This window comes from Sinohyriopsis cumingii, chromosome 2, assembly GCF_028554795.1.
Source record: "Sinohyriopsis cumingii isolate HCF-2022 chromosome 2, ASM2855479v2, whole genome shotgun sequence".
In the NCBI taxonomy this organism is placed as follows: Eukaryota; Metazoa; Mollusca; class Bivalvia; order Unionida; family Unionidae; genus Sinohyriopsis; species Sinohyriopsis cumingii.
This window is the reverse complement of record NC_142962.1, coordinates 55071137-55215315: the sequence shown is the minus strand read 5'-3', so window position 1 is coordinate 55215315 and position 144179 is coordinate 55071137. Positions and strand designations below refer to the sequence as shown.

General features: G+C 37.2%; 2 protein-coding genes and 1 long non-coding RNA gene across 7 annotated transcripts; 1 reads left to right on the top strand and 2 right to left on the bottom strand.

Moving 5' to 3' along the window:
* Positions 1 to 12923: 12923 nt before the first annotated feature.
* Positions 12924 to 18785, bottom strand: LOC149804899 (B9 domain-containing protein 2-like). Its single transcript, XM_089945719.1, has 4 exons — positions 18629 to 18785; positions 16794 to 16881; positions 16019 to 16144; positions 12924 to 14950 (listed from the first exon to the last, which is right to left on the bottom strand). Exons 2-4 carry the CDS (start codon positions 16879 to 16881, stop codon positions 14637 to 14639), a joined length of 528 nt encoding a protein of 175 aa, XP_089801845.1. The 5' UTR covers positions 18629 to 18785; the 3' UTR covers positions 12924 to 14636.
* Positions 18786 to 38809: 20024 nt separating this feature from the next.
* On the top strand, positions 38810 to 105228 carry LOC149804898 (tyrosyl-DNA phosphodiesterase 1-like). Of its 5 annotated transcripts, XR_016416957.1 has the most exons (17): positions 38811 to 39305; positions 47397 to 48147; positions 52249 to 52473; positions 54937 to 54980; positions 56215 to 56270; positions 58535 to 58631; positions 65102 to 65136; positions 69791 to 69883; positions 75707 to 75874; positions 82584 to 82842; positions 86125 to 86240; positions 87051 to 87158; positions 92511 to 92613; positions 95421 to 95532; positions 99908 to 100017; positions 100578 to 100674; positions 102777 to 105228. XR_016416957.1 is itself a non-coding variant. In XM_089945671.1 (16 exons), exons 2-15 carry the CDS (start codon positions 47475 to 47477, stop codon positions 99985 to 99987), a joined length of 2169 nt encoding a protein of 722 aa, XP_089801797.1. In that variant the 5' UTR covers positions 38811 to 39305; positions 47397 to 47474; the 3' UTR covers positions 99988 to 100017; positions 100578 to 105228. The 5 variants fall into 5 exon arrangements, 3 of the variants coding, with proteins under 3 accessions (XP_089801813.1, XP_089801797.1, XP_089801786.1); XR_016416956.1 differs by having other exon boundaries at positions 99908 to 100674; XM_089945671.1 differs by having other exon boundaries at positions 100578 to 105228.
* A 26217-nt stretch (positions 105229 to 131445) lies between these two features.
* On the bottom strand, positions 131446 to 132922 carry LOC149804897 (uncharacterized). The gene is made up of 2 exons (XR_016414663.1): positions 132509 to 132922; positions 131446 to 131846 (listed from the first exon to the last, which is right to left on the bottom strand). It is a non-coding gene; the product is annotated as an uncharacterized LOC149804897 (long non-coding RNA).
* Positions 132923 to 144179: the final 11257 nt, after the last annotated feature.

The following is a 144179-nucleotide window of genomic DNA, read 5'->3' as shown; positions in this document are numbered from 1 at the left end:
TGACTTAATAAAAACGTCCCGATGGATAATTTGTTAGCCAGCACTTACTACGATCCATCCCATCCGGTGTGTTATGGAGGAGTTAATAAGGTGTATCGTGCCGCCAGATCCCGAATCAAAAGTGTCAGCTTACCTCATGTGCATTGATGGTTACAAGAACAAGCCACGTACAACTTACACAAATTTATTCTACACAAATTTCCAGAAATCACACCCGAGTGAAGTGCATCGATCATCAACCGCAAGCCGATTTAGTCGATGTCATTTGGCCATCTACATTCGTGGCTACAAATATTTGTTTGTGTAATCGATGTCTTTTCAAAATTTGCCTGGGTCTACCATTGACTTAAAAATTGATCACTGAGTTAGAGCGAGCTCTCAAATTGGTGTTGAAATAAAATGGTCGTCAACTTCTTCGATGGCAAACCAACAAAGGCACCGAATTTCCGAACCAAGCTTTCCAAAAATAATTAAAGAAACGAGCGATTCTTTTTGTTCATCGCCGAGAATCCAGAAGCCAAAGCCAGCATCGTGCAACGTTTCAACGCACCTTGAAAGAACGCATGTGGAAATATTGTACGAATCAACACTCTCTCAAGTATATCGACGTCTTACCGCACATGGTCAAAGCGTGCAATCAATCTTACCATCGGAGCAACCATATGTGCTACCCAAGAAGTGACTCCCAACAACGAAATTATCATCTTTGAGCGCATGTTTGGTACGTCCCCTACTGTGGCTGTCCCCAAAAAATGTGGAGTGTTGACGACGGGAGATTGGGTGGGCATTGGCAAACCAAAAGCACATTCGACAAAGGTTACTTACCAAACTGGACCAGCGAATTGTTTCCTGTCACTGGACGAGTGCGTGGCTGTCATCCAACCTTCAATGTATTGGAAGACATGAACGGGGAAGTGTTAAAAGAAACATGTTACTTAAACGAGTAACAACGTGTGACCAAATAAGAATACGAAGTGTACGAATTGAAAGCATTCTCGATCGAAGCACACGAAAAGTGGGAAAAACGTTGTGTCAGAGAAGACAAAGTACATTGGAAAGGATATCAGTCAAGTTTTGACTCTTGGATGGACGCTTCGCACGTCATCGACTATAAAAAGAAGTAACTATCATGCCTTTCAACACAGCCTCATCCACCACAGTGACCACTAGTTCACCGAATTCTGATCTGCAAGATCTACAAAAGCAACCCTTTTGTGTTGTGTGTAGAACGTGTGACTAAAACGCAAATTGTCTTTTTCATTCAAATTTTTGTGGTGTATTGTGTCATCCATTTATTGAGCAGTTGCATTGATTACCTTCTTCCCACTCCTTCCCAAAAAATACTTCTCAAACGGGAACAGCGGGAGTCTTGCGTACAACGTCAGTCACCACTACAACAATAACCACAAATGCAATCCTCTTTTAGACACTCTTCTGACTTCTAGTGCTCCCCCCCCCCCCAGGACAGCAGCAGAACTCTGGAATTATAAGCAACTATAATCAATTTTACCATTAAAGTTACCCAGTGACAGTTCCATGGAGGTGTTTCCCAACAATACTTTGTGTTGTTACAGTGCCAAAATACCTCAGGCCATCCAATTTGATCACGAAGCCCATTGGGAGGTGGCTTTGGTGGAAATTATTTACCCTGCACAAATCAAAAACATCACTCAAACTCAAATCACTTTCCAGGTCGAAATCCTGAATACCACAGTGCAAGAAGAGATAAATAAAATCGGGTTTTCAGGTGACACAAAGTCAGCAAGCAATTCATCATTCAGCATCTACAAGCTGAAAATTATGGCAGGCTACTATTGTAGTGGTGAACATTTGGTGGACGCAGTTGCTAACATGATCGAGGCCGCGTTTGGCAAAGCCCTGAACCGAGTAAAAAAAGTGTCAAGATTGAGTGCCATAAAGTGGTTCGTCGTGTACGGATGAAATTTCAGGATACTGAAACGTTGTCCATCGGGTTTAATGGCAGTTTAATTGAAATATTTGGTGGATATCCACAGATGGTAGCACAAAATCTGAGCCCGAAGATCAACAGTAATATGGATTTTTACAGGGCGTTTGGATCCCTTTTAGAACTGAACCAAGGACTCAATTTGATCTTTGTGTACTCGATGTGGTAGAGTACAACATAGTGGTACAAACCTCCGTAACGTTACTACGTGTCATTCCTTTCAAAGTGGATTCTACCACACCAATGACCGGGAAGGTGGAAACACGAAACACCTATCACGTTCACCGCGAATTTCTGCATCATCTTTATTTGCAAGAACACTCATCTGGATGGATGCGTCGTATGGAAACCTGACACAGCGGGAGAGGACAAGTTCAACGACACAGCCGAGACAGCAACTGACGATCCTCACAGTATGGGTTTTAACGATCGTCGAAAGAAAATCCTGAAATGTCGTAGTTTAGAACTCATAGATCGTTTGCATTTGGACATGTGGTTGCAAGAAAAGTGGATATCCGACTGAGACTAAATCGCAGTAGTACGGTTTTCCACTTGATGTCCGCATGGACCAACGAGTATAAAACCATCATCCAAGAAGCCAAACTCCACGTGCGACGCATGGAAGTGTTGCCTAATGTGGGAAAAGACATCATTCACACTTTGAGCAGAACGACCACCAATTATCCGATGCGACGCGTGGACGTGATAACCTTCACCATTGCCTCTGGACTCCGATCCAAGATCGAAGATCATCTGCTCCAGTGACAGTTACCCAAACGTATAAGCATTGGCATCGTCAGCAACGAAACCCTCAACGGAGCCGTCACTGCCAATACTTCCCAGTTTAAGCACTACAGAGTGTTCGAGATCGAAGTTAGTCGCGATGGAAAAATCTTGTTTACCAGAACCTTCGAATCTTAAATTTACCGAGAAGAATTATTTTAGATCGTACATATATCTGTACGAAGCCACGGAACAGTTAGGGACCAACAGCAGCCACGCCATTTCGTACGACGATTATGCAGGAGGCTACGCTTTGTGGGCATTTTATTTCACTCCAAACCAAGGCAGCGACGAGGAACATTTCACCCAATAAAATCCGGACCTTTTCTATCGCGTCCGCGCTTGAGACATATAACGAGGTGCGGTATCCAGTCTGGCCATCCGTTGTTGACTCGTCAACCTCTGAAGATGACTTCCAACTTAGCTAAAGTGAATGAAACCCATGTGAATTTACATCGTGTCAGGTACATCCTTATACCCAAGCCCGAAGAGAATGTCACGATGGTAAAAGTTGCCCAAGACCTGATAGAAGAGGTTTTTAAAGAGGTAATAAAAAATGAACAAGAAGAGTGGACTTTAGAAGCAGAGAAAGCAGCAGCAACAGCATGAGGTAGTTAGACGCTTTGTCGACACCAAGGAGTTTTCATTCTCCTTCCAAAGATGTAGACCGTATCGCGTGGGAAGGCCTGTAGCCAGACGGGGATGCAATCTTAGACGACAAAAGATTGACACCCCCCCAAAAAAAAAAAAACAGCCCTTTATAGGGCTACCCCAAAATTCTAGAAAAGACATACTACTCAATTTCCAAGATTTGTTTGTGTTTGTGTGTTGGTCGGTTAACAAGAATAGATGTGTCTATAAACACTTTGTTTCCCTGACTTGTAAGATCGTTTGTGTTTTTATATGTATGAGTGGTAATAAAGCAGGATTCTAGGAAAAACGTGAACGTGCGTGTTTCTTTTAGGTCCACGCGTTCCATTTTTTTTAGTCATAATGTGGGTATTATTAGTTTTTGTGTAAGTGGGTGTTTTCCTTCAAGTCCACTCATCAGAGATATAAAGCGGAGCGTTCTTCTGTCTGGCTACCCATTATCAACGAGACAACATCAAATAAAATGAGCAGAATCAGCAAATTACTGAACTCCAGATGCACATGGAATATGTCCGGCGTCTGCTGAATGAGCTGGTTATGGAGGTCATAGACGAAAGTGCCAGGATTGAGGAAGAGGAGGAGAAGAGAAAAAGAAAGAAGAAGAGGAAAAGAAAATGCCTATCTTACATCAGATCGTTTTTAAGCAAACGTGTGAGGTCAAACCTACTGCGAGGACACCACTACAGCGTCAGCAACTACCAGTACCACCACCGCCACCACCGCGAGTCGCTGTTCCCAGACATAAAACTGGGAGGACGAGTTGGAAAGAAAACGCAAGAGTGAGAGCCTCAGCGTCACCACAAGTAAGGAGGCAGCAGCATCATCGACAGGCAGGACGAAGGGTCGTAAGGGAGATGGACTTCAAAATCCCGCAAACTGAAGATTGGGGATCTTAAGCCACTCAAGCTGCCTCCCCACTCCGAACCACACATATATTGGAACAATGACTGGAATAGGAGGGAGATGTGTGTGTGATGCACGACCTGGAAGGTGCCAGCATTGAAATGAGTATTTGGAACTAGAAAAAACAGCCCTTCTCAGTGCTACCCATATCTCTAGAAAAGAGAGACCGATCAAGTTGTCAATAATATAATTGTGTGTGTGCGCACGTTCGTGTTTGTGTGTATATGTGCACGCATGTGTGTGTGCGTGTGTTTGGTTTTTTTGGACAAAATCACGTACCTAAACACACAAAAATGTGTTTCTCTATGTTTTTGTGTATGTATGTGTTCGCACGTACGTTTGTGTCTGTGTTTGTTTTTTCCTTAACAAAAAAGAACCACTTGTCCCTACACTAAAGAATGTTTGTGTATGTAGTAGTGTGACTATAAACACTAACTCATTTGCTAATGTGATTGTAAAAAAAAATCCTTCTCCACTATGTATTGATAGAAAGTAGTGGGTTTTATTAGTATTAGTGTGTTTATTTGTATATTAAAAAATCTATTTTCGGTCAGCACTTTCATCACTATGGGCAATTTGCTAGGTAATATGGGTTGTTGATAAGAGGGGATGTTTTCCATTACGTCCGTGTTTTAGATCTATACAATTTAGCTTTCGTCAATCGCACTTTTCAACGCTGCAAAAAATGAAAATGGCTTCTAACCATATTGACAAAATGACGACATCACAAGAGGTAGTGGATGACCTGGGCATGGCGGGGAGATGATGATTACAATGGAGTATGGTGCCTATAGCCCTCTCATATTATAAACGGAGATTAATAATTTGAAGAAGGCGAAGTAAAGTCTGAGAAAACTGATTAAACAGGAGAAGGAGGAGAACAGAGAGGAAAAGGAGCAAATGAGAGCCTACAATGCAGAGCTTGAAAAAAAGAAGATAATGAGAAAAGGAAACAAGAGGATAAGGAGGAGGAGGAGAAGAAAGAGAATGGGAAGAAGACAAAAGTAATGGATAAGATGACAAAATTATGGAGAAGAATGGAGAGAATTAGAAGAAAAAAAACTGACCTTTTCAGAGCCACTCCATTGCCTCGAAAAGATATATATATATATATATATTCTCTCTTGCCTAACAAATGTTTTAGTCGGTTGTATAATTATTTGTGTGATAGATTTATGTCCATCAATCTATGTTTGTGTGATATATCTATGTCTCTAACCCTGTCTATCCACATCTCTTTGTCTATGTCTCTATTTGTCCTAGAGTAGTGCATATTCAGGTCAACCCCTTGCCACACTGTTCCGCCCAATTGAGGTCAGCCTCTTGCAACATTGTTGCCAGTGTTCAGTACCGTGACATCAACCCTTTCCAATTCCTCTTCTTGCTAGACAGTCCCAATCACTTTTCTCTATGTTTCTTTTTCCCCTTGTTGCTAGACAGTCCCAATTCCTTGTCGCTCTATAGTCCCACCATGTTAATTTCCCCATGTTAAATTCCCCTTGTCGCCAAAGTACGACCCTACTATTTTAACACGGAAGTCCCATTGTTGCTAGAGTGTTCCCCTTCACTACTTAGGAGACTTGCATCCTCCCCCCCCCACCCCATGTGTTTGCATCCATACAACTGGATGTTGTACTTGCAGATGTTTCCCATATGCATGTCCAGTGAGATTTCCCTACCTTTGGGATGGAACCGCATATTATGCAGATTGTAAAAGGTGGCCCAATGGTCAAAGGTTTGGCCTCCAATTGGATCACATGATCATTGCAATGGGAGCCCAAGGAGGCAACCTCCTTTGCAGACATCATTGTAAGACAAAACGGTGTGAATTTTGCCCATGTCATTGTCACACAGAACAATATTAAATTAATAAATTTGATCTGGAAGGAATCAAATCCATGACATGTTTGTGGATACCATATTAATACATCTAGTATGGACATGATTGATTCTTAACAAGGTTCCGTTTCACAACTGTGTCATGTGAAACTGGACAATGGGTAAAACTGGTACATGCAGAAATATTTGTCTTAAGTTGGAACATTGTAGGGATCGGTTGATTAAGAGAAACAAAAGAAAAATGTAAAATGTTCCAGTGGAGTGGGTGAGTAGATAACGTTAAATTGGATTGGACAAGTTAGTCATCTGGGGTGGATTTCCCAGCCTGTCTCATATTTTATATTTGTCTTACATCGCAAAACTTGTCGAAGTTGTTGCATTAGGCAAGATGATCTTGGTTGCAGGAATAGCAATACGTATTCCCACAATGTGATTGTCATGGACTTGTAGATAATTGTTTGAATTCATTTGTTTAAATGCCATATGAATCATGCATGCTTAGAATTATTATTAAATTTGTGGGATGTTTATGCTGGTGAATTGTTAGCTAGCAAATAATACAGTTAAGAGAAGAAGTGAATTTTATTTGATCTATTGTATAAAACGTGAATATTTTTAACCTATGAATCGGTTGTACTAATGTTACAGCAGCATGGCAGGATATGGCTATTTATTGTTGGCCGTATGTGTACATGTGTCTGACTTTAGTCAAAAGAGTGATTCACTGCAGCGGGCCTAATTTTCATTTAAGCAAGATCAATTAGTATTGGTAATGATCTATATAGAAATACATTACATTTGCTGCACTATGTTAATGTATATGGAAAGATACGGTGTGTAAATAAATATTGTATGGAATGCAAGGTTGTGATCTGAAACCATTTTCATAGTTAAGTGTCTGATACAGTATTCTGAAGATTAACAAGATAGAATGTTAGGTCGAGCAGACATTTAGTCTACTAATACAGCTGTATGTAAGAGAGACAACTTGAATAACAGTTAATAACCCTAAAAGGCTGGACACGAGAGCCCATTAAAGGCAATAATGTGTGAGAGGCCTGAGGGAAGAAGTTGACCCCAACCTACGAGCTGTGTTGAAAATGGAAATCGATCCTCAACCCAACCAGGTTATGCAAACATGCCAAACAGTTAAGTTCAAAACACTCAATTTGATGATGAAATTTGCCATATCTATGCAAATGGAATTGCAAAATGCAGTTTTAGAACTAAGTTTTAATTTATTTTTCTAGCAGAGGCATGTCTTTAATTGATCTTGTACAATTTAATTTGGTTTATCACATTAGTTAAAATGTTATATCCTGCATATATTCTACATCTCTGTTCAGATCTTCATTTATTGGATCCATTAATTTCACATTTTAATATTCGCTTGATCCAGGCTATAACACTGGTCGATCATCCTCTAGACATTGATAAAGTAGTTTTTGTAGATTATTCACAGAACTTCTAGAAGCCATGTGAGTAGGGATGTGAAATCATGCCACTTGCAAGTCCACAGATTGTGTAGGCTCCCAAACAGATGGCATTTAGAACCTATTTTTGCATTCCATCATGAACACAAGAACATAAAAGATTTGGTTGAATGCACTAAGTTTGATAACCACGTGCAGAATGCCACGTTTGTAGCTAAAGGAAATCAAAGCAAAGGAGGAGATGCACTGAACATGATACAGAGTTCCCAGAAAACCACTTGTTGGGTCAGTATTTCATCGCAAAACTTTCCGATTCGGCAGCAAAAGAATGAAGCCTTCCCTCTAGCATGATCTGTGATGGTGGCAGGCATGAAAGTGATGTATTTTGAAATGGGGAGGGTCCCAGGGAAAGAAACATTGGCAAAAACAACCGCACTCCCTTTTCTTCTTTTCCACTTTATTTCAGGAGAACCATGGTTTTCAACAGATTTTAATTAGATAGGACTGCTTCTGTGTGGCCTGTTCTCTAGGGACGTCCCTGTGATCTTCTGTTGATTGCCTTATAAATCCCTCAGCTGTAGCTAAGATTCTGAGGGATGGGAAGAAGGCACTCTTGATAGGTTGGCCTATGATTGTCTTTAAGAATGGTGGGGATAGAAAGCATTTTATCTCATTTCAGGAGCTGCAAGTTCATAAGTTCATAGCTGTTGTTATGGCAATGACCACAGCATGCTGAGCCTCTATGCTTAAGAAGTGGGCAATTATATAAACAGTCTCTCCCACATATCTAGTGATATTTGTAGTTGTGGAAGATAAGCTGTGTTCCGCCTATTGAAACGTCACCATAGATACTAGATCCAACATTAATCCCATGGTCACAATGTTACAAATCAATTGATTGGTATCCAAATGGAAAACTGGTGTGTGGGCTCATATAACTGCCAACTACAATTTGAGAACAGGCATCTGGGAGAAAATGTGTTTGTGGATGATAGGGATATGTAACTGACATTGTATGCAGCCCCAAAATTGTCAGGAACCTTCACATTGTAGGAGCAATTGAAAGTAGATTCTTCCTTAGTCAATGATCACCTGATGTCAGATCTGAAGACTAGGCAGGTGTTGTAGAGGATTTGGATAAAACTCTGATGGGAGTGGGCACAAATCTACTTCAGTCCAATGAGCAATATTAATTTCTTGGAGGTCCAACTAAATGTCATAAGAATTTGTTTAGTGAAAACCTCATGTTGAGGTAACTATCCATTCAAGTGTGGCAATATCAAGATTTTTAAGATGGCTGCTGTGGTTGCTATATTGGATGTCCAGGGCGCACCAGTTTCATTTAGAACCAGGTAGATATCATTAGAATTCTGGTGAACACCACTATAGTAACATGACTTTCCTTTCAGATGGCCACTGTGGCAGCCATATTTGGATGTCCGAGAAGAACCATTTTCATTTACTACCAAAAAGACAGCATTAGAAATCTTCTGGTAAAAGCTCCATGTCAATATGACTTCTTTTCAAGAGAAGTAATGATAACAAGGTTTTTAAGATGACTGCCATGTGATCAATACAGGATGCCGTATATGCATCATTTTCATTTAAGACCAACTAGACATCATAAAAGGTTTTTGGTGAAAACTCCATGTTGACAAGACCATCCAATCAAGAGAAGTAGTGATGACAAGACTTTCAAGATAGCCACTGTGGTGGCCATACTGGATGTTCAAGCAAAATCCTTTTCATTTAGGACCAACTAGACTTCACAAGTTCTCTTCTGGTGAAAACCCAATGTCAATATGGGTTGTCTTTCCAGCAAACATTTGTGAAAAAAAGAGTTTTAAAGTAGGAGTACCTTTGCACACAAACAGTTGGGAAAATACAGATATTTTATAACCAAAAATAGCATAAAGTAGTTTAAAATTAATGAAACAATAAAACCTTTACTTCACTTGCCTTTGTAAATGTGAACAACAGCATGTTCTTGTCTCTCTAGTCCAGGTTGCTTCTATGTTCTTGAACTGTATGACATTGTGTTCATTTTGGTCACGACACCATGCATTTTGGCCATAGGACTTCAGATGGGTACAACTGAAGCTATACACTGTAATTAACTGCAACTGACAGAAAGTACATACATTACATTACTGTTATTACAAATACGTAAAAATATTTCATCAACTGCCACTAGGACAAGCAATTCAATTTTGTAATAGTTTCCTAAACTTACATCTGAATTGTCCCTTTAAGCATCTAGTTGCAAATATTAGGTTACTAAGCTTTAATATAATGACCACTATGTTTTTAATAGATGACCACTATGGTATGAAGTCATCTGTGCATATGCTCTCACGTACATGTAATGTTGTGGTTACAAAATATCTGTAAAATGTTTAGGACTTGCAACTTTCTCTGATTCTAGAACTTGTAAAACATTTAATTATTTGTTTTAGTGACAACTGATTAAATATTTGAACCTTTCCTAATCACAATAATCTAGGTGCTCGTATCATAATTAATTACAATGTATAGTTTCTGCCACACTAAGCTGAACTTATATGGCCCAAATACATGGTCAAATGAACAAAACCGGCACATAAACTTTAATATGACACATGGTACTAATGATATGGAAAAATGGGAACCAGCCTGGAGATGGGTGAACATAAAATAGAGTATATATGGGTTTGGGCGGCCAGGATTGGCTGATAATAAGAGTTAGTTTGTAGGAAAAAGAATCTTTTGAGAGCTTATCCTAGTTGCAAGTGAAAAAGAATTAGAAACGTTGTTTTATTGATGGAATTTTAGTCCTTTAACAGCCTTGAGTTTGGAACACTCGTTACTAAAATTAGCACCCGACTCTTTGGTGTGGAATTGAGAGCATGTTTCATATATGCAGGTCCAGAAAATGCAGCGGCTCATATCCTTTCCTCCAACAGAAGCTGACATCCAGGTTTCATCTATACTGATAAATATAGGTTTGATCATGAGCACTCAAAAATTTTAATTATTGAATTTTTAATATCATGCTGTTTGCATAGGTTTACTATGGGAACTGAATTAGTACCAGGAGTCCTATAGACAGCCATATCAATACAGTGACTCCACATATGCAAATGCAATTAACTTTACTATAAATGCAATCATATGGTTCTATCTGTGGATAACAAGCAAATTAATACCTTTTGTAAGCCACAGAGTGACTTTTAGTGGGATATTAAACACGTATTCAGATAGATCAACTGCAAGAAGGGGGAACAGTGTATAGATTTAATTGTGTTAGGTATAGTGTTTTGCTCTTTGGTTTATATCTAAGCAATATATATATATATAAAATTTATACAATTTACCATTTATAGAGTTATTACAATAAGTAATATATTTCCTAGCTGTATTTTGAAACATAATGCTTTAGATATGATCATTTAGGTCTCTTCCACCATGCTTAATGGTGATGACCTCTCATGACTTTTCATCCCACTAATTTCTTTCCGTGAATGTTTTGAAAGTTCATATTTTGTATTTTAATGGACTTAAGTCTACCTTACTTTAGTTTTTAATTGTATGTCTTCTAGGAGGAATTTTAGGTAACTTTTGTTATATAAATCTCTTTTTCTGTAATAATACATTTACATATAGATGGTCACCTTGACCTTTTACTCATTAATTACATAATATGGCAAGGATGGTAATATATTTCAGCATTAAACTGAAGAGTGATAACTGGTGATATTAAAAAAGACGATTCTTATTAGACAGCTCTATTTTAATATTTTTTTCTTATTTTCTTAAATAAAGCTCAAATATTTAAATGTTGCCTGAAATGCACCATTGGTCTTTAGGTGAAGATGAACTTGCAATATAATGTAATCTTTGACAAGCATAACTATGCATGTTACTTACTTATGTATTGAACTACATAGGGCTGTCAAGAAAATCAAGGGCTAATATAAGACATGCGGTACTAATGATATGGAAAAATGATACCAGCCTGGAAATGGGTGAACATAAAAATAGAGTATAGATGGGTTGAGCTGACCAGGATTGGTTAATAATGTAAGTTATCTTTTAGGAAAAAGAATCTTTTGAGAGCTTATCCTTGTTGTAAGTTTAAAAAAATCGAGACATTGTTTTATTGATGGAATTTTAGTCCTTTAACAGCCTTGAGTTTAGAACACTCATTATTAAACTTAGCACATGAGTCTTTGGTGCAGAATTGAAAGCACATGGTTCAAACACATGCAGGTCTAGAAAATGGTGCAGCTCATATTCTTTCCTCTACACAGAAGCTGACATCCAGGTTTCATCTATACTGATAAATATAGGTTTGATCATGAGCACTCAAAAATTTTAAGTTATTGCATTTTTAATAGCATGATGTTTGCATAGGTTTACTATGGGAACTGAATTAGTACTGTGAGTCCTTAAACACTCTGTGCCACAGGACAGAGACCATACCTGAATTCACACTGCTATGGCCATTCATGCAGTGTAATACATTTTCAAGTAAATTTTGAAAAGAAAAGTAAAGATAGGGCCAGTTTTGAACAAAAATAAGAAAATTGAAAGCCTTACAAAAAAGTAGGAAAAAGGCCGCAGGTAAGACTGAAGAAATAACAAGCTTTTCAACACTGCTGCCATGACAGCCATAATGAACATCAGATTAGCACCATTCTCACTTAGGACCAACTAGACAAAAAGTCTATTTAGAGAAAAACATGATATGACTATCTATTTAGAAGAAGCTGCAATAACATAAAATACAGATTACTGAGCTCAAACTGAGTTCTGATGTATTCAGTGTTTGGTGAAAATCCACTTACATTTCTTCAAATTATTGCATTCACAAACTAACATATGCAAAAATCTATATAGTGACCTCTGACTATGTTCCCACAGTCATGTAGGCCAAGTTATTGAATGTGTCTTAGATTTTTATTAGATATAACAAACTAAAAATTTTAAATCAAAATCCATTCCTATTTGTTTTATAAATGATGCCCACAAACCTTAAGACCTGTTATTCAACTCCAGGTCACACAATGCTGATTATCAATCTCACTGATATCATGACTGGAATGTATCTGTATGCAAAGTTTGGTCAAGATCAATTTGTATTAGTGACCACAAACTTACAAATATTTTACCTTGACAAGAATGTCAAGTAACACTGGTTATTAGATGCCAGACAAGATACTATTGAATAAGCTTAAATGACCACTGAAAAGGGAAAAAGAAAATGAATCTTGTGATCTGTGAAAATCAGGTAATCCTGTACACATAGATAGCTCACTTGCTATTGTAAAGGACTTTTTATCCTTCATATCAAGATACTGAAACTACTGTAGAGAAAAACACCTTTATTTTAATTTTATTCCGACTTTACAAATGTAAATTTAAATAACCTACTTTTAAAGTATGGCTACAAGATCACTATCATATATTATATTGATAAAATATACAGTACATTGTTTGCATTCCTACATGATACATCACCAAGTTTATTTAAAAAAATATACAGTAAATTGTGTTTCTACATGATATATTGTCATGTTTATACTGTCAATCCATCAGAATTTTTTGTAAACGTCGAACAAAGACCTGGATCTGTTTATCCTTTTCAATCTATCAGACATTTCTTGAAATATGCAAACACTGACCCAGATCTGTTGTCACATAATGTGCTGGCAAATCTTGTTTCTTATATTGCATGGAATCAGATCAAACAATTCAAACAATAAGTTAATGTTTGTCATTATCTGGAGATTTCAATTGCATTAGATACTGAGACAGAAATTTAATGTGTCTTCTTTCCCTTCATTCACACTGTGTTTGTGCTATATGTGTTTCCTTGTTAAAGGAACGTGCAAGACTGAGACACAAAGAAATGGCCTTATTGCCATTTTAAATACAATTCAATTTATGTTGAATGTTTATTAAATATGACAATTTAAACAGAGCAGCCTGCAACAATAACGTCAGATAAATCCTAATCAACATCTGGTTGCATAATAGATTCAAATCGTTTTTTGTAATAATAAATGCTAAACTGTGAATTACATTGGCTTTATATTTGATTCAAATTGGTAACCTTTAGAACATTTCGTAATACCTAAATTTACTTATAAGTTGGAATGCTGTGATTTGTATCACAAAACAACAAATCTCTTAGCTTCTGACATAACAGTGCATTATGTGATTGTTACTATCATTTGCCTGTCTGAATCTATGCACAAATCACTTGTGGAAATCCAACAGAAGCTGCATCCAACATTTACCATTTAATTAAAAATATCTGATAATGATATTAATCAACTACTGACCTGAGATGAATGAGATTGAAAAATGACGAATGTTAGTATCTTGACCAGGAAATGTTTCAAAGTGGAATGTGAAATTTTTTATTTTACAAAATGACCGTTGATTACACAATCTACAGGTAAATTTTGTAACTCTTATTTACGCCAATGGGAATGTCAATTATCTTTATACTTTTATTCGGTGCATCAGTAATAAAACAAATCCAGAACTACTTCCATGCCAAACCATGACACTTCTCCATCCTTTTTATTACAATTTCCCCTTTATTCAGTGACACAGGGGTTATAACTAAACATTTATTATGAATGTGTCCTTCCACTACAACTGCATGTACAAAGTTTGATAAAAAATAAACAAGAGTCACTGGGATTATACATCTTGTATGTTTGATAACTGACCCCTTTTGTAGACGATTATCATATTGGTAACCTATGTAAAAGTATGGTTTATTACCATCCACCAATTTAAGCCGTTGCTTGAGTTACATACACAAGGATAGACATATGCAGGGTACAAATATAGCATTAATATAAAATATTGACAATCATGATAACTTATGACTATCTTTCACCTTAAAATAATGATGTTCTTTTTACTGATTCTGTAAAAAACAAAAATTACATTGACAGTTAACAAACATTTGCACTAGACATATATCATCAGCACTATGACATCCACAGATTTTGCTGTCTATCTCATCTTATGCATTGACTTCACTTCCATTAAGTACTCTATTCTCAACATTCAATCCCATATTTATCAAAATTCCTCAGAATTATCCCTAACTGCAGATGAATTTTTCCCATGGCAATTGTGCGAAGTTGGTATCTGTCAGCACCACTATAAATCATGTCAGGATTTTTTAGTTGTGGTCCTCCGCCAAGAAAACTCTGTGAAACTTGTTCCCTAAATGTTCCACATGGACGCCAAGTGGGGCATTCTATGTTGTGAATACCAGGAGAAGTCGGCACATGACAAAAACCATATCCATATAGTTCGTTTCTCCCAAAACTGTCTTGATGCCAAACCTGGAAGTGAATTTTGGGCCATCCTAGATTAAAAGTAAAGAAATATCAGTTTATGGAGTAATGTTGATTGAATATATTTTTACATATGATAGTAATTTAGAAAATAAAGGAAACAAAATTCTGATCATTAATGATGATTTTGTTGCTTCTACAGGCATGTTTTTACTAAAGTACAGTACTGTTAAGCCTGAATAATAAGTGCATACATAAAAATGGCACATGGAATACAAGTGCATAAGGGCCACCTGGTATTTTAGCACTAAAGCAATGGTTTTTCGTGTATGAAAGAACAATCAAATTGATGTGATGTGATTTTGATTTTTAACATAGCTTTAACAATTTTTCAGTCATATCGCTGCGATGTCTGCAATGTGGCAGTTTATAGTGATGTCTAGCACTGGGGCATTATGCCACAAACATGTAGCATGATGTCCCACCCAGTCACATTATCCTGACACCAGGTCGACCAGTCCTAACACTAACCTCTTAATGCTGAATGCCAAGCAAGGCAGCTGTTAGTACCATTTTTTAAGTCTCCGGTATGACTCGGCCAGGGATCGAACCCATAACCTCCCGCATCTGAGGTGGACGCTCTAACCACTAGGCCACCAGAGCGGTCACAATCAAAGTGAAGAAGAATGCCAAACAATTTTGATGATTTTCTGCTTCATACTAGCTGATCAGTATGAATAATGATTTATTAACAATACCTTGATCTGATAATAGCTTTTCCTTCTTGATATTATTCCATTCTTTGATCAATTATATTTGTCTAACAGCCTATAAAACTGGGTTAATAACAGGTTTATAGAAATTAACAAGCTACAAGTAAAAACAGTTATATTATAATTTATTTGGCTGATCATATGTACATATAAAAAAGAATATGACCTTTATGAATGCAAAATAATAAGTGTATATGTTTATTTTCCAGATTTACATGAATACAAAGTAGCAGTCCTCATTCCAAAATTCCATCAATTTTTACTCACTAATATTTATTCAAAGTGTATAATTACATGTAAATATAATAGGTGTGATAGTAACTTTTGTATCTTTTTGAATAGATGGCTGAACTGCAACCATTGTACCTTGCAAACCCTTGGTGGCAAAATGAATGTCTATGGGGTGGGAGAAGTAGGCTGCCTGGTGATTCTGGGGGTTGTCAACCTGTGTCTGACCCTCCCGCAACCCAGCGAGAATCTTCCATGCTCCTCCTACAGAAGACAAAAAAAAATATATGAAAACAATTATTGAACCAGCAAAAAAAAAACATTATCTTCTTACTGTACAATGATATTCAACAAATCAAATCAAGTATCCATGATGGATGAAAACAAAGCTTAAATGTTTTTTATTTGACATTATGGTAACAACTGTAACATTTCTGTTGTAGTGACACCTTTTTTCATCATTGCCCTTCATAGTTTATACATCTTTTGCCAACCGTCATGGAAGCACTGTGGTGTTATCCCTGTCATCCTGATGGGTAACTGCTGAAGACTGAACAAAAAATAAGTGAGTTTGTGTGTGTGTGAGTTGGATTTTTAACGTAGCTTTAGCAATTTCTCAGTCATATCTGCAGTGTGGCAGTTTATAGTGATGTCTAGAAATGGGGCATCATGCCGCAGACATGCAGCATGATGTCCCAACCAGTCATATTATCCTGACGTCAGACAGACCAGTCCTAACACTAACCTCTTAAACAAGATATACATACTAGAATCTACATTTTATATTAGTTCTTCTCAAAAGTAAGTATTACTGATTAATATGGCAATTAAAAGGGATATCTTGATTCTTTTTGCATCAATGCATAATCTAATGTTCTTTAAAAATGAGTTCACAACTTCAAATAATAAATACCTGTATGGATTCCCCATTTACAGAAAAGACTGTGCTCAGGGAAACCTGTTGCTCCAACAATTTGACCTATAACATGAATTTCTGCCATCTGAAATTTAAAGATATGATTTTGGGTCATTTATGAAAATTTATAAACATTCTAAAGGAACTGTGAACTAAGAATTTATTAACTTGCTCAATTCAAAGTTCAATGGATGGATTCTTCAAGTCAACAAGTAATAACATTATTCATACAAGTCCACACAAAATCAATGAAATAAATAACCCATTAAGTTCACACTATTATCAGTGACAATATTTGCTGAGGCAGAGACAATTTTATATCAGTTGCTAAGCTTATGAGTGTACATTGTTACAAATGCAGATCTCTAGGTATCAGAATTCTCTTAAAGTCTTGACCAAGAAGACAATTTATTATGAAAACAGCCAACATTATGAGTGTGTTATCGACTAATTAGGTTGGTCTTATATAAATTTAACAAATGAGGACAAAACTACTTGCATGTATTACAATGTTTGAAAAAGTAGACAGATCCAAGAACAATAATAAAAAGCCAAACTTTCTTAAAAACAAAACAAACAAATTATCTTTTTCAACAATATCTATCAGCATAAAATTTGCATTCAGTTTAATAATGCAATAGCTAAGATGGTCATAAAGTTATAATCAATTACAAATAAATGACCAAGATAAAGAATGTTAAAATAGAATTTAATATAATGCTGTCCCTAAAAAGCCTGTAACTCACTAGGATTTGACAACTAGGAGTCCAGGGCTCCTATTTTGGTACAAACAAGAGTCCAGGACTCCTATTTTGCTAAAAAAAATAGGAGTCCCACCAGAAAAAGTAACAGTCTTTTCCCATAAGCACATTGGGCATATCTTAAGTGTCTAAATGTACTGATGAGATGAACCATATTTGTCCGCTGGTACATCCACCAGATTGTTCACAATCATGTACAATATGGTCAGCTGGGCCTTGGTTTGCCTGGATTTGAGTGATTCCCACTGGAGATGGTTCAACATTGCACTGACACTGCTGTGTTACGATATTTACTGGTGGTGAATCTATCAGCTCTCCTGTGAACCATCTCTATCTTATTTATTAGATCTTTATTATGTGGGTTCCACACAGTTGAGCAGTATTCAAGACCTAGTCAAACCAGGGTGAAATACACTGCACTTTTTACTTCTTCATTGTTGATTTGGAGGTTGCAGTGCAGGAATCCAAGGTTATTGTTCCCTTTTGTCACTATCTTGTCTATGTGCCTTTCCAAGAGAGGTCTCTGGACAATTCAACCCCTTGCTTCACTCCTAGCCACAATTATTTTGAATTATATACCCAAGCATGCAGAAAATGAGAGATTGTTGTTAGGTGCGAGGTCCTCTATAGCATGTAAACGAGTGTTTAGTCTAATGAACATTATCACTAGTAGAAGGGATCGACCGTCTACTTTTCCAGCAGTTGGGCGTGTCAAACTTACAGTAAAAGAGAAAATAAATATGGCATTGGCGGGCTTCTTGATTGAAGCTCCAGGCCTTTGTGTGAAAACAAAAATTCTTTGGGCACTGCTCAAAGAATTAATGATTGAGGAAAAGGAAGGTTACATAAATGTTTCTCTATTGAGTCTTCAGTCCTACATGTAAGACCTCGGCGCTGATGTTTATGTTTTGGGCGTCTAAAACAAAAACAATATGTGCTATGTCTTACATTGTGGGACTATTGAGTCGTCTGTGATCCACCGCCAATTACGGAGAGCGTGTTGTAACTAGCTGATAGGTCATGTCTAACACAACTTAAAATAAAATCAGTATTCAACATTAACAACATTACCTTCGTATAGCATTACCCTCATACACTGATGATACAAAGAGAGAATATTACTCTCCTGGTCAGCTCAATTGACAGAGAAAACCATTATCGTGTAAACAAAATCAAAACTTTGGAATGCTAACGTAGTTAACGCAAGTATGCAGTAAACACTAAATATATCCGCATGAAGAAACTACCGGTATACAAAACCATGACAATAGACATACAAAAGCACGACTTAACCCGACTGAGTGCTTGACAAAAAGAAAATATCGATTTCAGGCAGGAGAGAACAAAATGCACGGACACTTTTTACACATTTTATGAAAAAAAGTCCATCTGAAGTCCATCTGAAGTATATGATTTTAAAGAGTAACACTTTATCGGCAGATTCGTGGTTATTCGTTTAACGAATTAATGGTTTTTTAATATGTGTGTTGTTCGGAACTGACTTTGCTATGCATCTGTCCATCAGACCGCCATAATAATCTTACGTCGGGTTGACCACCCAAAAGTTGGAAATAAATAAATAAGTTAAATATGATAGATTAAAAAGAATACTTGTAAGTGCATTTACAAACAATAACAATAATCATTGTTTGCTGAAAATCACTAAGGAAATCGATAAAAGTATCACATAAACGAGGTATATATAATTTATTTTGGATTTTGGGGCAATTCTTCTCTGACATTGCGATTTTTTCAAATCAAAGAGGCGTTTTAATGTTAACATTAAAATTAAGGATTAAACCAGTTAAACTATATATTTCGATGATAAAATACGCAGTCTGGAATTATCTGCAACGATGATAACATTATCCGTATAAGACAGTAAAGTCTGTTTCATTTGTATATATGCTTAGTTGTATGTCCATCTTACTTGTATAATGCATTTCTGTATATTCATGTTTCAAAGATTTTTGCAAAGTTTGTAACTTTATTGACATAAATGTTTATGACGATTTCATAATGCATATTTTTATGACAGTGTTCATTTATTTTTTACCATGCCACTTTTTGCGGCGTTTAAATTTATTTATTGCATTATTTGTTTTGTTTTCAATTTTGGTTATGTTACTCATATGTCAACGCCGAGAGTGCCAGCTTAAAATTTAATTCGGCACAGATTCATTTAGTATGGTCTTGTTATGGTATGTAACTAGATAATAACTAAATGTCATCATCACTTTTCAACTAAATCGTGAAATATATTATAGTCACGGGTAATTATTACGTCACATTGTCCCCAAACCAAACTCCACATGGTATAATGACTAGTAGATATTCAAATAATAAGTATTTTATGTAAATTTACATGCTCTAAATAAGTTGGCAAAAACCAAAAACACGACGACTAAAACAAGTAGGTATACGTCTTCGATTCTTTCTTTCATTCTTTTTTTTCCCATGTGCATAATGTTTCATAAACTTCCAATGAGCTTGGCAGTTTGGTAAGAAGCAGCCAGTAATTTTGTCCGAGTGAGCCATGATGATCCGATTGAGCCAACGTTTAAAAAGTTTACCAGGCATCATGAGGCATGTCAATAAAATTGTCAGGAAACTCGAAATGTTCAAAGCCTTAGCCCTTATTAATTTGACTTTGTAACGAAACTTGTCTTCTATTCCTGGATGTATGTAACTGTGTGTAACTATATTTTCTTATACCTTGACTTTGATAGTTGAGTTCTCTATTTAATATTGTTTTTATTGCATATCTTGTCAAAAGGGGAGAAAAAAACCCACAAATGTTGCATCAAACAAGTACAGTCAGAAGGAAAATAAATATATGACTACAAGGCGTCATGATTTATCACAATCCACTAGAATCTGCCACAATCCACTACAATCCACTACAACTGGCCACAATCTTACCACAACCGACCTTAAAAATACAAACTTATACATTAAAACAATGTTTAATAGGAATATAGTTAAAACGGACACATATCATTACAAGTAGTTAATGGGGATCTTATAGGGTCAATGGGACTGATCAGTAAAAATACCCTTGGGAACATATAGGGTCTATGTAAATTTAACATGGAGAAAAATCGTGGGAACATATAGGGTCTATGGGAATTAACATGGCCAAAAACCCTGGGACAATATAGGGTCTATGTAAATTTAACATGGTCAAAAAACCCTTGGGACTGTATAGGGTCTATGTAAAATTGAAACAGGGAGGGTCTCTATTTTTTTTTTTAAAAAAATAAAAAATAAAATAAAAAAAAGGGGTAGGCAATTCAAAGACTATCTCTTTTCGAGAAATATGGCTGGCCCTGAAAAGGGCCTTTGGTTTATGTTAATATGCCCTTAACATAAAGGGCATTTGCGACATCTTCTTGTCCTCAAACTTCGTCTTACAGCAGGGCCATACATCAGAGTCCTCTTGAGGCAACCTTGTCTCTCTATATAGACTCTTCTTATCCACAGGCTGCTGCTGGTCCTGTGGACAACGGTCCACTTGGATCGGACATACATGAGCATGTCCGTCCTGAACATCATTGTTGACACAAGGGTTGAAGATTCAACGTCGGTCCACATGTTGAGGCTCCTACAATAGGTGAATCAATGCAGTGAACTGCGCTTATTTATAGGGACAGAAAGGATTGAAACGGATTGAGTTCATTCACCAATCCGAACACGCGTTACAGAATTCAGTCAGCCCGCATCCAATCCGAAGAGAGCAGTCTGTGACGTCACGTAGCCTATATAGATTCGCTAGCGCTTGTGTGCAGTCAATCTATGCGACAGTGATTCAACATGACGGAAACTCAGAAAACGATCCAATGGGGTGCACCAGCAGGGGAGACCGCCCAAGGGAACCCGGACTTACTTTCAGAAGAGGTGAATTGGGATTTTGTCGATTTTCTCTCCTCGCAAGAATTTGTTCCGGAACCTTCGTTACCTTCTTCATTACCGCAAGTGGAGAATTTTAGACAGAGACAGAAAGAAGAATTGGAGAAATTTATACAACGACAAAAGGAAGCGGAACAGGCTTTTCTCTTACAGCAACAGCAACAAGAAGAAGAGGTAAGAAAAAAACAACAGCAAGAAGAAGTAGCAGCAAAGAAACAAGAGGGTGAAAATCAAACGGTCACGGTACTGTTGGACATTTTAGCGGAGTTAAGAAGTCTGAAACAAATGTATCAGACTTCTTTATCACGACCGAAGAGAATACGACCTTCCCGAGCTAAACACGTCAACCCTGTGACTAAGCCTACCGTACCACCCTTAGTGATTTCAACCCAATCATTATCATCATTACGCAGTCCAGAAGTAGGCCTTGGCCGTGGCAAAGGCTTAAGGCAGTTAAAATTGATTGCTTAAACTCACCCCTGCACCATAAAGAAAAAAGGCCCTTTTCAGGGCCACCCATATTTCTCGAAAAGAAATACAATTTCAATTTGCCAATAACTCAAAAATAAACCCCACCCATTTTTACCCTTATAGTACGTGTCTGTGTATGAGTGCGTGAGTGTAGCTTCTTATTTTAAAATCAAAACTCAAAGACTCTTACCTTATATCATTCATTTATTCTTTTCTCCATTTTTTACAATCCAATTCACAATTCACAACACAACACTTTAATAAAAAGTTCATTGATTTCTTCTTTTCTCCTTGTTTAGTCTCTCTGTTTTTTGAATTTCTTCACCGTCACACTCTTTTCCTCTTCTTCCTCCTCGCTTTCTTCCCTTCTTCTTTTTTTCTCCTGTTTCTTTTTCTTCACCTGTCTTCTTTCTTCCTCAGAAGAATCCCTCTCTTCCTCTGAAGAATCCCTCTCTTCTTCTGAAGAATCCTTCTTTTCTTCTGACTCCTCTTGTTTCTTTTTTGGGCAATCTGGAGACCAATGTCCTTTTTCTTTACAATAATAACAGGTATCTTTACTTTTGTCTTTTTTAGCTCCTGTTTTTTGACGGTCTGGACACTCTGAAGACCAATGCCCTTTCTTCTGACAGATATAGCAAGTATCTTGACTTTTATCTCGAAAGGAAGGAGAGTAGTCCGTAGGCTGGTCTGAAGAGAATTTTCTAATGACCCCTCGCAAAGCTCTGACGAAACGTTCCATCTGGTTAGTCTCTTCCATCGTTGTGCTCGGCTTGAGAGTGAAATGAATAGTGAAAGGACAAGACACACACCCTTTTATATACGCTGGTCTGCTATGACTATAAAGTAGTTTATGGTGTTTGAACTTGAGTCATTTGACTTTTTGCTTTCAAGATGAAACGATCCCATTCATTCGAGAAGAAAGAAGAAGAAAGTAAGAGGCAGAAACGTGATCTATCGCCTCGTACCAGGGCTGAGATCTTGGCACAAATTCATGCCAGTGATTTTGAAGAGGACATGAGTGAACCAGAATCCGAACCCTCTAAACCAAGTCCACCACCCTTTGTCAACCCTGAAAAGTACTATTCCATTCGAGAGACGGAAAAGCGCTCCTCTAGAAAATTTAGAACCACGGCTTACAAATACACGGTGAAGTTTAAAGATTTCAAGTCCGAAGTACCGTTAGAGAAAGCAGAAGGGTTCATCACCGGAGTGTGGGATTCTCTGCTCACTGCACTCAAGCGACAATGTCAACCCAAAGAAGACGATCGCTTGAGACTTTCCATACAACACGACGGTTTGAAATCCCCTGTTTGGATCGAGTTTAGCACCCCTGCAGAATTGACCGCTTCCAAAGTCATGGACAAGATTCAACACGTGCAACAATCTAATGACCAGTTTGACATCACCGATGGAAAAGCCACATTGGACATGACCCACGTCTCTCCTCCTCAAGGGACCGGACGCAAAAAGATGTTATTGGTGAACGACCTTCGCAGCATTAAGCGTAGCCTTGTCCAAATTCACAATCCTCATGACCAGATGTGTTTAGCCCGTGCCATCGTGGTGGGACGAACCTATGCCAACAAGAACGACACGGTAGAATGGAAAAGAGACTGGGAGAACATTCGACAATCGGACCGAGCCAAACAACGAAGTGAAGCAGAACTCCTGTTACGACAAGCTGGCATGTCCAAAGACACACCCTGTGGCATTCCTGAGATGCAAAAATTGCAAGATGCCCTAGCTCCACGATACACCTTGAAAGTGTACCCTCAAGAAGTGCGCGGGTCTCTGTTGTTTCGAGGGCAAGATTTTAAGGACGGAAAATACATTCACGTTTATCATCACGATGACCATTTCGATACCATTACCAGTATCACCGGATTCCTGGGATACGGTTATTACTGTGAGAAATGTGACCATGGTTATAATAATCGAGAGCAACACAAGCATTGTGGATCGAAATGCTCAGGATGTTTGGCCTCTTCACCCTGTCTGAGCGAAGAACCAGTGCCTTGTTCAACTTGTCTGCGCACGTTTGTCAGCCCTACCTGTTACCAACAACATCTGAAAACGCAAGGTTCACAGCAGAAATGTGCTTGTCAACTGCTGAGATTGTGCCCTACGTGTGGACAAGGCATACGTACCAATAGTACCAAGGCACACGTATGTTCAGGAAAAAAGAAATGTCACATTTGTCACCACATCGTGGACTTGCAACACCAATGTTACGTGCAAAAATACCAACCCCCACCAGAGAAAGAGGACGGTCACAAGAAGAAAGGCAATTTCATCTTTTTCGATTTCGAATGCATGCAAGAGACCGGCATTCACATTCCTAATTTCTGCGTGGCTCATCGAGCGTGCGAGAAGTGTATTCAAGAACCTATCTTCAGTTATTGCCCTCACTGCAGCAAGATTCCTGGAGGGCGTGAAAAAATCTTTCGAGGACCAAAGACGCTAGACGATTTTGCCAAATGGGTCTTAGACCCCATCGACAAGACGTGGAGCCAAGAGGACATCGAACGTTACGGAGATTGTCATCGTCATGCCACGGTGATGGCTCACAATTTCTCCGGATACGATGGACAGTTTCTTCTCAGATACTATACGGAACATGGCACCGAACGTCCTAAAGTCACTTTGAACGGAGCCAAAATCATTTTCATGCAAGTGGGACAAGTACAGTTTAAAGATTCGATGAGCTATTTGGCCATGCCTTTGAGTCGAATGCCTAAAACGTTTGGAATGACAGAAATGGCTAAAGGTTATTTTCCTCACTTTTTCAATACGGAAGCCGATCAACATGCCGTTCTACCCCATTTGCCCGAGGCTCACTATTACGACCCCGACAACATGCGTACCGAACAACGAGAAACTTTCTACGCTTGGTACCAGGCTCACGCTTCGGACCCTTTCGACTTTCAGGAAGAAATGCTAAAGTATTGTCGTTCCGACGTGGACATTTTACGGCGTTGCTGTGGAAAATTTCGAGAACTGTTCATGGAACACGGAGGGGTCGATCCTTTGAAAGAAGCTTGCACCATTGCCAAAGCGTGTTCCTTAGTGTATCGACAACGATTCATGCCTGAAAAGACCGTGGCTGTCATCAGTCCTCAAACGACCCACTATGTCAAACGTCAATACTCGGTCAAAGCCCTACGTTGGTTACATTACTTGTGCGACAAGGAAGACAAGTGGATTCAGCATGCCCGCAACGGAGGGGGCGAAAAGACCATCGGAACGTATTCGGTCGATGGCTGGGACTTAGAAAACCCCAAGATCGTGTACGAGTTTAACGGTTGCTTATTTCACGGATGTCCCGTCTGTTACCCTGACCGTGGCACTAAAAATCAGTTTTTACAACGAACCATGGAAGACTTGTACCAGGACACTTGTCAGCGACGCCTAAAGTTAGAACAGCAAGGATACCAAGTGGTGGAAATGTGGGAACACGAGTACGATCACCGTATGAAAACCGATCCCGAGTTTAAACGCCTCGTGGAAAGTTACCAGTTCATGGACCCGCTGAACCCGAGGGATAGTTTGTACGGAGGAAGGACCAATGCCACCTGTTTGCTGTACCAAGCCGACGAAGAGAACGGAGAAGAAATCAAATACTTGGACGTGTGTTCGCTGTATCCCTACGTGTGCAAATATTGTCGCTTTCCTGTAGGGCACCCGCAATTGCTGACGGAACACATCGACCTGGTCAACATTCGACAATACGAAGGCTTGATCAAGTGTAAAGTTTTGCCTCCCACGAACCTATACCATCCCGTCTTACCTCACCATTGTCAAGGCAAACTGATGTTTCCCTTGTGCCGTACTTGTGCCGAAACGTGCAACCAGGACCAGTCTTGTCATCACAGCCAGGAAGAACGGGCCTTGACGGGAACCTGGGTCAGCGTAGAATTGTTCAAAGCTCTGGACATGGGATACCAACTGTTAGAAGTGTACGAAATTTGCCACTTTCCCAAGACACAACAATACCACAAGGGTGACCCCACTCAGAAAGGCATTTTCGCAGACTACGTGGATGCCTTTTTGAAACTGAAACAAGAAGCCAGTGGCTATCCTTCCTGGTGTCACACTCCCGAAGACCAAATACAATTCAAAGAGAAATACTACGAACAAGAAGGCATCACTTTAGACCACATCGAGAAAAACGAAGGCAGGCGATCGTTTGCCAAAGTGATGTTAAATTGCTTGTGGGGTAAAATGGCACAACGCCCGTGTTTACCCAAGACGGAATATTTGACAGAACCTTCCCGCTACTTTCAGATGATTCACGACAAAACCAAATTCATGAAACACGTGGACGTCGTTCGCGAGGATTTGATCTTAGTCAATTACGAAGAAGATCTGGACTTTGTACAAGACGACCCCTTTGGAAATGTCATCATTGCGGCTTACGTGACAGCCCATGCTCGCTTAAAATTGTACGAAGCTTTAGAACTGTTAGAAGAACGCGTCCTGTACTTTGACACGGACAGTTGCATTTACATCCATCACCCGATTCAACATCACCCTGATATCGAAGGAGACCGTTTAGGAGCCTGGACAGACGAGCATCCCGACGACAAGATTCTAAGTTTCGTCAGTGGCGGTCCCAAAAATTACGGCTACGAATACCGGGACAAACAAGGAGAAGTGCACACGACGTGCAAAGTGAAAGGACTGACTCTGAATCATCGTACCAGTCGAGTGGTCAACTTTGGGGTATTGAAAGAAGCCTTGCAATCGGAAGAGGATGGAAACTTTAAAGTGACCACCTATCAACCGAACAAGATTGTACGTTTACCCACTCACCACATCGTCAGTCGACCCTTGGAAAAAGTCTATCAAATTGTGTACCAGAAGCGAGTGCGACTTCCCAATCACTTTACGTTACCGTACGGTCACGTCGGTATTGGTCTGTATATAAAAAGGAACCCTAGACAAGATCGATAGTTCATTGTGACTACCAAGACCGAGCAAACAAGATGAATACTTTGAAAGAGACATCGTTCCAGTTTGGGGATTGTAAAAAAGTTGTATCTTCCTCTAGTGTGACTAATATTGGATGGATAAGACCCAGGCATTGCGACGGAAAATGTCCGGAAGGAAACTGCGATTGTCCATGTGGTTACCATTGTAATTGCGTAACGGAGTTTGCAGACGAGTGCGATTGTGAGCCTTGCGATGGATACGATGCTGTACCTTGTGACCTGAGCGATGCCGTAAAGCATCATGGGAACTTTAGTGCCCCTACCCCTATCATGGAAAGTGATGCTGTGCGTGTCAAACCTGTGGGATGCGAAAGCGATGCTGCTCGTCCTCTTGGACATTTTACTGGGTTTCGTTTTAAAGGGGAATGTCGACCTTCACGTTTACCTCCCTACGGATGTCATCCAGCCCTGAGCAAACTCCTACCCATTTCACTCAACCCTCATCGAAACGAACCTGTGAAAAACGAATATTCGTTTCCTGTGCGTTTGTCGGAATACTGCGACTTTGAAAATCGTCTTCAATCGTTCAAAGGAAAATGGCCTAAGTATCTGGGAGGACCGACCCCTGAAGAATTAGCCAGAGCCGGATTTTTCTACTTGGGCGAAGGAGATAAAGTCAAGTGCTTCAGTTGCAGTGTGTCACTTCACCACTGGGAACCGCAAGATTCGGCCTACGTAGAACATGCTCGATGGTCACCGAATTGTCATTACTTACCTTTAGTGGGACCGAGACATTGAAGTAACTTCTTACCATAATAATCTGTTCATGGATACTTTACAAGAGAACATTCGTGCTTTGCCTGTGGAGTTGAGAGAACGCATTTACCGAGAGCTGGTCAAAATACAAGTGAAACGTAAAGAACAATTGCATCCGTTACGTCACCGGTGTTTGAACCACTGGTACCTGAAGGCTATACAAGGATTGATTCAATTGAAAGTGTTCCATCGGACAGACATTGATCAACGATCCTCTAGTTTTAAAAAGGATTGGTTTGGTATGGACGATTCTACCTACATCATTGTAAACGTACTGCATCGAATTCCAGAGGAAGAGTTAACGAATTACCAACATCTTGAACACAATGTCAACTTGGTGAAAGAGGAAACTTCTGAACGAATTGTAATGTGTAGATTAGTGACTCAACGATTTAAATTCGACACTGAAGTGAAACCATGTTTGTGCAAAGAGTACATTTCTTGTGTCAGACCAAAGAGGATTTAGTATGACCTATTCATGGATACTTTGCTAGAGAACATTCGTGCTTTGCCTGTGGAGTTGAGAGAACGCATTTACCGAGAGCTGGTGAAAATACAAGTCAAACGTAAAGAACAATTGCATCCGTTACGTCACCAGATCTTTAACCACTGGTACCTGAATGGTATAAGAGAACTGATTCGTCAGAAATTGTTTCAGTGGTCAGACCTTGTTCAACACTTTGAGTTAGTGAATGATCGAAATGTTCATTATTTTGGTTACTTCGAGATTCACCTACAGCAATACATTGAGGAAGACAAGTTAAAGGATTATCAACATATTTTACGTGGAATCTACTTAGAGGAAGAGGAAACTTCTAAACGAACTCTGAAGTTTCGGTTACAGTATGCAAGATTTAGATTCCCTACTGGAGAACGAAGATCTCTGACTAGAAAGTACGTGTATTGTTTCCGAAACAAAGAGACTATAAAAACAGGCTGCCATGCCACGACTTATGTCACATGTCATCCAACAGATTCCGTGGAAGGAACTCAATGACCATATTCAAACCGTGGATCATTACCATCGATTATTACAAGAACTGTATCCATTCAATTTGGGACGACAAGTGGTGTGTGTCTTAGTGACTTGTTTTTTGGGATTTCGTTTACCAGCCGATTCTTTGTGGACTCTTTACGATCAGTACTTACCACCTCCATGGCCTTAAATGGTCACGAAAAACTCCTTTTGCTCAAAACCTTGCGTTTTCATCTGGATACTTCTCGACCTCTACGGGAAAAAAAGATTCGTCAACTTTTAGCTACCCAAGACGTGTATGACGATGTGTGTGTAGCTTGTGACTTACATCCCCATTGGACAGATGTCCGTGCCTGGAAAGAATGGGATTTTGAGGCTTGGACCCAAGAAGTGGCCCAGTATGCACGAGAGTTGTTCAAGGAAAAAAGTTACTTTTCAACCCGTGTTAGTGACGGTGCCAGAAGAACCCGTCACCCAGGACAGGACTGTCGTGGACAGACCTGAAAGACCCTTTCGGGAGGACACTTGTGTGACCTTACCCCCTGTTGAACTGGTTAGAACATTACCCAAAAGATGTGATTGTTGTACAGACACTTGTGTTTATTCCACGTTCATCGTTATCATGTGCCTTTTATCCTTGTACTTAAGCCTTTGGCTTTTATGTATTTTTGTCTTTCGTATTCATGTTTGAAAAAAAACATTCAATAAACGTGTTTTGAAAAAGTATATAAACTCTTGTCTTGTTTGTTTTCGTGTCACAAGTGACATTTCTCACACCATGGCTACCTCTGCTGTCTCTGCTCCCTCTTCCTCTACTGTCAAAGTCATCGACGAACACTTAGATCGTGCCAGTTGGGAGGCTTTGTATCTTCGCCATCCCTTTAACATGCTCATTGCTGGACCTAGCGGTTCAGGCAAAACCGAATTCGTCAAACGTTTGATCGATCGACCCCCTCAACGGATCGTGTGGTGTTACAAAGAGTGGCAATCGGCGTACAGCCTCTTGCGAGAAAGTCAAGGCGATTCCATCGTGTTTGTGGAAAGCATTCCTAAAGAAGACGACGGCATCGTCTCTGACTCCCGTCAAACCCATTTGGTCATTTTCGACGACATGTTAGGAGAAGACGAAGAAGAAATTAAATTGTGGTTCACGCGCAAAGGGCATCACCGTAATGCCAGTGTCATTTACATCACCCAAAATTTGTTTCAACAAAGTAAAGCCCATCGCACCATCAGTCTCAATGCGCATTACGTGGTCTTGTTTAAAAGCCCTCGAGATAATTCGCAAGTGCAAGTCTTAGCCAAACAGTTAGGAACGCCTTGGTTGACTCAGGCGTACGACGATGCCACTCAAACGCCACACGCCTATTTACTCGTCGATTTGAAACCTACGACCCCCGAGGATTTGCGATTTCGTACCCACTTGTTTCACCACTGGTGCCAAGACGGAGGGCCTGTCCTGTACACGTCTCCGTCCTCGACTTCATTTCACTCCCCATCAAAAAATCTATAAAAACCTCAGACCCTTTTTCGTCTGTCTCACACAGTGTGAACATGACGTCCCTTCAGTCGCATCTTCCCGTCAAATTGATTCGTGCCTTGTATGGCATCAGTCGAGAAAAAGATCCACAAACACGAGCCCGTGTCTTAGAAGCTAGTCTCAAAGAAGTCTTACGATGGTTCACGGTGACGGCACGTCAATTACTCCAAGGAATCATTCAGATTCCTCATCAAACCCAACGCTTTTTCGATCGAAACAAAGTCGCTTTGGTCCAACTGGCCGATCCCCGCATCGACACTCAAACCAAAAAACAAATCATTTTGAAACCTGGAGGGAGCGGTACTCTAGGAGGGGTCATCATTCGCTCACTCTTAAGATGGGATCCTAATGCCCCCAAAGTTATCCCCAAGACAAAAGTCCAACGAAGCCCCAAGAAGAAAAAGAAAAAGACCAGGTCCCCAAGAAGAATAACTTCTCCAGTGGCAGGACCCTCCTCTTACCAGACACCACCACCCCGGAAAAAGAAAAGAAGCCCCCAGAAAAAGAAACAGAGAAAAAGTCCTCAGAAAAAGAAAAGTCCACAGAAGAAAACTAGTCGCAAGAGAGGCACTTCGGCCAGGACGCAACCTTACACTCGCAAACCACGACCTGCCACGGCAGTGACTGCGTCTCCGGCATCCTCACGTTCATCCACTTCTCCGTTGATGACACCCAGAACTGAAGAGTACTTGGAGACGTTGATCACACCAAGAACATCTCCGTTGATGACCCCCAAAAGAACTTCCCCAGTGGCAGGACCCTCCAATTTAGTGGCAGTGGCTGCTGCTCACAAAGTACCTTCTCCCAAAATCAAAGTCCAAGAAAGATCGGGCATGTTACAAAGTTTGCTGGATTTGTCCAAGCAAGAACTGGCTCGATTTAGTCCGTTGCGTACCCCTGCACGACGTGTCATGCCTGTCCTCAAACTGATAAAACGTAAAGACAATCAGTGGCGACGCGTTCCAGTATAAAAAGAGCCTGTGACCAAGTCGGGGTATCAGTGAACTTGTAAAAAAGATGTCACCTCCAAGAAGCCACAAAAGAAAGAGACAAAGGCAGACGCGTCATCCGACAAAGCGCTTAGCCAAGCATCGACATTACCCTAAGAAAAGACACAGTCGTTCCAAGAAAAAGAGGCGTCAACAAAGGGGAGGATTCCTTGGTGATTTTGGGAAAAACATTGTCACCTTTATGACAAAGCGATAGTCCCAAAAAAAAAGATAAAAGGGCGTGCGTTAAGTCATCGACGTTAGTGTCTGTTCGGTGAATGTCCCGGAACCAACAAGCAAAAAATGTCACCCTCCAGAAAACCCCAAGGAAAGAAAAGGAAAGGACTGCCACCACGTTTAGCTAAACATGGGGACCTGTTATCTGTCCTGTCCAAAGCTTCTTCACCCCTACGAAAAAAACTCATTCAAACGGCCTCCAAAGAGGTCATCGATACCGTGTGCGAATGTTGTTTGAACGTTTTGAAAGGCACGATCCCTTTGTCCAAACACCAGAAACAATGCTTAGGCAAACATCGTCACGTTCTTCGCCAAATGGTTCAAAAGAAAATTCCCATTCGTCAAAAAAAGAAGATGTTGGTCCAACGTGGAGGCATTTTACCTCTCTTGTTAGGCCCCATACTGAAAGGAGTCTTGGGAACCATGTTGGGAGGACTGGTGGGAGCAAGATAAAAAGGCCTCGGAAGTTCCAAGATCTCAGAATCGACCCCTGACAACCCCATGGAAGGACGAAAACTAGCTTTAGTGCCTTACAAACGATGGATGGAATACCATCGGTGGCAAGAACAACGCACCCCGCATTTACCTCCCAATCCCAATTTGAGCGAGATGTCCCAGTTACAACACGAATTGCAATCCTTGATGGATCGCCAAGATTTGTCCGAAACAGAAAAATCGCAAAAGTACGGTCAACTCTTGCAACGACTGCAACTCTTTCACCAGAAAGCTTTAGACGAAACAGCTCTACCCACTTTGAAAGATTTTAAGACCTTGATGAAAAGTCCAGCACCATCACCAGTACCAGTACCAGTACCGGTACCAGTGGTCAAGACAGAAAAAGGAAAAGAAGAAGAAGAAGAAGGGTTTCAAACTCCACCAGAAAAAGTACGCAAGTTAACAACACCACCTACCTCCAGAATTGGATGGATTAAAAAGATGATGGCCACCCCTTCTTCCTCACAAGAGAAAAAGAAAGTGAAGACAGAAGTGAAACAAGAACCGATATCCCCTGCTCAGACATCCTCCTCTTCGACACCTATTGCCGGTCGCACACGCAAAGCCTTGCAATCCAAGAAAATACCCCAAGAGAAAAAGAGTAGCCTCTTCCAAGAGTGGGTGCCTTATTAAGACACCAATCAACACAAAAAAATGGAAAAAGTCTTAGCTAGCATTTACTACGATCCCTCGCATCCTGCAGGTTACGCAGGAGTTCAAAAATTGTATCGTGCTGCCAAAACGCGACTGAAAAGTCTCCGTTTACCTCAAGTGCAACGATGGTTACAAGAACAAGCTACCTACACTTTGCACAAACCCATTCGACGCAAGTTTGCCAGAAGTCGCACCCGAGTGGAAGGCATCGATCATCAATGGCAAGCCGATTTAGCCGATGTCTCTCATTTGGCCAGCTACAATCGTGGCTACAAATATCTGTTTTGTGTCATCGACGTCTTTTCCAAATTTGCCTGGGTCGTGCCCTTGACTTCCAAATCCAGCAGCGAGTTAGTGCGAGCCCTGCAACGAGTGTTGAAACAAAGTGGCCGTCACCCTCTTCGATGGCAAACGGACAAAGGCACCGAATTTCTGAACCAAGCTTTCCAAAAAGAATTAAAGAAACGTGACATTCATTTTTTTACCACCGAGAATCCCGAAACCAAAGCCAGCATCGTGGAACGTTTTCAACGCACTTTGAAAGAACGCATGTGGAAATATTTTACGCATCACCACACTCTGAAGTACAGCGACATCTTACCGCACCTGGTGCAAGCGTACAACCAATCTTACCATCGAAGCATCGGACGTGCCCCGCAAGACGTGACTCCCGACAACGAAGTGTTGGTGTTTGAGCGTCTGTTCGGTACGTCCCCGACGAGGGCTGTCCCCAAGAAAAGTGGAGAGTTGACCGTAGGAGATTGGGTGCGCATTGGCAAAACCAAACGCACTTTCGACAAAGGTTACTTACCTAACTGGACAACCGAATTGTTTCGCGTCACTGGACGAGTACATGGCCGTCATCCTGCCGTCTATAAATTGGAAGACATGAACGGAGAAGTGCTCAAAGGAACGTTTTATTTGCCCGAGTTACAACGTGTCACCAAAAAAGAAGACGACGTGTACGACATCGAAAGCATTCTCGAACGCAGAACCCGTAAAGTGGGCAAACGACGTGTCAAAGAAGTCAAAGTACGTTGGAAAGGATATCCACCCAGTTTCGATTCTTGGATCGACGCTTCGCAAGTCATCGACTATAAAAAGAAGAAGTGACCATCATGCCCTTTCACACAGCAGCAGACGCAGCTACGTCGACCACTCCTCCTTCCCCTAGTTCTTCTGTGCAAGATTTACAAAAACAACCCTTGTGGGTGTGGTGTGGAGAACGTGTGCCTAAAACGCAAATCGTCTTTTTCTGCCAAATCTTCGTGGTGTATTGTGTCATCGGGGCAGCCATCGCCAGTTTGAGTTTGCAACAAGGAGACAAACAATTGTGGACCATTTTATTGAGCAGTTGCATCGGTTACCTGCTTCCCAATCCCTCCCTGAAATTCTCCTCGAACGGGAACGTTGTGTCCAGTGCCAGTGCCAGTCACCACTCCAACAACCACAACCAGAACCCCATTTTGGGCGGAGACACGCCTCTGACATCCACTAACCCCTCGGACAGCCACAGAACTCTAGAATTATGAGTCACCAAAATCAATTTTACTTAACCTTACCCAGTGACAGTTCCATGGAGGTGTTTCCCCACAACACGTTGTGCTGTTACACGGCCAAATTACCTCAAGCCATCCCCTTAGATCACGAAGCCCATTGGGAAGTGGCTTTAGTAGAAATGATTCACCCGACCCAAGTCCTCAATGTCCTTCCCAATCAAAATTCTTTTAAGGTGGAAGTTCATGACGAGTAATTGCAACAGGAGTTGGATAAGAGAACCATATCTGACATTAAAGACTATGATCAAAACACTAAAACGACCACCTACCACTTGTCCATTCTCCCAGGCTATTATTTCAGTGGTCATCATTTGGTCAGCGCCATAGCCTCCAAGTTTAATGGCGTGTTTGGGAAAGCTTTTGAGATTGTCAAGAACAAAAGTGTCACCATGGAGTACCACAAAGTAGCTCGTCGCTTCTTGATGAAATTTGAGCGGCCTAAAATCGTGTCCATTGTATTTTGTCCTGAATTGTTTGACATGTTGGGCGGGGACATGGAGATGAGGAAGAAAGTAGAAAAAGAGAAAGGCGAATTACCCATCATTTCTGACAACGTGACTTTTGGCCAGTATTTTCGTACCCCGGTAGAACTGAACCAAGGACTGAATTTGATCTTTGTGTATTCCGATGTGGTGGAGTACAACGTGGTGGGCCACACCTCCGTGCCGTTACTGCGTGTCATTCCTTTCAAAGTGGATTCTGCCACGAACGCTGACGAGGAAGGTGGAAACACTTACCACGTCCACCGCGAATTTGTCCATCCTCACTATTTGCCGGTCAGCAAGTCGTATTTGGACACGGTCAACATTACTATAAAAGGAGATCTGGGACAAAATATTCCATTCACCAAAGGAAAAGTCACGGTGAAACTCCATTTTCGAAAACGGTTCTCTCACGACTCGTAAGTAAGTCATGTATCCAGTGTACCAAGGGGTGGCTCGACAGCGAGGACACGGTTTAGGAGACATGTTAAAATCGGCCTTTCGTTCGGTGGCCCCAGTGTTGAAACCGATGGTGACACGCGGATTGCACGCCTTGAAAGATGCGGCACTGACGCAAGGCAAAGAATTTCTCCAAAATGTCATCATCGACAAACAAAACCCTAAAGAAGCCTTCATGAGGGCAGGCAAAAATGTCTTGCTGCAAACGGGCAAAGACATTTTAGGCCGACGAGACACACCTATAAATGCCCTGCACGCTACCGAGTCAGGCATTCAGCAAGGACAAGGCAGAAAGAGACGACGAAGAAGAAAACACCCTTTCACCAGACTTCAAGCGAGAAAAGCCAAGAAAAGAAGAACCGTTCGAGACTTAGACGTTTTCGATTATTGAGAAAGAACAGAACAAAATGATGCACCGAGAGTCTTGCGCTTGTTCCAAGACGGAACTGGATCTGTTTGCCATGCCCCCCACCATGATGACCATGCAAGAATCCCAGTGGGTGGAATTTCACCCCGTCTCCTCACTGACCGATTCCGCTCCCATCGAGTTTGAAATCAAGGGACAGCCCGAAGATTACATCGATCTGAATAGCAGTTACTTGTACTTGAAAGTCAAAGTTCTAGATAAGGATAATGGTGAAGTAACAGACACTGAGAATATAGCTCCCGTCAACAATTTCATGCATTCCTTGTTCAGCTCAGTGGACTTGTACTTGAACAACAAACTGGTCAGCAGCAGCATGGATACTTACCCTTACCGTGCCTACCTGGAAAATCTCTTGACGTACGGAACAGATGCCAAGACAAGTCATCTCAATGCCTGTGTGCTGTGGGTAGATGACGAAGCGGGCAAGTTTGACGCAACTGACAATGACGGCTTTGAGGCAAGACGAAGCAAAATCCTAAAAGAAAAGAGTTTAGAACTGATGGATCGTTTGCATTTGGACATGTGGTTGCAAGAGAAATATTTGCTAAACGGGGTCAATCTTCGCTTGAGACTGAATCGTAGCAGTACCGCTTTCCATTTGTTGGCTGATGCTGATGCTACTAAGACTGGCAATCCTAAAAGCACAATTTTAGAGGCCAAACTCTACGTACGACGCGTGGAAGTGTTACCCAAAGTGGGTAACGACATCAGTCAAACGTTGAGCAGAACGACCGCCAAGTATCCCATACGACGCGTAGAAGTGAAAACCTTCACCATTCCTGCTGGACAGCATTCCATGACCGAAGATCATCTGTTCCAAGGACAGTTACCCAAACGTTTAATCCTTGGTATGGTCTCGAATTCAGCCTTCAACGGAGCCTTCGCTCAAAATCCTTTCAACTTTCAACACTTCAACGTAAAGAAAATCGAAGTCAGTCGTGATGGCAAGACCTTGTGTACCCGACCTTTCGAACCTAAATTTGGTGACGGGAATTACTTGAGATCGTACTTGTCCCTGTACGAAGCTACCGGCCAGTTAGGAACCAACACCAGTCACGGCATTGAATACAACGAATATGCAGGAGGCTATGCTTTGTGGGCTTTCGATTTCACTCCAGACCAAGGCAGCGACGAGGGACATTTCCACCCTATAAAATCTGGCCAGATTCGTGTGGAACTTCAGTTTGCAGATAAACTACCAGCAACAGTGAACGTCATCCTGTATGCAGAATTCGATAATACCATAGAAATCAACAGTTTGAGAGAAGTCATTCTAGATTATTAGAAGTCATGGAAGACTGTTATCCCTCTTTACCTAGTGAAGAAACTTGGGACATGAAATGTGAGGAGACTGTGGAAGAAGAAGTGATCATGATGAAATCGAGATGGCCAGAACAAGAAGCCCATTTAGTCTCCTGTTTTGCCAAACACTTGGTCGACAAAATGACGGAATTGGTCAAGAAAAATTGCTATGGATGTCAAAACGATCATCCCAGTCAAATTCAACACGATAAATGCCTGATGTTGAGTCAAGAAGAAAAATTGGACGAGTATCTGGACGAAGCTTGGAGTCTCATCTCGAACAAAGACGTGTTGCACCAGTGGTATAAAGACTTGCGTGAACATTCTTGTCCACCATTAACCACTCAAGAGATCCATCGTATCGAAGCTCTCCTGAATCAGAGTGAGGAAACAGAACGAATAACCGTTTATTCATCAGACATTTTCAAGCAAAAAGTCAGGATCGAATTGACGACTTATTATTACCTGTGAAGAAGAAAACAAACACAAATCAATGGATACCTGGGAACTTTATTACCTTTTGAACCACAGTTCGTATACGGCTTCTTGGAATCCTGTCGTCTGTGCTAAAGATGAACTCCCTCATCGCAAACCTAAAGACCATCAAGCTTACGTGATCAACACGGACGACAGTCATCTCCCAGGAACCCACTGGGTAGCCGTCTACTTTCCTCAAGAAGGATGTGTGGAATATTTCGATTCGTACGGATTGCCCCCTTTGGAAGACGATATCATCGACTTTATGAGAAGAAATGCTCAAACCACCCGATTCAATAACGTGAAATTACAAGGCACAGATTCCTTGGTGTGTGGACAATATTGTGTGTATTTTCTGCATCATCGCAGCCTGGGCTATTCCTTAGAACATTTAGTGACTCATTTTGATCCTCGTTCTTCTTCTAGAAACGATGTGAAAGTAGATCGATGGTTTTGTGACCATTATGCTTATCTTTTGTCTCAAGCTAGGAAACGTAGTGTCCATCAATGGCCTAATGATTTCCAACAGTGGAAATCACAATTTCATTCACAACGATGAGGCTCCTTTTCCTTCCCCCAGGAGTAATTAAAAATCACGCAGTGCGTGAATAAAAAAGTGGTACATGTTCAAAAGAACGAAAACCACTATAATCCAACTAACTAACTAACCATTTTATGTTTTTTAGGGGGATGTTTTCCATCACGTCCGCGCTTTCACTATAAGAACCCACAGTGTTCGTTGTTCAAACCATTCTGCAAAGAATAAAAAGAAGATGGCGTCAAACCAAATCGACAAAATACAAACCTTGCAAGACGTTTTAGACAACTTAGGAATAATGGAACAGATGCTATTAAGACTGGTTGAAGACCATTATTCCTATAGTCCCCATCGTGTGAAGATGGAAATTAATAACTTAAGGAAAGCAAAGGACAAGATTAGTGGTGTCATGAAAGAGATCAAGGAGGAGAAGGAGGATGAAGAGGAAAGAATAAGAATACGCAATTGGAACGAAAAAATTGAAAAAGAAGAAGAAAATGAAAAGAGGAAGAAAGAAGAGGAGGAAGAGAAGAAGAAGAAAGAAGAGGAGGAGAAGAAAAAAAAGAAAGAGAAGAAGAGTGTAGGAGATAAAATAAGAACTTGGTGGAGGAAAAGAAGAAATTAGAAGAAGAAGAAGAAAACCCAAAGGCCCTTTTCAGGGCCAGCCATATTTCTCGAAAAGAGATAGTCTTTGAATTGCCTACCCCTTTTTTTTTATTTTATTTTTTATTTTTTTTTAAAAAAAAATAGAGACCCTCCCTGTTTCAATTTTACATAGACCCTATACAGTCCCAAGGGTTTTTTGACCATGTTAAATTTACATAGACCCTATATTGTCCCAGGGTTTTTGGCCATGTTAATTCCCATAGACCCTATATGTTCCCACGATTTTTCTCCATGTTAAATTTACATAGACCCTATATGTTCCCAAGGGTATTTGTACTGATCAGTCCCATTGACCCTATAAGATCCCCATTAACTACTATTACATAAAAAGAAAATGGTTCTAAAATATGGAAAGAATATTAACATGTTTTAGTGGGTATTGGTATATAAGACACAATGTACACATACACTAAGATACAGATTACCTAAAGCATACCAACACATAGACACATAGATGTGTTGGCAGTATTGCAGATTATACATAACACATAAAAATTATGTATAAACAAATATTCATTACAAACTTGACTGCAACATATAGACACTTCGTTCCAAACATATGCTTGTTATGACTATGGCTGATTTTAAAATGTAATTTTTACCATAACATACTCTCCTGTAGTGAAACAATCAACAGTTGACTGCACAAATAAGTTAGCCGTATTTCAACAAAAAATTTCACATAAATGATTCATCCGGATTAATCCGTGACCGTCAATGCTTCTATCATAGACATAGACTAGGCAAATCTTTTCTACGAATTTACAGTACGTGCTATCATTTCTTCACAGTTTCAAGATGTCAGCCTCCATTGCTTAATGTAAGCAAATCTTGAAATCGCCTTCAGAATTGATGCCCTGACTCGTTTCATCTTTAGTATTCGTTGTTCTTTTCTTTTCTCCCAGTTTACGTTTTGTCAGCTGTATTATTATTTTTTGCGTATCAATTTTACGTATGCAGTCATATATATGGACGTAGAGAAATTGCAGTGAGCACAGGGGCTCGTATCTCGTTGCTTAAAATTAACCTGTCATACATGTACTATATAATAACTACACAAGAGGACACTTTTCTTCCATCTCGCGCGACCTATTTAAGAATAAATGCTGATATTTCAAGCTACGCTTTGCGTACCTTAATAAATATGTTACCGATATTAAGTCAGGCATTCGACTGTGTATCCCTGAATGCCTATCAAAAGTTTGACTTAATATCATAACTTTAAGTAACGCCAAATCATTTTCCCACGGTACCGCTCGACGTAGCCCTGATCGCGCCCGCTTAATATCCAAAAACAACTCCCTGAATGGAACACTACCTTCTCATTGGCCAACTGAAAATAAGTTATAAATAAAGACAGGACGTAATTTTCTTTCAACCAGTGAGAGGACAGTATTCCATTCAGCACTTTGTTCAGTCAGTTGTAAGCAACGATACAAGTCCCTGTGATACGTCTTACATTGTAGGACAAGATTGGCCCCGCACTGCCACGGGGGCTCGTATCGATGTTTAAAATTGACCTGTCATACATGTACTGTATAATAACTACAAGGGAGGACACTTCTCTCCTTGCTTGCGTGACCTATTGAAGAATAAACGCTGATATTTCAAGTATGCTTCGTGTAGATCAATAAACTGATACCAGTATTTAGCTCAGGCATTCAACTGTGTATCCCTATAAAAAAAATTGACTTAATATCATACCCAGGGATGGTCCTGGCTTTTAAAAAGCTGTCGCCAAAAAAATTGCCAACCTCAATATTTTGTCGCCAATTTTCAAAAAGTGTTGCCAGAACAAGTAGTGTACATTTTTGAAGTGTTAATTTAGTCTATTAATGTAACAGGCAATGAGAATTACAAAAGATGGGTTAGTTAATACTCTAATTACAATAAGCATTAACAAAATGTTACAAAGTGTTATATGAAGATCCGTCGCGATTTTAGGGCTGCCAACTTGTTGAATGCAGTTTCAAAGTCTAATTTTTCACATCTGTACATGCTGATTCTCATTAAATTCTCGAGAGATGAGATGCAGAGTTTACTTCTGATGTCAGTTTTTATGAGGTTCATTTTACTGAATCCACGTTCACAGTCTACAGTGCTGACAGGTGACACCAGTAGTCTCTCGGCAGCCCCCCCCCCCCCATGGCTAGCTTCACAAAGCTTGAAGTGAATTGTTTCCTAAATCCCAAGAATGATCACTGAATGCTGTATAAATTTTCTCGACAGGAAAACTAGGATCTCCATTCCCACGAATGAAGCTTACATGAGTCAACACCTGGCAATATTGGACCGTATATATAAGCATAAATTCACACCCAATTTAGGGATTCTTTCACTCCTGTATTTTGAGAAATAAATAATTATTATTAATTATGCAAAACTGTGTTTTTTTTTGCTATTTCTTGTTGCGGAGTTTAAGTCTCTGCAGCCATAACACAGATTGATGGCAAAAGGAAAATATCAATGAGTAAAATGCTGCACTGGTGACAGATATAATTGTGATTGAGATTTTTTCCATTTACTTTGTATTTATATGCAATAGTCGGTACTTCAAAGGTTATCAGTTTTCTATGAAGGTTCAGCAAAACTATTGTATTGGTATATGTAAAAAAAATGAAAAAAACAACAACAGAAGGATTAGCCATTCAATTAATTGTATCTGTTCTATTCGCGTCTTCAGAAGTTGGTCAGTTGTAGGTATAGTTCGGTAGCATGATTGACTATATCACAGCATACAGTACTCATCCCAGATGTCAGCATAAGCAGATTATGATGTAACAATGCAATCTAAAGATGGGGTTGTCAATATGAACAAAGGATCATTTGTGTAACAGATTGATTCCAATGCATGGCTTAGTCAAGTTGGTGGCTTCCTTTCATTCTCCCTTTTAATTTATCCAGTCAAAATCCATGACTGTATGTACAAATTAAATCACCAAAAAGTGTGTCGCCAAAAAAATAGCCAGATGGTATATTTTTGTCGCCAATAAGGAAAAAAAATCGCAATTTGCGACACTGGCGAAGCCCATGATGATCCCTGCATACCTAATGCCAAATCATTTTCGAACAGAACCGCTCGACATGGCCCTGATCACACCCGCTTAATATGCAAGAACAAAGCGCTGAATGGAATACTCTCCTCTTATTGGTTAAAAGAAAATGACATCCTGTATTTATTTATAACTTATTAGCATTTATTCTTAAATAGGTCGCTTGAGCAAGGAGAGAAGTGTCCTTCCTTGTAGTTTCTATATAGTACATGTATGACAGGTCATTTGTAAGCAGTGATACGAGCCTCTGTGAGACGTATCACATTTATTTGTTTTAGTACTCGATGCCGAAAGCATAAATATCAAGACCGAGGTCTTACATTGCAGGACTAGGGTCAGTCTAACGTGTAGACCAACAAGTAGATCTCTGCTTTTTTTTTTCTGACATTGGACCAACAAGTTGATCAACATTCTTTGTTGACATTACTGGTAATGTCAGGAAAAAAGTGGAGATCTACTTGTTGGTCTAGAAGATTTGAGTTTGAAAACAAGCACATGCAACAAGACCATTCCAAAAACAGTTTGAACTTTATACATAAAGGTATGATAAAGGTTATTTTCTGCCCACTAATTACAGAAAAATTTAACGTGAAATAGATTAAACCTAAGAATGCTGGCTGATTTGGACTATGGCTAATTCAGCCCAAATGCAAGGATGATTCAGATGATGTGGTGTATCATAAGTAAACTATGGAATGCACATGTATATGTAATTATAGTATTTAGTATTTATAGAAAAATATTTAGAACATTAGCATAATGAGACCAGTCAGTATAGACCAAAATAAGTTAACTGCATTTTTTTCTTTAGTTTAGTAAATTGCAGAATATTAAATGTTACACTGTGATTTCAGAAAACACAAATTACCATATGGTGCTTAGAGAAAAATTGTCAAAATGTATTTTATCTTATAAGGTCTGCAAATTTAGGAGAATGTAGAAATATGATATTGATGTGAGATCTTGTATTGAACTAAATAATAAACTATACATGTACAGGACCGTAATTTCATTTGTTTAGTAAATAAATTTTATTTGGAATTATTATATAGTAAAATACAATGTATAAAGATAAATTCTGCAAAAATCTAACAAAGGCATTAATATACCTAGACTACTATGTATAGACAAAAACAATTAACAAGAGCATTATCATATTTGGAGAGAGAGAGAGAGAGAGACACACACACACACATACACGCATACATACATGCATACATACATACATACATACATACATATATATATACATTTTTAGACCCATATTAATAGGTTTTATAAAACATGAAGAAAGAAACAAAAATGAACAAAGCATTAAATAGATTACAGTGTGTTCCTCCTTACAAATAACTATACTGTACAAGTCTTGATCCAACTTTGTGTTATTTTTATTGCAAATACTGTATTAAAATCCCATGGAACATTTACACCTAACCGTTATGAAGTCCCAGGTTTTTGTATGTTATTCGGTGCAATGTTGCAATTTCAGTTATCTTTTTTCTTCACTCACTCCACATACTTCCTTGTGTTATCTCCCTTATGCATGAATGAGAGAGGATTTTGATGAAATTCTGCACCATTTTTAATTCATTTAGAAGATGGGGATTATTAATATTTGTATTGTTATTTTATTACAGCGCTAAGTATTAATAAGTGGAAATTCATCACAGATTTAGATAATATAGAAGCAGTAGCCTACTGTTGAAAATATAACCGAATGCTGAAATAACATTTATATATGTGTATTAATGTACAATGGGTGTATCACAATGTTATGTTTAATATATATATATATATATATATATATATATATATATATATATATATATATATATATATATATATAAAAGCCCTGTTTTCATGACTTTTTGTAAGCTTTAATCATTTTAATTTTTTCTCTCAATAACACAAACTATTTAAATTTTGCAAAAATGGGAATGAACTGCTTTAAAAATATGTCACCATTAATTTTCCAATGCAAGATAAACAGTCTTACATTATTTCATTTCATTATATACAAACTACCCATATAAAAACAGGGTTTATTTCAGTACATGCAGATTTGAACTTTTCATTGTTTCCCAGAAATAATGAGAAATATCTCATTTTAACAAATGTAAATATCACACTTAAATCCTGTACAAAACATAATAATATTTTACAAGGTCTGAATCAGCTCATAATTTTGGCAGAGTAAGCCTGGCCCAAATCAGCTATGGTCCAAATCAGCTATGGTCCAAATCAGCCTGTTGTCAAAACCTGGACATGAGTGAAGCTAGCTGGATTTGTGTTATGACATCTTGTAGACGTTGCAGATTGTGTTGCATGTGAAACCTGTTTATAAAGAAATATTTTCTGAGTTGCAGTAATTATTGTCAGTGACAAAAAATAAAGATTTCCGATACAGATCTTTTAACTGGTGAATGATCCTTTGACCAAGTTAATAAACATAATAAATGCTGAGAACATTTGTCTTGTCTTCATTCTTTGCTCAAATCAAACATTTGCTAAACACTGAAATATAATTACAGCAATTACAGTAAATTCCAGTGCCACTGTTTCCAAACTGCATGGATGTAGCTTTTAGATACCTTGTTTTGCATGTACACATTATCTGGAGAGCTCGCTGTGCAAGAAGGTTTCCAAGCTTTATTTGCTAAAACATTGATCTTTAAACGGTATCACCATAAATAGCACAGATGATACCTTTTTCATTCCATATCAGGTGTATGTAGCCTTGAATAGATGAAAAACTAATGGCCCGATTCCTCAAAGAGCAAATAAACTTGGCTAGTCTTTTCTATTCAGACTAGGCTGGTTTGTGTGCTGTTGTTTGTCCTTGGGCAAGGCCTTTTACTCTAATTGTCTCTGCATGATATGAAATTTCTTGTGTTGATATGCCTTTAAGTAGCAGAGTAAAACAGAACACTTCAAGGCTTGCATGGGAAAACCAAAAAAATTTGTATGAACAAACATTGCAAATAGTATCTAATCTCACTAATTTATGGTTGTTTAAATATAATGGGATATACAGAGTACCACAAAAAGTCACACCTTCAATGCATACTTTGGCAGTTGGACCATAAAGGTATATTCAAACCCAAGGCAAGATAAATGTATGGTCCAGGTCATAAAGTCCAGATATGTGACATAGTTGTTATGTGTGAACATGACTATCAAGAATGTAATATACCTTTCATGCATTTGTTAAGGTAAACCTGTGATATAGGTACCATATGAATATCAAGGATGTATGTAATTGTGTGTAACTATTACCTACATATAAATGTCTGTGTGTGCATGAATGTACTTAGGAACTAACAAAACTGTGATAATGGGTTCTTCAGTTTATTGAATAAATAATTAAATCCACTCAACAATAACATAACTAAATAAATATTTCATTATTAACATTTATTGACACTATCATTTTGAATGACTGTACTGTTACAGTGGTGAATGTCACAGCAAGAAAGGAAATAGGTCAACTTTGGTGAGTAGATAAAATTTAATATCACCTTTTTATCAGATCATTAAATAAATATTTTAGTATTAACATAATTGAAATTGTCAATTTGATTGACTATACTGGCACAGTGGTGTGTATCACAGTAAAATAAAATAAATATTGGTTAATAAATAATTTAATATTAGATCATTTTAAGTTGATTTGTGCAATTAATGCAGTCAGTCAACCTCACCTTCCAATGGTAAGAATATTTGTTATTGCATTTGAAACCAACTCCCATACATGTGACAGAACCAGAATATTAGAGATTGCTCCATGGCCTCAGTGGTTAGAGCATCCACCTCAAATGCAGGAGGTCACAGGTTTGAACCCTGGCCAAGTCATACCAACGAATTATAAAAATGCTATTAACAGATGCCTTGCTAGGCACTCAGCATTAAGAGCTTAGTGTTAGAACTGTTTGGCCTGGTATCAGGATAACATGACAGGGTCAGACACAATGCTAAATGTCTGCGGCTAATTGTCCCAGTGCTAGATATCATTATATTCTGCCATGCTGCAGATATCATAGCGATATGACTGAAAATTCCTAAAGTTACATTAAAAATCCAAATCACATCATACATACACCAGGACATTAGAGCAATAGATTTCAAACTTTTTATCAGTAGATTGGCTTCTGATTAGTAGGATTTCTTAGTGACATAAATCATATGCATTTTTAAGGTGACATCGCTTCTCTATGAAGACATAGGAGTGAGTAATGAAAGCAGATTGTATGCTCTTGTGCACATGGCCTTCTTTCAGTATCTTAAAAGTGAACCAATGTTGGAGCCTTCTTGCTGCAGTTGCTCGTTTCAAATGTACTGTAGCCATGTAACCACAGACTGTCAGATAGGATCCAGCTTGTATTTGAGTATATACAGTAGTTTAAAAAATATATTAACAGACCTAATAAAGCATGACACTAGCCAGAAATTGAAAGTTGACTACAATTGGCTAGGTTCCTGTTTATTTTATAATTATATCTGGTGTTTGTATATGAGATGCTTAATAGACTCTGCAAAAAGCCAAAATCTCATTATTGAATATGAGATGTTCTAGTTGTAACCAAACTAATTAATGAAACCAAATATGGACTGGTAACAACAGCCTGAAAATTAAATTTTGTCATTTTTTAAAGATTGCACAATGTCCATTTTCACTGGGTGAAGTTAGTGACAGGAAAGAAACTGGAAGTGAAGCTGCTTTTATTTGTTGTTGGAGGTCTTGTGCATATAAATTGACTGTAAAAGACTGGAGTATTGTTTTAATTGTGTTCAGAATGCACAAAATAATTCAGTTTTAAGCCTTAAATTCAAAGTTTTCACTGATTTTCTCCTGCCATATCCATTGTTTTATGGCACATTCAAGACAAACTATGTAATTTTAAAATGTTCTGAATATTCCATGCATGTTCAGTTTGATAATTCTTGATCACGGTGAGAACACTTGTCAGATGGTGTCATTCCACATTTAGCTCATCCTGAGTTAGTCTTTGTTACTAAACTTTTTGACACATTGCCAAGACTCTGTCAGGTATCATGTAAGTTGTGATTGTAAAAAATAATGGCTGAATTTTAAAACAGAAACCATTTAGTTCAGAACCAGGATGTAAAATACTGAATTAATTAAAATGCTGTTTAGAGATCTGACTACTGAAAAATCTCACAATTGCTTTTAGCATAAGTGCATGCTCTGCAATATGAATTGTATGAAATTGGCAATGCCTTTGAAGTAAATGAAGCTTAAGTTATGTCTCTGAAGGAATCCAACAGTCCTATTGAGTTTGGGGTCAAGGTTACAGGTCAAGGTCATTTGTGATTTTCAGGGAACAATTGGTTTTGTAAAATAGCTTTTTGTTTTAAAGTTAGATACCTGATCAAACTTTGTGGTTTTTCTTTCACTTTTGGCTATAAACAGACCATTGGGTTTTATGGTATAAAAATAAGAGGCTATTGTCATACTAAGTCTAATTAAAAAAAATCGTAGTTTCTGCATATTAAATCTTATTCAAGACTGTGTACACTGAATAAAGGTTGAGGTCCTTGTGAACAGTTGTTCAATAATCATCTGAATCAACCATGCCCAGCTTTTGCCCACTTAGAAGACCATTAAACAAGGGGTGCGTGTGTTATATGACATTCATGAAACTCTTGTTTTTCATTGTGAGGAAATGTGTGTCATTATTTGTACACTCGTGTATTAGCAATCTGAAACTCTCAGATATTAGTAACTTGCTAGTAATTAGTATTTTAAAGCTTGTAATTTCATTAGGATTTTTAAAAAATATTATCTAAAAGAATAGAAATCACATTTTTTTAATTTACAATTTTTACTTTTATTTCAGTACAAACTGTGAAGGGGCAAAAGAATAAGAGAAATTGCTAGTGCACACACTGTTTCAGACAGTGATTCTGATAAAACTATGGAACCTGTATCAGATGACATTTTGGAACCCGGTACCAGGAGCCTGTACAATAAATCTCCAGACCTCTTTGATAATCCATCACCCTCCAAACCAATGAAAAAAAGGATTCCATCTGTTACAAGGCAGAGGGGCAAAGTCCATGAAATATCAGAAAGCGATTCTGATGACTCAGATCAAAGTGCCTCACATACTTCAGGCAAATCTTCATCTAGCATGACAAAATTATTAGATACTAACTTCAGTAAAAGGCAAGAATTGAATGAAAAAAGTAAACATGAGAATATGAAAATTGTACAGCCTGACCAGACTAAAAAAAAAGGAAGATCAAATTCTGCATCTAAGAATGAAAGGGACAAATCCACATCCATTGGTCAGCATCTGGGATCAAGACAAGACAAGTCAAGTGGAGATACAGGTTCAAAGGATGGAAATAGAACTCTTTCCAAGACTAATCGAGTTGAGAATTGTGATGCAGAAAGTACTATATCAGGTTTGAAAAGGAAGGCTACAGATTCCAAAAACGAATCACAAACAACCTTACAGAAGCATGAGACAGTTAAATTGGAGAATACGAATGATAACATGCCTCAAGACAGTCGCCCACTTTGCAAATATGATGCAATGTGTTACAGGAAGAATCCCTCACATTTTCAGGAGTATAGACATCCAGGTAGTAAAACACTTTGTGTTAGAGTCTTCTTGCACTTTTTCAACAGCATTTGCTAAATGAATCCTCCAGCTAGTTACAATTAGAAATATTTCCCTCTGGCTTATTCTGTCAGTTTCTCTATTTATTCAAATATTTTACCTGATCATAATACATTAGGATAACTACTACCCCGTACCTCCTCCGACTAAGTTTAACTAAGAAGTTAAAAGTTGTCTGCTCAGCATAAGTGTCATTTAAACAGAGTGATTACCCCTTGGCACAGTGATTGGTGCCAAATCCAGTGAATACACTACTTACTACTTCTGCTTGTGCTGAGTAGCACATTCTGTCCTGACAAAAGACCTTGCAATGCAGACCTAATGAATTGTGGAAGTATTCTACATAGCACAAGTTGGATGAAAGCATTATCCATTTATAATTTTCCTGCATATTTTTCTTGCCCTTTGCTTTGAGCAACTAAATTTCCAGTCTTTTGTAGAGTTATAACCTTGTTTATACTGACATAGGTGCTCTTCATATATACCTGCACTGGTTGCTAGTTTGTCCCCACATATTTGCGTGGCTTTTTTATGTGCAGGTATTGTGTGTGCATTGAAAATTCAAATTAGTCATAGTGGCCACTTCATATTTGTTATAAGAAATGCTTCAGTGATTTTACCTGTATAGGCAGTCAATAGGCCGCTGGGGTCACATAATGGGAAGGCACAGAAGTGCTCTTTGAAGGACGAAGATGCTAGTATACATGCTGACATTGCAGTAAATGATTTAATTATTGAAGGTTAGCACACTTTAGAAGGTTCATCAGTCACAAGTCAATCCAAGTTATACTGGACAGTAGCTGACCTTGTCAACTGAACCAATAGGCCTGATACCACACAGGTTCGATGGCCAGATGTCTTTATTGCCAATATTTTGGAAAGATAGAGATCAAATCAAACTCAGATAATATCTCTCACATTAGATATATAGACCAGTTTTTTTAATCAAATATCCCCTAACCTGTCCCAACATGGAGAACTGGAAAATGTCATGCAAGATAAAATGACAGTTCCATCATTACAGGACTCTGCCATATATTTCAGATTGCAAAAGGTCATTGCCACAGTCAATCTTACCATTTACACCAAAGATGGAAGGTCTTTGTCCAGTTTGCCTACCGAACACCACACAGGCACTCCCATGGATTAGCATCTCCAGGATGGTGCCACAGATCACTCAGTGCACCCATTGCCCAAGTTTAGCACCCCAGTACACATGGGATTTGGATTCACTGCATTGACATGCCACTCAAATGGAGCATTTGCTTAATGATTGTTTGGAACTAACTGTATTCCAGTCAGGACATACTATGAGCATTGTGACCCAACCATTTAGATAATCTCCTCCATTATCATTTCAGATTACACAGGAGGCATCTGCATCATCCCATTTACCTAGAGCTAAGTATGATCTTGCTGTGACAAGTGAAGACATTGCCCTAGCGTCACTCAAGGAAATGGTTTACTAGTTGCAGTTTAGTTTTGTCCTGCTTATTCTCCATCAACAATTAGGTCCAAAGTTCTGGCATCAGTTGATTTAATAATTAGGAAGGAGAAAATGGCATTCAGGCTTTCACCACAGACTGGGCCAGTTGCTGAATTGTTTTGGTTGCTTGCACAGACAATTACAGGTCCCTAGTGACAACAGACTCTTCTTTTCCCAGTTATGCCTGCCATAAAAATTTAGTAGGAGTTGTATTTTAGACTAGTGCATCCACTCTAGTACTAACTGTAGTCTTCTTGGAATTCCACACCAATTCATATATCAAGGGTTGATAACTATATTTATCTGCCACCTACATTGGCAGGTAACTTTTAACTTCATAGCTTAGCATTTTAGCCTGGGAGGACTGGATTTGTGAGGTAGTCGGAGTTCTTATAAAATATTATATCCAGTAAGCATTAATGAAGAAACCTACTTTACCAAAATATTGATTTCAAAGAATAGTTCATGAAAACTGTTATTTTTCTTTTCATTCCATCTATTTTCTGTTGTTTATTTGATTTATAATACAAGACAAATGTATCTTGCTACTGTCTTTACAACTAAAATAGTATCATAAAAACTGTGGCATCTTTGTGATGTTTATTTGTTCCAAATAATTATCTGTCGTCACAAAAAATGCTTCTACAGTAGAAAGGTATATTCTCATACTCATCCTTTTCTAAAAATTCTCTATAGATGTAGCGCTGTAAAAAGTAGCCAGTATTTAGTACTGTAAAAACAGTAGCCTGTGTGTACCAATGTAAACAGTAACCAGTATGTTTAAAGTTCTCTATAGCTGTAGCAGTGTAAACAGTAGCCGGTATAGCTGTAGAGCTATAAACAGTAGCCAGTATGTTTAAATTTCTCAATAGCAGTAGTAGCGTAAATAGTAGCCAGTATGTTTCACTATTAACAGTAGCCAGTATGTATCACTGTAAACAGTAGCCAATATGTTTAAAATTCTCTATAGCAGTAGTAGTGTAAATAGTAGCTAGTATGTATCACTGTAGCCAGTATGTATCACTGTCAACAGCAGCCAATATGTTTAAAATTCTCTATAGCTGAAGCAGTGTAAACAGTAGTCAGTATGTTAAAAATTATCTGCAGCTGTAGCACTGTAAACAGTAGTCAGTATGTATTACTGTAAACAGTAGCCATTATGTTAAAAATTCTCAGTAGCTGTAGCACTGTAAACAGTAGTCAGTATGTTTAAAATTCCCAATAGCTGTAGCACTGTAAACAGTAGCCAATATGTTTACATTCCCAGTAGCTGTAGCACTGTATACAGTAGCCACTAGCCTGTATGTAACACTGTACACAAAAGCTGGTATGTTAAAAATTTTCAATAGCTGTAGGACTGTAAATGGTAGCCAGTATGTAGCACTGTAAACAGTAGCCTGTATGTAGCACTGTACACAATACCCAGTATGATTAAAGTTCTCAATATTGCAGTTGTAGCATTGTAAACACTAGCCAGTATATTAGCTGTAAGAATAAAATGTAGCCAGTATGTAGCACTGTAAACAGTAGCAATTATGTTTAAAATCCCTTATAGCTGTAGTATTTTAAACACTAGCCAGCATGTAGTATTGTAAACAATAGCCAGTCTGTAGTATTGTAAACAGTAGCCAGTCTGTAGTTTTGTTAAAAGTAACCAGTCAGTAGTATTGTAAACAGTAGCCAGTCTGTAGTTTTGTTAAAAGTAACCAGTCAGTAGTATTGTAAACAGTAGCCAGTATGTATCAATGTAAACAGTAACCAGTATGTTTAAAATTTATATGTATAGAATTTGAGACAATATTTTATTATTTTCATATAAAAACAAAATAACTGGAGTATGTGCTTTATGGTTTGTATCTCCAATTACACCATAAGTTTTTATCATGTGACTTAAATTCAACACAGCAGATTGGAATTGGAATTAATTCTACCTGATAGGAATATCAATATTACAAATAGGTTGATATATTTAATCAGCTGTCATTAGAACAAGTAATTTATTTGTTGTTAGTAGCCAAAACTTTGCCAAAATTTGAATAAGTGCAAAAAATGTACATTAACTTTTTAAGTGATCCCATATAAGTTGTTACCTGATAATATGTCTCACCACTGTGGATTGAATACATGACTAGTGAAGACATCTGCATGTTTATTCTCCAGTACATTTGTAGGGGTTGTTTAAAAATATGTCTGAAATATTTTGAACTTTGTGATTTTTTTTTTGAATAGGTTTTCCAAGTGGCTGTTTTATTCAAATAATTGTACCTATTAGTAATTACCATAAATGCAATCAAGGTACTTCTATCAGAATTAATTATAAGGTATAGCTTTTGCTGTATTTATTTGAAATGATACATCCAAAATACATTGTGTAATGATCAGAATGGGTATATAGACTTTAAGGGTTATTTCATCATGGCTATAATTATACAGCACAGCAGCAGTCCCTACACTTTTCATGAATTTTAAACAGTTGTGTTTTTTTTTTTTAAATGAAACTTTTGCCAATGATGTAAGTATGGTTTCACAATTACATGATTGTTTTCTTTTACCTTGACAAATAGCAATTCTTTTCAGAAAAGGAAAATAGCCTTACATCTTCAGCCACCGAACCACCTCCTAATAAAAAGCTGAAAAAGGAGTCGGAGGCTATGGTAGGATCATCCCTTACTCAAGCTACTACCAGTAGATCTGGTGGGGTCACCAAGGTGTACGAAAATGCACAGCCATTCAGTTTTTTCCTCACTAAAGTTGCAGGTATTGCAGACAAGTATAATTCAACAATGGCTCTTGATATCAAAGGTAAGTATGTAAGCACTTGTGTTTGTCTCATCTGGGTGATGAAGTTGGATTCATTTTAAAGTTTTTGAGTATTATATGACATGCATGATGGTATTTATTGCACGTAAGACAAGGTGTTGTACAGAACCCTTGGTTATAAGTTTTTTGTAATAGGTTTATTTAAATTGGATTTTATTTTATGAAAAATCTCAAATGAGTTTGGTGCTTAATTACCTGTCTATATATTATTGGTAAGAGTATGTTACATCTGATTGGTTTAACTTGTCTTACTTGTTTAGTTAGCTGGTCTGACTGGTTTAGCTTGTTTGACTGGGTGAGCTTGTTTGACTGGTTTAATTAGCTGGTCTGACTGGTTTAGCTTGTCTTACTGGTTTAATTTGCTGGTCTGACTTGTTTAATTTGCTGGTCTGACTTGTTTAGCTTGTCTTACTGGTTTAATTAGCTGGTCTGACTGGTTTAGCTTGTCTTGCTATAGGTACAGTTAGTTCCTAGGTACCATGTGAATGTTAAATTCTGATCCCAAGAATTCAGAATAATAAATTGTACAAAGTTAATTCAGTTGTACAAAGTTAATTCAAATGATCTGTTTGAACATTTTATGTGTATTTTTTTTAGGAGTGTTGGTTGACAGTTATTAAGTAGAATGCACTATGAGAATGTGATGTCAACTTATGCTATGTCAACTTATGCTACAAAGATGAGAACTTAGAAAGCCATGGTTTAAATGTGATGTCAGCTTATGCTACAAAGATGAGAACTTAGAAAGCCAAGTGCCAAAAAGAGTTCTCATGGTTTAAAAGTGGAATAATATGACACATTAAAAGCAGTTTGTGAGCAGTGTAGGACTGCTGGAAAACAAAATTCTTTCACACAAAATGGTAATAATAATTTGCAGATATCAGCCTTAGCTGTCATGAATTTAACCTGAATCATTTGATTGTTGTTGAGGGTTGCATTGCTGTGCAAAAAAGAAAATGAATTACATATGCTGTCGAGAAAACTCAAGAAACTGGGCCCGGGGAAAATGATTTTCAAAATGGGGAAGCATTACATGAAGAAAAAGTCTATCCTCTGAGAATTTTGTGCTTATTTGACCCAAAATCTCAGGGTCCTGAGAGCACTGAATCTATCAATCAATGTCTCAACTAAAATTAACAATAAAAAGGAATGTATTTTGTTTCAGACTGACTTCATTTTGCAGTTTTCCAACATTCATGTTAGTAAGACCAAGGGAAAGTACATTTTATCCCATTGACATATATTTCTTTTTGAATGTTTTGTTCAATAACAGTTTAAATTGGCTTTAAAATTAACTCATTGGACCCATAATGAATTGTGCAAATGACCATTAGGCTCAATAGCAATTAGAAAGATGTCTTTATGTGTTTTGAATCAAAGACCTTTGTAACCTTTAAATATATTTTCTCTGACAGAATTTTAATAATAACCACCACTGAAACTTTGATATGATGTTAATAAATATATGATGATATTAGTGAGTATCAATCCAACTGAAACTAAAATGTCCATTTTTGGGGCAAGAATGTAAAAAAATTAATTTTAAGAAACTTTTTTAATGTTTTCATATTTAATTTCAGAGTTCTGTATTTAAAGTCTTTATGCATTTCTTGTCACTAGCTCAGATAATAATATGCGATTCCAGATTAAAGTTTCAAGTCTAACATGCTGTTGGTCACAATTATTTTCTTGATATAGTCCCTACAGTCATTTGCCTGTATTGAACTTTCCATTGTTTCCAATTCCTAATAAATCATATATTAATCTAAAGTATCTTCAAAAATGAACTCAGTGAAATTCTTGTCATTGGTTAAGTGGCATGTTTTGGAGACTGAGGCTGAAGTGTAAACAAAACAACATACCATTTGTCACAGATTTCACTTTTGGGCTTGCATGAGTGCCACATTACTACTGTGTACTGTTGCCACACACAGACAGTCACAATGTAATGCTCATATTCAAAAGAAAAACCTATTACCTTTAAATCAATACCAATAATGCCTATATCTAAGCAAGGAATCACTACAGAAAGAGGAAAAAATGATGCAAAAGTTGATTTGGACCACATTCGTGGGTATTAAATTTGACCTGAGTTCATGTGTTGATATATGTGCTGTGTTGTGTTTGCTGAGTATTGCAGAACATAAAGTATTAAAAACCAAACACAACCTCTTTCTGTTTATCTCTTTCTCTCTCATTAGTTTCTCTGAGCAAATTTCTATCTCTCTCTCCCTCTCTCAATCTCACTCTCTCTCTCTTTTCTTCTTCCTTTAGCTCCCTTGAGCCAGATTTGAATGTGTCATAGGCATTGGGCAATTGGATAAGTGCAGCCCTGAATATTGATGGAAATTCATACTCCATGTTACATACATGACATAAGTACATAATTAGAATTTTATTGTAGAATAAGATGAGTATAGTAAGGCAACTAAATTTTTGTTGCAGATATCCTGAGTGCAGACATGGGGAATCTTGTAGCTTCATGCCAGGTTAGTTTATGATGGATTGCTTTATGTGTTACTAACACATGGATAGAACCTCAGATTTGCCAAATGCAAATCTCTCAATTATTTTTCATAATTTCTTCTTCTCTCTTTAATTTTTCTAATTTATACATTATTTTAAATAGAATGTTTACATGTGAATGTATGTATGAATGTATTTATATATGTATGTATGTATGTGTGTGTGTGTATGTATGTATGTATGTATGTATGTATGTATGAATGTATGTATGTATGCATGCTTGCATGTTTAGAGTTTGGTGTCTCAACAGCACAGTCCTAGCCATATAGTGCAAGGTAAGGTGAGGCATTTAGAAAAAAGAATAGATAAAAATAAAACATGGTAAAACTCTTAAAATGTAAAATCAGTTTTTTATACAAGTCACACTCTTGTGGGATGCTTAGGACCATTGTAAATGCATGCAGGAATGAGTGCTAAGACATAAAAAGGATTTAATGACCCTGCAGCTCTGCCCCTGTTACAGTGTGATAGCCGGGGTCCATGACTGCTAACCATGTTATTTACTGAACAACAGTATACCAAATAATCATCAAAATCATTGAGAGTACTTGTGTGTTGGTGGGGTGGGTGGAGTGAACAAAATGCCAGTCAAATATTTAGTAATACTGTTAGATCTGATTTCACTGGAAAGTGACACATAATTGTTTGAATAGACCTTATTTGTACTGTAGTTACATTATGCAAATGAACATCTCTGTCTTCTGGACTGCACTGCAACAGATTACAGAAAGCTGTGTCACGTTCAGAAGACATGTTGCCGCTAATCCCTTCTGTGATCTCTTGCTATCCTGCTGTCAGTAAACACTGATTGACAATATTTTTGTTTTCTGTATAATCAGTGAGCTGTGTTTGCAAAGATCTAGTCACCTATCAGCTGGGCTGACTTTAGTGCTGAAGGCAAATTTGACAATCAGGTATACTTTAGCCAAATACAGTAGTTCATATGGACAATGACATTTATGGCTTATTAGAGACACAGGTAATTTTGGTGTTCAATAGCCTGTTAGGAATACAATACCTTACTTTGCCTGAATACAGAAGTTGCTAATTACAGTTAAACTGTGCCTGCAGAAAACAGTTTCTAGTAATGTCCATATAAAATACAGTAGTTTTTGATGTAAAGGTTTCAGCTTATGGATGTCAAAAAGCTGTAGCTTTTTTTTTTTAAATAGCCTTAAAATGTATTTTCCCTTTCAGTTTAACTACATGTTTGACATACCCTGGCTGATACAGCAATACTCAAAAGAGTTCAGGTTCGTATATAGATGTGAGTGCCCTAATTTTATTCATTCCCAAATTTCACTCCATTCAAACAAAGTGCTCTCACATTACATTATGAAGAAAAAAAAAGTTTGTGTTCTGGGATAACTTATATGGTATGGTCTGACAGCTTCAATAAATATCACTTTCCTATGCTTTGTTTTTGATATCCAGCAGCCAGTTGTTATGTCTGGTAATGAAAAAAAGCTTCTTAGAGGGTTATTCAGTATAGAAGTTTTTTCAGTTGCAGATAATATATTGCCTTGAAATTTTAACTTAAGTTAGACTATTGATGAGTGAGACTTCTTTGAATCTTATTGTTTCATCTATGTTGCTATTGATGAAAATAGGACTTGTTCACTGAAGGGTTGTCACTTAACTTTTGGGTTACAATAGGGAGCAGTCATTCTTTTGAATGCAGATAAAGGTCCATTCTTAAACTTCATCTTAGCTCTGGTAATATAAAAGTTCAAATTAAAACAATTTAAAAGTGTTTGAATAGATCATTATGATGTTTTAATATTTATACTTTGGTTTAAGTACAGAATAAAAAACTCTGGTGGCATTAGTGGTTAGAGCATGTGACTCATATGCAAGAGGTCACAGGTTCAAACCCTGGCCAAGTCATACCAAAGACTTGTAAAAATGGTACTAATAGCTGCCTTGCTTGGTGCTCAGCATTAAGAGGCTGGTGTTAGAACTGGTCGGCCTAGTGTCAGGATAATGTGACTGGGTGGGACATCATGGTACACGTGTGCAACATGATGCCCCAGTGCTGGACATTACTATAAACTGCCACACTGCGGACATCTTAGTGATATGACTGAAAAATTGTTAAAGCTACTTTAAAATTCCAAATCACACACACGCAGATTTTTTTTAAAAATAACATTTTTATTGGTTGTTCTTATAAAAGTTGAGTAGTGTTTGTTATGAAAGCTATATAAATTCTTCATTGTGGGCAAGACCTAAGTACAATGGGGATGGGTGGGGGGCTTGCATGCCTCATGTACTTATTGCAAGATTGCAATATCCAATACTATAAACACTGTAATTTATTTATCTTTCTGTATAGCCCCTTTTACTACATTAAAAATTGTATTATGAATTGCTTTTCACAAACTTAAAGTGAATATAAATATGTTGGATGGGAAATATTGTTCTCATTATTTTCATAACAAAATTGTGCATATTAAATACATAGTGTGATGTGATGTGATTTAATGTATTGCTGCATCCTAAAAGAGCTGCTGTGACAACTGTTATGTAACAAAAAATCTTCTACGGCACACAATAAATGCTTGATGTTGACCAGTAATTGGAAAATTTACAGCATCATCCCATGCAGTATTTCCATTGGATGTCATATGCTGTGTATATAATAATAATAATGAGGACTTTGTATAGCGCCTAATCTTTAGAAGCTCTAAGAGCTTTACAACATTAGACAACACCTATAAGATAAAAAAAACATATAATGATATGATTACAAAAATAAACACCATGAAATTAGAAAACATTGAAAAACATGCTGAGAATATTTAAGGTAGGAAACATTATTAGGTCTTTAAGTTTGTTCTTGCAGTCATAATAAGTGACTTTTCAGAGCCCTCTTGAATGTGATCACTGTGTCTTTGTGTCTAAGTTCAATGGGCAATTCATTCCATATTGCTGGGCTCTGGTATGCAAAAGAACGCTGTCCATATGACTTTGTTTTCATTCTTGGAATAATGAGTGTACAATTGTCAGAAGAGGAGCGTAAGTATCTTGCTGGTGTGTACACATGGGTGAGGTCAGATAGGTGTTGGACTAGAGTCCAACAGTGAAACGTAGCACAGAAAACAAATTTTGTGTTTGATTCTAGATCAAATGGATAACCAGTGTAGGGTACAGAGCAGCGGGGAGGTGTGCTCTGATCGTGGTATGATCCGAGCAGCTATGTTTTGAACTTTTTGAAGTTTCTGGAGCAGATATTGAGATGAACCAGACAGAATTGAGTTACAATAGTCCAGTCTTGTTATGTTAACTATGCTTAATTATTATTAATTGTTTGTTCTAGAACTGTTCCCAAACATTCTTCATATCAAGAGATTTTAATACTGATATGAGCTTGTAGAAAAATACACTTATCCTTTTCCAGGAATCTGATCATGTTCTTAATTAGTACTGATTGACATGTCAGTTACATTCTAATGATTTGTTATTAGTGTTAAAATGCGTAAATGTGTTTTCATGTTTGTCTTTATGTAACTTCAAGATCGAAGCCACTGTTAATTGTTCATGGAGAGCAGGGACCAAGTAAGACTGAACTTGAAGCTGAGGCCATTGACTACAAAAATATACGCTTTTGTCAGGTAAAGAATGTTTATTTAGAGTTTTAAGAACACAGAAAAGAATGTTCCTTGTATGCAAACTTTTAAGAGGGTGACTTCATTTGAAATTCAAGTCTTACTCTGGTAGTTGTGTCATTTTTTATCCTCCTTCAACCAGCTTCCCCTACCTCCAAAAAATAATAGTACACACAGCCATTGATTTGGATACCAGGTTTGATCTGCTATTTTTAGATACTTGAGTCTGACTAAGCCCTCACAAAACATTAGTATAGTACAAACAATAAAGTTGAGACCCAGCTAAACAATTGCATCTCAAAATATGCAATTAATAACATGGGTTCCATTTGAAATTGCTAAAGGTGTTCTGGAATTGAAGTTGGAAATACCAACTAGATACTTTATTCCAGGTCCTGTCAAGATGACTACATGAAAAATAGAATGGATTGAATTAAGTTTATTCAGAGGTTCTTAATATAATGGCTTCAATTTATAGTTTAAAATTTATATATTTTACTCCAATTGTACAACTCCTACATGTAAAGAAATTTCAACTATTTAGAGATATGCCAACATTCTGTTCATTGTGCAAGTTGCAAATGCAGAAAAATTTATCTTACACCTGTCACTCTGTCAGAAGCTGTAGAACATCCACATAATCATATTATCATACCTCTCAGTGATTCAGATCTTGTTATATTATGATCTTTGAGGAAGAAATATACCTTAACAACTTGGAAATAAAACACTGACCATGGATGGATGACAGCTTATTTCTTCTTCAAATATGTTACCTGATCATAGGATAACCACTATTACCTCACAAATTGAATCCTACAACATTTTAACTTAAAACTTGAATTTTATCTGCCCACCTTGATGGCAGTTAGATAGAGTGATCTATCCTTGATAATTTGCTTGGAGCCAAATCCCATGAATTCTTCATTTTCTACTTCCATTTGTGCCACGTATCATCCTCTCTACAGACAGCAAGCAGTTTGGAAGTTTTCTAGCTTAAAGTAAGTTTGAGGAGTTTCATCTTCAAAGGGAAGTATACTTGATCTATAAATTTCTACGTTTTCTATTCTATCTTTAATCGATGACAAAGTTTATGACTTTTCATTGTTATTACTTTGCCGTCTTCACACATTTAGGCACCGTAGTTACATACCTGCATGGGTCATAATGGCATCCACTCACATTGCTTTCACTGTATTAATAATTGCAGATCTGGTGCATGATACAGAAATTGATTTAATATTATTTTATAATTTCTGCTACATCAGGATACATACAGGTAAATGTCGGAGGGCAGCAGTTCTATGGGTACTAAAGGGGAAGGTGCAGAAGCAGACACTGAGGGACAAAGACGTCATCAGTTTGCACACAAGGGACCAAAACCATATTTACTGGGATGCAAGATGGATAGCAACAACAACCGCAGTTACCATCTTGATTTTCAGAATTAAGGGCTGGCTACATGGATCAGTATCCTGTACCCTGTCCAAACCGCAAGAACTGGACATCATGCCAGCCAAGATAGCCTTGTTCCTTCACGAGAGGACCTGGCCATATACCACAGTTTACAATGGCCCATGACCGCAATCGATCATGCAGTAGCAGCCACCAGATGAATGTGCTTTATCTAGTTCCAAAACTTGTATATGATGCCCATCTCATTTTCTCAGTACACAAGAACCCAGTTCATGAACCCAGTTATTCAGCCATCTAAGCCACATAGTGCTGCTAGGTACTAACAGTGGAAGAGGTCCATTCTATACAGGCACTCTCATGGATTAGTCTAACCTGCATAGTGCTGCTAGGCATTTCCTGCACATGACACAATTTATGCAGGCACTCATAGATAAGTCTAACCCTCCTTGTGCTGCATGGCACTCCGTGTGTCCAGGTTATACTTGCACTTTCATGAATCAGTTTAACTCACATAGTGCAGCATATGATGTACAGCTTGGTGCCTCAGTTTCCATGAGTCATCTTGTCCTGATGCCTTTACATCCCAAAGAGAGCATCTACTGGAGACCTCTTGGAAGCAGCCACATCCAACTCAAAATGTGCTGCAAGTGTAATGAGAAACCATCCTCATCATTCTTCTCCAACTACTTTGCAGGTAGCACAATAGACATTACTACTTCACTACTTTTATCCAAAAACAATGAAAACTGGCTTTAAAATTCCCTCTTCATAAGATGCATGAAAATTACGGGCCTGGACGGAAGAAGTTTTCCACCCACTCCCATTGGAGCTCTGTTTTCCTTATTTCATCTATAATACCAGCCTGGTGTACAGTTCTGACATCCAGTGTTCTTTGACTAAGGCAGAATCTACTTTCCATTGCTTTCACAATCTGACATTTTGGGCTGCTTATATCATCAGTTAGAAGTCCCAAGCCTCAATGGACACTTTTTTCTCACAATCTCTTTTACTTGAATCGTAGTCAGCAGTTACATAAGCCCCACACACGATTTTTCGATTTGGATATTCAACAGTTGCTGCATAATATCATAACCATGGGCTCAGAGATGGTTTGAGTATCTATGGTGATCTTTCAGTAGGCAAAACACAGCTTATCTTCTCTCAGCCTGAACATGACCAGACATCGTGGGAGTCTTTTTATAGAGTGGCCCACTTCTTAAATATTGAGACCACACATATTATGGCCATGGTCATATCAGCAGCTACAAACTTACAACTGGTGGAACGAGGTACAATGCTCTCTTCTTCCACCTGTCTTAAAGACCATCACAACCTTAATGGCCTAATCTCTTCTTTAATGATCAGGTTGATGGAATTCATAAACAAGCCTTCTTTCCTTCACTCAGTCTCAGCTACATGTGTTTGGCAAACAACAAAAAGATTGCAGGGATATCCCTAGAGCACAGGCCACTGGAAAGCAGTCATACCAAATTTACAACCCTTAAAACCACATTTATCCCAAACTGAAGTGGACAAGAGGCAAAGGGAGGGGAATTGTTTTCACTAGCAATTCTCTCCACAAGACCCTCCATATTTTAAATTACATCATCATCAGGCCCCTCTCCACCACCCCAGTCTATGTTTCAAAGATCCCAGTCATGGGAAAGCTCCAATCTTTTGCTGCTGAATGGGAAAAATTTGCCATGTCGACATGTTGACCTGACAGGTGGTTTCTGGGGGATTCTGTATCACATTCAGTGTACCTCCTACTTGGCCCAGTGTTCCTTCAGCTATAAATACAGCACTCTGCACTTGGTCATCAACCTAAGTACATATAATCAACTCTTTTATGTGCTTTGGTTCACAATGCAATGCAACAATGGGTTTTAAATGGGGCATGACTTCACATCCTGAAACACAGATTCCATTAGGTGAGTTATATCTTGAAGCAAGACAAGATATCACTTGTAACACTTCAAATCCTCAGTCTCCTTGTCAGTGAGGACATTTCTGGCCTCATACCGTTTCAAGTTTTTGGTCATCTAGGTCTGGAATTTGACATTCAAGTAAACACAGTATGTCTCCCTCAGGAACAAGAATTTAGTACAAAGGTGGATTACTTGCCTATACAGAACAATCCACTCACTAGAGAATTCCCTCACATGCTAGGTTTGCTCAGTGTAGAAACAGACATCTTAGTCCTAGATCTCCATCTTGGTTTTCCATTACAATGATTCCTTGGTCCAAATGGAGGCAGAATCTTTGACCATTAGACCAACTTTCAAAATCTGCATAATATGATATTCCATCTCGAAGGTAGGAAACCTCACTGGACTTGCTTGAAGGAAACCTCTGCAGGTACAACCTCCAGCAATTACAATCTATGTGGATGAGAACAGAGGAATGGGTGGGATGGGTAATTCTCCTTAATATATAATTACAGGATACCAGTGGAGTGTTGACCACTCAGGAAAATATTTACATGTCATTAGTCTTAAGATGAAAACCATTCCTGAAGCTTTTCGTTGCTGGCTAGAAAACCTTTATGGGAATGGAATTCTCATTCTCTCTGACCATCCTACTATGGTGACTTACCTCAAACAGCAAGGCAGAACCAAGTTCCCAGACCTTTTCTAAAGTGGAGTCTTCAATGACAATTCCAGATCCAAGTTCAACATATGCTTGTCCGGCTGATGTCTTGTCAGACTTGTACCACAGGAACCAACTAATATATACAGAATGGTATCTTCACTCTGTAGGTGTGTGATGGGATCAACCTATGGTGGACCTATTCACAAGAAGGTGGAATGCCAAAATCCCAACCTTTGTCTCACCAGTACTGGATCCAAAGTTCTTCCTATGATTGGAACAGCCAGTGCATACACTTTTTCTTGGAAATCTTGGGTCAACAACCTCATCAGTCTCACAATACGATCGCCAGGAAATCAAGATATTACCTCATTTGCTCAAGCAACCATGATAGCAGGTGTTTTATCCCAGCGCAGAGTTGCTGAACCTGTACATCAGGATGTTATTAAAATATGCCTTCAGGAACAAACAGGTCTCACAATTAGTGGTGAATAAATCACTCAGGTGAGATGTCCCTCCACCATAAAGGAGTACAAAGACAATGGAATATATTCTGACAGTGGTGTACACGAGAATACTTTTTAACAAATCAGGCATCCATACCTCAATAGCTAACTTCTTTTGGTTCTCCTACAAGAACTAACACAAATCACAATTAAAGCTTCGTCACCCACAATCACAATCACTGCATTATCATGGAAGAGAGGATATTGGACAAACTAAAGACCTATCAAGTATTCTGTCCATTTTGATTAACACATCCAATGATATTGAATCGTACCAAGTGGAATCTATCATGGGTACTCACCTAGCTGATTTAGAAACCATTTGAACCTCTGTCTCAAGAGTTTCATTAATGCACCTTGTATATAAGTCCTGTTTCCTCACTGCATTGGTGAACAGCAGGCAGAATCAGCAAATACATGCCCTATTGGTGGACCCATCTACATGCAGTTCCAACAAGATGGGTCAGTTTGAATTATGATGATCCAGGCTTTCATTGGCAAGAACAGGCTAATGTTCCTGGGTAATCATCTGGTAATAACTTTTTGTCTACTTTAGTGACTTCATCTCAAGGTCATCTACAAGACCCAGTACGAGGTCTAAATTGGTACTTAAGGAAGACTGAGCTGTTGCATTGAGGGAGATCATGCCGCTTCTTACGAGGGAATAGATAAAATATCAACACTAACACTTGTTCCTGGATAAAGTGGGTTATTCATTACACGTCAGAAATAATCCCACGCCCATGAATTTGCTTCACATCCTGACTCATGTAGTTATGACAATTGTCACAAATATTAGATATGAACAAAACTATTCTCTAGCTGTCATTATCCATTCCATGGGATGGAAATCAGAGTACACTTCTCCAGCATTTATCTCTCAGACCTTTCATCCTAAAAGGCTGAACTTGAACTAGTGTGACCTATAGTGATGGTGCAAAAAGCTGCCATCCCTGACCATTTGATAGCTTCATAAGGACCCAGCTTCATTACTTCCATTGGATTTGTGGGAGGGAACAATTTTCCCTTTTGAAGCTGTTCCACAACATATGGGAGTCTGTTTTTGAGTTGGGTTATCTAGAAGCTGCCTGACATAAATTAGCAGACTGGATATGGTTTCTCTGCAGTAAGGGAATGTATCTCCTGCCACCTCTTCTCATAAGCTACTATGATGGGGTAACATATTTGAAGAAGAAACCAATTTGATTTCTAGTAAATATGTTTCTTCGATAATACTTGCCCATTCATAATGCACATACACCCTCCCATCCTCCCTGCAGTTACATCCATATAGAGAATGTGCCTTCTGCTCCAGTAGTGACTTAAGAATTCACAGGAATTGGCTCCAATCCCGGTATCAAGAGGATATTGCTATAACTGCCACCTAGATGGTAGAAAACTTTTAGCTTTTTGTATAAAGTTTAAATCTGGCAGCCTGGATTTTCAAAGTAGTATTAGCTCTCTTAAGATATAATGGTTGGGTAAATATTATGGAAGAAATATATTTTACTAGAAAATTGGTTTAGTATGTGTTGGAACTGTGCTTTGAAGCCAGGATTGCTGATATGCATATTGGGTACATTATTTCTTTGCTATTGAGGCATGCAGAGAGGATGGTAGGCTTTTGTCTTTGGTTTTTTTTTTTCAGAAAGGTATGGGGGCTTTGCTTCTAATCTGCACTTGCATACACAGAAACAATAGAATTGATATTTTACACCATTCTAGTTTAGTTTACTGACAAATTATTGTATGACTCAAGATACGTGCTAGAAAACTTTTTTTGTTACCAATTTATTATGCTGGAGTTCCTGAAGAATATCAGAGGTGGTTTCAATATTCGGCTGTTAAAAATAAGAAACTGTCATATCATGACTCGTGGCAATTCTTTCTGGCCAGATGGTCTCTTGTATGCAATTACCATATTATCAGATTCTATCATATAATCCATATCAATTTATTTTACAGGCCAAATTAGAAATGATGTATGGGACTCATCACACGTAAGTGTTGTTTTACATCAACATGTCATCATCCAGAAGTGCTTATGGGATGGCCTGTTGTCCTTCATCTGCCCAGTAGTACCAGTTTGTTATCGCTCCTCCTCCTAAACTATTTGGAGGATTGCTATGATACTTTAAACACACATTCATCCTAAAGTTTAGTTGGTCCTAAACGAAAATGTTGCTAATCTGACATCCAGTATGGCTGCCACAGTGGCAGCTTGAAAATCTTCTTACCACTACTCCTTCTGAATTGATGGTCATATCGACATGGGATCTTGTCACAGCTGTTCTTCCAGAATGGATGGTCATTTTAATGTTTTATTTTGTCTAGTTGATCCTAAATGAAAATGGTGTCCCTTTGTGGCTAAATTTGGTGGCCATCTTGTAAATCTTGTTGATGCTACTTCTGTTGAGTGAATGAGATAAATATAAATAATAATGGTGGTTTCACAAGGATGAAGTTATAAGAATTATTACTAGACAAGCTTGATCACATGTTAAGTACTACCTTATATACTTGCAAACAAGTTGACTGCAACAGCAAACAACATAGACCCTGATTTCCAGGCACATTATGCAATGACAGATCAGGGTCTGTGTTTTTTGCAGTTACTGATAACTAGATCTGCTGGCACATTATGTGATAGCAGATCTGAGTCGGTGCAGTTTGCAGTTGGACTCATCTTGTAACTGAGCACATATGGTATTTCATCTCTATGATGGGTATAAAGAAACCAACCTATGAATCTATATTTTGCCTAGTAATAATTCTTGTAATTTTATCCTTATAAAAAACACCATATTTATATTCATATCATTCAAATACACAGTGATAGAACCAACACATTGCACACAATGCCTGATGTGAGAAGCAATAAGGAGTACATGACCCTTACTTTCTTGTTTTTTTTTTGCAGACCCTACATATCCGACATTATTTTAATTCAGATATTAAATCGGCCAATCATTATGACATCAGTTGGTACAATACAGATTTTCATTTTGAGAAATTTTTTAAAAATATGACAAAAGAAAGTCCAAATATTTCAGTAGACACTTGATCAAAACTCATTTAAATATATTTCCAACATTTCATATTTAATACAGTTTGATTCATTCAAGAAATGGAGCAAATAATTGCCATTTTTTGTTCATATAAGAATGTTTTCTTGTTGCCGACTTTGATCGTTCTTGAAACTGAAAATGAAGGGTTTCTTTTTTCAGTGCTCTTGCAGAATATGTGAATCAATATTAATATTGTTACAAAAATGTACAAATTAATATTGAAAGTAACTTTTCTTTTGAATATGTGCCGTGATCACAGTAATTTTTAACAAAGAAGCTATACTACCTCTCAGATCCAGCAAGCTTGTAATTTTGTCACTTATAAAGTAACAAGCATTAAATATTTGCATAGCTGAAGACGTTTGGTTCAAATGCTAGAGATTTAAGGCAAGTGAGGATGTGTACGTAATCTGCATTGCTTGTACAAAGTGTTCTTCAAATTCATTGTGCAGTGTTTTTGTGTATTGGTGAGAAACCATATGGTCAGTAGTATCATAATGAAGGCTTAAGACCAAATGGAGACATTGCAAATCTACACTGAGTTAGCATCTTAAAGATGTTGTCACTAGCTGTTGATACCATTACAAGTTGTGGTACAACATGATAGTTTCCCTTCCAGTTGAAAGTGATTAGTCCTGTTCCCATAGCAACCATTGCATCAGGTAAGTTACAGATGGAATAACAAGGGATTGCAGTCTAACCACCCACATAGTCTTCAAGGATTTGTCAGGGTCATAGATACAGTGGCTAGTCCAAAAGATGATGACACAGTTGCTAGCCTGGTATGAATTTGTTTCCTACTGTCATCCCTCTTTTTTCTCCAATGTTGCCTTGGAACTTATGGAAGACTGTCCTTCCTTTGCTAAACTGCCAAGTGGGCATAATTCCTATTACATTTTTGAGCTTCGATTAAGTCCTGTAAGTCTGGGGTTTTTTTTAAAATAAAGGATTCATTATACCATCCATCCAGGCTATATAACAACATTCCACCTACCAACCGGCCAGACCAGTTGTCTGGCTGACTGTACTTCATAATCATTGATCAGGAATCTGTCATTGGTGATCCATGCTGTATCCTGGTCAGATGCACCTTTATATGTGGAGCTATACAGGGATCTGGTTAACCAATCTGTATGTTTCACTTGTCCAATACATTCCTTTTGTTGCTGCTTGGTGTCACTAGTTTTTAGCCTCCCATTAGTCCATGCCAGTATCGATTTGAATTTTAACCATCCATCCAGAAATTTATATCAGTCTTTCCTATACAGGTAGTTTGCATTATTTTTGAAAATTAAAAAAAAAAACATTTTGTGCATTTGTCTGTTTCTCAGAGTTTGTCTATTTAGACCACATGGTGCAACATACTATTGTTGATGCATGTTGTGATTCACTGTTTTGTGTACACTGCCTATTGTTTGTTCACCTTATTAGCAACAAGTGTTGTTTTAGAGACTTACTAACATGCTGCTTTAAAAATTTATACATATTGGTTGTGTTTTGTTTTATTTTTGTCATCTCAGTAAAACCTCCTTTCCAGCTGTCTCAAGCCAGGTCTTACTGAAAGATCAGTCCATCTCGCTAGGTCCAAGGCTTCATCTTTCTACAGTTAGGGAGATCTTAATGATAGATATATCTATCCTACTATACTTTGATTATATACAATTACAGTTATGGGAATCTAAGTGATAGATATGTCTATCTCATCAGGCATACAGCTTCATCTCGCTACAATTGCAGAGATCTTAATGATAGATCTATCTGTCCTAACCTGCCCGTGGCTACATGCAAGTTTCGTTAGAGAGATTTTAGTGATTGGTCCATCCATCTCATTGTGCATATGGCTAAACAAACATATTTTGATGGGGATTATGTTGAGAGAGCTGTCTGTCTAGCCATGTCCATAGCATGTATGGTACCAGTAACAACCAGACTGCCTTCTGCACAGCTGGTAACAGTACTGAACATACTCCCAGTGGACCAGCTGTTTGTACTAGTATGACACATTCGTTAAGTGGAAGAAAATAAGGATTTAGACCTTTAGTTGTAGAGAGAATCTAAGCAAGAAGGCCCTCCGCTCTGAAGACATATGAGGGAAAGTGGCATGTTTTCAAGGATTGGTGCAGAGTCAGTAACATTGTCCCTTTGGTTGCCTCGATCCCTCAACTGACCAACATTTTTTCTTATGTGGTTCGATAAGAAGAAAATGTTAGCACCAGTTACCATCAAAGTCTACTGCTTCATGATATCTGATTCATTAAGGCATCATGCCATAAGATATATCAGTCATGATAATGATCTCTCACACCTACTCACTAATTTTGATTTGAATAGATCAAAATCTCTCACCCTGTTTCTAAAATGGAATCTGTACTGGGTCTTAAGATGGCTCATTTCAGATAAACTAAAGTCATTAGCCTGAACCTCACTGAAGCTGTTATCATACAAAACCTGTTTCCTGATATTTTTAGCTTTGCTATGAAGGGTGAGTGAGTTACATGCCCTTTTAGTCAAACCAAACTTGCTTCAGTTCAGACTGGATGGTTCACTGATCCACATGACGCAACCAGGCCTAGTAGGCAAGAACCATTTACCATCAGTGGATAATCAGAGAGACTTCATACATTCCTTCTTGTCTATTGATAAGGCAAGAACAGCAGCCTTGCAAGCACTACTTGAAGCACAGAGAGACAAGTTGTGGCAACTGCAAATGACTCTTTCTCCCTGTGAAGACGGGAAAGCAGGGTATCACATCTCAAACTCAGTCTGCATGTCTTAAGTGGGTTGTATGTTTGGCTTACTCTTAAGTCTCCAAAGATCAGAGTTGCCTTATTTCTGCTAATGATATTAGAACATTCTCTACGAGTCTCACATTTGGACACAACATATTTCAATCTGAAACATATTCAAAGCTGTTAACAGACATGCAGAGTCAACATTCTAGAGATTTTATCTCAGAGATTTAGCTCTACAGTGATAAAACATGATCACCAGACTAAATTAAACCAACTCATCTTCTTAGCTTTGCTGAAATAGCCAGTGAAATTTGAAGGTAAGAAGATTTCATTTATCATCTTATTTACCTGATATAGCAGTTACAGATCATGGGACCGTGGGATGTTGCTTTAGGTTGGAGAGTGGGGTTATGGTTTACACAGGGAACCCAATCTCTCTTCCCTCAAAGGATACTCAGGTTACAGGATGGATGTCTATTCCCTTCTCATTTTACCTATTTGCCTAACGTTAAAGTGTATTTGTTTGACAAAGCAAATTGTTCTAGTAAATTATGTTTTTCACATTCCTTAACACACACACCCCAGCTACCCTGCAATGAGAGCATCTTCATTTGGTATTTCACTCAACTTATAAACTAGCAACACCTAGCAGTGGCAAGGAGAGGTAATGGGCAAGAGTTATTGCCTTTTGTCTATAATGATATAGACATAAAATGCAAATTTTTGTCTTGTAGTAGGGTTGGATTCAAGAGGTAGCAGGCTTGTATTATTAATGTTAGCATTAATGGGAAAGTCATGGAAACATAATTTACCAGAAATGTTTGCATTCTTGCCATTTATTTTTCTGTCTGCAGGAAGATGATGCTGCTACAGTATGATACTGGGATGAGAGTTGTCATTCACACCTCCAATCTAATCAAACAAGACTGGCATCAGAAGACTCAGGGGTATAAAGTACTAAAATGCAGCTTTCATGTGTATAGACCCAGAAACAGCTTTCTACCCCTTTGAAATGCAAACAAAATGATGTATGAAATAGAAAGTTAACCAGATCATATTGTAAATGAAACCAACACAGAATGAACACAGAACAAATGATACACACTTTAAATAAAATGTTGCATAGCACTGAAATGAAATGCTAAATGGTAAATCCAAAATGTTAGACAGTAAGTCATAAATAGCAAATGGTACAACATAAATGACAAATGGTAAAGCATAAATAAAGGTTAAGCCACAAATGATGAATGAAAAACCATTAAAGATGGTGAAAACTAATAAAACCATTGATAAAATTGGAAGGATTCTTCTTTTGAATATATTGGGGGGGGGTATTGCAAGAAAGACAGTTTTAAATGTATATAGAATTGAATATAAATACAACTGTTTCAAGCATGAAAGAAATTGTCTTTCTTTGACATTATGGTATGTTTTAACAGAAAGTTAAGGGTGTATGCAGAGGCCACTGTTTTTTTTTCTTCTGTATTTTTATCTTTATTCCCTTATATGTATATAATTTTATATTTTCCAGACTTTTCATTAATTCTTTATTATTCATAAACAGTTATTAGTTGTCTGTATACATTTTTTATTTATGACTGACTCTCTAAATCCTTTTGAAATATTGATGGTTAATCCCGTTGATACATAATGAACATAAAATATAAACAACTTTCAGAAAAATAATGTTTTATTTTTTTGTTGTTTTGTTGTTCTTGTTGTGGTTTCAGTTCTTTTCAAATTAAATTTTATTTGGTGTAATGGTGGTGAAATTGGAAGAGGACATTGTTGACTCTTGTACACGTGCATCAGCAAGAGCAAACATTTCAAATTAACTACAGTCACATGCATCAGCAAGGGCATACATTTCAAAGTAATTAGTCACATGCATCAGCAAGAGCATACATTTCAAATTAACTGCAGTCACAGGCATCAGCAAGGGCATACATTTCAAAGTAATTACAGTCACATGCATCAGCAAGAGCATACATTTCAAATTAACTACAGTCACAGGCATCAGCAAGGGCATACATTTCAAAGTAATTACAGTCACATGCATCAGCAAGGGCTTACATTTCAAAGTAATTAGTCACATGCATCAGCAAGGGCATACATTTCAAAGTAATTAGTCACATGCATCAGCAAGAGCATACATTTCAAATTAACTACAGTCACAGGCATCAGCAAGGGCATACATTTCAAAGTAATTACAGTCACATGCATCAGCAAGAGCATACATTTCAAATTAACTACAGTCACAGGCATCAGCAAGGGCATACATTTCAAAGTAATTACAGTCACATGCATCAGCAAGGGCTTACATTTCAAAGTAATTAGTCACATGCATCAGCAAGGGCATACATTTCAAAGTAATTAGTCACATGCATCAGCAAGGGCATACATTTCAAAGTAATTAGTCACATGCATCAGCAAGGGCATACATTTCAAAGTAATTACAGTCACATGCATCAGCAAGGGCATACATTTCAAAGTAATTAGTCACATGCATCAGCAAGAGCATACATTTTAAATTAACTACAGTCACATGCGTCAGCAAGGGCATACATTTCAAAGTAATTAGTTACATGCATCAGCAAGAGCATACATTTCAAAGTAATTAGTCACATGCATCAGCAAGGGCATACATTTCAAAGTAATTACAGTCACATGCATCAGAAGGGCTTACATTTGAAAGTAATTAGTTACATGCATCAGCAAGGGCATACATTTCAAAGTAATTACAGTCGCATGCATCAGCAAGGGTATACATTTCAAAGTAATTACAATCACATGCATCAGCAAGGGCATATATTTCAAGGTAATTACAGTCACATGCATCAGCAAGGGCATACATTTCAAAGTAATTAGTCACGTGCATCAGCAAGATCATACATTTTAAAGTAATTACAGTCAGTGATAAGACTGATTTCTTATTAGATATTTTAATAACATTTTTTGCATGATAAAGATATTTTTCCCTTATCACTCTTTGGCGTCTAAAATCTGTGTCTGCATTACAGCATCAGTAAAACTGCTAGCTTATATATGTAACTAGATATATATGGACCGATCAAGGTTAGTGTAAAGTATGCACATATTTATTGTGCAACAATTTTGAATGTACAGAGATAAATACCTTCAGTTTTAAATGCAAATTATCAAGCTTTTCATAAAATATATACAAGTGTGTGTGCAAGTGAAAAAGAGAGAGATTTTTTTGTGTGCACAAACCAGATGCATTGTGTTGATTTCAGCTAGTTATAAACTTATCAAAAATAGAAACATTGCAGCATTAAGCATTGACAATTTTATTATTAGTGTCAAATAAAATAATGTGTGTGTGTGTGTGTGATTTGGATTTTTATGATGTCTGCAGTGTGGCAGTTTATAGTGATGTCTAGCACTGGGGAATCATTCCACAGACATGTAGCATCATGTCCCACCCAGTCACATTATCCTGACACCAGGCCAACCAGGCCTAATACTAGCCTCTTAATACTGAGTGCCAAGCGAGGTAGCTGTTAGTACCATTTTTATAAGTCAGCTGGAATTCAAACCTGTGACCTCCTGCATCCAATGCATATGATCTGACCACTTCAAATGAAATTAAAAAGGTTTAGTATTACTGAGATCTTTGTGCACAATTGCCAAATACAACATCTTATGCATATTTTGACTACAATTTCTGACAACAGCTGCATTAAACAGCACTGTGAATGTAAGTTTTATGTGTTTTTGTTTACAAATATGAATGAGACAAATTCATGCAATATATATTTTTTATCAATAAAACGTAGTTCTCTGTAAATATAGATGCCTTAAGTGTGCAGATAAAGAAGTAAACATATGATTCTATCAGTGATAGGCTAAAACTAACATTATAAAGACTGTCTACTGCACATAGTTTTATAGTTAAAATCTACCTCTTTTGAAAATAAAGGATGCTTTTAATGAAAACCCCCTCAAAGAAATGTGGGGGTTTTTTTTGCCTTCTATCAACACATTAGAGAAATCAGCCAGATCCAGTCTATGATGGACCTTTAATGTTTAGCGGGTGCAATGACTGATGCAGTGATACACAGATGAGTAAACAGATTAAAATAATTATTAAAGAACAGTTAACCTGTGCTCAGCAAGCTGTTAATTACCTTATTGTTGCAATTTGGAGAGTTTAAGGCAAATGTGGGATTTTTTTTACTGTTATAAGTAGTAAAGGAATCAAAGGTGGCCCATGATGGCTTATGAGACTTTATTGAAGATAGGGCCGACCATTGGTGGAAGGGTGACAAAGTGGAGAAACTGTCCCCCTTCAACAACAAAAAACAGCTTGAGTAATTATTTTGATCTTTTGTCTTGTTTAATTGGTATTTTATTGTTCAAGATGTTTTAAGAGGAATATTTAAGAACAGCCCTTTTAGTTCTTGTTCAGTTGAAGTTTTAAATTCAAAATGCAGAAACATGCACTTTCTCCTAATACTTAGAAACCACCAGCTAAAAATATTATGAGTTTGACTATGTTTGGATATCGAGTTTAAGTGTGTGCAGTGAGTAGCAACGGTCTTGCGTTTGCATTGTTTGTTTAATGCAAAGTGGAATTTCTTAGATAGTTTATAGAGGAATAAATGATAATTACCAGGTACATACAGACACTAACACATAGGAAGAATGATTCTTCTGTTAAGAATTCACCCACTTGGAAGAACTTATTTGATCAAAAGTGGATTAAGTGGTACTGGCAAAGACTTTGTTTGCAAATTCTGTGGCAGAACACACTTTACCATAACTCGTAGTACTGGTAGATCATTTGACTAAACTGGTTAAAGTAAACTTTTCCAGACTTGGAAATTGCACAGAAACTTTCTTGCAAGCCTTCAAAGATGATGAATGTCATCAGTGATCACCAGACAGTGATCTCAATTAGGATATTAAAAATCCTTGTTGAGTTTAATAATATATAAACAAGAAAGAAAAAATATGTGCAGTGACCCAAAAGATATACAGCAGCGCCTTTTTCATTTAATTGACAATATACTGCTTCATATTAATTAATTATAATTCTAACATTTTTCCATCAGAATTTGAATGTAATTGATGTTTTATTTTGTTTTGAAACTGGAGGTTCATTTCACATGGGGGGGGGGTAAACATAAGACCTGTGTGCACGACTACCAAAAAGAGACAAATCAGCATATGTTCATGACAATTTTAAAAATGCTGACAAGATTTTTATGAGCAATGGCTCACCAGTATGCCTGATATATTATTTCATATGCAGTTCTGTATATAATCATTTACATTTGAGGTACATAAACAAATTCAAAAATATGGTTTCATGTGTTTATCTCTCCCCTCTGTAAATATTGTTATATATGACTTGGTATAATAGTGTTATGTGTGAGAGAGGGAAAATGCATGCTTTTCCAATACTCACTGTCAACAAAACATGTTTCAAGATAAGTACAAGAATTACTTTATTCTTAATTTTGAGTTACAAAATCAGTTCAGTGTCAAAAGGAAAAAAATCTAGTTGATATGTCAGAGAAATTGTATGAAACTACAAATCATACATACCAATGAATACTGGAAAAGCATGTATTACTTCTCAGATCGAAGTAGAAAACATGGTTCATTCATTGCAGGCTTAAGTGAATGACTTAATTGACTTAATAAGTGACAATAGACATTGAGATTGTAGTTAAAATACAAACACCAAAGAGATGTATAATTGCTAAATGACAAAAAAAATAATAAGCATTAAATAATGAAATTCTAGCTTAAACACAAATATAAAGAAATGCATTTGAAATGTATTTTTGAGGTACATAAATGTTTCATCATCTGTACATACTGGATTTTCATTATTTACATTGTTAGTTTTCCTATGGATTATAATTTTTTATTTTTAATTACCTCCCTTGAACTCAATTTCCACCAAATTAGAAGCTGTCCATCTTTATGAAATGTAACTTGCTAATTCATAGAAAGGATTGGTTATTTACAAAAATTTGTTTGTCGGGAAAAAATAGCATCCTTAGTGTAAATGTTTCACCATCGATAGGTCTGTGTGAGATACAATTAATTTTTATCGTCCATTTTTTAATATGTGAGGTATAGTCAATTACATTTATTACAATGCAAGGGAACAATAACCCAATACAAGACTGAGACACCTTTTCCAGGAGAAAAAAATAACTTATGCAATATTGTTGTAGGATTTAAAATGGTTGAGAAATATGATGAAAATGTAAAAATTTAAGGTATATTACTTTTTATTTACAGTTTTAATTTAGAAAGTCATAAGATAATGCTTTTTCATTATTTTAACCTGCCTAGCTGTTACTTTTAGTACATTTTTGTATTCAGGCATCATACTTGCATTATTTTAGCTTTTATTTACAAGGCATCAGCTTTGCTTTTAAGAGGAACCCCTCATAAAGTTCTCTCAGAACAAGTTTAAAGAAAACATGGTCAGTTTTGTAGGAAAATTCAAGTATAATACTAGTTCAAATCAAGAAAATGTAAGAAAATTGACTGTCTAGAGCATTTCCTAATCTATTCTAGGAACTGAGATTGCTGGTCATTGCACCTATTTCTAAAAGTATAACAAAACAAATTCAATAGATTGTGTGCAGGGTGAGTTTTGCCTCCTAAATTTTGAATACTATAACAGCAGGGTATATGCTACTAGAATTAGTAAAACTTGAATGACTGATAGTAGAGAAAATTATTTATTTGAATGTAACATTGATGTCTTCTACATTATGATGCAGCATATGGATCAGTCCATTGTTTCCTAAGATGGCCAAACCCAGTGCAACAGAAGGGGATTCCCCAACTCATTTCAAGAAGAATCTACTGGAGTACATATCAGCCTACAAAGCATATCAACTGAAAGATTGGATCAACAACATCTCTGAGCATGACATGTCTACTGCAAGGTATTACAATATCTCTGCTAATTTTTTTATTTTATGATGGACTCGTCAAAATTTACCTATAAAAGTTTTGTATTTAGACATGTAAGCTATTCACAGTTTGATTGTCAGTATTAATGGTGGAGGAAGAACCCGGGAAATCCCCGGAAAGAACCACCGACCCTTGAGAAGCTAATGGCAAGCTTTCTCACATACCCACATTGGCCGAATCCGAGACTCGAACCCACGCAGACATAGGTGAGATGGTAGTGATCTATAACAGAGAGCATTTCAGACCACTCAAGCACTTGGGGGCCCCTTTCACAGTTTGAGAGATTGAAAGTACGTCCCATGTACCAAATTGTCTCTGAATTCATTTTTTTTTAATTACCTTGAACCAAATGATGAAATATGGTATAAATAGGTATCTAATCAAAAGTATGAAGAGGATTACATGAAGCTTATTGAATAGAAATGGAGAAAAAATCTGCATGATAATGGTGTTCTTGGTATAAATTTTCACTGATCAATTAAAAGATCTGGAAACTTATTATATAACTTGTGTTCATTTGAAAATGTTTGATTATTAGTCTGTTTTTGTCACAACTGTAGCTCTTTGAATGTAAAGAAAGACAAAGCATAATCAGCCTTCAGTTCCATTGTAACTTTATAGAAAATGGCCATGTGAATTATCTGTTCTGTCCATGTTGGTCCTTTATTATTTTGTTCCAAATATGATTTTTTTAAAAAAGAACCAATAAGCAAACTAAAACTAAAAACTATTTCACATAAATGACTCTCTGTTGGTTCATTTATTATCAAAGTGATAATTTTTTTCTTTTCACTATAATAGGTCAGTATATTCTAAGAAGAAAACAAAACTGCTCCACAAGGACAAATGAAGTTGTACAGGTCCATATACATGTATGTTGTATCTGTGAGCCACGTTGACATTTTAGAATGAAAATTGTAATTCTCGAATGTGTCTTATGGCATTAGTATGATCTTACCAAAACCTCTTAAGAAATGTCTCAGCCATTGCTTTGTCAACCATGGAATACCTGATTTTCACATTTCTTTGTCATCTGTATGATATCTGATTTTTGCATTGCTTTCTCCTCTGTAGAAACCTGATTTTCACATTTCTTGATCAATTTTTGTTGATAGTCTTGTGTTTTTGTTAGTACCTATACAGAAGTTTTGATGTAGTGGACACAGTTAAAGATACAATCTAAAATGATGCATAGCTTGTTTTCTGTAAAAGAATTTTATAAAGATTTCACATGTCAAGAAAATCTGAATGTACTCATGGCACTTATTTTGAATAATAATAAAAATAATAATAATAATGGCTTGAGATGGAAGCTAGCACAGATATCCATAACTCTCCAAACAATCCCATTTAACTCTACCCTGATCTTAGGGGCTGTTACCAGAATTAAATTTTTGTTGTGATCTACTTACATGACTTAAGTCTGTATTGATGGAGTTCAGGTGACAAAAAAAAGTTTGTCACCTATGAAACATTGACCTTTGACCACCAAACTGTCCTTCTCATGGGGACTGCATCCAGGATTTGAAAGCTTCATTGCCATGTACATAATCCTAGTGAAACATCTTGCCAGACATGATTACCCATCCACATTATGTGAAGAGTTCAGGTTACAAGGAAAAAGTAACAGTAAGAGAGATTGACCACGAGATGGATAGATTAATAATTAGATAGACAGGATCTATTACAAGTGCTGATGTATTAATATTTTATTTATATCTTGTGATTCTTCTTCTTTACGACCAACCTGTATAAAATTACCTGGTAAACCCAGTATTTGTAGGTAAATTAATGCAGGGCAACCATTTTCCCCAGTGTGAAAATCTAGATGGGCAACTAACGAAATATTTTAGCAAATAATTATGTTTGAAATTTTAATGGAATTTTATATTTTTCAATGACTAAATATTTGATCTCTAAATTGTCTCTGCTAATACCCATAGCAGGTGCCCAGATTACCTCTATATAATTCTATAATTGAGTGTTGATTGATTTTGATAGGTAAGATGCTGCCCTACCCATGTCTGCTACTTATTATCTGATTTGGCAATAATATTCCATACTATTAGCCCCTTGGGGTGAGCCCTTATTGAAACAAGATTTGCAAATGCTTGTCTTTTGTTAACACACCAACATGTGATAGTAGCATCTTTCATCTTTGACTCAACACATTGACTGTCTGATCCAGTAGTACCCTTTCCCATTGGTCAGTTGAAGAAATGGGAACTTGTAGAGCATGTGAGTTATTTATCTTGACTAACTTTAGCTAATGGAATACAGCAAATATGATCTAACCAGTTACAATTGCTGTTGCATACTATATTAGCTTCTAGGTAAGTAAGAAATCCCAGTGCAAAGTTTAGATGCAAAAATAATGCTATGTATTTAGTGACAGCAAGAACTGTAATGAAGTAAAATGTGATATGTTTCTTATCAGGGATGGCCAGATATCAGAAAACTGATGGGAAAAATACACCTAGTCCAATAAATCAGTTCCTAAACCTGTATTTATATTGATGGGTGGTTACCAGTCTGTACCATTAAAGGTTGAAGGGGTGAGGTGGGGTGATTTATTTCAAAACACCATAAAGGAAAAGGGCATTATTTGATTATCATTTATTTGCTGATCTCAGATTAAATAAGTCTATAAACATATGTGATATTTTCCATCTAGCATGATTAATATTGAATTACATGTATGCAATTAGTACTAAGTTGTTGAATTACATATTGTATGCAGTTAGTACTAAGTTGTCAAATAATTTTGATTACAGCAGTCTTGCAGGCAATTGCAGTAATTTACTAGACAACCTGAAAGATCTCCTGAGCAACCAGTTTTTGAAAGCTGGTAAACAGGAACAACCATGGATTTTTCAAAACATTCTACCCCATACAATGGGACCTGTGTGGCCGAGTGGTCTAAAGCACTCTCCGTTACGGATCACTGCCATCTCACCTCTGCCTGTGTGGGTTCGAGTCTCAGATTTGGCCAATGTGGGTATGTGAGAAAGCTTGCCAGTAGCTTCTCGTGGGTCAGTGGTTCTTTCCGGGGTTTTCCTGGGTTCTTCCTCCACAATTAATACTGGCCACCATGTATAGCCTATCGTGTGCAACCCCATACAATATAATGAAGTAAAATTCGAAGTTCACTAGATTTGGTTTTACAGATTGATTTATTGATGGACAGTCAATAAAGCTGTTGCCAACTAAGCTGAGTTGAAAGGTGGCTAGGTCTGTTTTACACAGCTGCTTTTTTGGACAGTCATTAGAGGTGCCATCAGCTAATCAGGTTTGTTTAGTATATTGTTTAAATACTCTGTTATCACAGAACATAAGACAATAGAAATGTGAAAGCTTATCTCCAGGACTTATATAAAAAAAAACTTCAATTGAACAATTGGCTAAATGTCCATACTGATAAATATTAGATTGGTCTCTTATACCATGTAGTTTGTGTTGAGGTGTCAGCACGTAAGATCATTCGAATAAAATATGCAGAGCCCAGACCCAAAATAAGGAAGTGATACTAACAACAACAACCAGTTTGTATTACCATCCTCCAATACTTATTTGGGGACCTGATAATTTAAAAAAAACTTTGCATCGTATTTTATTTAAAATGCACATCATTTATGTGATACTGTATTTCTAATATCTACCATATATCATGCAACAAGATAAAATAAACGATTTTTTATTTCCTGCCCCATAACTTAAGGATAAAGTCTTTGTTACCTTGATCATCTGTCCCAGAACTTGTGGACACAATACAAATTGTATTGAATTTGCCACCTCCATATAGAATGCTTATTTGATAACACACTGAAAGAAACTAAACTTGTACTGTTCTTGTTTGTTTTTAGGTTTTGTTCTTCATAAGTAATTTATGTGCAAAAGAAATGTATCCACTATCCAAAATCATATGTTGCATACACATTCATAGTGTGTATCACTTATGTTGAGTAAAAACTTTGATATGTTGTTCACTGATATGAGGATGTATAAATGTGTTTGGTTCTCCTCAAAGGTTTCAACATGTTATCAGACTGAACATTGGATCCAGGAAAATCGCAAACAAGAGGCAGAAAGAGAGAGAAATAACCATTGCTCAGGGCACCAGCAATTCATGTGTAACATATCGTTTGTGCAAAATAACCAAGAGTGTGTTATATTGAGGTTAATAACATAATATTTCACAACAATATTATTTATAAAAATACATTTAGTATGAGTGCAGATGACAATAGTTTTGCTAGCATGGGTTACAAAAATATTCCTAAAGATGATTATTGCTTTGCATGCTATTGTACCCTGCAGACATTAATACCTGTTTGCATCAATTATGATAACAAGGTGGTAATAAAAGCTTGGGTGTTAACTAAACACACATGGTAGAAAGAAAAAAATGTTTAACTTCGGCTCTCAAATACCAAGGTTTTTTATTTACAGAAAAAACCAACCCTGGAAGCCAACTTTGGGTTCTTTTCAGTATATCAATTTATTTAACAGAGGAGGCTGACCTACAGAAGTTCACCATGGTTCCTTTTTATTGGTATTCACAGGAATTTCAAAATTCAAACAGTGGAATAGTTGGAGTTCTGTTAGTGACACATTGACCATATATTCTGTGAAATCTATTAAAGCATATGCCACAGCTGATGAGGTTTCAACTTTGCAGCATGATCACAGGAAGTTCTGATAAACTTTTAACTGAATATAGTACTACTTGGCACTGAGCAGGTATCAATTCATGACTCAGTCAGGGGGTTGGGAAAACAAAGTGAGAGCTGACATTACAAGCTAAGGGCTTTAAGCTGGCAGATAACTAAGGAGATATTACTTAGCAATTAGACCTGGCTTTAGAAAAAGGCAAATATGAATCAAATCAGAATTTGAATTGCATCAAACACAATGTACAGCAAAACACAAAATATAATACAAATATGCGTGTCACAGACTTGCACAACGATGGAAGCAGTATACTTACTAGTGAACACCTGAGGGTAAACAACATTGATTGACACTTCACTCTGCAGCTAGTAATATTTAATTTAATATTTTAAATTATTAACATCCAAAATGTTGTAGATATTGTTATCTGTAATGAATACCGCAATAAAACAGATAAATGTTGTTCATATCATAGTTTTTAGGCATTTTTTTATTTTAAAAATGGCGTGATAATGAAAATATTTGATTTTAAATTACTTTGTACATATTTCATACCTCTTCTAATATTGCACCCAGAATTATAAAATATTTGTCTTCCAAAGTTTGCAGTTAGGAAAAAGGTATGAAAAACACTGACCATATTTTATATTATTAATTTTAATAAAATGTAAGTTTAATGCATTTTTAGACTTGCAAGTTTTGAATGATTTCATTTTTAAATTTTAGAATTGATACCTTTATTAATCATTTTACCAGCTAAGCATCAATATTATGATTGAAAAGATGAAAATGTTATGATTGAAAAGATGTCCCAAAACTTACAACAAAAAATATCACAGCTCTTTCCCAGAACATTCAGTGCACAAAAATATTAATTTTGAAATCAATTTATGGTGTCACAACATATATGGTAAATACAGTATGTATTTTTAAGGTAGTAAGTCAAATTCTTGTCAAAATCTAATTTTCAAACACAGGAGAGTGAAATTAAAGACTCTTGTTGAGTTAAATTCTGTTGTATAGTTTTCTGAAAGAAAAATGATTTTTGTAAGTAATTAAATTGAGAGAAAACCAGTAAATCATTAAAGGATAATGCTAACACAAAAGAAGCAGAAAGTCCAGAACCAAAATTTGAACATTTTCTGATACATTGAAAAATTTGTCATTTCAGTGTTTTATATTTTGTCACACCTTGTTGTATCTCCTTTGATTGTTTATATATTAAATTTTACAAATACATGGATGCCATATAATTTTCTGGAAAAAGTATCTTGCAGAGACATTACATATTCAGGATAAGTGGCACACACACACACAAACACACACACACACTTAAAAATAATTGACACTTGAGTAAGTGATGAAACTTTTGTTGTGTACATTAAGTTCAAGTTTCATTTAGAACATTCATTGGTATCTGAAGGTATTTTCTTAAAAAAGAATTTAACATTTTCTTATTTAACATGGAAAGGTTGAGTATTCTTCTGAACTGATGCAGAATACTGAAAACTTTTCTTGAACTGTTCTGTTCTTGTTATGGGTACATAAAGGCCTCTGAGACATTGACCATAATAGATAAAGTGTTAAAATATGTTTAAAAATGTGTTTAAAATACAAATCTGTTTCATTTTCATGAGTACAGTCATGTACATGAACTGATTTGTGAAAATCAATCCATAAGAATCTACAACAATATTTGGGAGTTTTGAAAGGCAGTTTTATTTGGGATTTACAAAAAACACAACTCTAAATCTTTTTCCATTCAAAGTAAGAAATCATTTGCATTTTGTCTGTTTTTCATGTACCACTTTTTAACAGATTGTAAAATTATTTTGTCTCAGATGTATGAGCAGATAACAAAACCCATGAGACCTTTCTGCTCACATTGGTGTCATTTATTTAATGCTGTCAGCAAGTGTAATATTTTCAATTACATTTGATGAAAAGCCATGTGATACGTATGAATAACTGATCTGTGGAACCCTTATATAATATATTAACCCTTTTCAGAATTGTTATCATTGGATCTGTCCCTGGGCGCCACACAGGAGACCAGATGAGGTCTTGGGGTCATCTGAAGCTGAAACGAGTCTTACAGCAGCATGGTCCTTCTAATGGTGCTGTGAAAAACTGGCCTGTGATTGGGCAGTTTTCCAGTGTGGGTTCCATGGGGGCCAATAAGGAGGCATGGCTGTGTGGGGAGTGGCTTCAGTCCTTATCAGCTGTAAATGGAGGGACCACCTTATCCTCAGTGCCACCATTACAGCTTGTAAGATAATCCAATACAGTACAACCTGTCCTAAGCAATCTCCAATTGGCTGGAAACATTTTTGATGGGTATGGGAGGTGGCTGTTATGGAGAGGTAGAACACATAGATGGAAAAAAGAGAAGACAAAATTAGACTATGATTGGATATGAGAGGTTTTTTCCTATGGAAGGTGTCTGGTATTGGAGGCTGTAATGTATTAACTAATTTAATATGTTGTTAGACTTCTGATAAAGTTAATATAACATTTCTTGATCTATAAATTGATCAGTCCTTTGTCATTACGAGTTTATCTTCATAGTTTGGTTCAGAATTATGTTTTTTTCAACCCATATTTTATAATCTGTCCTTTTGTCTAACTTTCATGTGTGGGATCCCTAATGGCCCTGTGGTATAAAGCACTCACCTTTACCAATCACTGCCGTCTCACTTCTGTCCATGTAGGTTTGAGCGTCAGGTTCAGCTAATGTGGGTATGTGAGAAAGTTGTTGGTTCTTACTGGGGATTTTTTTCCTCGACCAGTTCTACCATCTGCCATGTATATTGTATTGAAAAATGGCATTAAACCCACAAGCTTTAACAAAATTCCTTTAATTTAAGTACAATGTAAGTCAGTAGTGGACTCAACATGCAAGTTATGGCCATCTTCTAGGTTTTGTAGTACTTTTACTACTGAATTTCACTTTTATTGGCAGTTTGATATATTTGGTTTACTAAACGAAACCATATATGTTCGCTTACAAGTGAAGTCCCACTGCAAACAGCATAGACCCAGATATGCCATCACATAATGCGCCTGCAGATCAGGATCTGTATTGCTTGTTTTACTGATTACTCCTAACAAACTGCACACATGCAGATCTGGTGCATTATGTGATGGCAGATCTGGGTCTGTGCAGTTTGCAGTTGGTCAAGTCTTATAAGCAAGTAGGTACAGTATATGTGGTTGTGTTCATTATAAGAACTCGAACTTTTTATTTTATGTTTTCACAGTTGGAGAATAGGTCGTCACAGGCAGTATATGATTAATAGATATACGTACAGGTTCCTTTTATAAGATTTTCCCCTGACTCACTATCTGTAAATAATTATTATTTATTAGTTATACTTTGAACACATCATGTCACCATGTTATATTATTATAATATTTTCTCAGTCATGTGAGAGAAATCACATGAATTTACAATCCATTCTTTTCTTGACTGAGTCTGGTTTACTGGATCGACACATGACAGTTTGATGATGTTACAATATGATACAACAAAATTTGATGATGCCACAATATTCAAAATAACATTTATGTTTGCTATCAAGCATGGAAGGATGTGATGGGATACAGTTAGAACAATGTTTGTTTTTCTTAAAGGAATTCCCAGTCTTAGAGCTAAACTTAGTATAGATAATCAAATCTTTCCAGGCCACTAATTACTAATGAAAAAGTTTATTCAAATGAAGCATTTTAATTTATTTATGACTTGTGTAAAAGAAAGAGTTTCTTTGAATAATGCTCAATTGCTTCATGTCATTTTTTTTTGGAGTTCATATTAGTGAGAAGCAAGACATTGCAGTCACTTTGAACAGTTAAGGGTTTGGTTAAAGTTTTTGATTTGCTTATATGCCTTAAACACCATGATTTATTCTCATCATACTTGTTATGAATCATTATTGCATTAAAATAATTCATTCTATAGCATGCTTTCTTCCAACTTTTTTTATGTGGTCAGGTCACAGTCATAGAAACTTTGCATTAAGGTTTTGGTTAAAATTATTTCATTTGCTTATTTCTTTCTCAAATACATTACCCTCCCTGAAAGACAGTTGTTGTTGTTGTTGTTCTAGGGTTTAATGCCATTTTTCAGCACTAGATAGGTTATACATGGCGGCCAGTATAACTGGTGGAGGAAGAACCCTGGAAAACCCAGGGAAGAACCACCGACCCACGAGAAGATACTGGCAGGCTTTCTCACGTACCCACGCTAGCCGAGCTTTGGACTTGAACCCATGCAGACAGAGGTGAGATGGCAGTGATCCAGAACGGTGGGCACTTTAGACCACTCGGCCACTCGGGGGCCCCTCCTGAAAGACAGAAAAATATCTTTCCATCTCTATAGCATATAGACAACAGGAAGTAACTTTTACAGGTTAACTTCCCATGTTACCACTAGGTTGTCACACATATACCAGATGTTTACCAGTTTAAACTTTCACTTTCAACTATATACTTTGACCATCCAACATTTACTGTCAGTGGTATAGTAAGTTGAAAGGTTAATATACCCAGTGTATGCAATGGCTGTGTTTCTTCTGGCAAATTTATTCATATTTATGCACTCTTTCACCTTTATTACTGGCCCCTAACTCACAGGTAGGCTGAGATTGGGACAAGAAAACAAGGCTTCTCCTCCCCAATACTCCTGCCAACCATCAATGACTTGTCTTCCCTCCAGCTATTTCTGAGGGGCCCCAGGTGGCTGAGTGATCTAAAGCACTCTTCTTTGCCAGTCACTGCCACCTAACCTCAAAATATATCAAAATCTACAACTGAATCATTACCCTTGACTTCTCCATTGTGACTTAGTGCAATACGTTAATATATCTCATATGGCAGCATCTTGGCTCATTCAGGATCGTGACACAATATATGTAGCTTAAGCCATTATGAAACTGTCAGTGAAAACTAGCAAGAAACATACTAACAGTGAAATTATTATTAACCTTTATCATCATTCTTGCATGCTTTTCATTGGGGCCTAGGGCATAATGGTTTATCACATAACTTGTCTGGACATGTCTCTCACTATAGTGTATTGTATTTTCATGGTTGTGTTCTCTGCTTATTTGGAATGGGAGCTGCCGTTTTGATTTATCAGAATAAAATTAAATGCTTTTGTGAACTGAAATTAGTAATAAAATCCTGTGTTAAAAAAATTACCATTTGTATGACTTACTAGTTTGAAGGAACACAAGTAAACAATGGAGGCCAGCACTAAAACTGAAGCAATCATGAATCTGAAACAGAAAGTGGCACATTTTTGTGATACAGCTAATAACTGAATATATGAGTACGTTTTACTTAAAGAATTCTTATTATAATCAATGATGCCTTCCAATTATTGTCTTTTTTTCAACTTTACAAGATTATATTTTGCCAAAAATTGTCAGTGTTGCTAAGAATTTTGGGATCGTTGCTGTTGATGTTTAGAAGAATCTGTTTGCAGAGAAAATTTTTGTATTCTGTAGGGGGTTTCCTTGAATAGGTACCACTTTATTGCATTTTCTTTCAGGTTTTTCCAACAAAGGATAATGTGCGGTGCAGTTTAGAGGGCTTCCCAGCAGGGGGATCTATTCCCTACAGCATTAATGTCGCCAAGAAACAGATGTTCTTGCATGACTTTTTCCAGTGAGTGATACAGGCGTATTTTTTTTTCTAAACAGACTCAAATTTAAATTAATTTACATGTAATCCATGTTGCCTTCTATTTAAAAATGTGATGTCCGCAGCATATTCTTTTGTTTGGAACAGAGCAGTAAACTAAGACCCTGTGAGGACTGTTTGAACAAATGATAAGGATGGGTTCATTGACATGTTGAACTCCTCATACCAAGTAAATTTGTTTGTGAATACTTTCCACTCTCTTATGCATGAAAAAGAGCACAGATTCTAGAAAATTGTGAAACAGCTGGTTCAGGGCTGCAACTGATATCATTCTTCTAAAACTGCCATCATTTTGGTCAAGATATCTTGTTGCCAAAGTTGGCATTTTAGTGTATGGATTTTTTAAATATCTTTAAAAATTTTAGTTATATCATTACGATGTCAGCAGTATGGCATTTTATAGTGATGTTTAGCACTGGGGCATCATATTGCAGACATGTATCATCATGTTCCACCTAGTCACATTATCCTGACACCAAGCTGACCAGTTCTAACACTAACCTCTTAATGCTGAGTGCCAAGCATATCAACTCCTAGTACCATTTTTGTAAGTCTTCGGTATGACTTGGCTAGGGTTCAAACCTGTGTCCTCCTGCATCTAAGGTTGATGCTCTAACTACTTAGGCCACTGGAGCAGTCTGGCATATTATTCATGTAGTTGTGTGTTTATGTATATCATCTTTGTGATAATTGAAATCTTAATCTTCCATAGCTTGTAGAAGTTATTTTCATCTTTGACTTGTACTATATTTAAGCCCAATATTTTTACATTAGTCAGTGGAGGTCAGAGGGACAAGGAAGAAGTCGAGCTATGCCACACATCAAGACATACCTTCGCCCCTCACCAGACAATCAGAAAACGGCCTGGTTCCTAGTGACAAGGTACTGTAAATAATGAAAATTCAGTGTCAATTGGTTGTTTTGAAAGAAAGAAATTTAGTGCATTTGTTGTGTAAAATGTTTGCCTTTGGCCCATTTGGCATTATACATTTCTTTAGATATGGTTCCCAGTCATAATGGATTAGGTGAATATCCAGCACCTGGCAGATCCAGACCTCCCAAGATAAACAAGATGTTAACAATGTCTTTAAACTACTTATAGCAATAAATGTTGTAAAAGTGGTCTTTTAGCTGAGACAAAAGACAAACAAGAGTGTTTACCCCCCCCAACAGAGGGACGAGTGTCAAATCCTGCAGGACAACAGTTAATACCTCCATGCTAGGTCAGCGTATTCTCACAAATGGCCTTGCAAATATCTTTTCGACAGTATAAGCATTCCTTTGCATGGAATTCTGCTCCATCTGTTTCTTCCTTAAATACATTATCCAATCATAATACTTTAAAAGAACTACTACTACCTTACAAATCCAGTTCTTCCAGATTAAAACTTTTTTGCTGAAGAGCTTAAAGTTATCTACCTGCTTAGGTGGCATTTTACGATAAGTGACCTCTCAACTTTTCTGTTCTTTCTTTTGCCAACAATAAACTTCTGACTTCAGAATTATCAGTTTACTGTCTTCACACGCTTAGACTCTCTTGGTACTTCCTTGCATGGATCATGATGGCATCCCCTTACATTGCTATAACCATATTGATTAGTGCAGGCCTGGTGTGTGATATAGAAAACTCCTTCAATATTGCTGTATAATTGTACTATGTCCTGATATTTACAGACAAGTTTTCTATATTATCTAGTCTTAGCATCCACTTCATTGTTGATCACTCAATGGTTTACAGATTTTACTTGTATAGAATGTGATTGGGCCATTCCTACAGGTAAGATTATCTCATTTATATTACTGTATAGCTTCTGCTATGGTTGGACACATACAGGTACATTTTCTATACATGATTTATTCATATTGTCCACTTTATAGTTACTATAAGCAACAGTTCAGTGATGTTACACAGTGATTTACTTGTATAGGCATTCACAATTGACCTTCCTACAAGTAAGTTGTAACTAGAATTGGTAATTTAATGCCTACTTTGTAAGCAGTAAATGACGATGCTCCACTTCCCTACATATATGGGCCACATGTGCTCTTTTATAGGTAATTGTCATATTGTGTAGCTCTGCATAGACATTCCTAAGTTCATAAAGTAGATTGCGTGCCACACCTCAGATGTATATATTGTTTACTGTTTTTTGTCTTAAAGATTTAGACAAGGGGCGAGACCAGACTCACAAATATTTGTGTAGCTTACTCTGGTTCTCATTTCTGAATACATGTTAGGTGTACATAATATGGACAAAAGTCAATCGGCAGCAATTATATGGGTACTCAAAGGGGAAGGTACAGAACCATACCTTGAAGGATAAAGACATCATCTCCTGGCATGCAAGGGTTCAAAACCATATCAATAATCATTTACTGGGGAGCAAGATATAGAGCAACAACAGTCTCAGCTACCATCTCAGTTATCAGAATTACAGAAAGTGTCCACCATGGATGTGGGAAGTTGTGGGTTTGATCCCTGGCCGAGTCATACCAAAGACTTATAAAAATGGTACTAACATCTGCCTTGCTTGGCACTCAACATTAAGAGGTTAGTGTTAGGACTGGTCGGCCTGGTGTCAGGATAATGTGACTGGGTGGGACATAATGCTACATGTCTGTGGCATGATGCCCATGTGCTAGACATCACTATGAACTGTCACACTGCAGACATCGTAGCGATATGACTGAAAATTTGTTAAAGCTACGTTAAAAATCCTAATCACACACACACACACACACACACACACACCATTATGAGCCAGTCAGCTGAGAGCCATTATGGACTGATGTGAGTCCATTACCACCACACTACTGTTAAACAGCTCCAGCATTAATCATTATACCTCACCAGCTCAGCACAGCTATGGTGATGATCCAGTCGCAGATGCCATTTGCCATTCTCTGTCCATTTATGGTTCACGTTAGGAACAGCAGATGCTTTCAGCTCCATCACATGGCTTACCTATCTGGACCATTTTTGATGATACGCTTAGAGATCATATAGAAATTATCATACCCCAATACGGCAGGACACCTAGTCTGGTTTGCCACATGTCTGCATCACAGGAGGCATATAATACTTTGAATGAATTTCGATTTGTGGGGTACCAGTTTTTCTGATTTTTGGGAAAAGGTAGACCACAAATTTGATAATTAAAGAATGACCCCCCCCACCAAGTTATATGCCATAGCAAGGCATCACTCATTTGTTTAATTGTTTTAATAACAATGGTATTTATAGGACATGTCTAATGAGAAAAATATCATGATGCATTTTTAAAAGATGAAGGCCAATGAAAATTTATTGGATGCAATTTGATTTGCATTCAGAATTGAGTGAATTTGAAAGATTTGCACAAATGTAATGACTCTGTCAGATGCAATAATAAGAAATGAAAAATTCATATGGTTTATATCCTTTACTTCACAAACACATATATCTATGTGTAATAATGAATACTCTATAAAACATATGTAGTGTAATGAAATTTGCAAAGATCTGAGAAATGTTAAAGGATTCAAGTTCAAGAAATAAATGCCAATCACAGTGTGTGCCATTTTTAAGTACACATATTGAAAAGATTAATGTGAAAGCAGATGCCATTTCTGACTCAAACTGTTGTGTCATGTAATATAAATCTTTTCACTACATTTTGTATTCTGTTAATAACAAAAACTTTTCACTACTCTAGCGAGCAAACAGAATACATGAGCACACTGTTATTACTCATTACACTTCAAACATATAACTAAGTACTGAATAAACAATCAGTAAATCAGTCCCATTTTATTTGCATCCATCTGAAGTGGTACTTTATTGTGTGTGGGGACTATCCACATTACATGAATTGATTTATGGGTAGATGTTTTAGGTTAGGATTGTCTTTAGCTGATAGTTTATCGCCACTGTCCTCCAGTTCATTTAACTGTGCAGTCAGGGCTGAATACCACACATTGGCTTTGTTTTAGCCCACAGTGATCAAGAACTTTATGTTTTGTATGTGGTATTTAAAAATACTGATAAACTTAAATGCAGTCTTAATACAGCAATGGTGGGGGCCCCGAGTGGCCGAGTGGTCTAAAGCACTCTCCGTTACGGATCACTGCCATCTCACCTCTGTCTTCGTGGGTTCGAGTCTAGGATTCGGCCAATGTGGGTATGTGAGAAAGCTTGCCAGTAGCTTCTCGTGGGTCGGTGGTTCTTCCTGAGGTTTTCCCAGGTTCTTCCTCCACCATTAATACTGGCCGCCATATATAGCCTATCTTGTGCTGAAAAATGGCGTTAAACTCCACAACAACAACAACAAATACAGCAATGGTATTAAGTTTGTTTGCTTCTACATGGCAGCAAAAGGATCTTGTCTCTTCAATGAATAACTTGCCTAATAAATCCAGTTAATGCAGTAGGGATTAAGCCTGTTTGCTCAGAAATGCTTAGAAGTGAAAGACGGTATTATCACTTGCAGAGTTTGTGCATCATTTGTCATTGTTTTATCATTTTTTGGGGGAGATGAATCCATGAAACAGGTACCTACAATTATGCATTTTTAACTAATTCATGAAGTTTAATGTGATTCACATTAAGTGAAATTAAAAGTTAAGTTAAATGGAATGCAAACAACATGAATTCTAAATGCATTCCAGATGTAAATGAAGTGTAAATGAAATTCAATTCAAATGCAAATGAAGTGTAAATGAAATGCAGATGAAATGAATTCTGAATTCATTTCAAATGCAAATGCAAATGAAGTGTAAATGGAATGCAAACAACATGTATATTTAGTAAAATTAGTTGTTTCAGAGTATGTAGTTTGAACAATGGATTTACAACCTTTATGCTTGATCTTGAGAAGTCCTTAACAAGACCTTGTAGATTTTTGTTGTAAGTTTTTATGAATCATAAAGAAATATCTGTATATATCTTGAAATTGTGTTGGTGCCATAAGGCAAAATATACACTAGATGTAAGCTAGATGTTTAGTATTATGATCCCAGAATTTTGTGTACCCACCATAAGGAGGTGCATGTCATATTATCTCTATCTATTCATCAGTCCAATGTCATTTTTGCACAATAACTAAAATTCTCCATCATCTACAATAAATTATCAAACTTGTGGATGACTTGTATTTTTGGGAAGAAGGCTGTTCATTTGGTGATTCAGAAAGTCAAGTTCACTGTGACTGTAAGAACAAAAATGGTTCCTGCACAATAATATTAGTTCTATATCACAGACCACTGCATGGGTTTGAGTCTCAGATTTGGTCAATGTGGGTATGTGAGAAAGCTTGCCAGTAGCTTCTTGTGGGTCGATAGTTCTTTCCGGTGTTTTCCCGGGTTCTTCCTCCACCAGTAATACTGGCCGCCATGTATATCCTATCATGTGCTGAAAAATGGCGTTAAACCCAACAACAACAGCAACATATTACAGACCTGGACCAAACTTGGTGTATGTTTTGCATGTGGGGGTTAAGGAAGATGTCTATTGATTTGGGGGCCAAGAAATCAAAGGTCAAGGTCACTGAGACAGAAAAGAAATTGTTTCCAAACAATTACATCAGTTTTACATTATGGACCTGGGTCAGACTTTGGGGTTTGCGCAGACTAGGGTTTAGAAAATAAAACTATTCGTTACATGGTCCACTGGTCAAAGACCATGGCGACATTGGCTGAAAATAGAATGATTTCTACACAATAATGATGTGTTGCACTTCAGTTAAGCATATTGATGTTGGGGTCAAAAGGTCAAGGTCAAGATTAGTGTGACTGAAAGAAGAAAAATGGTTTATGCACAAAAATTCTACTTCATAACTATGTACCTTATCATAGTTTTGGATGACTGCTAAGAAAGATGCTTATTAAATTCAAGGTCAAAAAGGCAAAGATTAAGGTTTTTCAGCACATGACGTATGGTGGCCAGATATCTAGTGAACGAAGAACCTGACAAAAACCATACACCCATGGGAAGGCATTGACAAACTTTCTCATATTTATGGTGGATGAGCCCGAGTCTCAAAACCATGTGGACAGAGGTGAGATGTCAGTAATCTAAAGGTGAACACCTTAGACCACTCATCCTCCGGGGAGGGGGGGCTGTATACTTTTGGCAGTATATAACTAATATTGTGTTGATGTACCTTTAATCCCCATGCATATGAAGAGCATGTTCAATAGTATTGTGTGAAAATTCATTATGTCAATTGCTTATTTTTATCATATTTTGATTTTTAGTGCCAATCTGTCCAAAGCAGCCTGGGGAGCTTTGGAGAAGAAGGGAACACAACTCATGATAAGATCTTATGAAATTGGAGTGCTCTTCCTTCCAAAGTTCTTTGTAAGGTTTTTAATATTCATAAGTAATGTGTTATCATTGATATTTGCTGCATAAATGCGTGTTATATTTTTGATGTTTATTAAATGTCACTTCCTTACATTACATTGGTTAAAGACATGACTCTCACATAAAAGTGTAATATTAATTGCATCCAGTTATATATTCAAATGAAAACTGTGTGCTATTCTTTCTTTTTTTTGTGATAAAAGTCAGCATTTGTTCGGTTTTTTTCATGGTTATAAACTTTTATATTTGTGATCATTTCTGATGAAATTTGTGAAACTTACAGAATGATTCTAATCTTTTGTTCACATACATTTGCAAAAGATAAAAATGATTAACTGTAAAACGCAATGTTTAAGGGTCACTTACATAAGATAAAGATGGGAAGCTATATACCAATTAAAAGGAGAAGAAACAAGTGTTCAAATAAAATGTGGTATACTTGACACAAAAAAATGTGATAAAGTTAGGTATTTTCAAATCATTAGGCATATACATTAAGTGGTTACTTCCCCTGAAAATCAGTTCCCTTCTCAAACTTTTGATGGAAAGAAATTACATAATATTTCAAGAGCTCACTTATTGCTCCACTCTATTGCTATTATGTACTTTGAAAGCAGGATGGGTATAAGGTGAAGCTGTGTGCAGTTGCAGCAAGCAAATTGGAGAGAATATTGGCATGACTCTATCTACTTTCATGAACTGCGACTGAAATCTTTTTATATGTATTACGTAAACAATGCACTACCTAAAGCAGATTGCTATTCAAAGTGGCTTTTCCCATGTGATTGAGAAAATGAGCTTGATCTAGTCCAAAGTACATTAACTTTATTTGTTACGAAAGTAAGGAAAATGAATTTTGCCAGAGCATACAATACTGAATTCTAAAACATATAATAAATGAATATGAAAAATATAGAGAAACTGATCAACATTATCAGCTAGATTTTTTTGGCCAAATTATGTTTAATGTCCAGGAAGTGAAAAAGACCAAGTGGTGCTCCCAGTCTTTTCAAAAGGTGTGCATTTGAAGTAAGGCCAAACTGAATACTTTAAAATTACAACCATCAATCATACACCAAAACAAAGACATTTAAAAGTTATTTAACAATACCTAAAATATGCAAGATCTTTTTAAAATAACCAGGATAAGCATGTGGAAAATGTGAGCAATTGTTTTTCTTTCAAAGTCAATCCTTGTGCAAAGTTTGAAACAGTAGAGCAGAACATTCAGGGTGGTCAAGGTAAGAGGAAGTTTAATGTTGAACATAAGACTGTATGGGGTTTTTTGTTGTTGTTTTTTAAACATAAATGACTATTATGATAATTATCATAAAATGATTGATGACTATATCATAACAAAGTAATATGTAATAATTTTTAAAATAATTATAATAACAGTTATAATGATATTAATATAATGATTATGTTAATGATAACTATTATTATTAATATTATTATCATGAATATAAATTTTATTATAAACAGGAACAAATAGAAATCAATATAATGATGATTAATGAAGGTACCATGACCATGTAGACACAAATAATAATAATAATAATAATAATAATAATAATCATCATCATCCAAATAATGTTGATTTGATATAATGACTGTTATTTCCTATTAAAGTAAAATATAGAAATATATTTATTTATATAAGTAATCAAATAATTATTTTTATTAATAACACCTAGTAAATAATTTTAAAACTTTTAGTTAATAATAATGCTACATTAATTAATGAGTGAAGAATTAAGTGAATTTATTCAGATTTTCCTGAGCTGAAATTGTTTTAAGCATTGGTCATATAGTATTGTTTGATTCATCAGTTAACCTCCCCTTCTGAATATTAACTTAAATCTTTATAGGAATGATTTAATGTTTTCAAAATTAGATTAGTAGCTTTAATGATTATATACAAGGCATTGTCAAAGCTGACATAGGTTATGAATCTTTGTAAGCATTTATCTGGGTAAAAACTGATTTATTCATTTAATATATTTTTACTGGAAATGAATTGTAGTTAACAATAGAGGAAGAAAATCAATAACCGAATGATAAAGGAAAGTAAGTCCTCACTGGGACCATTGAATCTTGAATCAGATTTGTCTCTCTTTATTGTTCTTGCAGTTGATGTATATTCTGAACAATATAACCTGCCAGTAAAAAACACTCACTGTTATTTATGTATTCCTAGACATTCAGGAATCTGAATTCATTAGAGGGACAAAAGATAGTTTGCATTGTTCTGAGTGTTGGTTTCTGAAAGTCATAATCTTAATGGTATGGGCAACAGATAAGGAGATAATTTTCAGTTAGTGATATTCAGATTAAATATCATTACTTTGTAACCACTGAAAGATTATTTGTACCGTAAATGACTCTGTTTTAGCATCATTAAAATGTAGTGAATTTCAGCATGTTAAATTACTTAAAACGTTAGGAAATTAGCAAAGTACATTTTTAAAAATGTTATGCTAATGGTTTTGTGATAACAAAAGTGATATGCACTTGCCTGCACCTTTGTAATTTGGATAATTTAAATTCATCAAGCTGTATTGAATAAATAAAGAAAAACTCCTATAAATCAACCCCCACCCCTGTAACTTGGTTTTTGTTACAGTCTGGCCCCATATTTTGGTCCCAAGTAGACTATTTTACTACTTAATCTGACCTCTGCTATTGGACTCTTCTTTAAGTGGACAAAATTGCTGGTTTTAATAGCACATAGTTAAAGGAAGTTTGACACTTTGGAATTTCTCATCCATACTTTACATATACAGATCATTTTATTTCAGGGAGACAAGGAACTATTTGATGTAAGCAGTAATTTGGAGATGCTGAAATCATCTACCGATGTGTTCCCTCTACCATTTGATCTGCCACTAACTGACTATATCAAAGGCAAAGGTAAGTTGAGTGGATGCAATTTGAGTCATTAAAAATTTTCTTAAGTAGAAAGACATACTTTTTTAGACACTTAACCAATACATTCACATGAAACTTTGATAATATTGAAATCTGACTGATATATTATACTCAAGAAATAGAGAATAAGATCAGTATTAGAATAAATTGCATCAGTTGCAAAAAGAATAAATTTTATTATTAGAAAATGTATTTTGACTTAATCATGGTTATCTTGACTTGATAATGGATGTCAGAGGAGGAAAGGGAAGGATGTACTGTGATGGCCATTTTTGGTCAGGGTATTAGGTTGTTTTTTTCAACATGCATAAAAATATATAAATTGGACATAAGTTTAAAGAAGGAAGTTTTAACTTTCACAAATGTATTTTTGGAATAGATCTATTGACCATCCTCAAAGTATGACAGCTTCAGGAAAATGTGCATCTTGGTCAAATGTATCGGTATAACATTCCACAATTTCATTCCCAGGTGATTGAGAACCAAAGCAACAACAATGACTTGCCATTGCAAGTCATTGGACCTGTTACTACATACTCCCAAGCCAATACACCCACTCACCTCCAGACAGTGACCCAGTGGTCATAAATGCAAAATTATATGCTTACATGCCATGATTGTATTTATGAAGTTTTGTAAGAAAATGTTTGTACATCTGACCTTTGTTCCCTTCCGCATCCCTTATCCAAGTCAAGGATGGCACTGCTCTTGCAGATTGTTACCACATGGGCAACATCACTACCACAGATTGCTACCACATGGGCAACATCACTACCACAGATTACCACAGATTGTTACCACATGGGTGACATGGCTAGTACAGATTGTTACCAAATGGGTGACATGGCTAGTACACATCACTACCAAATGGGCTAAATACCTACCACAGATTGTTACCACTTGGTGAACATAACTACCAGTGGTTTAGGCGGATATGTTGTAATTGACAGATAGATGGAAAAACATAAATGCAGAGGGTATCACAATTGCCCAAATGTCTAAAATATCTGTATCTCCAACATGCTAAGAGAGCGTTTTGGCTGTTACTTGAAGCATTGGCCAAAGAAAATATTAAAAAATAAAAATGTTTGGGACAATGCTTCAGTTGAGACCAAAACAGGATGTTTGATCTGTTACAGACATTATGTACAACATATTGGAATATGACCTTGGTTCTAAATTGAAGAACCTACTATAAAAAGTACTGAATTTTCTAATTTTGTACTCCCAAACCCCCTGACACAGTCGTGTTTTGAGAAAACACAATTTTCAGTAATCTTCATAAAAAAACTTTCAGTCTGCACCCATTACATTTAATATGTATAAAACGGTTATTTGTAATGATTGGAACTGATATAAAACTATCCCTTGGGCAGTTTAAATAGCGGCAGTTAAAGGAAAAGAGTTCAGGTATAAAATCAAAGTTTCACATTAACTGGCAGGCAATAGCTAGTGAGATGTGTTGAAAGTTACAGTGGGTGAACCCATTGTGCTAATTTGCATATGGAGGATTAGGAAATGGAACAACCCATTATGGGTAAATCAAAGAGATGATAGATGCTTGTACAAGAACAAAAGTTACTACATATTATTGCCTTGAATGAGAATGTTTAAGCCACTCTAGTTTTGACAGATTTGTGAACAGTGACAACCTTTCTTTGAAGTCGCATATTAGTGCAAATATAGAATGCAAAGCATGATCGTTTCAGTTACTGGAATAGTGTTCAAGTATAATTCATTTTTATTAAATTTATATTTGAACTGTAGCTATAGTAACATTGTGTGACAACATTAAAAGATGTGGAAATTTTGGGCATGTGGAAACTTTTCAAACACCAAGCAGGGAGACTAGCAATGGGAGGGTTTCAGGGGCATTTTTTAAGCACCGGTTTCAATAAAGATTGACTGTTTTTCAAGGTTCAATAAGGGTGAAATTCTGAAAGGATGCTAGAGGTGCCAACTGAACTTTTTTTTGTGGACACATGGTAGTCAGTCAAGGAATTGTATGGATGTAGGCCAAAACATGTTTAAAGGTGAAATTGGGGGAAGTAAATATCGCCACCACCCCAATGAGTGAGCACCCATTTCTCCTTTTGACACGCCTTATTTTCCCCCAGGACAAGCCCCTCTTTTCATATTCTGGTCAGCTGTGGCTAAACTGAATAAATAGCTAAAGGTTAGACTTAAGTACACAATCAACAAAGTCATTGTAACTAATTTGACAGTTAATCCATGTCATTGCATTTATCTTGTGAAAAGGACTGCACCTCAGATATACTTCAGAGAAACCATGTTCAACAGTGTGTGTATATAAGCACCAGCAATTTATTGCCAAATAAACGATGCCCTATTTTGTTTGTAACTTATGATGCCTAGGACTTCATTTGAACAGTTCAATCTGCAGTCACAAGTTACCGTACATGTGGCAACTGTTTTTCCCATGTTTTATATCCACCTTATTTCCTTAGGTTTAAGTCTTAAGGCATGTAACACTGTTTGCTGAATAAAATATTTATCAGAATTAGTTCTTTGGGGACACATATACTGTGTAGTATATTTTGTTTTATTCCAAGTTTTAATTTAATCATGGTAATTAAAGTTTAAATATACGGTAGAGGAATGCCATGCGTTTGGGATTCTATAACAATTTAGTTGATATGTATTTTTTATTTCAGTCTTTTCTATTATGTAATTTCACATTTTAATTTCTTTTGTGAAGAATTGTTGTTGATGCTGTGAAGAAAAAAGAAACAAAACATTAAACAAGGGTTCCATAGAATCTGTGCTCAAAGAATTTTCTTTTAGGCTCAGACCCTGGGCTGGTGACTTAAATAAATTCACAAGCCCTGACTGAAATTCCACAAGCATGGACAGTTCATACCTGTCAACTCAAGCCATGAGAAACACCTCCTGATTTGGGGCGTATTTCCACACCAGCCTCCCGATCTCATAATATCACCTGATTTTCCACAGAGAACTCCTAGTTATTACATTATGTCTGTCAATTTCCATTTCTTGGAAAAGAAAACCCATAAAAAGAAATACTGTATGCAATGCACAGATGCCATATTCTGTTTTATCAGTTGTGAATACTGTTGTGACTAAATAATAATTATCACACTACAAATTCTTTCTTCTTCAGTAAATAGAATTTTAAGAATAAACATTCAGGTAACTTTCTGATTTTGTAATACTTACAAAAAAATAATTAAAAAATAATAAAATTGTCACCAGTTAGTTTCAATCCCATGGATGATCACTGTGAATGCTGTGTAATTTTCTCTGCAAACAAAATCGTATCTCCAATTCCTCTAAAGAAACTGGGCCAGTATTGTTTGAGTAGATATGTATAGCATCTATTAAAGCAGAAGAATAGGAATTTTCAATATTCATGACTGGTACCTCATTATAAATTCCCACAGTGTAGAGGTTGCACTACACTCACTTAGTCAGCTGTTATTACATTTTATAGCCAGTTAGCTGTTATTACATTTTATGGCCAGTCAGCTGTTATTACATTTATAGCTTGTTTGCTGTTACTGCATTACATTTTATAGCACTACATTCATCTTAGCCAGTCAGCTGTTATTACATTTAATAGCCAGTCAGCTGTCTATCTGTTTTATAGCCATTTAGCTGTCATTACATTTCATAGCCAGTTAGCTGTTATCACATTTTACTGACAGTCAGCTGCTATTACATTTTAATGTAGTTCTAAGAAAATCACCAGCATATTTTATTTTGAGATTTGCTAAGCAGTGAAAAATGTTACTTGCAATGAATAGAAAGTAGCAGTATTGCCTAAACAGACAGTACAGTGTTTACTTGAGCTCAGCCTCTTGGCTTATATGTAGGATAACAATGTTCTGGAAAGGACAGCTTCACTAACAATTCTTGTCATTTCATTGAAATGCAAGGTAACTTATTCTAATTTTATTAATATATTAGTCCAGGTTAGTGCCTAATACAAGTAAGAAAATCATGTAGCATCAGACCTTGTAACTAATACACTGGATTTCATTACAAACATAGAATAATGAAGTTAATGTGCAAGGAAATCAATTATTGTAGTGGCTAGGGATCCCATTGCATTATGTAATATATTATAGATAATACACTGCTGTAAAAGGCTATCACACACTGCTGTAAAAGGCTATCTCACACTGCTGTAAAAGGCTATCACACACTGCTGTAAAAGGCTATCACACACTGCTGTAACAAGTTAGCACACACTGCTGTAAAAGGCTAGCAGACACTATAACACACTGCACTTTAAAGGTGCTCTTGAGAAACATGATAGTGATGGATTGCTGTAGTTTCTGAACTCTTAAGTTTGTATATATTTTTGTTGTTGTAGATAGGCCTTGGATGTGGGACGTTCCTTACATGGATCTACCAGACACCAATGGCAATATATGGTGCCCTGGAGCTAGATGACACAGCCATTAGTAGCTTGTGTCAGGGATGGTGTGTATAGTTGTTAATGTGAGAGATATGCAGTCATCATTCAGCTGTGATGGTGAACAGTACAATCATGATGTTGAAATTAAGTGGAGGAATATTGCCAGTAGAGGGCACAATTTGCATAAGATAATCTCCAGTAGATGGCATTGTTTGCATAATTCTCCAGTAGATGGCATTTATTTGCATAAGGCATTCTCAGTTATATCTCATAATTTTATTGATCTGACAAAAAGCATTTCCATTCAAGCAATGTGTAAGCCAAGTTTTTATATAAACTGGTTCGATTTTGGATGACATGTAACTCAATATCAATCCTATTCAGGATGTGCAATGAAAACAGTAGATTAACTGAATTCAAATTACAACAGTTTTTATATATATCTTGCAACAATTTATATTTTTTGGTGCAACGTTCTTTATATTTTTTTCATTTAACTATTGTCTTATCATTTCCATAAAACTTAAATGGTATGAATATTCTTGAATTTAGAAGAACACTAGATTTAACGTTGAATTGTCTGGGTGATGTATATTTTAATGTATTTTGATGTATCTAATTGTAGGTATGCGAGGCTTGTCATCTATTCACAGTGAAGCTCCACAGTATAACATGTTCCCTCATAACATGATCATGGTTGCGGATTCCATTAATTTAGCTTTGTCAGTATCTGCCAGTGCTGTTTATTTATTTTTTTGATTTAGTTCTTGGCTCATGAGAATGACTTATTATGTAATGTCAGATCATCAAGTACCTGTTTTTTGCTGGTTATTTGTACAGCATTGTTATATACTGTCAATTGAATTATTTTCATTGGCATTAATTTTCACGGTATTGCATAAGTGGCGTTTCTGTCGGTATTTAAATTCATGATTTGGGAAAGGATCATTTTGTTTAAAAAAGATGATGATTATTTGTTGGATATCTAAATTTGTAGCAATCCAAAATACAATTTTTACCCAACAAAAAATATTGATTTCATAGTTACTCAGGTTAAGGTGTCCTCACTTGATTTTTATTCACTACTGTTTTATGGCTTAGCCAAAATATTGTTTATTGAGGGAACACTGTATATTCTTAAAGAATGTTACTTTGTCTTCTCCACAACTACAGAACTTAGCAAGATAAAATGTGTGTGTATGTTCTCTTGGATTTGTTCTGTGAGTTATATATCCAGATATTTCTAAACCATTTCATATTCTATTCTGCAAAGAAAGGCAAGTTACAGGGATGGGGCTAGATTTACTTGAGTTTATCGAATTTATTCATTACAGATTGAAAAATTTGTATTATCTGAAATACAAGGCACAACATTGTTAATAATTTTGTTTCTAAAGATAAATTTCTAAAATGTTTGCTAATTAACGTGCTAAAATTCACTAGAATTAAATGATGCTAAAATTGTGTCATTTATTTATAATCTTAAATGACTTGCATCTGTTCGGCATACATGTAGCTTAGACCAGACTTCATGTTTTAACTTTTCTGCTCATTGCCACCTTTTACATTCTTGTATATTGAGATCACACTTGCTTGACAAACTCATGGCCAATTTATGACCAGAAGCAAGTATTGTATTGTCCTCAGCTTCCTTCATATAGTGTCCATTAGAATATGTTGGTCATTGTTGATTCAAATTTTGCTAATTTGTCTCATGTCTGGAAATCTTTTAACCATATATCTCTAATCAAATAATCATTTACTAGCAAGGTACCATATATTTTGGGACACAGTATTTGTTCGGACACCATAAATTAATTTTCAAAGTAATTTTTTGTGCACTGTATGTTCTGGGACACATTTTTTTCAAGTTGTAAGTTGTGGAATACCTTTTAAATCATTCAAAAATTGCATGTTACAAAATGCACTCAGGCTTAAATTTTATTAAAAATATTAAGCTATGTATTTGATATAAACTCTTTAATCTACTGCACCATCATCTCATCAACCCAACCCTTCTCCTGCACATGACACATTCCATCCTTTTGGTGCATGAATATTTTTTTAACTTCTTCATGCCCTGAAAAATTATCATTGGGGCAACACATCTCCTAAAGTGGAAACTACAAGGTTATTTTTATCTGCACTAATCATGCAAATTCCCACACTTTCAAGCCCCCTTCTTATCAACAGCCCATCCATGAATGAGATCAAGGTACACTAGAGTTTCATCCATGTTAATGATCATATTGTCTGCAAAATCATCTTCTCTTTTGGCCATCTTGAATTCATCAACACAAATTTATTTCATTTCTCAAGTCTTGGGACATAGGACTTATGTGGAAAAAAGTTTCACCATAACCAGAGATGCTTCCAGAGCATGCAATTGCATGATTTGTGCAGGCATTTTATGAAAATGCGCACTTTGAAACTGGTAATGCATGAGATCTCCCGCAAATTAGTTGAAAGTCACGCATATAAAAATGTATTATGTCCGGCAATATACAAAATGTTATTTCTTTTTTTATAGATTTACAAACAAGAATCTAAAAATAAATTCAAAAAGTAAATATATTTTTTGTCACCTTACCTCTTCCATTCCAAAGTTTTCAGAGATACTTTAATACAAAAGAATATTTAGAAACTCCAAGACAGGAGGTATGTTTTGTGATGTTTGCAAACCTTCTGGATAAAGTAACCATTTTACGTCAGAAATTGGCTGTTTTAATTTTAGGACATAAACTCTTACATGACATCCTGAAAAAATAACTTACTTGAAGACAGTATTTCAAGAGGTAGTCAGAGACTTGTTTCACTATTTCAGTAAATCTTCTTCAAGGACTCTGGAAATAAAGAACATTCAAGATGCTTTCAATTCTCCCCAGTACTCATTGAAAGAAGTTTATGAAATTTGGTGGAAAACGTTTTACAGTGCTTTAGAAGCTGGTTTTCCAATCTTGGCAATCACTAGTCTCTTTCTTTGAGAAACACAAAAGTGATAGTAAGAAATGTAAGGGACTATTTCTACAGCTCACCAGCTACAAATTTGTCATGGTACTGTATCTTCTCATGAGTTTGATTCCATCACTTGCCACCTTAATACGGTTTTTTAGAAGACACAACTTGACATTGTAGTTGTTCAACCAGCACTTGATGGATTTATTGCAACTGCAGGGCTAAATGTGGAAAAAATATTTATCAGCAAGAATTGCAGAACAAACTAAAGTCTGAGAAGGACATGTTTGGAAATGGAATCATCACCTATGGAAATGCAATCATCACCTAGCAAGGTATTAAATTAGGTACAGAGCAAAATGATACTAGTTCTGTGAAATCGGAATTTGAAACAGTTAGTAAAGATTTCATTGAATGCCTTAAACATGAAATAAAGCGGAGATTTCCTCCAGAAAATATATTTGTTGCAACAAGTTTCCACGTACTTGGCCTTAGAGGACTCTCATTTGAGAGCAAAGATGAACTGGCGGACTATGACATTGAATCACTTAAGACCCTAATAAAGCATTATGGAGAGGATAAGAAAGCTGGAACAGTAGTCAGCAAAACACTGATCAAAGAAAGTGAGACTTTGGGAGAGCTCTTGTTGGTGAAAAATCTTATTTTGGAACAGAGATATTCAAGAGACAATACCTTTGAGCTGTAGAAAATAGTAAAAATAATAACCACATAGAACAATTTCTCAGCTTGTTGAAACTGGCTAAGTTAGCTATGCATATGCCCCATCAGACAACAGTCTGTGGACAGAAAACTTGGAACATAGTATCTTTGTGAAGCTAACATTTTCCTTGGATCAAGATACTGAAGGGAGAATGCAGAAATATTGAAAACTTTTATTTTTATCCTTCGTAGCTTAAACACAAAACAATAGCAGTACTTTGATCACTTGGAGAATTTTTATTATGTGCTTTTTAAAATGTTTTGTCTGCACGTGCTCATAGGCTCGTATCAACTCATTTCATGAAAGATATCTTTATGCTGGTAAAGGGAAAATGTGGTATGCATAAATCTACATGTAAAGGACACTTTCCTGTATATGTAAAATTTGCCTTGTATTTAAACTGGTCTCAGCATGTAGATTTCACTATATTCCGTAGGTACTCCAGACTCTTCATATTGTAAATTCACATCTTTTCATGCAAAAGAAGTTGTGTTTTTTCAGTACTTAATACTGTGATTTAGAATAAGGGCTGCTATTGTCATTACAGATTGAAAAAAGGTAAAAGATTAAGCTCATGACGACTGAATGAAGGAAAACTTTCCTTCAGTAACATGGCTTATACCAGATACTTGGCAAAACATTTTAAGTGGCTCTCCTATGAGATGCGAAAAACACCTACTGATTTGGGGGTTAAAAGATCAAAGATCAAATTGACTTTTCAGTGAAAAATGGTTTTTAGACATCTTAAGTTTTGTATCACTTATATTGCCCCAAACTTTGCAGACATGCATTTGAGACAAGAAAGACATCTATTTGTTTTGTGGTCGAGAGTTCAAAGGTCAAGATCACAGGGACAAAAAGAAGAAAAAATGATTTATGCAAAGCTTCTTAAGTTGTGTACCATGTGCTTTTACTTAACTTTTTTATATTGCTTGCATTGGAGACAAGGGATAAACCGTCAAAGGTCAGGGTCAGACTGACACCAAGAATACAAACATTTTCTTCAGAATAACACGAGTCCTATGCCAGAAATGATGAAAAACTTTGTGGATGGCATGCATTTGAGACAAGAAAGGCACTTGTTGATTTTTCGGGATCAATAGATCAAAGTTGAGAAACTAAGATTGATAGAAGAAAAATGGTGTTCGCAAAATAACAAGATTTTTTATAATACTTTGACCTGTGTAATAGCTCATTCTGTTTAGTACTGCAAGCCAGCATCATTCAGTGACAATTGCATAGCACATGAGTGATATAGGTACTTCATAATTTGGTGTCTGAGTATCAGAGTGAAAGAGACCTTTACATAGAAGAAGTATAAAAATACTGTTTACCACATGGTGGGTGTATAATATGCCATTTATGGTACTCTTGTTGGCTTGTAACTATCATGAAAATCAGTACCCTGTGAATAATAGTCAATTCACGGTAATATCTGAATTTCACATAAAAATGCATCAGTCCTGGTGCCATTCCAAGCATGCATTAGTAGGCATACGTTACTAGTTCATTTGCAAACGCTAATTAAATTATCATGATGATTTATTTATGTATTTGAATGAATTTATCATGACCATTATTAAAGGTTATGGGTTACAAATATTTGTGTTTTGTTAGTTTTGTTGCTTTATTAAAACTGGAATCTTCTTGTCATTATAATTTCATAGGCTTTCAGAAATAATTCCCATGAAATTTTGGGGCCATTCATTTCATTCTAAAAATGTGAGTGAATCTGTGTTTGTGTGTGTGTGTGTGTAGTTAGTAAATGACTACTGTAAATATTATCAGTTAAATACAGTTTGCATCCATTGTTGATAAATCATTTGAAAGTTTTGGTAATTCACTTAACATTCCCTGAATGGCCACATATAAAAGTTTAAGGAACCTACTTTTATTCCAGCCAAGTGGTGGAGTATATAATTTTACTGTGTCTCGCTGCCCATCCATCCATCTGTTACCTTTTAATTTACACAACTTTAGTTTTACACCTTCTGCCTTTACCGACCAATCCAATGGCCTAAGTGGTTAGAGTGTCTGCCTTGGATGCAGGAGGTCATGAGTTCACACCAAAGACTTCTACAAAATGGTACTAGCAGCTCCCTCGCTTTGTGCTCAGCATTAAGTGGTTAGTGTTAGGGCTGGTCGACCTGGTGTTAGAATAATGTGACTGGGTGGGACTTGATGCCTCAGTGCTAGACATCGCTATAAACTGCCACACTGCAGACATTATAGTGATATGAATCTTATTGTTAGCACAACATTAAAAATACAAAACAAACACACTCTACCTTTACTTAAAGTTTATGAATTGTACTTGGGAAGAGAATGAAGCCATTTGATTTTGTGGTCAAGAGGTTTCAAGTCTAGATTACTGTGACTGAAAATATTACAAATGGTATCTGCACAATAACATTTCTGAAAAGAGATTGTACATTTTCGTTATTTTACATGTTCCCCTACATCACCACCTGACCAGGTTGATGGGACATTACCTTAAAACTATTTTCTCTCCAGATTTTTTACTAAATATGTTCCTTTACTTAGACACAACACATACACACAGACAAGTACACTCACAAATATTGTACAAAAAGAACCACTCATTTACAAGCCACAAGGTGTTTTACGTTGCTTTTTGTTTTTCTCTTTTTTGACATATTTTGCCAGTCTTTTGTATTATAAAACACAGTTTTTATAATAGGTTAAAAAACATTGCACAACATGATCTCTATATATAAAATATTTTGCAAGCAAAATTAGAAAGCTGATCATCAAAGTTTGTATTTCCTATAAAGCCATCTTTATTTGGGTCATTATTCCAAAAGAGATTTTTAATTCGTTTAGATATTTCTTTCAGTTTGGTTTTTCCTAATTTTAATAACATTATACTTCCCAAATTTTCCAAATATTTGTTTCGAAACCAGATTTTGCCATAAACCTTCTTCTTTAAGTTTAAGGCGCCTAATCCAGGAAAGTTTTAAATAACATATAAATGAGTGCAAGTGAATTATATTTAATCCCCCTTCTTTAAAGAGAGCTTTTAAGACTCTAAGAGTACCTCTTTTTACCTCTAGGTTTTTGTCACCCGAAATAACCTTGTAAAATGTATTCAGTTAATTTTATGTAATGGGGTGAGGACTTGATATAGCTGCACAAAGATGAATAAATTTTGGCAGAATCAAGGTTTTTATGAAAGTAATTTTTCCAGTAAGGGACAAATTTCTTCTACGCCACCAGATGAAAAATTTCTTTACTTCAGCTTTGTCAAAAAATTAAGTTCAACCATATCCTCCCCAAATTCAATGAGCAATATAATCCCAGTAATCTAAAATTGGTGATTGACCAGCTAATATCAATGTTGGAACATATTTTTTAATTAGAAAATCATTTGATTTAAAAACATTACTGCGCAGACCTGATGCCAATGCAGTCATTTAAAATCTGCATGGTTGTCTTCATGGACAAAGGAGAACTGTCTACTAATAAAAAAGCATTGAAACATTAGCCTGAATATTATTCTACTACTACTACTACCACCATGCTATCATGTAGATGTTACTGCCAATACCATGACCATTACAACTACAGACAGTATGGTTACTGCCAATACCATGACCATTACAACTACAGACAGTATGGTTACTGCCAATACCATGACCATTACAACTACAGAAAGTATGGTTACTGCCAATACCATGACCATTACAACTACAGACAGTATGGTTACTGCCAATACCATGACCATTACAACTACAGACAGTATGGTTACTGCCAATACCATGACCATTACAACTACAGACAGTATGGTTACTGCCAATACCATGACCATTACAACTACAGACAGTATGGTTAGTTCATATCCAAAGGTGAAAAATGAAGAGGGACAATGATTATATTCATCGTTTGGCTTTTTTCCTTTTCATTTGCTTATTATTGTTTATTATTATTATTATTATTATTATCCAATCAATAGCTCAATATTAATAGTGAAGGAATTAAAATAGTGATAACAAGAGCCACGTACAATGTGCCACAATTTACAGTTTTGACTTTAGCTGCAATTATTTGTCTTTGCTTTGTTATCTGCTTTAATTTCATCTTCTTTGTGTTCAAAACATGTTTTTTTTATCATGCTGGCATTAAAATTGAAACTTTGCAGGGTACAGACATTGGTGTCAATTCATTGAAATATATCCTTTTTAATTTTGCAGGGTACAGACAGTGGTGTCCATTGATTGAAATATATCCTTTGTAATTTTGATCCAAACTGCTATACATTTATGCCCATATTTAATGTTGCCACATTTTTTCCAAGGATTCAGAATCACTGCTGGTTAAAACCACGTGTTAAAATGCACACAATGATCATATGGTAGAATATATTGCATTATTAATAAAATGGAAAATATAGAAAATAATGTAGCATTATAATAGAATAAAACCCTGACTCCCTGCATAGATTTATTTCTATATTTAGGTCCCCACTTCAAAATCTGAAGCCCTGTAGTAATAGCCTTCTCTGGAACTACATTAGCACAATTTGGAAAGTAGATTCATAATCAAGTGGTCACAAGTTCAATACCCAGGCCCTGGTTTAGCAAAAAACAAAATTTGTCCTTAGTTTGAATTTTACATTATTTTGCATAATATATTTTAAAGAGTATAATTTGTTTGAGATGGAGATAGCAGAAAGGATGTAAAATTGATTTTTAATTTGAAAATTAAACATGAGGAAACACTGGCCCCTCGTAGACAAGTGGTCTAAAGTGCTTGCCTTTATCAATCACTGCCATCTTACCTCTGTTTGCTTTGGTTCGAGTCTTTGGCTTGTCCAATGTGGGTACATTAGAAAGCTTGCCATTAGCTTCTCATGGGTCATTGGTTCCTACCAGGGTATTCCCAGGTTCTTCCTCCATCTGTTATACTAGCCTCCATCTTATGCTTGTAAATAGCCTTAAGCCCAAACAAGAGCAACAATTCTTGATAATAAAATGAAAAGAGTTGATGAATTATGCAGAAGTTCCTCAGTTATAAAGGAAGACTTGTCAGGGCAATTTAAGATACCATGATTTTTTATTTAAATCTCTGATACCTGTTGACTGTTCTCTGAAACAATTATCATCATCAGCCAAATAATAAGAAGATATTCAAAAATATAAATTAATGAAAGTTATTTTAAGTGTTTAGTAAAACAGGAGCCAGGTCAGCCCAAGACAGCTGCCAGTTTGTTATTGGGTTACACTAGGCTTCCATTCTATCGATATGATATAACCTTTAGTTTGCTGAAAGTGCCATTAAAAACCAACCAACCATCTCTCCCATGGTGTGTAACCACCAAAGCTCTGCAACCTTTATCTGGTCTGGTGATAATGTTCTGATAACTCCTTGAAAGAACTGGATTTTAAGATTTTCCACTTCATCATTAAGAAGAGTCATTCCCCCAAAATGCCCAACATCCCACACATGTTCCTCTATATATTAAGGCCTTTCAGAGCAAATTGTTGCAACTTTTGTCATATTGTAGCAAGCAAGCCCTTTTGTCATATTGGAGTGAGCGGTACCCTTTGTCATATTGTAGCAAGCAAGCCCTTTTGTCATATTGGAGTGAGCGGTACCCTTTGTCATATTGTAGCAAGCAAGCCCTTTTGTCATATTGGAGTGAACAGTACCCTTTGTCATATTGTAGCAAGCAAGCCCTTTTTTTCATATTGGAATGAGCAGTACCCTTTGTCATATTGTAGCAAGCAGGACCATTTGTGATACTCTAATGATATTGGTTTCAACATTGCCAAAATATTGTAATTAATACAAAAAATATTTAAATTCTGACATAAAGTGCATCACCTTATGTTTGATATGCTGTCAATAAATTTCTTCAAGTATTCCTTTTGGCTGCAAACCTTTTCTGCCCAAAATACTAGCAAAAAGAGAACTCTTGCTAAGTCTTCATCAGCATGAAAATACTAATTCAATTATGTAATAATGATATTAATAACAAATACAAATACCAAAATAATAATACTAATAATGATGATAATAATGATTAGTCATAGTAGTAAAAGTATTAATGTTATTGGCATTTTTGGTTTGCAACAGGCCTTTTTGTAATTAAATTATCTTAGGTTCTCCATACTTTAACATTGGGTCCATCCTGTATGGAGATTCATTATATGCAAAACTATTCATTGATATATGTATCTGATCTAGCTTGCCTTACTTACCTGGCCAAAGGCCTAGTGACCTTATGGTATGGCCATCTACCCATCATGCATCATCCATCATCCATCCATCAACACGTGTCTGTAGACATTTGAGACATATGATTTTTGTTGGGATACAATTTGCTGCATAGTTTGTTAGTGACCAAATATAAGATTTTTTTATTGTGTAATTAAACTTGGACAAAACTTGAATTTGTATGTTTGTTGGTATTCAGTGTAAGAATGTCGCCAGCAAACTATTAACTAAATAATATGCTGAGATTTTTTCAGCAAATCAGAAAACATCTCTTGACCAGGAGGACTGAATGGGGTGTCCAGTTGTTACAGTAGCTATACACATGAAAATAAGGATGGAGCTTAATATCTTCCACGACTTTACGACATTTTTCAATAAACAATGTTAAAAAGACTCCAAGTGTATTCCATGTTGTAAATCCAGTCATGTATGCAACAACCTTTAAAAATAAATCCATCCATTAGTTGGAATAGGGGATATTCATTTTAATTTTTTAAATATGTTAAATATGAAGCTATTATATAAATAATGTGTTCAGAATACTAGTAAATGTGCATGTTTTTTGTAGATGTTCAGTACATGAATGCATGTATCTAAGAGTGTGTGAATATATGCGTGTGTATGTATGTATAATTGAAAATAAAACTAGTACATGTATATGGGTAAAAGAGTTTGGAACAAACCCTGTAATAGCAAAACATAGAAACACACACACACATATATATGTGTGTGTATATATATATATATATATATATATATATATATATATATATATATATATATATATATATATATATATACATATATATAATGCTACTATAATCACAATTTGCTCAATACTTTTCTGTGGGTATTGGTGGCACAAGGAGGAATGAACATTAGTCTATAGGATTACATTGGCATGGCACTTGCAGGCACAAAGGTAAATCCTATGTTAAATCATAACATGACCATTTCTTTTGTGCCCCATAAATGTTTTAGTTGGAGAGGCACTATGGTTATTGGGTCCATAGATTTACATTAGCTTGGTACTTTGGAGCACAAGAAATCTAATGTTAATTGTTTTAGTGATAGTCCTTTTTCCATGTTGGAAAATCTAATGGAAATATAATATGGAGATGGCAATCGGGGGCACAACAGGAATGTTTAAGTCAAATCTTTTATCTACAGTAGGACATGTATCCTTACTGCAATCCAAAACATCACATATACTATCCAAACACACACACCTACAATTCAGCACCCACTTTTTAATTACTATCCGAAAACACAACCCTACACTGCAACAAAAAGGTTAGAAGCATTTATTCACATATTATCACACACAAGGGTAGGAAGTATTTATGGACAGACTACTATACCCTTAAATGTAAACATACTATTATACAAGGGTAGGAAGTGTTTATAGACACACTACTATACCCTCTCACAAATTACAAGCATGCTATCATACAGAAGAAAGATAGGATAAAAGGGTTTTAAATTTTAGCTGTCAGCAACATTGACAATCAGAAATGCATACACATAGTTTTTTGTGGAGACCATGAGCTCAAAACTAGGCTCATCAGCCTCCTCCTTTTTTTCTCCTCTTGTATCCAGGAGGTGCTGGGCTATATATAAGGCTGATAGCCTCTATCAGATTGCTGACTTTGCAATGGTTTTCCATTTTGCTTATCTCCATGTTCAGATATGATTGGCATGACTGATTTAATTTAATCTTGAATTATGGACGTATATCGGCCATGTGGCCATGCATGTCTTTACTATGCATTTCCGGGAATAACATTAACGTGTAGAGTCACCATGCAGCAGCAGAAATGTTTTTGAAATGCCATGGATATAATATTGATCAAATTTTGCCCCATTTTAACTAAAGCGAGCAGTCTCTAACAGACAAAACTGGAATTTAGCCACATACATTAATTATGACAATGATACTAGTTACGAATTTCAATATTTATCAACATTCAAATTTGACTTTTGTGTTCATAGTGAACATCGCATTTACAAAACTCAAAACCAGTCTAAGAGTAAAGGTTACTAATTTTAATTTAGTATCATGCACATTTTCTCCAAATTTTATGGTTTTATTTGGGATGGTGGCTCAAAATCAGATAAATTTGTGATTTAAAAGAACATACTAGAAAGGGTTTTCAAACGTTCAATCGAAAACCCCATTCACTCAGGCAAATTTGATCAGTCCTCTGCTGGAGAAGTCCATTGCTGAGTATCTTCATGGAATAAATCCTCGGGCAGGATGACTCATTTCCGGTGGTCATTTGTGCTGTAGCCCCATGAACATTAACTGTCATCTTGTGTTTGTAGGTGGCTGTAGGCCAGTTGATTGACGTATTACAGTTCAAATGAAAGCACCGCAGACTAGCCGACCTGGTTTATTTTCACCCCACCCACTCCTGCCTACCTCTTGCCTATCATTTTAGCCTAATTTCACAGTTTGCTGCTCACCAGGTCTGGCGCCTGCTGCATCTGGGTACTTCCCAATGGTTTCTCAAGTATCCTGGTCCTTTAATCTGCACTCTGTAACTGTATTAAAGGGCAGGTTAGGTTGGCTGTCTTATTTATCATTCTGTCCCATCTTTGAATCCAGGCCCCTTACTTTCTTTTAATAAAGTAGCAGGCTGGTCATTAGCTGCGCATGGCAGCCTGTACAACCCCATGGGTGGCCTCATACATTCTTCCTACCATAGCAGTCACGGCTAGAATGACTGGTCTCATACTGAATGAATAGCAGTATTTCCAGTTTGTTTCTTTTTGGTACTTGCGAAGTGTTTTTGAAGGCAAACTCAAATGGGCATGACCAAATTGACAACTTTTATTAAAGTCATGTTTAGCCCTTCGGCCTTGTACAACTTGTTATAAAATGTACACAAGGTGTACTATTTCAATTTTTTACCTTTATTGTAGTATGTCCGGGAGGCGAAGAACCTGGAAAGGTGCTCCATCATCCCTGGGGTCTCCACTCCATTGGATCAAGAGTGTGTGTATATATATATATATATATATATATATATATATATATATATATATATATACACACACACACACTCTTGATCCGATGGAGTGGAGACCCCAGGGATGATGGAGCACCCTTTCCAGGCTCTTGATTGGTGTGCTGAAAGATATAAAAGTTGTATTGTTGCTTGAATAATACCAAAGAGCTTTAAAGTATCACTGACCTATGGATGATGTAGTAGTTTAGTATTAATTGTTGGAATAAAGAGTGGCATTTGTTGGTATTATGAGTTTCCTTATTGTTTAGCAGCTATTACAGTTAATAGATTACTGAATCGTGCAGTGGGCCCTGATGGTCTGGGCTTAGGGCCAGCTCATTTTGGCTAAAGTGTGGGGCGTATCTATGAGTTTTCTCTTTGCAATATTTGCTGCCCTGTGCAGCTGGCACTCATAGTCAGGCCTTATGGCCTTCTCTTATGTTTTAACGGGGTGTTGAGTGGTTATGAGGTTTCAAAACCAATATTGTCACCTTGTGAGACCGACCCTGATGGTCTGGACTTAGGACCATCTTAAATTTCTTAATTTATGTGGGTGCAAAGTTATAGGTCACCTAACAGGATTCCAACTCATTATGTCAGTTATTTTAGTAGAGTTTCCCATGAAACATATTGTAGAGAGAGAAAAGAGTGGATGTTTTTAAAAGGTAGGAGTGTTCATGTAGTTGGATGATATGATAGATAAGTGAAGAGCTAAAACTGCATACTACAAGATTTATTTTTGGGGTGGGAGTGATATGTTGTTAATCTGTGTATCTCACTGTTCTGTTAGTGTATCTTATTTTGAAATTTAGTTATGTTTGTAGGTCGATATTAATTTTCACACCACGTTTTTATCTTTTCTTGGATTAAAGTCACTTGCGCCTATCAGGACATATGCGACTAGTTGATGCCCACACCATGGGCAATTTAATTTATCATATGGGAAGGTAAAAGAGCCCCACTCCAATACGTTTTAATGCACATCAGGTGTGCTACTTAATTATGTCAACTTTAAATGGGCAATTTAGTCTGTAACATTGCCCTCTGAGTAAGAGGGTTGGTTAATTGGATTTGACTGGTGTTATCTAGAAGATGACATCCCTTTATATTACAGACCAGTGGGAGTAGAAAGGTAGAATTTTAGCAGAGAACCAAGCAAGAATATTGGGAAAACATGATGCTATACAAGCCCCCATAGACAAGAAAAATAACAAATTTAATCAAAAAGAAATTAATAGTGGCAATTCCAATTCAATCTAAATTATGTCAAAAGAATTTAATGGCAGTGTTTAATTTGGATATATTTCATCATAATAATGAAAGGTGAAAAGAGCGCAATGTCTGCAACTGATTGCATCACCTTCATCCCCTGACCATGTATATATTGCTTCCTATTTCCTCGAGCCTTCCTATTCTCTATGCTTCACCCCATCCTGGACTTCCTAGGCCTTTATTCTGAAATCATCACTCCTTTTTTCGTACTAACGTCTTCGGACTGTCCTGTCTATCCCCAGAAAGTTGTTCCTTAATGTTGTTCTCTTTCAGAAAGTGTGCATCCTAGCTTTAAACCCTGTCTTTTCTTGCAAGACAGCCACCTGGTCCCCTTTTTTGTTTAACGAGGAAAGCACTATTCTTTTTCAGGTTTCCTCGCAGCCGAACTACGTCTCTTTCAGAAACCGCTCCGGTGGCCTAGTGGTTAGAGCGTCCGCCTCGGATGCGGAAGGTCGTGGGTTCGATCCCCGGTCGAGTCATACCAAAGACTTACAAAATTGGTACTAACAGCTGCCTCGCTTGGCGCTCAGCATTAAGAGGTTAGTGTTAGGACTGGTCGGCCTGGTGTCAGGATAATGTGACTGGGTGGGACATCACGCTACATGTCTGCAGCATGAGGCCCCAGTGCTAGACATCACTATAAACTGTCACACTGCAGACATCGTAGCGATATGACTGAAAAATTGTTAAAGCTACGTTAAAAATCCAAATCATACATATAATCTCTTTCAGGAAATTTAAGACTAAAGAAGTTCGACTAAGGTCGTCACTTTAAATTCACATTACTTCTAAAGTAGACGCCTCAATTTACTTTACCCAATCGTAAGCAGCGGTTCCTAAATTTTTCCCAAGATAATAATTTCTTTCGTCAGATCTTAGGTAGCTTGCGGGTGCATGTTTCCCAATGAAAATGATAATTTGACATGGGTTCCTATCAAGTGGTTATGGCTGGTAGCTAAAATGTTTACTTTCCCAGGACAGCGTTTCAATGCACTGGTCAAATCTCACTGGGTCATAAATGCTAGACTTTCAAGTTTTAACACTGATACGTGGGGGAGGGGGGAGAAAAGAAGAAAGGTCGAAGTGACTCTTCACAAAGACTTTTCTGGTTAAATGTGATAAAATTTTAATGCTCAATGCATTCAACTTTAAGGTTCCATGCAGTTCAAAATTCGACATTTTACATCGGCCCCCCTTTTAGAATAAAATCTGAGATTTTGCTCTCCGAATTTCGAAGTTTCATTTCAAGTCATTGTTTACATGTCCTGAAGTGACCCTTTCACCTCAGAATCAGTCTACTCAGACAATGTGCTCCTACATTGGCGTTTCTCTTAATGTAACGCAGTCGAACTTGATATTGCTGAAGAAAAAATGACCATTTCATTAAACGTCCAATTGTTCAGTTTAGCTTGGGCCAAATAAGCAAATGGTTGGTGATCAGTTTCCCGAATGAACTTTCGCCCATACAGATAGCGCTGAAATTTTGAGATCCCAAAGATAATAGTTAAGCATTCTCTTGCGGTAACAGAATGATTATGCTCTCCTGGCGACAATTTCCTGCTTGCACAGGCACCAGGAAATAAGTCCCATCATGCTCCTGCTGTAAAACTGCACCAAGACCCCTGTCAGAATCTTCGGTACGTAAGACAAAATCCTTTGTCACGTTCGGTAGTCTCACAACGGCGTCTGACATCAACCTATCCTTCAATGTCTGAAATGCAGGATGACTCATTTCCAGTTGTCATTTGTGTTGTAGCCCCATGAACATAAACTGTCATCTTGTGTTTGTAGATGGCTGTGGAGCAGTTGAATGACTTATTACAGTTCAGCTGAAAGCACCGCAGGCTAGCCAACTTGTTTTATTTTCACTCCACCCACCCCTGCCTACCTCTTGCCTATCATTTTGGCCTAATTTCACAGTTTGCTACACACCAGCTCTGGTGCCTGCTGCATCTGGGTACTTCCCAATCGTTCCTCAAGTCCCATCATGCTCCTGCAGTAAAACTGCACCAAGACCCCTGTCAGAAGCCTCGGTACGTAAGACAAAGTCCTTTGTCACGTTCGGTAGTCTCACCACGGCGTCTGACATCAACCTATCCTTCAATGTCTGAAACGCAGGATGACTCATCTCCAGTGGTCATTTGTGCTGTAGCCCCATGAACATAAACTGTCATCTTGTGTTTGTAGGTGGCTGTGGAGCAGTTGAATGACTTATTACAGTTCAGCTGAAAGCACCGCAGACTAGCCAACCTGGTTTATTTTCACTGAAATGCTCTCTCACAATCGCCTGTCCAAAAAACCTTCGCCGGAGCCTTTTTCCTTGTCAAGTCTGTCAACAGACTAGCAATAGCTCTGAAGTTTGCGACATACGATAATAACCTGGAAGTTCTAACAACGATCGTACTTCTGTCTTCCTAGTTGGACGTGCGGCATTCCGAAGCGGGTCGACTTTAGCACTGTCTGGGGTTAATGTATCTTCACTGAGTGTGTGTCCTAGATAAGTCAGTCTCCGAAATCCTATGTGACATTTAAATGGTCGGACAGTGAGCCATGTCTGTCTAAGTTGTTCCAGGACTTTTCTCAGTAAGACCACGTGTTCTTCCCAAGTAGGTATCGCCAAAAACAAGTCGTCCATGAAAGTTTAAAATCCGGACCCTCTTAAAAGTTCTAGCAGTTTCCTCATCATTCGGCTGAAAATGCTGAGTGCATTCGGGACCCCAAAATGCATCACTACAAATTGGTATGTTCCATCTGGTGTTGCAAAGGCAAGTTTTGGACGGTCTTCCCTTTTGAACTGGAATTTGCCAATATCCCTTGGAAAAGTCTATTTTAGAAAACATTTCGACCTGAAATTAAGTGATCCTGTTTAATTTCCGATAGTCCACACAAAAGCGGTGATCACCAACCTTCTTCCGGACCAAAACAACTGGTGAACTATATGCATATTCGGTTGGTTCAGTGACCCCTAAATTAAGGATAGTTCTAATTTCGTCCTGTACAGTTTCTAACTACGCATGAGATAATGAATACGGTTTCAGTTTCACAGGTGTTTCATCCATCAACTTCACACTAAACTCTTCCAAATCCGTCATGCCTAGTCTTTCTGTCAAGACACTTGAGTAGTCTTGGAGTATCTTCTCCACCTCTTCGCGTTGTTCTGACGCTCATGTTACATCAAGGACAAAGTCGACGTAGGTTTCATTCCTCGTCATAGGACCACTAGAAAGTATTTCCGCCACTCCTCCGTTGTCGTTGGGTTCTTCAGTCAAAACTGTAGCAACCACGAACTCAGTGGGTGTCTCCCTGTCACGAAAGCGTTTAAGAACTTTAACGTGGTACAACTTCTCTTTATCTCCTCCCTGGGTACTATAATTCTTTCCACCCTTCTTTACAAGGTTCCCTCCAGAATACTTGGAGTTTGTTGTGCTCCAACGTTAACAACAACAGCACCTTGTCCTCCACTTCAAACTTCCGTTCCTTTGCCCTCTTGTCGTAGTACTTGGCATGACGTCCCCGTGCGTCACAGAGATTCTTCTGGGACAAGTTGCAAACTTCCTTCAGCTTGATACGGAGATCAACAACATACTGATACGTCGTTCGTACTTCCTCGGATGCCTTTTCAACCGTCCATAACTGTTTCAATACAGCCATGGGTCCTCTCACTGTCCTCCCATAAACTAGTTCGAAATGTGAAACTCCTAGACTAGCTTGGGGTACTTCGCGGTACGCGAAAAGTATCGCGGGAAGGTATCGATCCCAGTCCTTGGGTCGACCGTCGCACAGCTTCTTCAGAGCTTGCTTCAAAGTCCCATTGAAACGCTCTACTAGACCATTGCACTGCGGATGATACGGAGTAGTAGTCTGGTGCCTAATGGAATGTAACCGGTTCACTTCTTCCATCACCTGGCTAACAAACTGCGTCCCTTGCTCAACTAGTATCTCTTCAGGAACACCAACTCTGGACCAAATTCCTAGCAAAGCCTCAGTCACCGTAACTGAATCAATGTTTTCCAACGCAACGAGCTCCCGTTATCGGGTAACGTAATCAATAATCGTTAACACATAACGATTACCACTTTCTGACGCAGGCTTTATCGGACCTATCAAGTCCATCGCCACCCTCGAGAAAGGATCATCAATCAGAGGACTGGTTCCTAGTGGCACTGGGCGATGTGAGGTCTTAGGTGCCACCCGCTAACACTTGTCACACGACAGACAGAACCTCCTTACATCCCCATACACACCTGGCCAGTAGAATTCCCTCACTAACCTATCTCTCGTCTTTGCCACGTCCATGTTATTTCCAAGTAGACAATTATGCGCTAGCCTAATCACTTCTCTCTTAGATCGAGGTACAATCACTTGTTTATACCTCTCTGATCCTTTCCAGGCGTATCGATACAAGATACCCCGTTTCATCACGAACTCTACCTCACCGTCTGACAAGTTCCGCACGGACTCCTCCTTTGCGTACCTGCGTATCATGTTAAGGATAGAATCTTCCTCTTGAATTATCCTTAATTCACCAGGTAACAAAGAGTCTATGGGCGAAATCTAGGGGGTTGGCGGCTTCGACCCGGACCTTCGCTTCATAGACCTCGTCTCTATGGACCCCACGTGTACAGGTGAACACGTCAGAGGATTAGGCTGTCACAACACATACCTACATCCAAACATTACTTCGTGCGAGAATCCTGACAAGCTCGCTACTTGAATGCGTCCTTTCATATACGGCGAATCAAGGTCGATATAGACAACTGGGAGAGAATCTTTAGTCATATTAGCAAATTGGACTTATACTGTCTCACCTGCATAATCAGCAGATTTGACAAATTTGCTACCCACCATTGCTGGATAACTACATCAGGTGTCATACTGCACGGTAGTCTTCTTTCCTTTACCGTAGCTGTTGCTGTATTCGACCATTCTACTGGTTTACACCTTCTAGCAGTGCCTGAAGTCACTGCATTTATCGTGGGACGATATTTCCTGAAGTGTTTGAGAATATGGCCAGGTTTGTTGCAGCCGTAGAATAAACTTCAGCTTTCTTACCAGGGGTACCCTTATCTACCCCTTGGGTCTTTCCTTGGCCACGGAACTGATCACGGCTGGGATAATCAGCCCCTAGCATCCCACCATTTTGACCATTCCGCCTATGAGGTTCCAACCGTTAGCTCTTCTGAAGTCAGAGACACTGGGTCGATCCCTGCCACCCACGGTGGTTGGACGAGGGTGTGCATTCTCATATCGCTCAGCCATCACACAGATATTCTACTATTGTCTATCACTCAGTTACAAAATCATACCAGTGATGATTATGGAACCTTTAACTCAGTTATTACCGCCTATAAATCGGAGTCATTAATTCTCTGATTCTGTAATGCACTGGTTCTGTATCTGTTTTTAGAGTCGTCGGTGGTTTTCCATTTCTGCCAACATAGTGTCGAGCTACTCAGCTACGCTAATCGTTTTTTTCCTCAGTTGTATTGATTCTGCTTTGTGTCGTTGTGAGACGTTCTGAATGTACATGTATTTGTGAATGCAGCCATGATGAGATTGTTCTACTATTTCCGCTATTCGTACCAGTTACTATTGATATGACACCAACAACAATTCTGATTGGTATGCATATAAAGTTACAATCGTGGTGATTCCCGTCACACCCAAACCAGCGGTGGTTGCCAGAGCGATTCCGCAAATAGCATCTACGACCACACACAGGCAATTGTATTTCACGAGAAACTATCTTTTCTATGCGACTTTATGTTGCAATTCCGATTGGATTAGTTTTTCGCTTAGGTAACATATAAGGTCTTTTATATTTCTTATGTTAATAATGTTATTGCAAAGGTATAATTCCTCGACAGGCTGGCCTGAAGCAGGTGCAACAAGCACACGCATTTTAGACTGTTACTCTTTTTTACTGATGCAAAACTACCTCAAGAATATCAAAGTTTCTGGCGATTGTGCGTTCTTGGGGCCTTCCACCACGTTTATAAAGAAACGCATTTATTACCCCCCTGAATCGGGTCCGAAATGATCGTTCTCGTCTTCCCCAAAAAATATTACACTGACAGTTAAATAAGTCGAGTTTTTTCTTCTTGGTTGATTTAATATTATTGAAACATAATCATGGGGGATGCAAGCGCGATGGATTTGCCGATGAATTCTACTTCGTTGTTGATGCAGCAATTACCGAGTATTTTCATGCTTGGCTGTGCAGTCAACGACCAAGTATTTTCGCATGCTAGTATAATGCTTCCAAGATCCCTTCGAATTGGTACACCAGGGTGTTGATTTCTATTTTATTATATTCATTATATTTCAGTGTATATGAAAGACTTTTAATGCTATAAATTTGAAGCAGATATTCGTCAACAAGAGAAATGAAATTGCTATCAATGTTAGGATCCGCTGTCACCCGATCAACCACCCCGTCCGCAAATTCCGGGACTCCATTATTGCGGTCAGAACCTATCACGTATCTGTAATAATAAATATAATCTCATACCCAAACACCAGACACGGTTAATAACCCTATTGCTAGATCTGTAATTCATCAAACATAATCTCATACCCAAACACCAGACACGGTTAATAACCCTATTGCTAGATCTGTAATTCATCAAACTGAATTTCGTCTTCGACGACTTTGATGTCAGTGTGAAAGATTGTGCAATTTTGTAAGGATTGTTACATATTATTATTCGTAGACCAGGCTGATTGTTTATAACAAATGTTAATTGACTCCACCCATAATAATAACCGGATACAATAAATAAATATGATCCAGACTCGGGTAATGTTAAGATATGAGATTAAGTTTATCAAAATCATTCATGTTAGCAAGAAGAATTCGACCATTTATTATTATATGATCAGTTTTCTTCTCCTTCATTGGTCAGCAGTTGTTGGTATGGTGTAAACAAAGTTACTGTGTATGGTGGAAAAGGCACCTATGTGATTTTTTCATATATATATATATATATATATATATATATATATATATATATATATATATATATATATATATATTTTTTTTTTTTTCTCTGTGTGTGTGTGTGTGTGTGTGAATGTATATATAACTATCAAACGGTTATAAAAGGTTGTCCGTCAAATGTTGCTCAAGCCTCCTGACTTCAGGGTTCATGATATTCCTAACATGCAAGTTCTAAGTTGCAGAAGTAAGCATAGAAAAATGTGCTAATATAAACATTTGTGCTTTGTGATGTTACTGAATTCACTGACTTAAAATATAGGAGAAATCTCGGCAATATAGTTATGCAATGTTAAAAGTATTGAGGTACTTAAGCACCAATCGTAATTTTTGTTAAAATGATACAAATTTGATTGACCGCTCCGGTGGCCTAGTGGTTAGAGTGTCCGCATCGGAATCAGGAGGTTGTGGGTTCGAACCTCGGCCGAGTCATACCAAGACTTACAAAAAGGGTACTAACAGCTGCATCGCTTGGCGCTCAGCATTAAGAGGTTAGTGATTGGTCTGGTCGGCCTGGTGTCAGGATAATGTGACTGGGTGGGACATCATGCTACATGTCTGCGGCATAATGCCCAAGTGCTAGACATCACTATAAACTGCCACACTGCAGACATTGCAGCGATATGACTGAACAATTGTTAAAGCTACATTAAAAATCCTAATCACACACACACACACACACACACACATAAATCTGAGTTATAATAAAAAAAAATGCATTTAATGAAAGAAGTTATAGCGATTAAATTGACTGTTTTACATGCTGAACTAGATAGCGTCGGATCACATACGAAGTAATTTGAGTACAGGACTATCTTTTTACAAACCCGCGTTGATGTACATACGGTGGTGAAACGTCAGTATTATCTGATTTTTACGGAAAATATATTTCAAGATTAAATATCATTCAGATGAGTTGGCAAATATGATATTTTACACGTAACGACAGCATCTGGGCTTTAGACTTTAAAAAATTCAGATCTTCACATATAAATATATGAAAAATATGGAAAGAATTAAACCTTGTGCTAAATGAACATTAGTTTTAAGCAGCTGCAATAAATATTATAAAAAGGCTATATTGCCTTTTCGTTGATGGACAGTCAAAGGTTAAACCAAATCACGGTAGCGTAGCTCGAAACGAATGACCATTCATTTTCACATATCATTATTGTTATGCCTATCTATATTTACGATTATAAATTGAGAGCGTCATTTTAAACACATTCCATAGCTGCAGGATAGTGGGGTGCACTTTTAATCTGAGTAAACATGTTATTGAGACCAATTGCCCTTGGATCTTGATGACGAACTTCGATGGTATTTGAGTTCATGTCATATATTTTCCCATAGAAGAACCGTGTTACCTAATTTCTCATTCAAGAGCTGCTACAGGACGTGACATTGTTGACAAGTAGAATATTCTGGAAATGATTATCAGATTCACGTTCCGGTTTTTTGAAGTTGAATTTTAAATTGTTTTGTAATAAGGGATGTTTGATTGAGAATTAGTTATTCCTGTCTAAAACAACAAACATACATTTGGGTATTGTCTCTCCAGAAGAAAAAGAAGACGTATGCAAGCAATGTACATGCGGAGTATGCATGTGATCATTCGTTCACATTAAGGAAGCAAAATGATGTATTCGATTATCTAATGTGTCAGTGTTGTTTGCCCTCGTGAATATTCCACTAAAAGGTGAAATGACGAGTCATTATTGTGCGTCTTAATTATATCGACTGCTGACAAGCATTGATAGTAGCCTCGAAACCATCGGTCGGAGTGGTTAGGCTTACTGTGAACTAGTCCGATAAATCAGACCCTCAAAATCTATGTTGATACTGAAGAACTATTTGTTGTTTTGATACCATCAATTCCTAACAAAAAATCTAGGAATCGCTTGCAGAAAGTATGTCCGCAACATTTCGGAGTACATTTTTGACACCGTTAATTCTCGAGTCATTGAGCTATAGTCGACTGAAGGGTCCTTTTGGGGAAATGTGCAGAATGCCTCCGGATCAAATCGTGTGTTCGGCGACTTATACATCCACGTGTAATAAAACAATCCTATGTCCTATGGTCAGTTTGAATTTCATAACTGATATGGTTGTTGTCAAATAATGGTGTCTAAACGTTACGTGGGAGTGTTCATGAATGCATGTAGCAAAGTTGCCAATTCAATGAACAGGTGACATGAGACCAATAAATCATCCATCAGTATCAACACAGATTTGGGGGTCTGATTTATCGGAATAATGGGGACTCATTAATGTTACTATATTGCTGACAATCAATTTAAATGTAGATATAACTGCCATCTGATAAATATATGTGTGTGTGTGATAATGTCTGCTGTTATGAAACTAGATACAACATGTCGACAATACCATACGAATCTCAAAGCTGAAAATGGCAAGGAAAGTCACAATTCAACAACGAACAATAAATCAGTTAATAAAATTACAGAACTTTCTTATGTTTAAATACAACCGACAAATTTTTTTGTGCATAGGTTAACTTTATCTAAGTAAATTCGGCTGATTAGGTTTAAATCAAGGTTTGGAACTTTTACAAATCATATAACATCGGTCGATAGGAAACGCATCACGTTTGCCTATACATCCTTCTTAAAACAGAATCGTATCAATTTTGAAAATATGTGTATAATCATCCCACCCAAATGAATAGGAGCTTCAATATCAGTATGACCCTGATTTTCAAAGTAGTTTCAATTAAAAGTTTAGACTGAAAAAGTTTTCATCCTATTATTCGTATATACAACTGAACCGTACATGATGTCAGTCGAGTACGTAGTGCTAATATGAGAACCATTTTATTTGCAAGCAACATGAACTATATGGAGCTTTCACATCAAAGTTACGTGTGAGCCTCAGCGCCAAAAGACGCTTCAATTCTAATTTGTAGAGACGAAAATTCATTTGTCAAGATCTCCATTATTATACATGAAAATCTGATAGCAGTCGCTTAGGGGACATGTTCTGGTAACCTATGTTATTACTATAATCGCTAATTTTATCAACTAATCAGATGAAGCTTTATATCACTGCGTTTGGAAAATGAGCAGTGTGGAAGAAGAATATGAATGTGTACCGACTGATCTGATTTACTTTCAGACTTTTGAAAGCTGCATTTCCATTAGCTAATTCAAAGTTCACCAGAACATGATCCTTAAGTGGTCGTCGTCAGATCTTCATGTAGGATAGCAGAGATGTGATTTTAATTAGATTCTTTCTTTTGTGGAAATACAAATCCAGATCAAGCACAGTATTTGACACGTTGTCGAAGATATTGGGATCCACTTATCTTTAATCTCAATGGATGATTATAAATCGAAACATAAATAGCATTAATCGCTGGCAACGAATGTCGCTAAGTCTCCGTCACATATAACTTATCAACATTCGGGCAAATCACTTCACTTAACTTACCTCAGTGTTAAATAACCTACCTGTGTTGCAGTGCCATCAATCACCAAATCAAGTCCCAGTGTGCAATGGTGGTTGTGTTGAGGCTTGACTTGGTGGCAGAATGTTACATATTCCATCTCCATAAAACTTTCAAGGCCATGTCTGGTAATGATCCAATAAAGTGAACACGAAATATTAACATGTCAAATATTTTGTCCTCAAAGTGACGTCGGCCAGACTAACGGATAGATAAACACTGCGAATATCAACTTTCGCCTTTTGCAACGTTAATCACAGGCGAGATATAAAAAATGACAACAAAATGAAACAATTCCCAATAACAGTACCAACATTATTAATGGGTTTTTGTCTCACTATTTCGACACATTCTCTTCCAAGATAAAAGGGAAAAAAATGGAATACGATAATATACCATTCAAATATACGCATTATGCAAACTTCTCAAAAACACAGTCAATGAGTAGTACATGTACAATAAATGAATTTCAATATGGATAAAAACATGTACACAGTCCAAGACCTCCCACGGATATAGAATTCTGATATTACATTAAGAAACATTTAGTATAAATGAGAAATGTCTATACAGCAAATACACTGATATAGAACATGTTTTAGGCAAACTAGAAATGGAATACGAATGCCGCAGCACAACGCCTAATTTGAGCGAAATCATAAACGTAACCAGTGTGTGACGAAAAGATGGCTGGATGGAAACGTATAACCTCTGGTTGCATCTGCAGCTCATGAACATAACTAAATCATATTTTCGTTAAGTGTTGAAAATCTAGGTCGGGTAATAGTTTACCATTTGTATTTGCTACGGTATTTTTTTAGCCAAATGTAACCAGTGAATGTAGTTGATACATTACATACAATTTTCTCATAATGGCTATTAAAACTGAATTACAAAGAAGACAAGGAGACAAGACATGCAATGTAGCCCACACATCTAATAAAATGTAAGTTCAGAAACTAAAATAAAAACACGATAAATTCAATGAAGAAAATTAATACTTAGACTTGGGCTATATTTTACGTTCTGTGCATATACTGTCTTATCTTACAATGTACTATAACAACTCCTGAAATCTGAACTATTTATGAAAATGATTCCTCTCAATTAAGCAGATACTATATAATTATTGGTTCACATGCATTCTGTTCTAATTCATTTTTAAAAGCAATACGATAAACACTGCCTTAGGAGACCACCTATAATTTGAGATAAATGTTCCTAATACCTGCAATATTCAATGGTCTGTTTTTCAAAAAATCTTCTGTGACTAGTTGTGATAGCAAATGGGATGGTCTATAAAATGGAGACAGGTTTTTGCTCGATACTTATTAGAACCTTACATTTAAAAAAATCTTTCAAAGTGGAAAATATTCATCATTAACATTTTTTCAAAAATCAGCATTACATCTTACATATATAAAAGGCAATAAAAATGAAAACTGATTTAATACAAATAAAATAAAACAGTCTATAGGCATCTAAGTCAAAATCAAAGACACATTGTATGAAATGAGTGTCACAGTCAGAAAATGATTCAACAGCTTTTACATGCTCTCAATTTTGGCACTGTTCACTGTTTTCCAAAAGTTCTCTTTACACTACACACAAAGCACGTATAACAGCAACATGCTTTCAGCTGTCCTTTGAGTCATCAGAATTATATGAAATTTAAAGTCAGCTATTGAAAAGTGTACAGGTATGAAACTGACGGAGATTTTATATCAGTGTTCTTTACTGCTTTATCAATGGACAATGAGAAAGTCCTCTCCCAGTATTTATAGGTTACTTCATTTGTATGGGAAAATATGAACGAGTTTTTTGGATGGAAATACAGCATGGCCTTGGGAGTGCAGTATGTCCATCAGACAAAACGAGTTCATATTTTCCCATGCAAATGCAGTAACCTTTTATTATATGCTTATTTTTTAAAATTCTACCTAAGGCTTAATTATGTAAATAAAAATACACTACACGAAACAAAGTAACTGAATGTACGCCTTATTCCGAACTAAATACACAAGCTCAGATTCATTATTACACAACAACAACAGTGTTAATGCGCACATAACTCCGCCCGGATAAATTTGAACTTGGTTGCGCGCTAAACATAACTGTCAAAAGTAAATGGCGTTTTGGTCTACTTAAAATATGCCTATGTATGGTAACATATTTCAATTTAGTACTTTGACAGAGTGCGGTAGTGTAACATCAGCTGATATCTGATTCCATTTAATCAATGAACTTAATAATTGGTAACCTACACTCTTAAAAATGCACTATAAATGTTCAAGCAGATCATTTGAATTATGTTTTCACATTTGATCTTAATAAGCACATTGTATATGTCCCACATATGCAAATTTCCATCCTAGTTTACAATTTTCGGGGACCAGATTTTCACATTTAGTTGATGATATAGGATTTATTGGTACCTATGGTTGATCTGTGTGGCCACATTTGGCTGTATTCATTTGTAATATCCAAAATTGTTATTTCCCTCATGAACAAGATTGCTTATAGTAATATATTTTAATTTAGTACATTGTCACTTGACTTTCCTGTATACTAGTATGAATTAATGTTTGCACCAATGATCAAACCTCACCGCCACAACATTGTCTTAAACTTTATGATACATGGTCTACCTGATTAGTTATTTAACCTGTAAATGGCTAAATATGCTTCTAGAAACCTCATATATTTTTAGGATGAATTTATCACTTTAATACATGGCCATTGCTTCACATTTCCGAGTGTCACTCTGTCAAGTTTAATAGTTTTTCCCATGCTTGTAATTTAAATGTTATTTTGAAATCACCATATCTAACACATTTTAACTTCATTGACCTACATATTACTGTTTCCTAGAATTAAGTGAAACATATTGTATCTTTTCAGGTCTAGCCTGGTATCTGGAACCAAGTGTTAGAGTTGGATCAGCTTGGAAGCTCTCTAGCAGTCCGGTGGTGATAGCAAGGTTTCATAAGGACTTGTGCAGTGTACTGCCATAAGTGACCAAGATTAGTTCATATCACCACACTGGTATATATCACCTCAAAGACATGGCTTAGATCTTCATGAGAGAGATTAGCACCATTTTTCAGTAAGGTAGAGCCTCCCTAGAAACTATTTTCCTGCCCCATTGTCACCTTTTGTAGTTATCGATATTGAAATGGAATGCATTTTTGCTATAAAATATGGTAGTAGTCCCATCAGAACTTTAAATCTCAGTGCGCTTTTGGTTATACAAACAACTGCCTAAGTACCTGACACAAAAAATGTGGAACATAGCATTTGTCATTGTTTCTTTAGTGTATACACATATATGCATCTGGACAGGCATATTGTGGTTTGCTGCCAAAATCACTATGAGCTATGTTGCTTCACTACCCCTGGGAAAAATGTCATCCGTTGTACAGACCCAAACTACCATTTGTTTTAAATACCATTCATTAGTCAACTTTGCTGTCTAAAATTTATCAAGCTGAGTTTTAAAAAATTTAATTCAATAAAATTTAGTTTTTAAAATTTTAATGTTTATTTAACTTGCCATTAAAATTTAATTTATCAATTCTTGGACTTATCTTGTATTACAATTAAGTTTTTACTGCATTGAAAAATTCCTATTACTAAGGAAGATATAGCAAATTTAGTTTTGGTTTCTCATGAGCACTTGGGCCAAAACTTGCACCTTGTGAACACCAGCACTACATACTTTCTGACAGGTGTCACATGTTTTGTTTGCAAGGAAATTCAAGTAGACTTCATGTATCAAGTTGAAATAGGTGTTGCATGCAAATATAAAAGTTTGACTAAAATTGGCTTAAAAATGGGGCCTGTCAGGAATCATGTCACAATTAGTACTTCCAGTTCAGTACCCACGAATGTTGTTCATGTCTATCTTTAGAACATTTTTTCGTCTCTCATTTTGGTGGTGATAGAAGAGTTATATTTATGCATTTTGGTAGGGATTCAAAGGTATTTGTTTATTCTTGAGAATATGAGCTCGGGGTATGGTGTCCCGTGTGTATTTCGGCGAAAGTGCACAGTGAGTAATAAGACCTTGGTGATGATCCGAAAGTGAAATCTGTGTTCTGTTTACATGCTGCTCTGTTTACAGTCCAGCCTCTCTAAAAAAAATGCAGGTCAACCTTTGACAAGAACTTCACCGAGAAGTCATCTTTGAAGGTTTTATAGATTAACATATGATTTGAATTGGTTGTCACACAGTGGAAAGGTCAGTATTGAGAAACAAATGTAGAGAGCATGTAGTAAAATTAACTGTGTTTTATGTCCAATTGCTCCTTGTGTAAGACGGTCCGGAAGAGAGGTAAAGGCTTGATCGCGATATATTGATGATCAATGGACAAGCAAATGATATAGTAACTGTAACAGTGATTGAATAATAAGACGGTTAAGAACTGGATTTGATTTAATAAAGTGTATACAAGAAGATTAACAATTATGTTGTTACGATATATTTATAATAGTTTTGGATCGTTATTTAAAAATAGTATTGACTAGCATATCGCCATATTGCAGAATTTATTACAATGTTACCATGATTATAAACTTGTTAACGTTCAAGTGATAGTGCAACATATTTGATTATGTTTTTGATAAGTTGAATATATTTCAATGTGTACATGATTAGCAAACGTAATAATATGATCATCATTCTCTCAAAATGAAGGAAATGTAGTAATATTGAAATAGACTATGTATCAATGATTCCCGATCTGTGTACTGATTAGGTACGTTTTGGAATGAAGTCGTAAATGCAACACGCTAGTGCTAGAGTCTATATATTCTCATTGGAGATTGAACATAATACCATCCACCCAGTAGCGTGCTAACGGATGGGGGTGGGGTGGGGACGTGGCGGTTGCCCAGGGCGCCAGAGATCTTGGGGCGCCAAAACCACGGGTGCATGAGGTCCTGGGGCACCAAAACCCTTATGGGCCTTCATTGTCGCCCTGTGCATCACTTACCATTATTACACCACTGGGTCCACCAACAAATATTGCGATGGTTTTGGTACCTTTCTTTACCTGTTCGCGGTTGGTTTCATATGTGAGTTAGAGCAGTGGTGCAAACAACAATTTATAAGCCCTCTGTGATATATATATATTCTGGGATGCAGCCACAATTTCCTTCGTCATGAAGTTAGGAGCCGACCATTTAATATTTTTTTTATTGGGGGGTAGAGGTCTGGGTTATTTTGATAACTAATTCAGGTTCCAAGTTAGCTTGAAAAATATACTCTTCTGTTGTTTGGTAGAAAAAATAAAATCAAATTGTGTTCATCATATTAGCTGAAAAAACGTTAGCTTCAGATCAAAAGAAAATATCATGGTAGGAAAAAAATTACAAGCCACCCCACCCCACCCCATTAAATTGTTTGTGCCATACCACTGGATAGATTTCAATCCTATCACTGGACAAATACTCACTTAAGAGACTGCATGCATAACTAGGGTGGAACTGTCCCACTACGATACGGGGACATTCATGTATTCATTGATGTTAATAAAGGTATCAAAAATACCTTTTTTTCTTTGTCTACTTTATATTTATTGACTCCACCCCCACTCCAAGCCAAGCCACATTGAAGTACCGTGACCTAATTTTCTTTTTAAAAGTCTCATAAAATGAGAAGGAAGTGGTCTTGGGTAAATATTTCTAGGATTCTAGCGATAATTAAATGAATGCACGTGTTATTGTTCGTGTTTTTTTAAAAATATATTTTTTGGTTTTTTGTGTGTTTTTTTTTTTTAAACTTACTGCAACAATAGATGTTTCGTTAGTACTGGTGACGGACGGTAAAAAAACAGAAACTTCATTGCCTGTTCATTTAAGAGCGGGCACTATCCCAGAAATAGCTATGAGAAGAAACTTGTTCACAATCATTAGATTTTAAAGCAAATTGCTAATTCCATTACATAAAATAAATACAAGACCAAATGCTGAACTATATTGGAGTTAATTTTTCGGCGTAGGATGAAAGGGAATGGTGTGGTAATGGTTTTCTAGATCGTCTGCAAAATACTCATGACAGAACAAATGTCCGCCAACAGTTCACAAACTTTTCTACGCTCTGGTTGATTGATACGAAAGGCTTTGTTGACTTTAATATGACCCCTATTTTATAACACGTTCTTGATCAACTTGCTGTATTTACACGTTATGATTTAAAGAGTATGGTGAATAGAAATGGCAATATTGGGAGCAATCGGACTATTCATAACTTTGACGTTATTATTACCTTTTGATTTCGATGCTTGAATTCCAGGGGATTTAGCAGGCTTTCAGTTGTTTCCGTGTAGGCTAATGGCGCTTGTACTGAAATGTATCTACCTTATGCTAAAAGTAGACCAAGTGTCACTGTGCCCGGCTGCCGCCATATTCTTTTCAGACAAAGCACCGAGAGGCGCTTAATAACACGTAGTAATTTACGACATTTAGGCAAAAATAAAGTTGTTTTTATTTGCACTTCCCTCGCTAAGTAATGTTTTGAAATAATCAACTATAATATACGAGTGTCAACACTAAACAATAATAATTTTGTACATTTTAATTCTTTGTCATCCTTTCATATTGTTTTCAAAATCTACGTTGACAAATTATTCTACGTACACATTAAACGAATATATATATATGGTAGGTGTGTAGTTAGGGTGGGGTGCTCCCAATATTATATTTAAATTATTACATAAGTCCCACCCTGGCTTAATTTTGGTTGGAAGTTAAATTAGTGAAAGATATATGTAAAGCTCTGAGCCCCAGTCAGCAATGTCGACGGTTAAATGATTGAATATAAAAAAAGTGATATTCAACGAATAACAATTTAATGGCAATTCAATAGTCAAATGATTAAAATTTCCCAAATACTCTCGTTCCGCTCGACCCTGTGATAGCCTATTGCATCATTTGATTGTAGTGTGAGATAGCTTTCCACATGTTCCATTCTACTCATCTGTGTATTCTTCACTCATATTCCTCCAATTCCTTCTCCTCTTCCTCCGGACTTTCCCAAATTCGTTCTCTTCCTCGACTTCTCTGTAATCCTCCTTCTCCACTTTCTCTTCCTCAACTCCTTTTCCTCCTCCTCCTCGACTCTCTCGACCGACCAGACTTGTCGACTCCGACTGATCTGCTAGTCTCACTTCCATCTCCCCTCTTAGAGACTCGGGACTCAACTGAACCAGAAGTTCTGTCCCCCAAAAAGCTTCCTGTGAAAACACAAGGACGGTACAACATTTTCTTAGCCCTCTCATCTCACTCTACACCCAGCCTATCATCAGATAACGGCTATTAAATTTATTCGGTCACGCATCCATTCACATCGAAATACTCATACGTACTTGTATGGTAAAACAACATCGTAATAAAAGCACGGTTTCAATTACTTCTCATACATGCATCAATAATTTCATCACATCAGTACATATTCCTAATCCCATTATACCAAACACTATCACAGCAATCAGGCGCATTTCTTTACATTACATCTCATACAAAGTACACAGAGTTTCAAAGATCCATGCTCTGATATATCCATACATCCATATTAACTAATCTTGCACACTTCAACCATTTTCCAAATTCATAATTCAAGTATGTGTATAATCTAACATATCAAATGAATAAATGCATTAGTTTACTACGAAGTAACCTCATAGCGAATTATAAAATTAATTCCGACCACATGCTAACAATCTACATAATTCTCTACATAATCCTCAAGCTCTTTTCTCAAATACGCATGTAAATTAAACACAACAAAGGTAAGTCTACGTGCTAAACCATCCTAGTAATTAAGTATACATACTACACATATTTACAATTACACTTCCGTAATATTCTACAAAAATCGATCAAATAACTTACTGACCTTTACGAAGCTTTGTCTTTCCTTAGAATCTCCTCTCTAAGTTTTACCGCCAAATTACGAGTGGCTTCCCAACCCTATATAGCTCAGCAATCTTCCAAGTCGAGACTAACTTTCGCTTGCTAGTTAGAAGGTAGGTATAATTCGGATCGAAATTGTTATCACAATTCCGATTGGGTGTCGCTTTGACACAATCGAATCAAACTTAGTGGACAATGTTCTTCTCGCTGTCTGTCCACGTGGGGACGAATTTAGAAAACACCCTGTTCCCTAGCGTGTTCCTCTGATGTTAGGACAAAGCTGTAACACATAGGTGGGAAGTCGTTCGATCTAACGATTGTGCCGATCCAAGATGCCGGGTCTTCTCTCTGGTCACGATAACCTTGCGTAAAAGAGTCACTCTAGCCTGCGGCAATGTCTAGACATCAAACCATGGCTTGTAAAAATACCTTAATTTATACACGACTTACGAACTGGAACTGAGCAAACGTGACTCTCTCTTTCTCTCTCTCTCTGTCTCTATCTCTCTCTCTCTGTCTCTCTCTCTCTCTGTCTCTCTCTCTCTCTGTCTCTCTCTCTCTCTCTCTCTATATATATATATATATATATATATATATATGTGTGTGTGTGTGTGTGTGTGTGTGTCTGTATGTATGTATGTATGTGTGTGTGTGTGTGTGTGTGTGTGTGTCCCATATGAATTCGGTGAAACCAGTAATATTCATTTATATCTACTTTGTTTCCTTTTCAGTTAGTTTTTTGTGCAAAACGAGTATTATTTTAAGGGTGTCATTAGGGACAGATGTTTTTGTATTGCTTTTTCCACCAATACTTCCCGACAAAATGTAATTGTACATATCTTTTGATTAAGGAAACGTATTATCCGCGTAGTATAAATATAATCAACCAGTGCTGCTCTTTTCAACACCATATTGAACATAATGCATTCTTATCAGGCCCGGCCCTAGGACAAGGGGAACCCGACAACCGCTTTGGGCTACGTGCTTTTTCGCAATGCACTGTTTGTGCTTGAAGCCCGGCGCCCATTGATGCTGCCTTGGGCCCCACTCGTTTCCTTGGGTCCTGCACAACCTAGGGCTGGGCCTGATTCTTATATGTTCTAAACTGTCATTCAAAATTATATTTCGTTTGTAAAACTGACATTGAAATAAACATATAAATGTTATCTCCTCTTTTCTTAACTTTGTTACCGATTAACACATCAGAATCAGAAAAGGATAATACAATCACTAATGCATAATACCAAAAATAACACAAAAAACAAACAAACATTGCTAAATGTTTTTAAAAAATATATGGAATATATATGCAACATTTCGAGATTCTACATGCATAACATCACATCAACTAAGCAGTAAAACTGTATCCGCTAAGCAAAATATAAGAAATAGTCACTTTTCGACATACATCCCTCTCAATTTATATGTTAAAATCATGAATCACATATCAGAATACTTCATCGACATTATTTAATAGGAAGGCGGCAGTTCCCTTGGAAATGTCATCTCAAAATATTCAGGGTATGTGTGTCGGTGATGAAATGCAAGCAATTTGTGTATTATACTGTTCTAGAAAGATTCATCAAAGTTGATAATATGATTTATATAGTCTGCAGGCTTAACCGCCACTATAACTAAATACTGGACGGTACATCTATATTCAGATGAACAAATTTAGCTTATGGTACATGGTTTTCTTTAAGAACAATACCACGGAAAAGATCACTGAAAGACATTACGCCGGATCGCCGTTTCCGAATGGCTATTTTTAGAAACTGATATCAACGAGTGTGACGTTTCACAGAATTAAAACAAGTACAAGCGCCATTATGCCTTGTTTGTTCGAGGTGCAAAATGCTTTCAGACTCTCTGTGAAAAGTAACAAATATTCTCAAAAAGAGGATTCTAATTCAAATGTTTGAATATTCGTTTAGCCTGAACACACAATCCAGTTTCTTCAGTGCCCACGCTATTTGACCTTTACGTGTTGGATATGTGTAGGAGAAACACAGGTTATTCTCAACACTGCTTTCATTTTTATGCAACAAACATATTAAGTAAATGAAGGCCTAACATAAGCTGAACAGAAACGTTGGGGATTATAGAACAAACGATGTGCATCACAAGTATTTTCTACATTTTGTAACTAACTGGACTTGAATGAGACTGGTCATAGGTCTTACATATCTTTAAGTTATGAACCCTTTTTGTTGTTGTTGTAGGGGTTAACGCCATTTTTCATCACACGATAGGCTATACATGGCGGCCAGTATTAATGGTGGGGGAAGAACCCGGGAAATCCCCGGAAAGAACTAAAGACCTTCGAGAAGCAAATGGCAAGCTTTCTCACATACCCATCCGAGACTCGAACCAGCGCAGACAAAGGTGAGATGGCAGTGATCCGTAACGGAGAGCGCTTTAGACCACTCGGCCACTCAAGGACCCGAACCTTCTTTGTGTTTCCTAACTTCGACAAGGCTTGGCCGGGTCTCATTTACAGATAATGCATCTCCCCATCTGAGAAAAATAAATCCGTAACATGAAGAAATCTGAATGTACTATATATGTGTATTGTCTGTGCTATTCTTAATTTAATCCTAAGTCTTAAAACGAACTAATAAAACATTTTTAACTTAATTTATTTTAGGCTAAATAGCAATTACACGTGGCTCTGATTCCAATTAAAAAACAAATTAGCGTAAGTAGGTCTGTACAAACATTTTTTGTTGGTCTGGACGATTCAAATGAAGCATGAACTTGAAATTAAGAGTCAATTGCATCCTGAATTTAACTTCGATTGTAGTTACATCCATTTGTCTTTTTAATTCTTCTCCTTTATTTTTTCTTCCAATTGTTCAACAACAAAATATTCAAAAGAAAGTAGGTCGGAAGGAAAAGATAGGGTTTGTCGGGTAACCGAAACCACACATACTTTTGCGTTTGGCCTTTTGAGTATCAATGGGAATCACCATTAGCATTTAGCATACGTTTTACAAGTCGGGAATTGTTGGTGGAATAACAAGTCAATTTGATAATGTTCCATAACTCTAATCAGCACTTGTCTTTCTTATTTCTGATCAATTTTTCCATTTCTCAGATTGTTTTACATATGTAGCCTACGTACTAAATTGGCATCACTGTTGTCTAGTCTTGGTTTCATCAACTGACGACCACTCCGGTGGCCTAAGTGGTTAGAGCGTCCTCCTCGGATGCGTGAGGTCGCGGGTTCGAACTCTGGCTGAGTCAAACTAAAGACTTTTAAAGTGATACCAGCAGCTGCCTCGCTTGGAGCTCAGAATATATATATATGTGTGTGTGTGTGTGTGTGTGTGTGTGTGTGTGTGTGTGTGTGTGTGTGTGTGCGACATGATGATGTATACAACTATCTTGCTGCAGTTAACTTAGCAATTTTGTAGGAAATGCAAAATTCACAACTTTCTATGGTGTATTCAACGGTAGGTCGTTTTGTATCATTTTTATGTGCAAATTAAATAATATAAATTTGTTAAAAGTCATTAAAGTTACGACATAGAAGGTCTAGAAGTTGGTAATATATATAATTATTCATGTTGACAAAGTATTCCTAAATAATGTATGTGCCTACCGTCTTGTATGCATACGATATTAGTAAACTTGACGTCATTCTAGATAATGCATGTCCTAAATCCCGACCTAGAAAGGTATAGTGCGTATTTTGGTAACATTTTGACATTAAGTTTTCTTTGGCAGTGCACTTGACTCGTGCTACTTCGGCACGATATGACCATTCATGTGTGTTTATGTGGCAGTAGTAAATGGGGTCACCCTAGCCTCAATGGGAATTAGCATTACAGAGACCCCTGGGTCACTCTAGCCTCAATGGAAATTTAACATGGAGAAAAATTGTGGGTCACTCTAGGCTCAAGGGGAATTTAACATGGGAAAAAGTCTTGGGTCACTCTAGCCTCAAGGGGAATTGAACATGGGAAAAAAGTCTTGGGTCATCTAGCCTCAAGGGGAATTGAACATGGGATTTTATTTTTTTTAAATTTTTTTTAAATTTAAATTTAAATTTAAATTTAAAAAAGGGGTAGGCAATTGAAAAGTCATTCTCTTTTCGAGAAATATGGCTGGCCCTGAAAAGGGCCTTTGGGTTTCTTCTGCTTCTTCTTTTATTTCCTCCATTTCCTCATCCACCCCCTAATCTTTCCCAAAATTCCTTTGTTCTTCCTCTTTTCTTTTTCTGGTAACCAGTCTGGGTGCCCCATAGCCCTGAACTTCTCTTGTATCTTTATCCAATTGCTGTTGAGTTTTTCAAATGCGTCTTTTTTCTTTAAGTTTTCTTTCTCCTTTCTTTCTTTACTCCACTTGTCTTTGATCTTCATGACCTCTTCCTCCATCACTTTTCTCATAAGTTGTTCCGATTTCTTAATCTGGTCCAGGCCTTTTTTGACAAAGGACCACTCTGTCCATTCCATTACTTCTTCCAAAAAACACCTTACTTCTAGCACATTATCCATGGCTTCTTTCAAGTGGCCAGTCTTTACATACTCTGGATCTATAAAGCCTCTTAGTCTTTTTACTTCTTCTTCTATCATCTCTGCCACCAGATCCATGGCTGATTTTAGGTTTGTCACTTGCCTTCTTACAAAATCCCTGGTTACTTCGTACTTCCACTCACGTTCAATCCTTTCCACTGCATAAGCTCCATCCACCATCCAATACCAAATGTCCTTTAACTGGTTAAACAATTCTGTTACAGCTACCATTTTCTTTCCTTTATTCCGTAGAATGGTTCCAACGACGAACGTTGTGGGTTCTTATACTGAAAGTGCGGACGTGAAGGAAAACATCCCCCTAAAACAAAATTGATCTTACCTAGATCATGACCGAACAACGCGCGGACGTGAAGGAAAACATCCCCTACTTTCTTATTTCATATAATAAAACCCAAACTATACTCTCCACATACGCTAAGAAACAATAAACAAATACATAATCTACTATCCACACAATCGTACGTGAGCTCTTACAAACACAAACACACAAACACATACGCTAAGAAACCCATAATCTACTATTCACACAAACTTCCTTGAACATTTACAAACAAAAAACACACAAACACATACACTCTCACTATCAATAAAGAGTTAGTGTTTATATTCACACTACTCTACCTACACACATTGGCAAATTAATAGTTATTTCTTTTCTAGATTATCGGGTAGCCCTTAAAAGGGCTGTTTTTTTTAACTCCAGATGCACCTATCTAATGGTTGCACCTTCCTGGCCTGGCGCCACACACGCATCTTCTTCCCCAGTCTCCTTTCACCTTTCTTCTGGGGAGCGCAGAGGGAGGATGATTCGCTTCAACACCCCAATCCTCTGTCTCGGGAATATTGTACGACATCCTCTCTTCTAGTTTCTTTTCCTCCTCTTCCCTCTGTCTTCTCTCCTCCTCTTCGTTCTTCATTCTTTCCTCTTCTACTATAGCCTCCGCGGCCAGTTCATTTAACAGGCGCCTGACATATTCCAGATGTACCTGGAGTTCAAGAAGTTTGCTTATTCTGCTATTCATTCTTGTGTTGATCAATCAACAAGGGTAGCTAGACTGCCCAGCGAGTTTCAATTTATAGTGAAAGCGCGGACGTGATGGAAAACATCCCCCTAAAAACATAAAATTGATCTTACCTAGATCATAACCAAAAAAAAACAACAACGCGCGGACCTAAAAGGAACACTCACTCACTTTTTTATGCTACCCATCACTATTTTAATTTTTTTTTATAAATCACTTCAATAGACTATCCACATACGCAAAGCAATCCAATCTAACCCCTAATCTACACCTCAAACACCAAAAAAAAAAGACATCATTTTAATCTACTATCCATACCAACCTACTTAACCACTTACAAACACAAACACACAAACACATACCCTCACATTTTTTAAAAAAAGAGTTAGTGTTTATTTTCACACTACTCTACCTACACACATTGGCAAATCGATCGTTATTTCTTTTCTAGAGTATTGGGGTAGCCCTGAAAAGGGCTGTTTTTTTTTTGTTTGCTATGGCATTCTTTTTTAGTTTCTAAGAATGCGATGTCCTCTGAGGATAGACTTTCTGGCGATAGGTCTGCTTCTTCGGAAAGAGAAGAAGAACTCTTTGGTGTCGATACGACAATCGACAAAGCCTCTGTCAGCTTCAGGTTGCTGCTGTTGCTGTTGTTGCTGTTGTTGCTGTCTCTGAAGTCTGTACTTCTCTGTCCATTCTTCTTTCTCCCTGTTCACTTCTTCTCTGAAGAGCTCTTCTATCAGGTCTTCAGTGATTTTTAGCATTCTCACATTCTCTATTTCTTGTGGCTTCGGTATCAGACTGTGTCTGACCCTATGCAAATTCACGTAGGCTTCGTTGAGCTTAGCTAGTTTGGAGCACATCTTCGTAGGAGGATGAGTCGACAATGGATGGTTAGACTGGAAACAACCCGGTTCCTAAAGTCAAAGCGCGGACGTGAAGGAAAACATCCCCCACACGGTTTTTGAGTCGCAACGTTTAGTGAGTGTCATGAGAGGGACAGTAAGAAATGAAAGAGCATCAATCCAACATTCTTATAGCTAAACAAAAGACAAAGGCATTTTTTTCAAAACACAACATTTTTTATTCAAAAATCACTTAACACTAAACAACAACTCTAACATTTTTAACAATAATCCAACAATATAACATCAAACAATTTTTTCAAAACACAACATTTTTTATTCAAAAATCACTTAACACTAAACAACAACAACTCTAACATTTTTTAACAATAATCCAACACTAAAAGTTTCTCCACTAGGTAAAGAGGGATAACAGTCTTCCATGGTTTCTAGTAATCTAGGATGACTTCTCTCAAACTGTTGATTTCTATGGTATTATCGAATTCTGCATACAGGATGACGTTCACCGTTTCATCAGGGTCTCGGTCTTTAAACTGAATTTCCACACGAATCTGGCCGGATTTTATAGGGTGGAAATGTCCCTCGTCGCTGCCTTGGTCTGGAGTGAAATCGAAAGCCCACAAAGCGTAGCCTCCTGCATAATCCTCGTACGTAATACCGTGACTGGTATTGGTTCCTAACTGTCCGGTGGCTTCGTACAGGGACAAGTACGATCTCAAGTAATTCTTCTTGGTAAAGTCAGGTTCGAAAGGTCGGGTACACAAGGTCTTGCCATCGCGACTGACTTCGATTTTGGACACGCCAAAGTGTTGAAAGTAGAAAGGATTTTTTTCGGCAGCTCCGTTGAAGGCTGTATTCTCGACGATACCAACGATCAAACGTTTGGGTAACTGTCCTTGGAACAGATGATCTTCGATCATGGATCGCTGTCCCTTGGGAATGGTGAAGGTTTTCACTTCCACGCGTCGTATGGGATACTTGGCGGTCGTTCTGCTCAACGTCTGACTGATGTCGTTTCCCACTTTAGGTAACACTTCCACACGGCGTACGTACAGTCTGGCTTCTTGAATTTTGGTTTTGTAACCGTCACTATCAGCCAATAAATGGAAAGCGGTACTGCTACGATTCAGTCTCAGGCGGACATCCACCCCGTTCAGCAAATACTTTTCTTGCAACCACATGTCCAAATGCAAACGATCCATCAGTTCTAATCTTGTGTCGGCTCCCGTGATTCTCTTTCTTCGTTCTACAAATCCATCATTGTTGTCTTTCTTTTCATCAGTTTCCAATATTTCAAACTTGGTAGGTTCGTCAGCTTCCCATACCACACAGGCATTGAGATGAGTGTTCTTGGCATCTATTCTGTACGTCAAGAGATTTTCCAGGTAGGCACGATAAGGGTACGTATCCATGCTGCTACTGACCAGTTTGTTATTCAAGTACAAGTCCACTCCACTGAACAAGGAATGCATGAAATTGTTGACGGGAGCTACTGCTTCATCGTCTATAGCACCTCCAGTCTTATCTAGAATTTTGACTTTCAGGTACAAGTAACTGCTATTCAGATCGATGTAATCTTCGGGCTGTCCTTTGATTTCAAACTCGATGGGAGCGGAATCGGTCAGTGAGGAGACGGGGTGAAATTCCACCCACTGGGATTCTTGCATCGTCATCATCGTGGGGGGCATGGCAAACAGGTCCAGTTCCGTCTTGGAACAAGCGCAAGATTCTCGGTGCATCATTTTTTTTTCTTTCTCTTTTCTCAATAATCGAAAACGTCTAAGTCTCGAACGGTTCTTCTTTTCTTGGCCTTTCTCGCTTGAAGTCTGGTGAAAGGGTGTTTTCTTCGTCGTCTCTTTCTGCCTTGTCCTTGCTGAATGCCTGACTCGGTAGCGTGCAGGGCATTTATAGGTGTCTCTCGTTGGCCTAAAATGTCTTTGCCCGTTTGCAGCAAGACATTTTTGCCTGCCCTCATGAAGGCTTCTTTAGGGTTTTGTTTGTCGATGATGACATTTTGGAGAAATTCTTTGCCTTGCGTCAGTGCCGCATCTTTCAAGGCGTGCAATCCGCGTGTCACCATCGGTTTCAACACCGGGGCCACCGAACGAAAGGCCGATTTTAACATGTCTCCTAAGCCGTGTCCTCGCTGTCGAGCAACCCCTCGGTACACTGGATACACGACTTACGAGTCGTGAGAGAACCGTTTTCGAAAATGGAGTTTCACCGTGACTTTTCCTTTGGTGAATGGAATATTTTGTCCCAGATCTCCTTTTATAGCAATGTTGACCGTGTCCAAATACGACTTACTGACAGGCAAATAGTTAGGATGGACAAATTCGCGGTGGACGTGGTAAGTGTTTCCACCTTCCTCGTCAGTGTTCGTGGCAGAATCCAATTTGAAAGGAATGACACGCAGTAACGGTACGGAGGTGTGTCCCACCACGTTGTACTCCACCACATCGGAATACACGAACATCAAATTCAGTCCTTGGTTCAGTTCTACCGGGGCACGAAATAACTTGCTAAAAGACTCGTTGTCGTAAACGATGGGTAACTCGTTTTTCTTGAGCATGGCCTTTCTCATGTCCATGTCTCTGCCCAACATGTCAAACAATTCAGGAAAAAATAAAATGGACATGATTTTACTTCGTTCAAATTTCATCAAGAAGCGACGAGCTGCTTTGTGGTACTCCATGGTGACACTTTTGTTGACATGCTCCAAAGCTTTCAGAAACACGACATTAAACCTGGAGGCTATGGTGCTGACCAAATGTTGACCACTAAAATAATAGCCTGGGGGAATGAACAAGTGATAGGTGGTGTACTTTTGTGTACGGGTTTTCTTGTCATATTTGACATTGCTATCCATCCACTGTTGCATTTGCTCGTCATGAACTTCCACATCAAAAAAAAAATTGATTGGGAAGGACATTGAGGACTTGGGTCGGGTGAATGATTTCTACTAAAGCCACTTCCCAATGGGCTTCGTGATCTAACTGGATGGCCTGAGGTAATTTGGCCGTGTAACAGCACAACGTGTTCTTGGGAAACACCTCCATGGAACTGTTACTGGGTAAAGTTAAGTAAAATTGGCTTTGGTGACTCATAATTCCAGAGTTCTGTGGCTGTCCGAGGGGTTAGTGGACGTCAGAGGCGTGTCTCCGTCTAAAATGGGGTTCTGGTTGTGGTTGAAGTGGTGACTGGCACTGGCACTGGACACAAGGTTCCCGGGGTTCCCGTTCGAGGTGAATTTCAGGGAGGGATTAGGAAGCAGGTAACCGATGCAACTGCTCAATAAAATGATCCACAATTGTTATTGTTTGTCTCCTTGTTGCAAACTCAAATTGGCGATGGCTGCCCCGATGACACAATACACCACGAAGATTTGGCAGAAAAAGACGATTTGCGTTTTAGGCACACGTTCTCCACACCACACCCACAAGGGTTGTTTTTGTAAATCTTGCACAGAAGAACTAGGTGAAGGAGGAGTGGTCGACGTAGCTGCGTCTGTGTGAAAAGGCATGATGGTCACTTCTTTTTATAGTCGATGACTTGCGAAGCGTCGATCCAAGAATCAAAACTGGGTGGATATCCTTTCCAACGTACTTTGACTTCTTTGACACGTCGTTTGCCCACTTTACGGGTTCTGCGTTCGAGAATGCTTTCGATGTCGTACACGTCGTCTTCTTTTTTGGTGACACGTTGTAACTCGGGCAAATAAAACGTTCCTTTGAGCACTTCTCCGTTCATGTCTTCCAATTTATAGACGGCAGGATGACGGCCATGCACTCGTCCAGTGACGCGAAACAATTCGGTCGTCCAGTTAGGTAAGTAACCTTTGTCGAAAGTGCGTTTGGTTTTGCCAATGCGCACCCAATCTCCTACGGCCAACATTCCACTTTTCTTGGGGACAGCCCTCGTCGGGGACGTACCAAACAGGCGCTCAAACACCAACACTTTGTTGTCGGGAGTCACGTCTTGCGGGGCACGTCCGATGCTTCGATGGTAAGATTGGTTGTACGCTTGCACCAGGTGCGGTAAGATGTCGATGTACTTCAGAGTGTGGTGATGCGTAAAATATTTCCACATGCGTTCTTTCAAAGTGCGTTGAAAACGTTCCACGATGCTGGCTTTGGTTTCGGGATTCTCGGTGGTAAAAAAATGAATGTCACGTTTCTTTAATTCTTTTTGGAAAGCTTGGTTCAGAAATTCGGTGCCTTTGTCCGTTTGCCATCGAAGAGGGTGACGACCGCTTTGTTTCAACACTCGTTGCAGGGCTCGCACTAACTCGCTGCTCGATTTGGAAGTCAAGGGCACGACCCAGGCAAATTTGGAAAAGACGTCGATGACACAAAACAAATATTTGTAGCCACGATTGTAGCTGGCCAAATGAGAGACATCGGCTAAATCGGCTTGCCATTGATGATCGATGCCTTCCACTCGGGTGCGACTTCTGGCAAACTTGCGTCGAATGGGTTTGTGTAAAGTGTAGGTAGCTTGTTCTTGTAACCATCGTTGCACTTGAGGTAAACGGAGACTTTTCAGTCGCGTTTTGGCAGCACGATACAATTTTTGAACTCCTGCGTAACCTGCAGGATGGGAGGTATCGTAGTAAATGCTGGCTAAGACCTTTTCCATTTTTTTTGTGTTGGTTGGTGTGTTAATAAGGCACCCACTCTTGGAGGATGCTACTCTTTTTCTCTTGGGGTATTTTCTTGGATTGCAATGCTTTGCGTGTGCGACCGGCAATAGGTGTTGAAGAGGAGGAGGATGTCTGAGCGGGGGATATCGGTTCTTGTTTCACTTCTGTCTTCACTTCTGTCTTCACTTTCTTTTTCTCTTGTGATGAAGAAGGGGTGGCCATCATCTTTTTAATCCATCCAATTCTGGAGGTAGGTGGTGTTGTTAACTTGCGTACTTTTTCTGGTGGAGTTTGAAACCCTTCTTCTTCTTCTTCTTTTCCTTTTTCTGTCTTGGTCACTGGTACTGGTACTGGTACTGGTGATGGTGCTGGACTTTTCATCAAGGTCTTAAAATCTTTCAGAGTGGGTAGAGCTGTTTCGTCTAAAGCTTTCTGGTGAAAGAGTTGCAGTCGTTGCAAGAGTTGACCGTACTTTTGCGATTTTTCTGTTTCGGACAAATCTTGGCGATCCATCAAGGACTGCAATTCGTGTTGTAACTGGGACAGCTCGCTCAAATTGGGATTGGGAGGTAAATGCGGGGTGTGT

Excerpts from the sequence above, each read along its gene's own strand:
- LOC149804899 (XM_089945719.1), bottom strand. The coding sequence starts at position 16,881 with ATGGCAGAAATTCATGTTATAGGTCAAATTGTTGGAGCAACAGGTTTC. Across the intron at positions 16,145-16,793 it reads TAAATGGGGAATCCATACAG|GAGGAGCATGGAAGATTCTC; the intron begins GTATTTATTATT and ends TGTCTTCTGTAG. Across the intron at positions 14,951-16,018 it reads TGCCACCAAGGGTTTGCAAG|GATGGCCCAAAATTCACTTC; the intron begins GTACAATGGTTG and ends CTTTTAATCTAG.
- LOC149804898 (XM_089945671.1), top strand. The coding sequence starts at position 47,475 with ATGGAACCTGTATCAGATGACATTTTGGAACCCGGTACCAGGAGCCTG. Across the intron at positions 56,271-58,534 it reads CAATACTCAAAAGAGTTCAG|ATCGAAGCCACTGTTAATTG; the intron begins GTTCGTATATAG and ends TGTAACTTCAAG. Across the intron at positions 82,843-86,124 it reads CAGTGCCACCATTACAGCTT|GTTTTTCCAACAAAGGATAA; the intron begins GTAAGATAATCC and ends ATTTTCTTTCAG.